This window comes from Periophthalmus magnuspinnatus, chromosome 13 (genome assembly GCF_009829125.3).
Source record: "Periophthalmus magnuspinnatus isolate fPerMag1 chromosome 13, fPerMag1.2.pri, whole genome shotgun sequence".
Lineage (NCBI taxonomy): Eukaryota > Metazoa > Chordata > Actinopteri > Gobiiformes > Gobiidae > Periophthalmus > Periophthalmus magnuspinnatus.
Window position 1 is genome coordinate 4525001 of NC_047138.1, and position 144179 is coordinate 4669179.

Here is a 144179-nt window from a genome sequence, read left to right on the forward strand (position 1 = left end):
ACAAAGAATAAACACTAAGAATATGAACTTTTATTTCCTTTTTAAACAAAGAGCCAGAAACTAGAACAAGTTGAGAAGATGCTGCTGCTAAACAGAATGTGGGAAAGTGTACAGGTCGTCTAGTCTAACTTGAACTTGCCTCTAATCTGTCTTCTGTGGACCAGCCTCTCAACCTAATCCTTGTGATCAACTCGGATCTGTTTGTTGGCTGATGTGGGAGAATGTGTGTCCGATTGTGATGGAGACGTCAGGGGCAGTTGATTAGCCTGTTACCATGGACACAAAGAGACAGATGTGAGCCCCTGTAATTATAAGAGAAAGAAGACACTGGATGCCATAATGAGCATATATACTGTAGCTGTCCAACATTTGCTTTATATAACGAAGAAACTTTAAAATAGATCCTTTCTGAGTTGGTTGTTGGTTGTTGGTTGTTGTAATGTGCATGTAGGCGACTGCTCTTGATTCAGTTGGTTATATTTCTCCAAAGAACATGCGACGTACTCCGCCTCAGCTATGGAATATTGCCGTTCTATTTATACCAAAATGTCTGGGGCTGCTTAGGTCTATTGAAGGTTGAGAAAACAAAATGAGAAAATGAGTTCCTTCTGTTCGTGCATACAGGGATATAGCGCAGAATCGGTGTGAACCCGTGACCTTCAGAGGGCCATAAAGCAAAGGTGGTTTATGTGCCAGAGAGTCTCAGAGGTGCTGTGCCGGAGGACGCTCGGCAATGCTCTGAGATTACAATCTGTTTTCTTGGCTTCGGGATAGATTCTGATATTGAGCTTGGAATTACTTTCATGTAATCCATTCATTCTCATAGCTGATTCCTGGTGGAACCACAGTCTGATGATTACTCCGGTAATCTCTTTTCTGAGGCTTTGGCTGGTAGATATGTCGGCACACAACTGTGCTTTGGATACGTTCATGGGGATAAGAAGTGTGAAATTTACCTATGATAGCAGACATAAAGAACAATATTGAGTTGCTTTAATATTAGGAATGGTGTAAATTGCGAGTCTGTGGAAGTTAATCGTTGTGTCTTTGTTAACTTTGCAATTAGGGCTGGGAGATATGGCAAAATTTGGGGCCTTGGGGTCCCACCGGAGGAGCTGGAGGAAGTCTGGGAGTCCCTGCTCAGACTGCTGCCCCCGCGACCCAGCCCCAGATAAGCGGAAGAAAATGGATGGATAGATCAATCGATATGGCAAAATTTGTATGTTTTTTTTTGTTCTCAGCTTTTGATTCTTTCTTTTCAAAAACAATATAGAGCTTTCAGTGTTTTTTACATCATCATGAACAGTACAGGCATTTAATCAGCGCCATTTGAGAGAAATATCGCCCAATTTCTTCCAAAAAAAACTCCAAACTCCATGCATTTACTGACAGAGGACAGGCTGTAGACCTCGCAAGTAAAAAGAGCAAATTAAGAATCACTGAATCTCAAACTACATTAAAATTTGATGATTTCCCAGCCCTATCTGCAACTATCCAGCTTTTGTCCAGAGTATATGACTTAAAAGGGAAGGTTACCCATTTGCCAAACCAGAAAAAAAGCAGAACAATAGGTAGTTATCATGTGCAGAGGCATACACGTGAGGTATATGTAACATTTTGGGTCTAACACCTCACAGGACACACGCAGCACAACACAACTCCCTGCACATGTGGGTCGAAAGGAAACACGAAATTCCCCCCTTGCATCTTTGACATGGATCGGTGCCATTACTCCTTTTGGCACCTGGTTCCATGTGGCTGGATGGCCCACGGGCTGGACACAGAGCTGGAGCAGCACATACAAATGACCCCCCTCCGGCTAATGCTTTCAGTCCAGGAAGAGGGAAAAAACATAACAGGCTCATACAAAAAGGTTCAATACTACCAGACTTCTGCACCTACCCACACGCACACACTGGGTTTCCACGTTTATTGCGGCTTTACATTCATTTTCTGGACATTAATCTTAGCCATAGTTACGACTCGCCTAATCTTAACCTGAATCCTAACTTTTTGAGCCATATCTTAACTTTAAAAACATTTTGTTGATCTAAAAATACAGGGAATACCGAGGGTTGTGAGTGTTGTGAGTGTGCGTACAGATTTTAGTCCGCACAGTGTGATAAATGCCCGTCCACACACACATTAAGGCATGACCCAGTTGGTCTGTTGTATCGGACCAAAGCAGCGCACAGAAGGACAAAGCAGTGTTAGCCAAAATTTGTGTTACGCATGCAATAAATTAACACATAGTAATTGTATTCATTGTGTTTAATTATATTCAGACACAATGGGAAGTAGTGGACAGGGCCGGCTCTAGTTTTCAGGGGGCCCTAAGCTGAAATTGTCTCCTGACTCAGCTCCTCCTGATTCACATTTGAAAACATTCTGACCTTGACCAGTTGTATTTGTGTTTATTTGACCAACATCAGACTGAAAACATCCAGAATGTCACAACCACCACAGTCACAAGAACAGAACACAAACATATAACGGGGGGTTTTAAGATTTTTGCAATTCTAGACACGTTTTTGGTGGATTTTAACGTGCTCCAGTTGGCGGCAGTGGGCTTACATTTACGTTATGTCGGGTCCTCGCACTGGCGTAAATACAGAGCTGCCCTCACCTCTGCCCGACTCAAAAACAAACGGATATTTTGCGACTGTAGATATAAAACAAACGTAATTGAAAGGGATATTTAGGCCCCGTTTCCAATAAAACTTGATATATTATATTATTTTCAAGCTAAATGTATGCGCTCTTGGGGGCCCCCTGCTGACCTCGGGGTTCTTAGCAGCTGCTCAGTCTGCTTATAAGCTGGACCGGCCCTGGTAGTGGACACAGTGTTGTTAAATGGACAAGTCATCGTTAGTTCGGGTTAGGGTTTGCATGTGTTGGCCCTTCTTAAAAGTCTATACCGAATATAAATGTAATTATAGGATTCGGGTGGACACAATAATAGTTTAACATGTCGAGTGCAAATAGCTTTCTTTACATAGCTTATTTTCAAAGTGTCGCGTTGGGAACATTGTCCCCTCCTGCACTCACTTAATAAGAACATGAAAATTGGCTATTACCGTGTGCCGTATTCCTGATCATAATTAACAGGTGCTCGTGTAGACAGTCGCCGCAAAAGTCTGAACAACATAACAACCTGTTCAAAACACAGGTGGCTGCACTAGAGCGATAGTGATGTCACCGCTATCATCATGTCACCTCTGTCTCTAAACCCGACTGAATGGCCATTTTGCTTCGTCTATCCACCCACTAAAGGCGTCACATGACAGAATGACAGTGTTTTAGACGCTTGTCGGCAGAAGTGCCTCGTGTAGAGCCGGATCAGACCGTTCATTTTCACACTTTACCCCATCCACATTTCATTAAAACGCATTAAACGTGAGCTACGTATGTAACTTTTCTGCCAGAGGGGCTGCCAGCTGCTTGTTGTTGCTTTGCCTGGAATATTCCACAGTAGGGCGTTAAACTCATGGTGAAGTTGTAGGTCAGATCTATGGAGAGGCGATCTTGTTTACTGTTAGATATTATGTTCTTCAAGGTGTTTTTACTAATAAAACAACATGTAATTGAAAAAAGTGCAAGAGAAATATGTTTAATGTTATACCAGGTAAAACAAAAATAAAATAAAAACAGGTCAAGTTATAGGTCAGATCTATGGAGAGGCGATCTTGCTTGATGCTAGATAGTATGTTGTTCAAGGCATTTTTTATTTTTTTTTACTAATAAGACAACCTGGCATTGAATAAGTGCAAGAGAAATATGTTTAATGATATTCCAGGTAAAAAAACAAACAAACAAAAAAAAAAAACAGGGTAAGTTATAGGTCAGATCTATGGAGAGGCGAGCTTCCTTACTGTTAGATATTATGTTCTTCAAGGCATTTTTTTTTACTAATAAAACAACCTGTAATTTTATAAGCGCAAGAAAAATATGTTCTGTGCTATTCCAGGTAAAACAAAAAATAAAAAAATAAAAACAGGCCAAGTTATAGGTCAGATCTATGGAGAGGCAATCTTGCTTACTGTTAGAGATAATGCTTTTCAAGGTATTTTTATTTATTTATGTGTTTATTTATTTTACAAATTCAATTACATTTTGTTTTATAAGTGCAAAAGAAATATGTTTAATGTTATTCCTGGTAAAAAAACAACAACAAACAAAAAAAAAACAAAACAGGCCAAGTTATAGGTCAGATCTATGGAGAGGCGATCTTCCTTACTGTGGCATTGTTTTTTACTAATAAAACAACCTGTAATTGTCTAAGTGCAAGAGAAATATGTTAAATTCTATTCCAAGTAAAACAAAAAATAAAAACACAGACCAAGTTATAGGTCGGATCTATGGAGAGGCGATCTTACTTACCATTAGAGATGATGTTCTTCAAAGGTTTTTTGTTTGTTTTTTTACCAGTAAAACAGCGTGTAATAGATGAATATGTTTATTGCTATTCCAAGTAAAAAACAAACAAACAAACTACAAAGCCAAAAAAAAAAATATATATAAAAATTCAGGCAAGGTTATAGGTCGTATCTATGCAGAGGCGATCTTGTTTACCGTTAGGGATGATGTTCTTCATCTTCATCTTTCTTAATCAATAAAACAACCCACATGAATAGATGCATAAATATTTAAAGCCAGTCCACGTAAAGCAGTAACACTGAAGAAAACCACGTGAAAGAACAGAAAGTTGCACAGCGCACCAGTCAAATGATAGTTTTATTACTATGAAGTGCACTAATATGCCCACTGGTATAACTGTCACAAAAATCTGCAGCAACATAATATCAATTTGTCCAACTTAATTAATCTTTTCATTTGGAAATTCAGGTGGAATCGTGTAATGATAAAAAGCCTGTTTCAATTAGCCTAGCTCTTGAGCAGAACAATACGAGTGTGCTGACGATGCAGGAATGCTGATCAAAGTTGATTACAATGAGACAAAGCCCCCGCTGTAGTCTCCACATTAGCTCATATGTCAATCAGGTAATCATTAGCTGACTCGGATACAATATGTGATTAGTAATGATTTGCAAGTTAGCAGCATTATTAGCGCTTCCTCTGGGATTTCACATGACCATGATGTTTTTGGACCATCCTTACCTTGTTCTTCCTGTGAACCACTTTTGTTTAATACTGACCTATGTTTTGGAGACGCCCTGACCCACTTGGCCCTCCACCTAGTTTCCTGCCTGCAAACTTTCACAATTACTTATCCTGCGTTGCCCCTGTTTCAACTTTGAGTCGACGGGCGCAATTGTTGGCCGGAAACACTCTATATTTGCTGTAAGACGTCTCAAAGATTACACAGTGCTTGTCAGTGGTTACCAGTTTGACTAAATGTTGATATAAAGATGAAGAATGAGGAGAAATGTGTTTCAACGGTGGGAGACGGAGGCGTCGTAAGCCTGTATACCGCCACTTAAATCCCAGTCACTTAATTTAACCTCTTTTGTTTAATTAACCTCACATCTCTGAGCTAATTAGGTGCAGGTATTACGAAGAGATTATTTCGGCTGTCTCTGGCTGCAGGCTGGATGTGAGCTATACGTTGCGTCAGTTAAGTACAGATCTAAGGCTCGATTAGGCTTCGTGGTGAGATTGAATCCAGTGACTAAGAAGCATACGCGACTGACTATACAGTAAATGGTGCGATCGAGAGAGATATTTTACAGAGTTTGAGTGTTGTCACGATCGCTTCGGAGTCGAACAATGGCACGGCTGCACCTTGAAATCTTCCGCACCAATACTATGAACCCGAACAATGCTTCAGCACATGGAACAAAAGCCTATTTAGAACGAAAGAGAATGGGAATAACAACTAATTAAAAAACTTGAAAGAATCAAGGTTGTCTATTATTGTCAGTGATTGCCAGTTCCAATAGGAGTTGACTGCTTTGCTTCCAATCCTCTTTTTATTTCCAACACATATTACTTGTGACATGCACATAAACACAACAGTATTTGTACACCTCCTTCAAAAGGCACTTTGTATTTCTCGTTATTGATGTTCACAAAAAAGCAACCCCTGCCGTGGGTGGAGGACATTGCTGCTTTTTTTTCCCTCGTGAACATAAACTTCAAAAAACTGCAGCAAATATGATTGCTTTCAATGGTGCTATAAGCGGACAAGAGGCAGAGAACAGAGGGAGAAGGGTGACGGAACATGCCACAAACACGTCCTTTTGCTCACCCAATCACCGCAGCTGCCACATCTCGGCTCATTAGTTTGAAGGGAGATCTATGGCGAGCCGCCCCAGCGCTAACCCCGTGTAGCCCATAAATCAATACGCACACAGCAGGCGTCTTCAGGAGGGCTCGTCGTCGCCCGAGCCACTAGTCCACGATACATAAGGGTTAATTACCGAGGGGGTGATTGCTGCGAACGTCAGAGCACTTCCACGAATGAAGCATAAACAAAAAAAGCACAAACGAAACAGGTCGTACATACAGGGACGCCTCACACATCGCCTCTGTCTGATTACAACAATCACTGTGGAGCCAAGATAAGAGGGCAGTGAAGTGGTTTTAAAGCACAGGTCCGCGGATCTCTCTCCCACAATCCATTGCACCGAGAGCCTGATCCCCGGCTGCCTTTTAGCCATATTTGGAGTTACGAAAGCCTCTCTCCTGGTAGGCTCGCCACCCATGTAATGACAAAGTTCAAATGTGAAACCATCTGCAGAGCTCCGAAAGCCATTGAAATCCTCTCTGAAAGGTACAAGTGGACACAAAAAGTACTTTTAACTCGCGGTGCTGTATGTCACATACAAAACCAAAAAGATATATTCTGTTTTTTTGCTGAGTTAGAGGGTAAAAAAAACCCTCAACACCATGTTCTGACCGATGTAAATAAACGTGTGACATGAAATTGCAGGCACACGTTACAATATTGTCCACTTTTTCGCCATTTGTCATGACTACTGCTCTATGTTTACTCGAAAAACACTTAGAAAACTGATTCGTAAAGCTAACCCAAACAGTGTGTTCAGTCCACTATCAAACATCTGTGAAGATTTTAGCAGCGGAGATAAACCCAAATCCTATAAAAGATCTAGTTTGATGTTACGTGTTTTTTTTATTTATTTTTTAACACGAAAGCAACCCCTTTGATTTCTTCCATCTTTGCCTTTTTGGCCCTGTATAGCACCTTTCCCATTTCCATATAAGGAGCCCCCAGACCCCGTCCTTTAAACCTGCATCAAGGAGAGACATCTGTGCATATTTTGGATGGAAGGTGTTTATATTTTCATGTCGTTTGCTTTCATTCCACCAGACAGCCCAATAGAAATCTCTGCACAAACATACTGCCCCACTGCTTGATTTTCCTCAAACGTCTGGACCCTTGAATAAATACATCATTGACTCTTTGGCAGTTATCATGATGAATATTGAACATTTGGTGGTTTGGGGCTGGAGCGTACCTCTCGGAAAGCTGATATAACCCAATCTAACTCACCTAGACAAACAAACATAGACGCTATCCAAGGTTATAGGCAACAACACAAGTACAAAGAAGGCGCTCTCAGCCGTAGCCTCGGGATAATTAACTAGAGAGGCAGAGTTTAGGGATTACTTCAGGAGGGGCGGCAAATTAAAGCACGGCTAATGAGTTGAAGTTCCTTAATTTGTTCTCCCCCGTAATTTCAGAATGGATTAGCACTAGCTTTAGTCGCCTCCTCCCGCCGATTAGCACAGCTCGCTCAGTTTAGCATTCAGCGAAGAGGAGAAGGCACCGCGGGGCACACACCCTCTGAGTCACCTTGTTGAGTGGTAAACACCCAAAGATGCAATCAAGGAGCCATATGAAATCAGAGTGAGATTACGCTCGTATTAATGATGAAAGTGTGGACATTAAGAGGGCTGGAGGAAGGGAAACAAGGTGTACGTTTTTAATAGATTTCATTTTATGGTAATACGAACGCAAGGTGGTGTCGTCTCGTTGTCTCGTCGTCTCGTAGGACGTGAGATAAGTTAAAGGCGTGAGGAACATCCCCGCGGAGACGGGCGATTGCGTGACCCTCGGCGAAGACGTTACACAATACACGTTTAAATCTACAGCGGCGTACGTGTGATGACTTCGAATAACAGCTCAAGTAAAGTGTTTTGATTTCCTTTGACACTTTTGTTGGTTTCGTCACCGTCTTTTCCTGTATCTAAACTTTTATCTGTATTGTTTCCGAGCATTTATAGACAAACTCACTTGCATGGATCAAACGGCTCATTGAGCACATGTTGCTACTGCTCCGCCGGGACTGAGAACATCTTTAGCCCGTCCACTCACTAACGTCTATTTCCCAGCCCTCCTTCCTTCCTTTGTGTGTCTGTGTGCGCTCACCTCGCTCCAGGACAGTGGACTTAAGGCTGTCAATTAGGGTTAAAAGGCTCAAAGGGTGACAGGGAGCGGCGGAGTGTGAAGCCTGGACCGGCAGCACACCTGATGCACCTCATAATGAAAATTGACAGAGCTTGTTGTTTTAATACTCGCGCTTCTGTGGGACTTATGGTACAATATGGCCACGGGGCACACAGCCACACCTTCAGACCGGTTACTCTATTACGCCATATGCTTCTCATTCACGCTGGGACCGGTCTGTCAATAATATAGACTCCTCTGGTGGAAGTTTCACCTTGTCAAGCTACAGTGTCTCATCCAAAAAAAAAAAAAAAGCAGTAGTTGCGCTTTGTTTCATTAGTGCGTTGTTGAAAAAACGCCATCTCAGGGGTTTGATTTTGGCCGTTATATGAAAATTTAGATGGGTTTTAGCAGCGCTTTGTATTGCATAATGTTATTTGGAGAAATCTGTGCTTTGTTAGCTTCATATTAACAGTTGCGTTCTTGAATTTAAACAAGGAAACAGTGTGCCACAAGTAGATGAAGAAGAAGAAGAAGAAGTAGTTGTAACAGCATGTTCTGATTAAATAAACTTCAGAAAATAAATGAGATGATAAAGCAGCTAAATGAGTCGACCGGTAGCAGGTTTACAGGTCTGTTTTTACTCACTGTGGACCTGGTTGGACGTCAGTAATGGAGGAATAATACTTGGAGCAGTCGAAGTAGTACGAGTAAATAGCTTTCGGAACAATACAAGCAGCAAATTGCATAACTAACTAATGTTAAAGGGGAAAAAATGACCTCTGATATTCCTCGTTTTAGCTGCATGCTTATATTTTTGCTCATTTCATCACCGACGAGTAACATGGAGTAAACAGAGCCTGGTTGCTTCTGTTGGCAGTATCTAGACTTCTATACTGTCAAAACAGCTAACAAATTAGGTGAGAAGGTCTTGTAGCCAATTAGGGAGCCGTAAAGGGCTGAGGTTTTATTGTTCAACAGCTTCACGGCTACATCCTCCGATTATTTTTAGTGCTTTATCCCAGGAGCAGGAGCTTGTGAAAGGTGTGTGAATATGCCCTTGCCGGGAAATGTCACCGCGACAGCCATAACATCAAGAGCCAAATTTGGACCTAGTTTAAAGTAAAAGTCAAAACCATTCCCATATTCTTGGAACATTTGTATGTGCAAATGGCAAATATAAAAATACACCGCGAGACCACTGGGATCTCAAAGTAGACTGATCAAAGTCGGTAATGTTTATGCACGAATCACTTCACGCATTGAGCTCACGAGGTGTAAAGTGTAGCTAAGAGTAGTATAAAGTTTATTTAGATCAGTTTTTCCATGTCCAACCCTGATTTAAGCCTGGAAAAGTCCTGATATAGACCCGGTTTAGATTTGGTGGTACTCCAAATTTGATAACTACTGCTCTGACTGTGCAATTTGCCAAAACAAAAATGATTTATATATTCAATCCAATGCAGAACAGTTATGTTTCATCCCATTTATACAAAGAACAGAGCTGGACGTGCAAAACAGAAATATCTCTCTTCCCGATCGCTTGTAAATATTAGTGGTTATGTACTACGTTGAGCAGTAAAAGTCTAGCATCCCCTGTATGACTGATTGGAGTGACATCCTTTCGGTGGGCTGTCTTTAACCGCGGGTTGCCATGGCGACCGGCGCGTGTGACTCAGATAGGGGAACAGTGGGTGGGCTCGCGGCACATGTGTTAAATCGGCAGCCACTTGTAGCTGCGGCTCTCAGACTGATAGCCTCTCTTTATGTCTGTTGATGTATACCCGAAGTTGGAGTTTGATTAATTGACGAGTGGTTCTCGACGATGGAGTGGCAACAATTGATTGGTTCCCGAGTTCAGCTTGTGATTTCGCTTTCAGTGGAGCTTGAAGTTTAGGCTCGACGTGCGGATGTCTGTCGCACCGTGGGGAGTCAAATCTGTACACGCAGTCGACAAAAATCAGGTCCTCGTGATATGGATTAAGGTTAACGCTGGGATTTCGGTTTAGATTTGGGAAGTAGTGATGGTTATTAAGGTTTGGATCAGGAAATAAATGTAAGTCGATGTAATGTTCTCAAAAAAAGTAATGGAAACCCAACATTTGTGTGTCGCCTTAGTCATCGTTACTGTCTAGAGTTAGATTTGCTTTTGAACCACTTTAGATCTGGATAAATTTGGAGTATTAGTCCCATTTTAGACCTTCGTTAGATCACTTAATCACTTTTCAGTTTGGTTTTGACCTTGTTTATCTGGATTAGACGTTCCATCACAGCATTTTTACGATTATTTGAGTCTTCTGTTTGAGTTAGATTTACGCTTCCGTTTTATTTTTTTTTATTTTTTTCAGTCGAGTCCAAACAACAAACTTGACAACAACTTCTCTTCATGCCCCTTTGCCTCCGTAGCTCCAACTTGTTCTTGTAAACTCTGGGCTTGTGTGTAAGTGTGAGTGAAAGCGACACCTTGGTTCATGCCCGGGCACAGAGGGGCCGGTTGTCCCCCCGCGGGCCTGGGGCGGCTGACCTCTAACGGACCCACAGTGGTGTTGACAGCAGCAGCACTTCACACAGCCTCCCCCGGGCCACATGTGTCCAGTGTCCTTAAGAGAGCAGGGAGGCCGATTATAGGCGGATCTATGGAGGCGTCGTCCCACACCTCCCTGTGTTGTCTCACTTATGAACACTGCTCTACTGGCGCCGATTTACTGAGGCTAGAGCTTTCACGCACTGTCATATGAGTGTGTGGCAATACGCTGGAGGGGGAACAAGGTATAATGTGAAGAAATAGGACTATATTATTAGGCGAAATATAGTCCTGCGTAGGAAAAAATCCTCATATAACATGTATTAATTGGATTTTTTTAATCAACCACAATACAATTACGTGCTGGAATATGAGTAAAGAGTCATGTTAAAGCTATTCTATATGTAAACATCATGAATTATAAGCAATATATAGCCTTAAAAAATCCTTGTGTACGACAAAAATAGCCAGACAAACACAGTTCTGCAGTGTCCCTTATGTCCCTTATGTGTTTGGAATTTGACTTTTTTGCCTGATTAATTCGCCCATGGTAATTAAGTCTACAGTAATCACATTTACCACAGTGGAGTTTTCAAAGCAACCGTATTTTCCTCTCATTTTATGTACATGAACTTTTTGTGTAATGAATCTGGCAGTTAATTTTATGCTGCTCCTAGGCACAAGGTTAACCACAAAGTCGCGCTGTTCTTTCTTGCATATTTCGGAGTAAAATGGAAGTTGTTATCGAGGATTTTCAACAATGTTAGAAGTATAGGACCGTGCCGAAACAGCTTGAATCGTACACTTTGTAATCCTAAATTTGTCTCAGAATGCAGAGTTTTGGGACGTTCTTATTGACGACTGGGTTCAGCTTGAGTTTGCGTGACAATGAGAAATGAACATGAAAGGCTGCATTAGGATACCTGTCACTTCCCCCCAAACCTTGAGCACGGCCCTCTTTATAATGAATTAATGTTGAGACGAGGTTTGAACATTTCTGAGAGAATGACAGGAGCATAATGAGGCTGCCTTTGATCATTTTATGTTAGATCGTGTCAGTAACTCACGGGAAAGTCATCAAAATTCAGATATTCAATTGCATCCAGAAAGACGCCATTTACATTAAACACTAAGTACAGTCATTGGCTTTTAATGAAATGACTTAAAACTAATTTATGAACTTATTTATTAGCTTTGCATTTAGGGCAAGGTTATTTATGAATCAAACTATTTTCTCAATCGTGTAAAAGAAAGAATCTCATTGGAGCTGGTAACGCTGTACGATTAGAGTCAGGTTCGCTCGCCAAAAAAAGCTACGAATTCACTGTCAAAATCTAAAAATGCTTCTCAAAACCTCCCATGCCGCACATCCATAACTCCCAGAAAGACTTGAGTTACGGCGCTCTTCTAGCAGCAGCTCTCTGAGGCAGACATCGGATCCTCGCTGTGGACAAACCATTATTATGTCCATGATTGGGCTCCATGTGAGGGAATCCCTGCACACTACTCACTGAGGTTGTGAGCTTAATGCTGTGTGGCAGGTCCGGCACTCCGCTGCCTAAACACATCTGTCATGTTTTGTCATAGTGACACAGTAACCAGCCAGCTCGCACCTCTGTGCCACTTCCAGTACAGTCTGTGCCCAAACAAACACTCACCACGGCCTTGTACTGCGGCAAGAGGGACATTTTATTTCATTACTCGAGCCAAATATGCCGTCGACTAACCCAGTGGTCTCATTTATTTTACCCAGCCAGACAACTTTATCTGTGAACATGGAGCTACTTTTGTTCTGACCACTGGGTTTGTGCTGTTTGTGTCCAAATCTCACACAAAACACTACTACCCGATCTTTAGCAACGCACTCACCCAACAGCCAAGCCTTTGATTCATCATTACTGAAGCAGGTGGAGAAATATTGATGCCAGCCAGAATTGATTAGATCTAACCTACAAAACAGGTATAGCATGGCGTCTGGCTAGTGCAAAAAAGAAGTGTAGAGCCTTCTGATATGACGGTACTCCTTATACGCAATAATCTATACGTTCAATGCATCTTTAGGTTTGATTATTGAACATTTCACCTCACATCACCACATAAACACATCATGTCATTTTGCTTCACAAACCAATTACGGGATGAGAATTTCTTCAGTGCTGAAAACATCCCTTGTACCCAGTGGCTAGGCTCCGTGATTGACAGGGATGGAGGACTGAAAGGTGGTGTCAGTGCAGCTCTTGTCGCCTGTCATTGGTCTGGAGACTACGGGGCACAGGTGGAGCTAAAACTGGGATATGCTGCAGAGAGCGCTAACCATGATTGACAGGAAGAACAGAGCAATTACAGCAGCTGCCAGGAGTTTGAAGTTCAGAACAGGTGAGGATAATTGAGAAAGCATGATCCGTATAGCAATACTTTTACTAGATTCTTTCGTTTGCTATAGGTAGAATACTGCGTGTTTACTATGCACAGTGTAAAATAAATAATGTGCAAAAGTCAGTGGTACTTAAGTAGTATTTTTAGGTATCTGTACTTTTTACAGTGGATACTTCTTATTTTTACTTCTCTACATTTGAGAGCAGTATCTGTACTTTCTACTCCACTGCATTTTTTAACAGGACTGATAAGTAAAAAGTACTTTTCCTGTGATTTGAGGGGTTATTTTGTCCATGTTCGTGGTAACATCCTGAGTAAAGTTTTTGAGTTCAAGGTTCGGCTTTGAGCAAACACAAATAAACACACAAAATTCATAAGAAAAATTAAGAAACTGATTCCTGTTGACCAAAAATCATCATTTTTTAAATCAGTATCACCACGTTTAACACTTTAATAACACTTTTAACAAATTAATAACACTTTATCAAAATCTGTGTGAAATACTTTTACTTTTTACTCTTAAAGTACATTTTTAAACTGGTACTTTAATGTTTTTACTTTGTTATACTTTTACTTTTAGTCGCGTCTGTATCTGTACTTTTACTTAAGTGATAAAATTGAGTACTTCTTCCATCACTGGCAAAAGTAAATGTATTTAGTGTGTAAAATTAGTCAGTGTGAAGTAGGAAAAATCCTCTTGCTAAGGAAATCTTGACCAAACGAAGCTCAAGATCCAGAGCTGGGATGACGTTAGAGAATGGGTCAAATGCAGAGGACAAAATATCCCTAGCAATAAAGTATATCTTAACCTTATACTATTTTGTTTCCAACCCCATTTTCTATAGTTTTAGAGTAAAAGCTTTTTGAGTTTTACCACAAAACAATCGCATCTCAAACGAATAACAAGTCTGATCAAATAAAACACAATTATTTCCAATCTCTCGAATATATTCAAGTACATAACTAATACAAAAACCACAATTCAACTATAAGTGCAGACACATCGTACGTTCATGAGAAATAAATGGTCTCATAGTTTCATTATGTACCCAAATGTACTTCCACAGTGTAAACAGAAAAAAAAACAACATGGCCGCTCTCCAACAACACAAGATGGCAGAGGCAGATGGCCAATTACAATCCATAATGCCTAATTGTAAATGATGAGGCAGGTGTCAAATTAGGACTATACCTACAAACGGAGGAGAAATCATGGAGCGCTGAGTCGGAACGATTACTTCAAATTGAGGGAATAACGTGAGCATTTTCAGATTATGGATAAATGGCTGCACAGTTCCTCACCACCAACAGTGTCACACGAGACTAACTATGGCCGCTTTTTTTGTACAAAACCACAAGTGCATTTCGTTGAGGCTTGTTCAGAAACCCAAGACAAATATGTGCGTGCGCCGTGACACAAGCGATATTAAGTCTGACACTTTAAAAAGCAACGATCTATTCAATTGCGCTTTGCTTTCTGAACAAACAGCGATATTGTGCCTCGGAGGGAATGTGTTTGGACACCAATGAGTCACTGAAGGTCGCGTGCTACAAGGCTTATACTTTGATTGTCTCACTCGGTTAACCAGTGCTTGATGCTTCAGCTCGTCCTCCATCCTTCTCCTCTCGCAGGTCACCTTGTCCCCGTTCTCCGTCCTGCCTTGTCCTCCCAAACTCGATTATTGCCTCCCTGTCCAGACACCCGCTTAATTAGAACAAACCCTCTTTTAGTCTGTGAGCATACATCTTGTGTCGACGACCAGGAGGGGACTTTATACGGACTTAATTCAGAAATACTGCTGTCTACTCAAGGCCAAAGGTGATTTACAATGGACTGAGGCGAAGAAGAAAATTGTTCTACGTTCAGGTTGATTAAAAATGTAAAATCCCTCTAAAAGGTTCTGAGGAAATTGTTAGCTATTCAGTGTTTAACTACAACCTGTGGCATATCGCTGAGAAATATCCATCATCAGGCTGGGTTACGACAAAAAAAAGTTGTTTTTTTTTGTAAAACTTGCTGCCATTATCTTACTTTGCATGACTGCCCACTCATTCTTTTAGCGTCTCTTCCTTTTGTGGAGGAAATGGCATTGCGCTCATAATTAGCGGTGACAAATTGTAATTCCGGGAGAGTAACTTTATCACTTGTCATGGCGGATTTTTGTCGCAATTTTTATTCCATATGTTGTTGACTGAGTTTGTTCCGAGCCAGTTGGCGAATTCACAAAGTGTCCTTGGTAGTTCAGAGTCACGGTGGATTTTTTTGTGTGTTTTTCGCTTGAAGAGTACCTAATTTTGACACGATAATGTGACTTCTGGAGGCTTATTCATGCTCCACGTTCCAGAGGTTGTGGATATGTAGCAATGGAGAAGTACAGGCCCGGGAAACTCTTTAAAAAACATAATAAACACTACTCCTTCTTCCATTTTCGTCGATAATCTAACTAACTTTGAGCGTCTACTGCTGGTTGTATAAAAAAAACTGACAGTAACTAGTGACAGTAACTATGCGTGGACCTAAAAAGTAAAACATAAATTAGCTTTCGTTCGCGCAAAGTCCTTTCTCATGGACTTTCAACTTGGATTACTTCCCATTAATTCCACCATCTATTCCCCTCCCATCACTACCTCATTCACTCCACTCTGTATTTGGCAGCGCAGTCCCCGTCCGAAAGCATCGACTTGCTAAATGGCCGAGACCAACCATCCTCAACGACCCGGCAGTGAATATTAAAACCCCATCAAGCAGCAAATCAACAAGACAAACACTATTATTTTCATATGTTGTAACCGTCACCCTTGGCCCCCATTAGCGCGGCGGTGTTATAAAGAAAGTGAATCAGCTCCTTTGTGTAAAGTACTGACACTTTTGACCTGATGGTTCGGTAATTTTCGCAACATACGTGATCCAAGAACATGTCCAAGAATGTCCAAGAGAGAAGAAGAAGTAAATGTCGAGTGATCAGAAGGACGCTAAGACGGAGGGACATAAAAACATGCATCCTAAGAGGTAGCGACAGGGAAAAATGTTGATTGCCTGCACTTATAGCCAAAGGTTGTCCCCATAAAAGCTTGGCCTTTCTGGTACAGGCCGACTTCCCTCTCCAATGAACACACTCATATGCTTTTAACAATGCTCTCTACCATCTCCAGTGGGGGAAAAGGGCCATTAGCTCCGCCCCCCTGAACCGTAAATGATGTCAAGGGGGAGCTCACAGTGAGATGAGGTCATTCAGGTGTATGCCACTGCACAAAGACATGGTCCAGCAGAGAAAGAATAAAGATTGGGTTGGTTGAGATGAGATTTTGGTTTTGTAGCGGCTATCTCCTTTAATTTCTTACGCTTCCGGACAGAAAAAACACAGCAAAACATCTACATCTGTGACTGTAGTGGCAGAATATTTAACTCAGATGCCCTTTCCAACTGAACTTCATTCTTGGAAGCAGAAACATTAACTGGTCTGTGGCTTGGATTGATTGGAACTGGCAACCCTAATAAGATCTTGTGTGGGGCTCATTTTGCTTCCTAATTGGATAATCGTCTTGAAAACCAAAACGCCAGATTAAAACAACACCTAGGCCATCATTTCCCATGTTTTTGTTACCAGGAATAACTCAGCATTACAATTTTTATCCTTAAATTCTACTTTTGCACAGATTGGGTCATGTTTATGAAATGGAAAACCAAAATCTTACCAATTGTCCTTTTATGTAATGATATAAAATGTGAATTGTGTGGTATGGATTTATTAAAATGGAAATAGATGTATAAATTCGGACTGCTCATGTATATAAGCTAATGTAATAAAATTGCATGGCCACTAATTTGCACGCCATGTGTTATATTCGCGATTTCTGGTGCTAAATCCATTCATTTTATTACAGCTGATACTTTAACGGCTCACAATGCAAAGCGGTGTGAAACATTTGCATACTCTGTGTTAAATCTCCCTGCTTCTGGTTAGGAAGAACCTCCATTAGCAGTGAGCATCAGTCATAACAAAGAAAAACAGGCCTGGATAGTTGCCTGAGGCGCAGGACTCTCTGACCCACAGCTGACTGTCCCACATTGCCAGACCATTCCACAGCATATGGAAGAGGAGGCTGCCAGCTTTAGAAATGGTGCACTAGACCTGTGTGAGCCAAACACTGACTGCGTGACACCTGCGCTAACCTCCGCAGGCTAACTCCGCCGCAATAATGCCACAGATTTGTTAAAAAGAACCCACAACAATATCAAATGTGTCCTCCCTAGAGCGGCTTTGATTTCATCTTTTCCAATCTCCAAAACCATTTTACGACGCATCTATCTGAGAGAGAACTGATAACCGAGCGCTGTGTAAATGCCACTGTTTTGTTGATATATTCTTGAATGATGCCAGAAGGGACTAAATTGGATTTTAAAATTATGGAAGTTTTTTAGGGACTTTTTATGCAAATAAATAAACCGGAGCAACCTCGCAAGTTTTCTGCTAAAGGGCACACATTAGCATCACTAACGTTGGTGGGTCATAAAAGACATCAACAACAATGTCCCAGTGTTCTTTCTTATTGTTATTATTCCTCAATGTTTGCAGTGACATGATTTAATGCCTGGCACATTTTCTCTAGCTTGCTTTTGCTTATCTGCACAGTTTGATTAGCATACAAAGCCCTGGTTTAGTAGCGGGGGCTTGCGGTAGACGGCAGCCAGCATTTTAGCTCGTCTTGCTAACTCCCTGTGTGTGCATTTTTTTAGCTGCCAGCGCTAAAGATGATGGTTTAGTGGCACATGTGCACAGCCCTGTCAGATTAATCTTCCGTCGCACCACGCTAAAGCCACCATTGCAAAAAGCGCTAATGCGGAGATGGTCCAAGATGCGAGTTTGGAAGACAAACAGCATCTGGCAAGCAAAGAAGGAGCAAAGGTAAAAACTCATTCGGGCGTCAGTGCTTACTCAGCAAACTAGCGCGTGAGACAGTATAAAGAGGGAGACGCAACCACAATGTAAGGCATGCTTAGATTAGCGATTTTATTTTAGGGGAATCATTCTACACCTTTCACCACAGCATTCACAAGGCGGTCTTTTCTGTCCCATCTGTACGTTCTGGCTTTTCCTGTAAGAATGTCACAGCTGTCATCCAATTGGGAGCCACATTGTAAACTTGCTGCCAGCGTTGGCCTGAAAAATGCATGTGTGTACTACGCTGGAAGCTCATGCCTTCATTCAGGAGCATGTTTGGTGTCTGCCCTCGTCTTTCTAAGCTGTAACCTCCATACAAGCTCCTCCACTTTTCTGTCACCTGAATTGGACGCAGCTGCGATGTCAAAGGGAGGTATAAATACAGGCACAGGCTGGTACATTTTGAGCTGTTAGCTAGCACAGCATAATGATCATTTTTGGACGTAATACGCAGCCATTTATCTGAACTTTGGAAAAAAACATGCAAATATGACTGTAATGGTGGGTCAAATCCTCTTTTCAACCTTGCTACACTACAAACTAACATTTTCTTTGAACCTGTTTGCATCTGGCGGCATCAACAAGACAGAATAGTTGCTCCGCTTTAACACATATAGGCTATTAGTCATATTATAATCTATTGTTGCACACTAAGCCGGATGTCACAGATGCTCACGTCACATGTGTAAATCTGCATACATTTGTATCATTGGTACATTCTCATGCAGAGCGCACAGCCCGCCTAGGACCGCTGCAGCTGTTTACTTTAATAACTTGCATTAGAGTAAGCACACCCCCAGAGGGCAGGGCTCTAAGATGAAGTTTCCTCCTCCGTCTCCTGGGGTCACTCCGTCTCATCCTTCACACTGCCGACAATCACGGGGAAAGCAAATCTAGGGCACTCGTTGGATCTAATCACACTTACATACGTTTTTCTTTAGGCGCAGTCAGACTCTAGACCCTTGGAGCACGCGGTGGGTTGGCTGAAGTGGTAGTTCAGTACGCGTGTGTTCTTGATTTTCATGAGGAATCTGACGGTCCAGTGTGCCTGTGGATTAGAGAGGCCACTGTTTGGGTGGCTGCATAATTAGGACAACAGTGCTGACGGTACACTGCAGAGTGGCCCGCTTTTATCCACTGCCATTTTTCTTCCTCTGTTCACTGTTCAGCCAACTGCTTTATAGGTGGCCTCATATAAAAATAACATTGTGTAACACAGACTCTGAGAATTTTGAATTAAAACACTTTATAACGCCAGAAAATACTCAAAAATGTGGCCTAATTGTGATGTGAGCGAATTCAAACACATGCAGTACTTTAGAGCGGACTGTTACTGTTCAATACTGGAGAGAAGTATGTCACAGCATTTTACCCACGAGAGTTTCGCACAAACTTCTAAAGCGCTCTGAAGTCGCTGCCATATTGAAAATGATAATTGACATCTTCAGCTGAAACATTTAACCAACCATATGTAAAGTTAGCCCGAACCAGTCAGAAGCCGTTAGTGGTTGTGAAGTTTCCGCGTGATGGGCTAGCTACATTTAATCCGTGTGTTTGGGAATGTCAGCCCGGAGTGCTGTAGGTAATCGCTGACATTCCTTCATTCCTGCACCTAATTGCTGATTTACACTGGCTCTAATGACATGTGAAGTGAGATCCAGAATCGGTAATGGGCGAGGGAATGTAGCCAAAGGTGTCCAAACGGGTTTCATCCCTCCTCTGTTTCTCCTCCCGACTCTTTGCTGCTCTGTCTCCTCCACTCTGCAGGGGCGGCTTGACATCTTCTCTGCATTCCTTATTTATGCAGTCTTTCATCCCAATGCCAAGGTAAAGGGAGAGTGCCAGCGTTAATTGTGATTTGTGACTGTATCTCTCATTCGTATTTTGGTATGCTACTCGCTCTCTGCTGTTTTTTCTTCCTTTTAGCATCCCTAACTCAAACGAACAAGTTGTTTTCCAATTGTATACTCGACTAGAATAGAAAAGCGAGTGTGATTTTGTTGCGTTAACTTGGAAGTCGCGTGACATTTGAGTGATAGTTACCGTTGACCTTTTTTTTTTGAGACTTTTACTCATTTAATATATGTGTCATTATGCTGCAGCTCGGGCTTCCTGAGCAGATTTGCCGTACATGTCCTCTCTTCACAGTGGGAGGGAGAAAGTGGTTCAGATTAATTATAGTCGGAGAGATTTGCCCTACTCTACATTGTCCTGGTCCGCTGGCTGAGGCGTTTCACAGCTGCACGCGTGTTTCTACAGTATATGTGTGCGTACGTGTGTGTGCGTGTGCCATGGCTCAAGTGTCCCCGTGTGGCATCGCAGTGTGCCACTAACTGGAGCTGACTGTAATGGCTTCTTTAATGAAATGCCCAGGCTTAATTAAGGCCTCTCCACATCGTCTGGGACACGCTCCACTCTCTCTCCCTTTGTTCCCCTTAGGCCTGTTCCATGTCTTTCTTCGGCGAGTGTGGCCCTGATGACAAAAAGCTCACTTCTAATGGTTATATTGGGACTGGCATGTATGTTTGTTGTCAGTGTAAACATATGCTTAAGCGGTGTTAGGAGAGAAAATAATGTGCGATTTCATACGACGGGAGATGCTTATACTGTATTTTATGTTGTCCGTCTTAAATATGTGAATGTGCATATTGTTATTTGGTTTATAATGTTGTATTTGTTGATGCCAGACCCAAGGATACTAAAAAAAAAACATGCAAAACGCTCATAAATTTGTAATCCTCTGCATACCGTTTCTATGGCGATAACCACGGACTCGAAATCCCATATTTACGAACAACAATCGCCAACGAAAATACGCATAAAATGGTCAAACGCTGAAGGCTAATCAAGCATGTCAAAACGAGTAGCCTTTTAAGAGTTTTGGATACTGTATATAGCCGTCGATGCTAACACGAATAAACCATCATCAGTCACATAAAAGACTCAACCTCTTCAAAAGTTGTTTTTTTTTTTTTTCTTAAGGAATAATTAAAGCCAAAGCTGAAGTAATAGGAGCTTGTGCGGCACCCGTGCAAATCTATAGCTAAGATAAAACAGCAGCGTAAACAACCTGGTGCTCTCTTTTCTATTAATTGGCAGCTTTGACCTTCAGCTGCGTTGAAGTGCAAAACAAACATTAGATAGGAATCTGCCGACTTACAGTATCTAGACAGCGCAGTTTCGTCTCAGCCCTACTCTCCTCCTTTCTTTTTCTTGGCGTACTTTAATCATGTTTCGCTGCTGGCTGTCACAAGTAAATAATGAGTAGACTTAAGATGTCTTTGATTTGCAAGACCCTCGCCAGGTCACAGCTCAATTGGCACGAACGAGAAAAAAACTGCCCATTCGCGGAGGGCTCATTACGGACCTCGCGGCACGGAGCTGGGGGTCAGCGGATGACTTTTTCTCCCCTCGTTTTTAATATTGAAAAGCCCTTGATGTTGAAGATCACGGAAATATGCTTCCAGATGATGGCACAAGAGAGGCGAACAATTTTGCAGATAAAAAATGATTTGCTTTGAGGAAAGTGAAGCCGGGAATGCGATCCAAAGAGACAGCTAAAAGAAAAGCGAAGGACCTAATCTCGATGTGCCTGAAGATGAAAAGTCACATCACGTCGGCCATGTTTTTGATGCATGCCATAGTCAAGGCAACTGGCAGATATTTACTGTAGGCGAGAGGGCCTTTCCATCAACGCATGGAGAGGAATATACTAGCAGTGTGTTTGATAGCCGCACATGTAGTAGACAGGGTATGCGAATAAATCACTTGGATTCTTACAAGCCGACTGTGACAATGAATACAAACAGCCATTAGAAAAGCAGCGGCGCGGTATTAGCCCATGTTGTGTAGGAAAGCATTAGTAAATCCCACATATTTGCCTTATGTTTCATGTAGACGGTAAACAGACAGGGAATAACCAAGAGAGATGGGTTAGAGCTAACTTTGCTACGCTAAAACGCAACATATATGGACTTTCCAGGTAGACGAAAGTGTTTATTGATTGATTACCATGTTACTTTGTCCAAATGTCTCGTAATCCACATGAACGCGTCACAAATATAAGGAACAAATGTTGAGGCACTGGTAATACGAAGCGCTAGGTGTGAAATATGCAGTTATTAGTAGCATCATTAAGCACATTATTCCAACAGCTGGTGGCAACACGCTGTGAGAAGTTTTTTTTTTTTTTTCAGACAATGATTTTCTGTGTTTTTGTTTTGTTTTCAAGAAACAGTCTGGATTTCCTTTTAAACTTTTACCGTTTTGTCTTTCTCTTTGCGTAAATTTGTGAGTTTCGGTCTCGACGTTGCAATGTCCGCAGTTTTGGGGCGGAGACAAATTGCACGGTCTTTACGCTTAACTACTAAACAGAACTACTCCATTGGCCTTCACCCCTATTATCTCCACCCCACCCCATTATTCAGCTCCGTCCGTAATTATTCGTAAAATGAGCACCTACAAATTAATGAGATGGCATTATGCATATTCCTCTACCTTTGTAATGTATCTGATGGTATTTTAACGCAGGGTAACAGAGACCCACGGGTTAAGACCTGCAACCTATTACCATATTCAGCACTATTTCAGTCAAGGTTAAATGTGGGTGTGAGAGAACAAAGTGGCAGTAATGGTGTCAGTACAAGGGATATGGTAATATGCACTGCAGATAGACACGGAGACATTTACTACGGAACTGCAAATTGTATGTCGAGATATGATCGTGTGAGGAAGTTGGGGACATGAGAGACACTTCAGGGCGGGTGCGTCGTACTTAACACGTTTCTTTATGATGGGCTGTGACGCTGTGATGTTTGCAAGAATGTGAGCGTTAAAGAGTCTGAAGCGTAAAGTCAGAAGGGTGAAGAAGTTTGTGTTCAAATCTATGAAATGTAATCAAAAGTATTAACAACGCAGCTCCGCCTACAGTGAAAAAATGTGTTAAACTTTCTCCCGAACAAACTCCTCGATCCACTCGGTCTCTGTGAACCCAAATTGCGTACTTCCATAAAGATCCACGGCCTTTGCTCAGTCGCCTTTTCACTTCAAACCACCAGACAGTGGAATCAGCTCCGCACAGGCTAAGACTGTCTGTAGATTTGAATAATTCTCACTAAAAAGTTGAAAAAACTACAGTTTATATCATCAAATGTGCCCACACCAGTCCAGTTAATTTGCATTGTATTGTTTCTATTGTCTCACTGTAAAAACCTGCACATAATTATTCTTTTTTTAATGTATTTTTTATGTATTTATTTATTTTGAGCACATGTATGGGGCTCACTTAAAGCACATTTCACTAATTAATCCTTTTATGAGCTCAAAAAGGAGTGGGAAGAAGAAAACTTACTAAATCCCGCCCCTATCTGCATTTAAGACATAAATCCAATGCTTTGTTTACGCTTCTTATACAGTTGAAAAAGAAAAACACATATATTCACACATACATACGTACCATATATACACATACGTATCATATATATTCCATAGACACATAGACGCATTCAAATTAACTTCAAATGCAGCAAATATTTGACTTTTTAAACTGGTTTGGACTGTAGTAAACATCTGTATTGGACATGGGGACATTTATTGTATTTTTTCTTGTTTTTCTTGTATTTTTTTAACTGTTAGTCTTAGAATGTAACTGTAACGAAACGTGTATTTTAATGTGCGTTCACTTACCCTGGGACTGCACATGTAAAGCAGCTGTAGCTAAATCTGGTACAAATCATCTTTTCTTTTGTAAGATTAATGAATTTGTGCATGGTCCCTGACAAATAAAGAATAAAGAAAGAAAGAACGAAAGCAGCAAACTCTCCAGAAAGGATAGAGAGAGTCCTGAGATGCGCCTGTTGACAGTTTTTATAGCGTCTCCGAATGTGTTTGTGTTTGTGTGCGTGTGTGTGTATAAGGAGGATCCTATTCTGGTCTGCACGGCGTCCTTGTAAGCCCCCATAACGTTTTTGGTGATATCCCACACCAAATCAAAATACTAGTTTAATGTCGTGCTGCACTGCTAGAAAATACTTTACATGTTTTGGAAAATCAGATCTATTTTAGCAATTTAACCGAAATCTACTCACATGTTTCTGCAAATACCTTTACTGAGAATTAAGTACTGCAAATTAAAATACGTAAAAAATAATTTGTTCTTAATATTTTGCATGGTAAAATAAAGGTTAAAAAAGTGCCAAAATATCAACTTAATTAACTCGTAGCTTTTTGACAGTTTGCTTATTAAAACAGATCATTTTGCATGTCTTCAAAACATCAATTTCAATCTTTTTTTTTGCTTTCATTTCAGTATACCACCCACTTCTGCTAAATTTGAGCAGAAGTTAGCATATTGACATTAGGGTTAGTCTCACTTTGTCGAGGAGCACACTGACCCGTCACGGTTAAATCGAGCTAAACGCGGTCGCTGTTGCTTTTTGCACCTATGTCCAAAGTGCGTGCGAGTCCTTATAGAAATAAAACCTCGCTTAGATACAGTATAGACGTGCAGACGGGAGAATCTCTACACTGCAGGTCTGTGTTGTGACATGTTAATTGCTCTTCTGCTTCTTTCAAAATGTCTCGAAAGCTATAACGATGCTCCTTCTCCATTCTGGATTTCTATATAGCTGACGAATACGCAACCCTATCCGTGCAGACAGAGACATCGCCCGCAGTGGCAAAACAAAAATCTGATGCATAACCTCCCAAAGGGCAGCCCGATCACAAAGACTCAAGTTCTCTATCTGAACCACTCAACTTTACAACCCACTGACCGGTCCTAGCTGGACTTTTAGTATTGATTAAGTCGCGTTTCAGCGTCTTCTGTAGGCTCTCTTTTGGACAAGTTCCCTTTTAAAAGCTATAAATATCAGGGTTGATTCCATCTCAATCTTTTACTACCTGGAAGATGCAGTGCGTAAAGAGCGAGCCTCCGGGCAGGGTAAGAAATGCTGTGAGACTGGAGAAGTGAAGCCAGAAAGGTCAACTGTCAGAACATGGTCGCGGTCTCATCTCCTCCGACCTAAACTTCAATAGGAAAACATTATCTCGACTGGTGTTAGCAAAATGGCAATCCACTTACAACAGACTTCATATCTATGTTTGAACCGGTGTCCATTTGTAAGTCGAGAATCTATAATCCACTGGTTTCTACATGTTTTTTTACCATTGTTTACGCAATTTACTCAATATAACATGGATGATTTGTTGAGTTTTCCTGTAGAATACTTGCCTGGAATCCAGAATACGCAACTTTTACGAAGATAAGAGCGAGTGGTGATGTCGTTTTCAAAGGGGTGTGATTGACAAGTGGATTAGCCAATCAGGGGTACGCATGGTCTCTTTGTAAAGCGAAAAAAAATAAGAAAAAATGTATCGCAGAAGGCTGAAAACATTGCGTATATCTGCGGAATCGATGGGAGAAGCGCTCAGCTGTTAATCTGTGGTGAGATAAATGACGTTTTATTTGGAAAGAGCTTCTTCGTTTAATGTGTGTCACTGAAACAAAACAAAACAATACAACAAAATCTGATTGCACGATCGCGTTTGACCAGGGTGATATCAATCCGTATTAAAAACATAAATAAATAGAGAAGAGAGATATCATTTTGGATTTGTCAGGCAAATAAAATGCAAGTTGTACCTGTTGGAGTGTCTATGAGTGTAAATGTTGACTTTTAATTGTGTCTGTGCACTTTTTTTTTAATTGTGTTTCTAAATTTCCTATGTTTTCCCAGTTTTAATTCATAAGCGGTTATTCCTGTTTTTCCTGGTATATTTTTGTTAGTTCAAGTTAGTTAGTAGTTAGCTGCTGCCCCCTGCTGGCGTCTCCATGCTGGGTCTGTAGCTTTAGTTATTTTAGTTTCTTTTGTTTGTCCTGGTGAGTCTGGACATCCTGTTTTCATTCTTTATTTTTGTGTAGGGGAAGTTTATGGATTGTTTTTTTTGTTATTTTAGGTACAGCGGTGTGCTAGCGGCTCTTACGGCTCTGTATCGCATTGTCCTGCAAAACGCACCATCCTTATTTTACGTCGTCCGGCTCACCATCGTCTTTTCCTTTGTTACTTTGGGTTTTTTTGGGAACAGGTTTGTTTTTTTGTATTTTTTTTTCCCCAGCAGCTTTCAAACTTAACAAGAACCAGAAGTTATGAAAAATAATGAACAGCTTTGAACCTTTACCTCCGTTCTCCTGGTTCCTTCTTAACCCTTGTCTTGTCCTGGGGTAATTTCTGACCCCAAAAGTAACTCTGTCACAGCAGAACACAGTCATTTCTTCATCAAATGGGATAAAAATTGAGCCAGTTGTTCATTTTGATGATTTCTATCAAAAAACAAAACAAAAACAAGTTGATTGTATAATAAGAAAAACAAGAAAAACAAGTTATGTTAAAGTTCAATTTGACCCCGATTTGTTTCTCTTATAACTCACGTCGACTTAATTTCCACCACTGTACTTGAGAAACACAGTACACTGATGGAAATTAAGAGTTGCAGGAGATTTTAAGATCCAAAAATGCACATTTTTTACTAAAATATGGCATATTAGCCAAAATGAAAAAAAAATAAAAAAAATAATAATAATAATAATTAATTTGGTATCAGTACATTAGTCTGAAATCACGCTGAAAATAAGTATATTATTTTATGGCTGAATTATAAAAGAAACAAATTGGGGTCAAATTAAGCCCAGAGGAACTTCAACATAAAGGGTTAAATATGTCTCGATCTTTGGGTCGTAACAAGCGCTGACGTGTGGTTTGTGCTGCACGTGGAGCTGTTTGAGTCAATTACGTCTTAAAGTAACATATTCTGATATTATATTCCCTAACTAACTAGAAAATAGGATTTTTTATGACTTTTTTTATGTTTGTAAGCAAGTACCCGTATACCTGGCACCGCGCCCGGGTTTGTGACACTCTGAACAACCAAGTGGAGGGCAGCCAAGGATAATGAAGGCACAGACGCATCCTGGTGAGCACACTTAGACCAAATCTTATGAGTACATGAGGTAGAGGGATACTGTCGAAAGCGTGTTGAGGTTTGGAGGTCTAACTGCATCAAGTCATTATGATCTAGTTTAAGACGTGGCTTCACGCCCCAGCAGCCTTGTGCGTTAAGTGGAATAGTGTAAAGTGGCCATCCTGGATCATGAACAGGTGCAAATGGGACCTCATTTGACATAATGAAGTATAGTCTCTGGAGAAGACTCTTCCGGAGATGGGACGGTTTTTATGACTGCATTTCACGCTTGGCATTCTGGGATATATCCTCAATAAGTGCTGCTCATTAAGGCTTTTTACTCCTTAAATCCTACAGTGGTCAGTTATCCTGGCGGTGCCTCCTGTCCCTTATCTGTACTTGCCAAAGCATTTTTCCTCGCACACCTAAATATACGAGGCTCCTGACTTTTGCGGCAGAGTTAATGGTGTACAAAGTGTGGAGGGAAATATTCTGTCACATACTTCATCATGATGCATGGGGGCGGCGGGAGTTAGTTAGTGAACTTTAGAGCTTTAAAAAGTTGACCTAATAATGTGTAACCTCCACCTCGGAAACGGCTCGGCTCGGCTTTACAAACACAGCGCGGTGGGAGGACTATGTACAGTCATTACTCAGATCAACACCAATCTAAAATATGAAAATGAGGCCTTTTAGTGATGATCCACAGCTTACATGGACAAATACGGTACAAAATGAGATTATTTGGCTGTTTATTTTAACGGCAGATGTTTCGTCGACTAGCAAAAAGTGTAAACTGTTACATTTTAAATTAAATATCGTGCTGTAAATTCAACAATAACTATGAAACGTCAAGCGTGGTTCGTTTCTTTAAGTCTGTGAAAATGCAGGATCAACGAGGAATTGCAACTGATTATAGCGTAATTATCTAAAGATTGAAACTAATGAAACAGCGTCGCATGATCGTTACTGTAAATACATCAATGTAATGACTTTGAATGAAGATAATGCAGAAGAAGAAGTTATGGATAGTACCAATAGTTTGCCCCATTTCGCTTATATTAATTAAGATCAACCCCATTGTCCTGTGCCCTCGTGAACAGGAAAGACGTTAAAGTAGAAGTATATCAAGTAAACTCACTATTTAAACTCGGTTGAAACATTTTATTTTATACAAAGCTGCACAGCTGGATTTACAGTATATAGACTGAAGCCAAAGCCCTAAAGGAGCTATAGCGATATGCCATGGAAGTTAAAACAATGTAGAATAGGGATTTGAAGGTTGTGATGGGAGGAGCGCAGGGGTTCAAAGCACCGTTGGGAGTTGAATTATGCCCAAGGCGATGCTGACAGCAAAAGAAAGTTCAAGAGGGCTGGAAAAAAGGCAGAGGAGCGGCATTGAAAAAGAGGGTTTTTCTTGGAAGCTTCGTGGTGTGGTTAGCGGGATGCTGAGTGGGGTACGGCGAAGGGCCCCAGGGGAGGCCAGCAGCTCCAGCAGACAGTAACCTGCGATGAGAGCTAACTGAGCCCTGACATCAAGCCCCTCTGTGATCCACTAAACAGCAAAGACCGTACACTCTTATGATCTGTACTTACGCCTGGCCCACACCACTACCTTGTTAGACCTGGTTCTTATAACAGACAGCTAAAAAAAAACCGTACTGCATAGATTTTGATGTACGCTTTAACCGCAGGGGCAACGGAATACGGAAATATTAATATCTAAAGGCGCTGTACCCACGTTTTCCACAGCAAAATGCACCATGTCCTGTGCAGATATGTTGTAAACGCCGCTCTTGAGGTTAAAGTATTTCCATTGCGTGCTGTCTGTAAGTAATTAGCAAATGAGAAAATGCAAATTAGCACGCTAGATGATTCATTTGTTCATATTTTTAAGCAAAAAGTCAGGTACAGCCCACTTAACTATGAAAGAAAGTGTCCAAATTACACGTTTATGTTCAGATTTCGCTGCAGATATAGACTTTGCAGCATCATTCACGCCTAGAAGCAACTTTTTTTTTTTCGTTTTTGGTTTACTTTGTAGTGTGTCGACAGTTTGATTTACTTCGCAGTAAAAGGTTATGAGTGGATCTGTCCATTATGTGTGTATTATTATAATTTTGTGCCTAGGCTGACTGCATTAAACGTAGAGTTGACCCACGTGCAGCACTGTATTCTGCCTCATATGTGATTAACCCTTTAACATCCACATAACGCCAGCTTGTTATGTTTTCAAGGTTTGTTTTGGGGGCATTTGACCTTTGACCATTCGAGCATAACTGCGGAGTAGCAATCACTTCAATGACTAGGATTACATAAGGCGTGTTTTTACTTGAAATGCTTCTTAGGTTTTAAGCGTGTGGTTATGTTAAGTGTTTTTTTTTTTTTCTTATCATGCCCTGCCCATCTGCATTTGCTCCTTAAGTCCCCTAAATCCTCTGACCACTGCCTCTCTCACAGCTGCACTTTTACAGCATTTGCTAATGTACTGTAAACGCCATAAAATACGACGGGCCCAGTTTTTCTGCCAGCTCTGCCTTTATATCATTTTTACACCATTTTGAGTTCCCATTTATTTATTTGAAGGCAGATGCGATTTTATGCCTGTGCCATGGCTGTAAAGTGCTACTTTGAAATGCAAATGAAGCTCTGATTGAGAGTTTTTTTTATTTTATTTAAAAAAGGAGGCACAGAGCATGAGATGGCAGTTTGAGAGCCCAAGTCTGAGGAGAGATGTTTTGTGGTCCCATTTGTGTATTGGAGATGAAGTGCTGGTAAAACTGTATACTCACAGAGGACATAGTAGGACACACTGTTAAACTTCTTACAGCAGTGACAGCTCACAAACTGTGCTGCTGCTCGATGGTTCTCAGGGGCCCTTTACACTGTTGCACTCTGGAATTACACTTGATCTAAAGTGAATTAACTGTTGACTGTTAATACTGGAGGTTTCATTTACAGTAATCAAAGATTATTCCTAAAGGTCATTTTTTTTTCTGAGGTGGTGCGTGGCAAAAAAAAAAAAAAAAAAAAAAGTTTGAGAATGACTGGATTAGATGCTTCCTTTACTGTATAACCTAGTTATAAGATCCTTTACCATTTCTTAGCACTTTTCACCATTGCTGTTAGATTATAGACAGCCCCAGAGGCTCTCAGGAAAGAATGCTTTTGTCCATTTAAGTGTAGATTTTCAGAGAAAAGCATTGGGGATCCAAATGAAATTACACATTATAGTGTCTGCTTATAGCCTTATATGCACTTAAATCTGAGAATGTACTTGAAAGATAATGGCTTTTCAGCGGCGTTATGGTGGCTTCTGCTGAAATGGATCTCTTTGCTCTTGTCTTGACAGGTTCTCTTAGCAAAGGTGTTAAAATGTACTTCTAACACTGTTGCCTTATCTTCTATCTTATATCAGCAGATCTCCACACCTCAATAAAGCTCCTAAACTCAGTGGTCTGAAACAACATCCCACTGTCTGACAGGAACAGGGCCGCGGCCTGACCTGGGCTAATTCTGCTTTATTTAAACATAAAAAGTATTTTTATGTAAGTATATCAATACTCCTTCCTGCTCAGCTTTAGCTGTTTTATGTTAAACTTTGAAGATCTAATGTGCTGAGTGGAGGTTATAAAAATACTTTTTTCTCACTGGGTTAGTGGAGTTCTAATATTCATCAAATATACTTTTGATTAATATCTATGGACTTTTTTGAGTATGGATTGAATTACATGCTTTACACCTCTTTTAAAATGCATAATTTTCATCAAAGAGCAGGGCAAATTACTAATTTAACACAGACCTTCACATTTTACACTGCATTATCTCATGCCTCAGTATAAAGGGTGTTCCTGTGTGTTCTCCATCTCCAAGCATTCACTCTAATGCCTGTCTCACACCTACATGTGTTCACTCTCTGCTTGTAGCTGTGAGCTAGGCATTAGTACTTCCTGTAATGCCTGCAGTAGTTGCGTGTACGTGGCATTAGTACTTCCTGTAATGCCTGCAGTAGTTGCGTGTACGTGGCATTAGTACTTCCTGTAATGCCTGCAGTAGTTGCATGTACGTGGCATTAGTACTTCCCGTAATGCCTGCAGTAGTTGCATGTACGTGGCATTAGTACTTCCCATAATGCTGCAGTAGTTGCATGTGTCAGGTGATGGCTGTGGTGGAGCAGTGCTGGATTCATCAGTATCCTGTGGAGATGAGAGTGAGCCGGCGGTGACACAGAGATGAGCCTGTGATTGGGACAAATACATCTCCCTCTGGTGTCAGCTCTCATTCAGCGGTCGGAGCGCCGCGCTCAAAGAAAGACAAATGTTTTGATTAGGGGTCTCTTTCAATGTCACAGCAGCGCCAAGACAGATGAGAGGAGTCTGTCTCTGAGGGAAGCAAAGAGTTGGCGACGACCAGGAGAAAATGGATGTCTCCGCTGTCTGCAAGATGTCGAATTGGAATTTTATGAGTCAGGCTGAGCGCCTTGTTTAATGAGAACATATTTTTATTGCTTTTTCATTTTTAACCTCTTTTTTTATAAAAGCATTAGGTGGCAATAAAATGTAGTTGAATGCTACAGTGAGACAATTGTAAAGTAAAATGAAAAGTGGCCATGTTGAATCCTGCGAGATTAGACTTTTAAAGTGTCAAAAAATATACATAGATGAGAAATAAAATGTATCTCTGAATGGTCAAAAATGCTCAAAATGCCTTGAAACAGGAAGCTGAAACCCATGAATATAAGTTTTTTTATTTCAGACAATGCATTTATGTAGTAATTTGAGTAAGCTTAGACTTCATGTTACAATATTCTAATCAAATGTAGTGTAAAGTTCTGTAGTTTTACTTGAGGAAAACTTAAAATTACTTCCCCACACTGGATGGATATAGGTGCCCCGTCCGTTTGATCTTACTTTTAATTCCACATCGCTCCAAGAAATCTGTAAATCTTAAATGTCAAGGCCACTTTTATCTCCTAGGCTAGCGCTGTGTTAGCGTTGGACAAAAGGCTGTTAAACTGAACGGCGACCTGACGTGTTAATACAAGAGTCCTACTTCAAACGCACTGTACAAGACTATGGCCCCCTTGACAGTGTATCAACCAAATAAGACACCTGAGTCTATTTCAGATGCTCATTAGTTTATAATGGACTTCAATATCAATATCAATCCTGCTAAAACCTCTTCTAGTGCCACTCAAGGTTCCTCATCCATTCTTTTTTGCCGATTGTAAGGTGCACAAATGGTAGCGCTGAGACAATAACCGTGATGGCCTTGAGGTCTGAGTGCAAATATTCAAACAACTATTCAAGTGTGGGAATAGACTGAAACAGCGAAGCATAGAATGAGTGTGGAAATGTGTACAAAGAGGGCTTTTAATGATGAAGCAGGAAAACAGAAGGGTCCCATCCTTTTCAATCAGATCTAAACTCCCAAGCTCCTCCTCTCCACAGTCGCACTCATTTGCATCTCTTTCATGTCCAGGCTTCCCCATTATGCCAAAGTGAAAGCCAAAAAACTAGTCCATTTTGCGAAGCTTCATTTTCCTCAGTTTTTTAATCAATACCAGCCAGGAGACAAGGGTTACGCGGCGTTCGGGCGCATTTATGATAACTGCGTGCGCTTTGAACTGCCGTTACCTTGGAAACCTGCCCACTAGAGCGGCGTATAGAGCGGTAATTACAATCAGCGGTCAAGCTCGGGCATTTGTTTACATAACAAAGCTCATAATATACATTCTGAAAGTACGGGCTGGTTTATTATAGGTTTCGTATGAGCTTGAACAAAATGACACAGATTTTTTTACAGTAACACCAACTCAAATCTGTACTTTATAACGAGTGTTTCTCATTTTTACACAAAGTACCACGCAAAAAAGTATTTCTACATCAAATCTAAACCAGGTATGACAGGAGTTTTCGAAGGCTGCACAACCGCGCTAGTTCTAAACAAGGACTAACCCAAATGAAGACAAAAATGTGCTTTAAATCAACACTAGATTCACCAAATCCATCCAGTGTTGCATTAATTTTCCACCAAGATGTTGCATTGATGATGGTGGAGTCTGACGCTGCACAAAGCTTCTCCAGCTCATCCCAAAGATTCTCAATGGGGTTAAGGTCTGGACTCTGTGGTGGACAATCCATGTGTGAAAATGACGTCTCATGCTCCTGAACCACTCTGTCACAATTTGAGCCTGATGAATCCTGGCATTGTCATCTTGGAATATGCCTGTGCCATCAGAGAAGAAAAAACTATGGAAATTGATGGAATAACCTGGTCATTCAGTATATTCAGGTTTGAGCACAGACTGTTGCTGAACCTAAACCGGACAAACTGCAGGAGGCTCGGACCTACAGTATTTGCTTAGTTAAATCCAGGTAGAGACTTTTTTTGGTGTATTTAAGCTGCAGAGGAGGTCTCATTGCACCAACGGTACCTTTACCCCAGTGTGAGAAGCACATTTTTAAACCCTGATTGTATTTTTGTATTGAAACACTGAACAGAATGACCCAGACTCTAGATTAACACTTTGTAACTGAGTTCCTGCTACACAATAGTCAATACTCACCATTCAAGTCGCTTCAATTTGTACAACTTCCGCAGTTTCTCCAATTTCTCCATGACCTTTGCACTCTGCCTTCACGGTGACAGAAAAAGACAGCAAAGACGCCGCCCCGAGAGATTTCATAAAGTGTTTGTCGCCTTTAATGCTCTATTTTGGTGTGTCGGTGAAGTCTCGTGTCTCGTGGCTATGTAGTGGATGATAAAGCGTACGCCCGCCAGGCCTTCCCGCTGTTGCCATTTGTAATTTTTTAGAAGTCATCATCTGAGGCCATCCATCTTGATTGTGCTTTGCCGACTGTCATGCTCCACTAATGCACAGTGTGAGGGAGGGCATAAATACGGCTTCCGGCGTTCGTCACGTTTATCTGCGCCGCTCTGCGAATTAGCATTAGCACGCTCACATTTGACTCATGACGACAAGCAGCGCAGCGACGCGAAGTATAGGTCCATTTAAGATGACAAACTGGTGCGGCAGGACAATTGGATGAGGAAGGTGAATGATTTTGAGGAGACTTATAAAAAAAAAAGAGGGAAAAATAGTTGCAGGTGACGACATAACTCTTTTTTAAGGTTTGTATTGGGGATATAATGGTCAGTTTTTTGTTTTTTGAGGGTTTTTTTTGCGTGCCAACGTAGTTACTAATGTGAAATATGTCTTTTTATGTTTATAACCCTAAAAAAAATGTACAAAGAAGCTCTGCACAAAGAAGCAACTGGAATGTAACGATATTCAAAAATGAAAATCGTTTTTGCGTCGGTCATCCATTGCTTACTGGGAAAGTCTCATCTTGTGAGTCCTTGTCGTCTCTAATGGAATTCTTTTCTTTGATGAGACATATTGAACTCTTTTCTTTGAAGCTGACCTTGGCCGAGAAGTTTGAGCAATGCCAAGTAAACTCGTGTCATCTGAAAGTTTCTTGTCAGTCGCCTGGCTCTCTTGAGTGAGATGGACATGAGATCTGTGCTTGTTAATGCTTGATGTTTTTGCCAACACAGTCACACTCTGTAGAAAGTGCTATATGTGGCTATTGTTTACAGCTTATGTAACTGAAAGAGTCACCGCAGAAGAAATATTCACAGGTTTAATTTATCAGGTTTCAAATAAGCCACAACAAGACACATCACTTGGTATTTTTATTTGTAGCATTTGTCCTAATAAAACAAAATACATTCTAGTAAATCAATTTAACAGTAAAACTATTTATTATTCAGTTGAACAGCCTTTGTTAACTGCATTTTCTGCCAAACTAAGTAGCACTAAACCTAATTCCACAGCAGAACACAAAACAATCCTTCACGCTGTATAACATTATATCTAATAGCAGTAAATGGGTGAAATTTCAGAAGCTGTTTGATTCATTCTACACATTTGGCTCGCATCCACAATGAGCCGTACGACGTTTGTGCTCCCAAACATCAGGTCTGAATCTGAGGACAGGGGGTAATAGTTTTCACATCCACTCTGTGCTAAGCTATGCGTGGTGTGGTCACATGGATGCATATTATTCCTGTTGGAGTGGGCTGGCTGCATGGGTGATGGTAATTTCCAGGCCTGATTGGAGAAGAGTGCTGAAATTGGGGGCAGTTAGCACTGAGGGGAAAATAGTGACAAGTGTGTGGAAATGCAGCTGTCCAATAGTAAACAAATTATGTGAAGTGAAATGACAACATTAGGTGTCGCCGAGTGCTGGCCCATATTAGGAGGACGGCTGTATGTGCACGCGCCCTGTTTCTCAGACATGTCACTGATATCTATAGCATTTGAGCTGCAATTGTACTACTGAACAAGCTAACATTTTAACCAATCAATTTAACTAACAAACTGAGGAAAACGTCTGAACGCACGTTAATGTGAAAGCTTTTAATTGCCAATAAAGCTCGTGATCGAACTTGAAAAACTTTGTTAGTGATTAGATGTGCCAAACGCTCATAGACCTTCATCGAAAACAATATTAAAAAGTCAACAAAAGAGCCATGGAACAGCCTAATAAACTGCCTGGTTTAACATTAGGTTAATTGAAAATTCTTTGAGCTGTGACAACACAATCCCGAGCTCTAAACACCATGTTCCGAATCTCAAATAGAAGCCGCTTTCATTTTGTATTTGTATTTTGCACAAATTGACAAGTTAGTTAAGCTAGTTAGTTTCAGCTACATGAAAAATACTTAATATTTTGTCGTATTTATTCATTTTTATTTTTGTTAATGCGCTGATAAACTGTAAATACGAGGGTTTTGTTTTTTTTTAGCAGATCGCCTTGGCTAATCCTTCTTAAGCCAAACAAACTTGTGCCAACTTCGTGATCTAAAAGTGTAGCACTTGGCGTACTCTGTTACTAAGGTGCTGCATTCACTGGCGCTAGTAATTCCCATTGAGGTTTGAACTTGGGCGATTTGACAGAGATTTATTCAGTGCAAAGGATGAATGAGTGTACCCACCTTAATGTAAGCCGCACTGGACTCAAACGCATCACTATTCCCTGGCACCTGCGCGGCTGTGACTACACACTCAGCCAGGCTTTAAATTGAATGAAGGAGGTCACTATTTAACAGCCCCGGTGACAAGTGACGTCTGGCGCCTGTGAAAGTTTGAATTTTATTTACCGATTTACAATGAATGTGCAGCAGCGACAGCCCAGGGTACTTTTTGTGCCAATCTCACACAAAGATTATCTTCTCCTGTCTTGATGTGATTAATTGAAACAGATGCACAAGGACATGACACCGAAGTCGAGTCAATATGGAAGTCCTTTTAACCTCCTGAGACCCGAGCTCTTGCAGGACTTTATTTGCAAAAACTATTAAGTGCTTGAACACATACATTTTGTGTAAAAACAAAATGAGAAACAATTGTGCCTCTAGGAACAATGTGTCTCGTTTGTGCTGCTGACAGATACAGGAAGACATGTGCCTTTAAATAAAAATAAAATAAATAAATAAAAATAAATACATTAAAACACAATAAAAAAAAACAAACATTAAATAAAAAATAAAGTTAAATAAAAAAATAAAATAAAACCATAAATGAAAATACAATAAAAATAAAATAAAATTAAAAAAATAATCAAAAAATAAATTAATTAAATAAATAAATAAATAAATATTCTAAACTCTCAAAACTGAACATGTTCTTGTTGCTGTTCTAACAATTTGCACTGTGGCCTAAACAACCCAAAATGTGTTGTCCACAGCTGAGGACACCAGGTCTCAGGAGGTTAAAGTGCAGACACAAATGGCCTTTTCTTCACTTACACTTTCTCTTTCGTCAGCCTCAGCGATGCTTTGAGTGAGTGACGGCTGAGTTCCAATCACTGCAATGTTGGATGAAAAGACTCAACAAAACGGGGAAATTCAAGCGCTGCAATGCACAGCCCAAGAACAGCAACAGAACAGAAATACGCACTTAAATAGACTTAAATTAAATCATAATCGGGATCTGGTTCACGTAAATTTTGATGTATTGATTTTTTGGCACATCCCCCGCCCTTATTTCCCCAAAAACATGACCTCGTATCATCGGTGGGAGCGTGCACACATGTTACCAGAAGACAAAGTGCACCAGAACTGCCCAATTACATTAAGTTTGATGGTATCAGTTTTGACTGAGCTACACGATTCCCAGTGTTTTACCAAAACGAGACATGTGTTCAGGAGCTGTCTGTTTGTCCGATAGCACTCTCCATCTGAATTATGGCCCCGTAGCCGAGCACGGGCCAGATAAGCCCTGCATGTTCAGAGTCAAGGCTGAACAAAGGTGTCTGCTGTGAAGGGCAACGTACAGTCTATACTCTATGGTGATTAATGTCTCAAGCGCGCCACATCACTCATACCAACCATGCACTCCTGAAAGCCTGATTAACCAGCGAAGAGGCATTGCATGATAAAGAAAAAAAGAAAAAACACTGCATTTCCACCATATAAATGTTTATTTATTCATGTATGTATATTCAAATCAACCACTCCCTGACATTGTACATTTCTGAATCTGTCACATGAATCAATATGAAACGTCTGCTCCCGTATTTAACAAGCGATCTATTACACAGTACGATCTAAGGCTGAAAAATGTACAAAGAGATTCTGGTGGCATTTCCAACTTAATTCAAATTAGTTGCTAAGATGACGATAATTTGTGAGTGGGGCTTGAATTTATATGGCAGATTAATAGGTCTCCATGTCTATATTAGCATACAGTAAGTCATTTTTATGTCCTCTTCTTTTCTTTGCAGTTTATATTCATGTAGTAAGAATCTCATATGAAAAATAACATGTAATCACAGGCGTAAATAAATGGACTTTGGCTTCAATTCACTTTCTATTGAAAAAAAACACACCCCTCTGTCTGTAAGTGCTGCTGTGATTTTGGTCATTTTGGTCTTAAAATGTTTGTGTTAACCTGCTCTACATGATCCTGCTGTTTGTTTTTTGTTATAAAATGTTCATATTAACCTGCTGTACGTGATCCTGGTGTTTGTATTTTGTTATTCTGTCTGTAAATCGAGATATGAACATTAATATCAGACAAATCAAAAGCCTTCTTTCCTCGAGGTCCGTCCCAATAGCGTTAGCAACAGGTTTTATTGCTAATCCCCTGCCCTCTGCTAAACTAAACCAACACTGCGGGTGGGAAGGGGCGTTACCTTCAACAGCCTCGCTCCTGATTGGCTCTTCGGTTGCTATGATACTCAAATATGGAACAAATTCGCCCCCATAACCGCATCAACAGGCTTCATTTGGCTGGAGCTGAATGCTTTGAGTGAGTCACACAGTGAATCATACTCTTAGTTCACTTCTTTGTACAATCTCTGCATCTGATGGACACTGAATTATAGGCCTGACATACATAACATATAGATGAATGTACAGAACTGTGAAGAATGGATAAATTTAGCGCAAACGTTGCCCCGCCAAAGTTCACAGTGAGGTTAGGTTATACAGGCTCTTACCCTCACACTGCATAATTAAAATGTGTATTTGAAATAAACAATTACAAGAAGCTAAAAGTCTTGCTCTTAAAATATAGCATGGACTCTCTCAAACGCTTTCCCGCTCTCCAAGGCCACATCACGGCAAAACAGTTTGTTCCGTAATAATTTGCCTGTGGTCAAAACAAAGGTTACGAATGGCATCACCAAAATTATGAGTATAATTTTATCTGAAAACAAGACCCAATTAGTGGCGTGTGCATATTCAACAGCGCATTTGAATGTGTAGTGCTGCAGCTGTGCGCTAGGTGTTAGCTGATAGGCAGCCTGCCAAAGCACTCAGCTATTAACTACACATCAGCCTAATGCAAAAGCCTACCTTCCCCTCCCTATCTCCACTGTACACCAAATAACACAACCACTAATGGAGTTTTTCTGCTTGAACACCCGCTATAGCACACCGCCACTAATAGCAGTCCCCAGTCAGAATACAAGGGTGCGAGGGGAGGTAATGTATGTCACTGGAGGGGTGTTGGCAGACGATCTCCTGCTCTGTGCCGCGGTGCATGAGTTTTGGCCCATCTGCACGGTTACTTCCATAAATGAAGCTAGCTGATGCCTGATGTCTGTCTGCGAGTGGCGCGGCTTCACTCGCACCTCACATCAATGTATTGTAGTGTCTCGGGTAAAAAAAAAAAAAAACCTCTACATGTCGCATTTGAATGGTGCCCTTTAGGCTGCCTTTGACAAGAGTTTGACTGAAATTGGGGAGAATGGGGTACCACGTTGTAAAGGTGCTAAAGGGAGTGTGCATGCATTCATAAACTATAGTAAGAGGGACTGTTTTTAGCTTTCTTCTTTTTTGGCTTTTCTAAATCTGGCTTCTGTGCAGTAATGTGCGTGACAACACTGGGCAGCTCAACACTAGCTCACTTCTTTTAGTAACTACCATCACTATTTCATGATGTATTCGACTGATTGAATTCCAGTCCACAGAGTTGCCGTATCATTTTCCATCTTTCGTTTTGAATGTAAGAGATGTGAGTAATGATTATGGTCATTCCAGGATTCCCTTTCTCTCTTTGATTCTCTGTCTCCATAAAAAGCTGACATATTGTTTATTGTGTGTTTCCAGGTATAAAGGCCATGTTCTCGCAGCAGCCCCAGGACCTGGTGGTGGTAGCTGGTCAGCCTGTCACGTTGCCCTGCACAACCCCGGCCTACCACGGGGTGGTGCTATGGATCAAAGATGGACTGGCTTTGGGAGTTGGCCGAGACCTCTCAGGTATGACATCACCTCTTTGAAAACATGCTCTCTGCTGTCATTTACACATGGCTCTTATTATTAAACCATTCAGCTCTAAAAAATATGTAGAAAAGATGTTCATTGACTCTATAGTGACTTTCAACATTTTAAGCACTTTTTTTTTTGTGATTTCTGTAATAATAGTGTTTTGTAACAGTAAATGGTGGCAAAAGGTGCAAAGGATTATAGTCAGTACTTTTATATCTCAATAAAACTATGGCCCTACCACCTCAATGCCTGATCCCATTTGTGTGGGAGACCGCTGGGAATACAGTGAATTAGCAGTGGCTCTAGTGGAAACTGTTGCTCTGTTCTTGAGGAAGACACTTCACTCAACTAAACTAGCCTGAATGTGGTGAGTGAGTGTTTTTTGTGACAGCTGTGGTTACAGTAGAAGCTTAACACCATCGAGTATGGAGTGAGTGAATAATACAATGTTAAGCCATTTAGAAAAGCCACTCTATACATCCAGTGCACGAATATGAACGCATTCAGACGCCTCGACATAAACATCAGTGTAATGTAGAAGTTGGCAATATTATGAAGACACGTTTGGTGTTGCCATATCACAATAATACCAATATTTCCAGTTCTATCCATCCTGTTTATCCATAACACCATTGTGTCTGCCAGTTAGCACTTTAACAGCCAGATGAAAGACGTGTCACGCTGCTAATCCAGGAACTGCTATAAAAACATGAATAATAATATCATAGCAGTCCACCTGAGTAAACAGAATGAGAAGCGTGTGTCCCAATATTTGTGTGTAAAACCCACTGAGTGGCATAATTCATGTTTGGCAAAGAAACGCTGAATAAAATGCAGAATCAATAGCAGTGCTGGCCTTTCCGTGGTGCTTCAGGCAGCTCGATTGCTTTGTGAAGAGCTGGAGTCCTCTAATTACACTGCACCTCATGTATAATTGCCTTAATTGTTTAATTTGGAGTAAAAGTGACTACTACACTGTTATTTAGCTGCCTGTTGTTGCACCAGTCAAGGCTTTATGTTTATTCATGATCTTGATGAGTTCCAATAACACAAAATTGCTTGTATAAATAAACCTTTTGGAGTGCTCTCTGTGGGAAATAATATACATTTAAAGCACTGTATACTAAAGGATAAATACGGAAATACCACATAAATATGCTTTTGCACAGACCTAACAAATATATTTCGTTTTTAAAAATGCAAAATCCAATCTTACTAATTGGCAAGAATAAAAATGCAAATCGTTGTAGAAGAGCTTGTTGTGCGGTGTTTGTGATGACCCCTGTACACACACCTCCAGGCTGATTCACCTCCCCATCCTCAACAGTCAACCCACTTCCTCAAAATAGATGAGTACAAAAATAACCACTCATTTTTCAGATTATTGATACACTTTTGAGGTTGTATGTGGCTTGGAGCAGGGTTAAGACCTTGAAGAGGGAAGGAACACTATTTTTGTGTTTTTCTAAATTAGTATTGATTAAAAGTGTGGATTGTTTATGTCGAGGAATATATATAGAAAGCTGAGAAAATAAAATTGCATCAAAAATCATCACCAAACTCATCTTTTGCCAGTCTTCCACTTCATCCATTTCATCATTTCTTTTGAGGTGTAATTGTGATGTTTATTTTGATTGCTTTTATTGTTGCATGTGTTTAAACAAGTCATATGCAGAAAGGTCTATTTTTAACCACAAAGCCAACATTAAAGTCCATTGTGTGCTGTCATCTTAAAGCAGCCACTTGTAAAACAGAGAGAATTTACTGATCTCAAGTGATTGCATTTGTATTCCAAGAGAAATGGAGGGTTTGCTGCCCCTTGACCTTTAGACAATTCTCCAGAAGGCCTTTGCTGTTGCTGATACGGTGTGTAATTAAAGCCGTGAGGCGGACAGAGCCAGTAAAGCCATCCCATTCCCCACGCAGGTCCTTATCAGAGCCAGGGGAGCGGGCAGGGCCTAGTAAACAATGGTCCACGAGTCCTCACCAAGTCTCTGTGCGCACTTATGATTGGGAGAGATAGAAGAGGCAGAGGTAAAGAGCAAAGAACTGTTTTATTTTGGGTCAGAGGAGCAAAGATGTGGAGTCGGATTTGAACTCTTGCTTTTACCAACTAAATCAGTATAGAGTCTATGGCACAGGCTGTAAAGAATACAGAGGGAACACTTTCAGGCACAGTTCATGCTCATCCACCAAAATCCCAACTATGCACATCGCACAAAATGTGCAAGAAGTGTCAACGTGAAACATCTCACTGAACAAATCACCTGCTCCCAAAAGTAAACTACAGGAGATATACCAGGAGTAAACTACAAAAGTTATGCAAGGAGATGGGAAGATGTGCTGCTGAAAATCCATAAATACGGACAGGAACTGTGCACTCTTGCAGTGAGACAGATGACACTTTCCAAATGAAGCGCTCCACAGCTGTCCTTTTTATCACAGCCTACATAATCAAGGCCTGCATATGGCAGTAAACGGAGTGATGGTACATCCAGCACAAGATGTACACAATGAAAAGGAAAGTGGCAGCTGTATACATAAAAAGTGTGACGAATCAAATGTTGCTCGGAGCCTTTCAATAATATAGGTCTGCTTCAGTATTCAGAGAAAGAAGCTGCGTGTGCAGCGGCACTGCGTAGGGACCTCTTCCCATTCAGCCCACAGTGATTAAACCCAGAGAACTCTTTCACCATTCAGAGCAAGAAATCACAACACAAAAGCTCATGATTTCGATCTGTCCCTGAATTCCTATTCATTTCCTTTTGTGCAGCATTTTGCCTCTAATTAAAGAAAAGCAAAGTATCCCCACAACGCCAGAACATACCAGTCAATGTTATGAATATACATAAAGTGTATATGTGCACTATGAACATAAAGACACAACAGCAACATCACAATTGATAACACACTGAGACAGACCTCAGAGCCACTTTATCTGAGTTTAATGCCAAATGACAAGTCAAGATAGTTCTGAACTATGTGGCAAACATGTTTTACATAGTGTTTGTTTCTTTCTTTATCCATCACATTATAGGTCTGTGCTTTAACACTGAGCCAATGTTCCTGCGGTGACTTAATGTAGATTCACTTTGCTAAAGTACAGTATATATCTAATTTCATTGGAGGATTGTGGATCCGCTCACCTTTGGTAACCCTTGGAGTCTGCAGAGTGTGAAACATATTCTGGGTGAAAGCTATAAATCACAGGGTGGGCAATAAGTGTCTGTGTGCCTCCACACACACATGCACACACATATGCACACACACGCACACACACACACGCACACATCCGCGTACAGCATTGATCCAGCCTCAAGACAAATCCATTCCCCTCTGATGGATTCATTACTCCTTAATGGGCCTATTTTACATTGTTTGCTTTGAGTAACACATTGTGTCTTTGGAATGTGCTGATGTCTAAGATCAATGGGCCTTTATGGGAACACATCACATGACAGAAGGTGATCAGTCTTCATGTCTGACAGTTCAAATTCGGTCATATTGACAAAACGCATGCTCGGGACTGTTATAAGATGGCATAAACACATTATGATGTTTATATACTTGGGAAATGAGTTTATAAATCCCTATCATTTACTATCAGCTCCAAATGCAAATGACTTTTCCTTTCGCATCCAACAATTGCTCAGAGATGAAACTGGAACAGCGCCATTTCCTCACACAGCAAAATTATTCTTAGTTTGCCGGAGGCAGATGAGGTAATTGGCCACATCATCTGTTTGTGTTACAGAATTTACATGGTTTATGTGCTGCTGCAATTAGGAGAAGCAAAACAAAAGCTTATTAAAAAGTAAATTGCGTTAGCAGTGCTATACAGAAACCACTTGGTAAAACTGTTGAAACTGGAGTCAAACCAAGGTCACCTGTTATCCAACCCAAAGTGCCGTCATCACTGCCCCATAATGGGCTGTGGCAATATTGCTTTGGATCTCATCAATGCACATCAAATTGAACCAAAATGGCTTCAGGAGTAACCTTGGATGACATCCTTTTTAAAGGCCTGATTTCAAATAGCAGGGACCCTTTTAGTCAATGGTTATCAGCGTTATTAATGACAGCTTTTAGTTGCATTATGGTTTCATTCCTGTATTGCTCCTCTAAAGCCTCTCTGGGTATTTTTTCCCACAATAACACACATATAGTATTTCACTGGCATTGTTGAAGCTCAATAATTTACTTTTGACATGATGTTGTGCAGTTCTTTACCGCTTACAGTAAACCCTTTATACTTAAACCTATTTGTGGATGAAATGCAAAGAGCGGCTCAGGCAAATATAATTCACTTCAGACACACATATAATGGGGGCAAGTGCATAAGAAGCCGTATGGAAAACATGAGTAATTGGACAGGAGGAAAACGTCTAAGCCGGAGATGAATCCAAGGACGCTGAGGCTTTGGTAACTCTATTCCTTTGTGTCTGTAAAGAATATTTCTATTGTATTGAACCTTCTCAGTGAAAAGTGTTTGTAAATGTGTGTCACTCCATGTGCATCAGTGGCATGTGTATATTTTATTCACCGGCCAGTGTTATCCTGGATAGACTTTGCAAACCTCGTCTTGATGGTGGCTGTTGCTTATTTGCTAAAAACATAAACCTATTGTACCCTTTGGCAAGACACTTAACTCATTATACATGCTTGAATGAGTTGTGTTGCTGATGGTTACAGTACCCACTTTAATTTTAATCGTTATAATTTGTAAAAAAACAAACAAACAAAAAAACCTGAATATTTCAAATAATTCAAATGCTGCAAAATCACGTCATCAAGTTTTTGTACATTTTTTAAATTAATTTTCTTGTGTTTAATATCCATGCATTAATAATTTTATCCCATTCATGAGTCTGTTGGTTAGTAATACAAAAAGCTGTTCTGTAAATCCAAGCAATCCTCCCGTCCGAGATGCTACCCATAAAACTGCCAGTCAACCCATTCCTCTTCATGGTTATGTGCCCCAGTGGAGGAGAGAAGTGCAAAACATATCCTCGTTGCATATTTCGATAATAGTTGTCAGGATATCTTTAAAACCATCTTGCCGGAGTTGTATAAAATACACAGGTCTGTTGGCTATTCCTCTGCTTTCTTGCGTTATTAAACCATAAATCATTTGACAGAGAAATGAGGAACCACTTTGAGACGTTCCTGTTTATATCCACGGCTGTGTAGAGCATCACTCCACACACTGGATCCGATTCATTAACAGATCCAGGAGAGATGTAAAGTCACACGTGGATTCAGGCTGGTTTGACTTGGCAACCAGATGTGCACAACAAATAAACACAAGCAGACAAACTTAATCGTGTTTTGGGGGAATTTTAAAACAATACCTCGCACCGTAACTACCTTTTTCTGCCTCATTTTAATCTTTAGGTAGATCTTATTGGTTACCTCAGCCAACTTATTAACATTGGCAGTTTATTTTTGTATATTCTGGAAAACCTTAAAAATATGTGAGGCAAATATGCAGAGTTTGAACAGTTTTCAACACCTTATAGTACATATGTCAAACTCAGGCCCGGGGGCAAAATCTGGTCCGCGGTGTAATTATATTTGGCCGGTGAGATCATATCAAATGTGCGTTAGAGCTGGTCCACCGGTGTATAACGCATGCACCACTAATACTACAAATCCCAGAATGCTTTGCTAGTATGCTGGCGTGTATTAGAGACCGGCAAGCGCCACTCGTTTTCTGTTGACGCTCATTAGCGACCAAGCTACGAGTCACCTCGGCTAAATCAATTGCTACAGAGAGAGACATAATTTATTTGATTCATTTAAATAAGAAATGAATACTACTGATGTGTATTTTATTTCAAATTTGATCCAGATTTTGTGTTTAAGCAAAACTAAAGTTTGTTTCTGTATGAAAAGGTTAAACGTTACATGTCAAGTGCAGTCAATTTTTCACTAAATATTGAGTTTGGCCCGTGAATTTGTCTTAGTTTTTAATTTGAACCCACTGTGAATTTGAGTTTGACACCGCTGCCTTATAGAATTACTTTTATTTGTGTGTTTTTTTTTCCATTTTACTTGACCTACCGACATCTACACACAGGAAATGGACTTTGATAAATAAATACATCGACGTGAACTGTGTCGTGTTGATGTTGATTACAGGCTACCCTCGCTACACGGTGATCGGGGACCACGGATCAGGAGAGCACCACCTCCGCATACAGCGCGTGGAGCTGTCGGACGATGGCGTGTTTGAATGTCAAGCGGTCCAAGCTGCGATGAGGTCCCGCCCCGCCCGCCTCACTGTCCTGGGTAAGACGCAAGTATTATTATTATTATTATTCATCACATTATTATAGCGTACAGACAAATAAAAATACTAGTCTTTTAGTGTTTAAGGGTTGTAGATGTTAGCGGTTTGCTTTAGCGCTACGGTTTAAGGACTTTTCTGGTGAGTCGTACCCTGCCCGGTTGTCTCCATGGAGAGGTATTTACTTTACCCTGTGTACTGTATCCTTCCATGCTACTTGGGCTGACAACAGTGCGATTTCCGGGGAACTTTTTCCAAATGTTGGCCTTGATTCTTTGGAGAACTTGCAAAAAGGGATATTGTAACTTCTAGAAACTGTCTCAGTGGTGAAAAGATTCTGTGAAAAGCTTTGCGAGTCGGTGACAATGCAAAAACGGACAAAGCGAAGTGAAAAAAACTACAGAGAAAAGTTGTCTGCCACGCAATTTCCTCACCACGGCCACTGACTGATCCACCGTATTGATTGGGTCTAATGAAAAGTGAAAGTAACGATTTGCGAAGGGAGAAGGCAGAGTAAGAAGAAAAAGAAGGGGAAGACAAACGGCAGCATAACATGTCTCAGGCTGCCAGACCCCTTTACAAATGGATATGAGCAAATTATACACGGAGCAAAGAGGTCTGGTGCCATTACAATCCCGAAAGCTATCAAACTAGCTCTTAATGTCTGTCTGTCACCATCGCGCTGCTCCGTCATTGCCAGATCTCTCCAAATCGACTTCAACTTTGACAAAAAACAACATCCCGTAAAAACAAGAGCACGGATTTGACGCAGGATATATCCAGGCAAACTAAACTAAAAGTATTGATTTGGAAAAAGAAATTAAATTAATACCTGTGGGCCAACGTGATCCAGCAAGATACGAAATGGGGTAAGTTTTAGTGGTTGTCAAACTGTGGCGCAGGTTCTATTGGTGGTACTTCTGATGGTAGGTGAGGTCCTCTGCTGGACAAATTGTTATATATTTTTGCACCTTTGGAATAGTTTTATTTCAGATCTACAGTGCTCCCCTGTTTATCGCAGGTGTTATGTTCTAAAAATTACCCACAATAGTCGTCAGCTTTATTTTGGGTAGATCGAGTCCCGTCATCCATCCAGTCACATGACTAATATACAGGACAACAGTCAGATTACACCTGACTCTAGGTCACATCATGGGTGCTGCACACGCAGAAACAAGCGCGAGTTAAATCAACCCTATAGTGTCAGATCCTATCGTCGCCGATAGAGCGCGGTTGCGGACTTTCCAGCAGCGTAACTCAGCGCCCAGTCGTGCTCTCATGTAAATTCAAACGGCGTCTCAAAGCGGAGACATGGGGCTATCTAAATATTTTACCGCCATTACGGTAATCTGCCTCTGTTGTCCCTCAAAGGTGACGAATAAGAGCGCGGTGCTGCGGGGATTTTCCCAGTCACGTATTATGCGTGAAAGAAAAAATACAGATGGATGTGTAAAATAGAAGTAGTTGTGTGAAAAAATGCAGTAAATTCTGATACTTCTTTTGACATGATTTTTATGGCTATAAAAAAAAGACAAAACCGTAATCAACATGATTAGCTCTGTTATCGTTTCATCAACATTGTGGATTTTGTCAGGGAGAAAACTTGGGAAAAAAAGCACACAAAATTGCACTAAAAAAATCCGTGAAACAGCGAGACCGTGATAAAGTGAGGGACCACTGTACTTGATGGCTTAGTAGTTAAATTATACGCGTAATTTAGAACTGATGGTACTCAGAAATCCAAATACTGTACCACCAGAGCCAAGTACTCACATGGTACAAAAGTTTGAGAACATCTGATAGGTGAGATTCTCTTCTTCTCTAATTTAAGCTGCAGACAAATCATTTTATATTTTTACACCTTTGGGATAGTTTAGAACTACTGGTACTCAGAAACCCAAATACTGCACCACAAGAACCAAGTACTCACTCGCTACAAACGTTTGGGAACTTATCCTCCTGCACAGAAAGAGCTACGGCAAGTCCAAGCCCGTACTGCTACAAATAACACCGATAAAACCAAAAATAATCAATAAAGTAATCCATCAACTCCATATTAAGTAAACCCAAACCTTTACTGCATCGTGGTAACCGTAATGAATGAACGCGTATTCGGTGTGTCTCGCAAAACAACAAAACCCCAAAAAACTTGCAAATACCCGCCGCAATTCCGAGTAGTATACAGCGATCGTTAGACCTAATCACTGCTAAGAAATTGGACTCCCTTATTACCCAGTATTTGCCTGTCGCAGGGCCTACAGTTTATCATTCCTCTCCATGAGCCTGAATTGGAAGTGTTTGTTTAATCCCCTGTTGTGTGAGCTGACTTCTGAATGCACCAAGAGGGAGAACTCCACGCTGACGCACACATACACACAAATATACAGCAATGCAGGGAAGATATGCAAGGCCTGTGTCACTGCAAACTCCAAGCTGTCAATTACGTGCCAGTGGTGACAGAGTGTGTCTATTGACTTGGAAGGCAGCTCCGGCCCCTGCACACCTATGCGTAGCTCACACTTTTATAGGCACATCGTATCCTTTTTTCTAAAGCAGACAGCAGAATAAATCTACAAAAAAAGTCCTGCAGCAATCTTTCTCCATCAGCACAAGCTCCTCTGTACCACACAAACTTTTTCAGTCTGCTCTTTGATCAGAATTAAAATGCAAAGCAGAGCCCGATGAATTTACATGAAGTCTAAGGGTTGTGAAATTGCATAAAACATCAGATTATATCAAATCTACTCATGGTACAGTTGGAGTACTTTTTGTGCTGGGCTCAAATCTCCATAAATGTGCTGGGAAAGGCATCTGATGTAATAATACAAATTTTAAAAAAAGACTTTATTTTATTTGTAGTAGTTGGTTGATGTTTTTATTTGGCAGTGATGGAAGGTAATGAAGTACAAGTAGTAAAGTACTGTACTTAAGTAGAATTTATAGGTATCTGTACTTTACTTTACTTAAGTACTCAGTATTTTACAGGGATACTTTTTAATTTTACCTCACTACACTAAAAAGTACTTTTTATATGATTTGCAAGGTTATTTTTACGATGTCCGTGGTAACATTTTGACTAAAGTTTTCGAGTTCAAGCTTCGACTTTAAACAAAACAAGATAAATACACAAAATTCATACAAAAAATGAAAAGAAAATTGATTTGTATTGTTACTGTTGCCCAACATATAATTTTTTAATCAATATCACTACATGTAACCGTTGCGTGCAAAATAAAACACATTTTTAAACAGATACACAATTACTTTTACTTAAGTAGATTTGTCCAAGTGATATTTTTACCCTTACTTGAGTAACTTTTTACCTCTGTATTTGCACAAAAAAATAAATAAATAAAATAAATGTAAAAATAAATTATTATTATTATTAATAATAATAATAATAATTCAGACAAATAGCCAATGTGTCTTAATTAAAAGCTAAAAAATAAATACAATCAAAATCGATATTTAGAACAAACTGAAAGATAAATAAATAAGTATGATGAGCTAAGCTGGTCTTCATTTTCAAATTCTGCCCGAGCAAATTATAATTGATTTTATGAAAACAAAGTAAATGCAAAATATGAATAATTTATGTATTTTCAACATCAAAATACCCTGCAAACAAACTGATGGTGCACTTAACCCATTTGAACGCCAGCGCAGCTCCTCCCAGCTCTCTCCGGGCCAAAGCAGATCAGGCCTGTGTGAATTAGTCATGAAGCAGGAGAATGGAGGATTCAGGTCCAAAAACACCCCTGAGGCTAATTATATCCCTTACAGCAGGTTGGCTCTGCTCCAGACCTTTGCTCCATGTCTCAGGTCAGCCACTATCAGAACAAAGCATCAACTGCTACTGTTTGATTAATATCTTCAACTCAAACCGTATAAGGATACTTCTTTATAAAGGACACATTGTGCAGAATTGACTTTGAGCTTTTATCCCTGTTATAAGATTGTTCCTTGTCAAAAACAGACCTGGAGTTTGTACTTACTGTAGCTCCTTTCACGATTGTTTTATAAACGCTTTTACAAGGTCCTCGCCCCCTGAGCCTCGGAAATCATTCATTGTCCTGGGATTGTGACGTGAAAGGTGGAAATCCGGGGGCTAATTCACTGATTTTAAGTCTATAAATCATCACCAGACATTCCTGCTGTCAAATTGCATTCATTTAACTGCATGATTACATTAAAATATTGATAAAATAGCTTGTTTTTCCATAGTATTTCTATCGACAGAGATCTAGAGACACGTTTATGCCAGTAACTACACAACAATTCATATTATCTGTCCTTTAATGAAGAATAAATACCTCAAAATACATACATGTCCGTATACTTTTGTGAAAGACGTGCTGATTTTAGATTTATGACAGATGTCCTTCCTGATTTAACCCACTTTACTCACGTAGTTTGTGACAGTCTCGAGCAAAACATTTAAACTTCAGCGCAAACTTCAATACAAAGCCTCCATAAAGCAGCGAGAACGTTAGAGGTAGAGCGATATATCGATTAGCCGATGTTTGGACTGTTTAGCGTATTGGTTAAATCAGCTTTAAATCTCCAGCGCAGGCCGATATTTTGTTTTGAAAATACACACAAAGCTTTATATTAACACTTTAATATGAAGAGACCGCTGCACAAAACGTGACCACACAGCTTTCTTATAGGTTTCTGTTTAAAAAAAAAGAGCTTGGTGGAGTTTGAAGTAAAATTAAATGATATAATTTGGTGAAAATAATCAAAATTGGTCCAAAGAAATGGCCCATTGGTTGCTCTACATTCTAAACTATCAGTATTGACATCGGCCATGAAAAACCCCATCTCTAAAGAACATATGTGAACCGTATATTTTATTTAAAAGTGTTTTTGAAAAGTACTTAAATAACAGCACCTATAGCTAAGCCTGCACGCTGACTACATTAAGACTTTTTTCTCCCTCTTTGAAGAGAGATGTCTTTCATCATTGTTAGATTTACCAAGAACCTCCAGCGCCCCTCTATATCGGATATAATGTGCAGTGGTTACAAGGAGGAAAACTTCAAAGCGAAGATCGACAGAATGCTGGTCTTTTGACAAACATTATAGTGAAAATGTCATTGTGCACCACTTTTTATTTATTATTATCATTGTTGTGTTTTAAAGCCAAAAGCGCTCGCATACACAAAAAGCTCAAAAAGCTCAAGGATGTTCTTTGTTTGTGCGACTGCGACTGTGGAGCTGAATCAGCCATTTCTGTGGATAAGTCACTGGTTCATTATTCTTCAAGGATGTTGTCGGCCTCTTTTCAGAAATGGAGGTGAACTTCGATGACACAAAGAAAAAAAAAAAACATTACCAATGAATTTAAAGTTTTCACACGGGTAGAAACAAAGTAGAGGGTTTCCACATTTGGTGTAGTGGTGTTTTTTGGCGTGGCTGAGGCTGCTAGCATGACGTACAAGTACTTTTTTTGTAGGACTGAGTGTGAAATGGAGGTGAAGAGTAGGGAGAGACATTTTTTTGGAGCTCAGATGTATGTCACAGTGCAGATGCAGGCAGAAAACTCAAGAAATACTGTTTTTTGTTGTTGTTTTTTTCATTTGTGGTCATGGAAGTAGCATGTTCGGTGACTAAAGATCTAAGATGAGGTTGGTAATTTCCTGCAAAACTCTCATTTCGTCACTTCCAGGGATGGTACAAGATCTCACGCCATTAGAGATAAAATTGCCACAAGATTGTGAACACACGTGGGAAATTATGTCGCGCAAAAACGTTTAAGTTCTGCTTGGTAGCGCCTCTTAAGAAGCCATCGTTCTGACAAAGAGTGCCACAATAACAGCGAAATACTAAATAAAATCAACCTCAAGTAGCTGTGAGACTAAAAATTCTGAACTGAACCGCACGTTTTTTACAAGTTAAGTCAAAATCCTATCCATCTCTACTTTAAACAAATACATTCTCGCTCCAAAAAGTTGCTATGAACGACGATAACTTAAAAAAAAATACCGACTTCAATAGAACGGGAGCTGTTTGTCTTCCACTTTCCCTAATTTGGAGACAGGAGAAGAATGCTAACTACATCCATCATATCACACAAACTGGGAACAGGTGTGTGATTATGGCAGACAGACTGTATGGAGGACTTTATCTTTTTCTGGCGAACAACAGAAGGAGCCCAACTGACACAAATACATCTGTGCTCCGCAAACACGACCAACTGTGTGCAGGTGCGGAGCTGATTTTAATTTGCACTACAGGTTCTCTACAGCGATCTGGAATTGTTAGTTTGTCAATTATCGTCCTTTGACACCATGATATCTCTATACCGGTTAGTGAAGTTCTAAATATAGCCCATATTCCCAAAGCAATGCCGGATAGTTTTCTATACGAGGACAGACTTCTGCTTGTGCGCACCTTCCCAATCTGTTGAGAGCAAACTGTGGGGCTGTACATGGCTGCACAGCTCTGACAGCGCTGGCATCTCCTCTTCATGCATCCCTTCCTCCAATTTATTTGCCAATTGCACTGAGAATAAAGACGTGTAAGCAAAAATCTGTAAATACGACGCCATTTTGTCTCGAAAACTCAAATCTCTACACGCTAGTTTTTGTAGTAATAATCGTAGCAGCAGTAGGAGTATAGTTATGAAAGTAAGATGAAGGAAACGCACTACTACTACTGCTGCTATTAGTAGTACAGTTATTAAAAGTAGAAAATATAGATGACAAAGTGAGCAAGGTAAGGCAAGTTTATTTGTATAGCATGATTCATACACAAGGTAATTCAAAGTGCTTTACAGAATAAGAAAGACGTTAATATCACACAAATCAAAACATAAATAATCACACATATTCATTATAAAATTAACGTTAAAACAGAACAGTGCAGGATTTTTATCTCACTTTTCAGTCATATGCACAGATAAAGAGAACTATGTTGAGCCTGGATTTAAACATTGTCAAAGTAGAGGCCTGTCTCATATCTTCAGGGAGACTGTTCCAGGTTTTAGCTGCAGAAAACTGAAACACTGATCCCCCATGTTTAGTCCTGGTCCCTGAAGTCCTCCTCATGTGAGATGGTTCTTGTGGCTCATGTGGGAGATGTTCTTTGGTGCTGGTCCATGAGAGACTTGTTCACACTGAGCTGCTTTAAAGTCTCTGAGCCACAGGAGCCACAGACCTGAGCCACAGGACACATGTGTGAAGTACTTCCTGTTTCTAGTCAGGACCCGAGCAGCAGTGTTCTGGATGTTCTGTTCTGTCTTAAGGCTCGTTTGGAGAGGCCAGTGAGCAGGACGTTACAGTCGTCTAACCTACTGGAGACAAATGCAGGATAAGTCTCTCTAAGTCTGGTTTTGACAGTTTACATTTGATTTTTGCAATGTTTTTAGATGGTAAAAATCTGCAGATGTGGCTGTTAAAGTTCAAGTCTGAGTCCATTATTACCTCTAGATTTCTTGCCTGATTTTAAAGTTTTAGAGAGAGAGACTGGAGGTGACTGCTGACACTTTCTCTATGTTTCTGTGGCCAGAGATGACGACTTCTTATCTAAGTTTAGTTGGAGAAAGTTTTTTTTTTTGCCTCTACACTCTGATCTGTTGGATGCAGTGGCAGAGTGAATCCACTGGTCCAGATTCACCTGCTGCAGCGAGACATAGATCTGAGCGCCAAGTATAATATTGACACAAAGTTACGACACTGACACAATAACTTTAAAGCAGAATTATCTTCGGTTAGTTTGTATCTGTAATAAGTTATACAAGTCATTTATTCAACACTCTGGAGCTCAAATTGTATCCAGGATAATAGAAATACTCAATTTTGTAAGTATTGTGACAGGCTTAATAAATACATACAATATACAATTTACTTTCCTCCACTCCCTCGATGTATACGAGCACACGGGATCGTCTCTCAGCTTGTGGACAGGTGTTTAAAGACAGTTTTTAAAGACAGATGTTGATTTGAGCCTGCGAGCCACACATGTATACCATATGGACCTGCGCAAGCTATTCCTTTCCCTATACTTTCTATTGTCATGCTTCTTTTTTTTTCCCTTAGCCTGATCTATCCCTCACAAACTCTGCAAGCTGTCGCGATTGGGTGACAGGCAGCCCATGCAGGCATTCTTCTGAAATAGACAGGCAAGTCAGGGAGCTCATTGTTGTTCAGGACACGTTTGCTACAGCACAGGGCTACAGCAGCTTCATTGGCAGGGCTCCCCTCCCCTACATCATCTAGGCTCCATGTGAGAAGACCACTCTCATTCATCCGACTTCAAATTGCTTTTTTTCACCCAGATCATGCTCCTAGAAAGTCATAGAAGGATGCATTTGGTCACGTTGTAGAGTTTGCCCACATTGTTCTGGCCTTGAAAACAGAATGCCCGAAACATCAATACTTCTCTGCTGAAGGGAACTTGGAAAATAACTCAACTCGCAGGCTGGTACTTTCATTAAAAATAAAAAGTTTGATTTTTGGACTGACAGGTGGACAAAGTAACGTAATTAAACCGTGAATGAAGGACAGCCGCAATTAAATATTTCCAGGTTCCTAGCTCTTGCAAAGTCTTCGACACATAGTTGTTATTCACTTGGATGAAATTTCAGGCAGTTTTCGCCGCAGCTTGGACCAGAAAGTGCTGCGTTTACAATTATTTTCTATGGTCTTTCCTCTTCGGTTCATTAGGTCTTCTGATTTGATTATTCAGTGCAAGTACATCTACGACTCATTTACAAGAATAAAGTCGTGTACCCGCCTTTAAGTATGAATAATGGACTATAAAAGCGTTTCAAAAGGTAATATTCGCTCTTGAATTTGAGTTGCCAAAGCCTTTGGAAGTGAAATTTAACTACTTAAGAGAAGCTGGACAACTGCTTGGAAGAGAATGGCGTTTGAACAACCACAAAAATAATTGACCGCTGCACTAAATTACCCAAATGGAGCAGCAAAGAACACATGACACTCAAATCCAATATGTTTTGATGGTATATGCCCGATAAGCGCACGTTTTGTGTTTGAATTGTCTCAGGATAAGCTTTTGTTTGGAGGAAATATCTTGAGACAAAAGGCAGTTTTATGAGCTACTGAGTTAAGTCAGCCACTCCTGGAGCTGACAGACTTATGGCGTCTCTTGCACAGCCGACTTAATTACCCATCAATATGCCTTGGTTTTGTTTATAGAAATCTTTGATTATGTTGTAAAAGTGAATGATCTCATTGAAGTCTAGGCTTTCTGGCATCACATTGTTTTGCAAGGTGGAATTGGTTTAGCACTGGCCATTTAGGAGTAAAGCAAATTCATGATGGAAGACAGTAAACATGAAATGTGACTGGATAATTACAAAAAGCAAGAACCACTAAACATAAAAGAAATAGATGAATGTGATTTACATGCCAAAAATACCTAGCCTCAGACATTAATATGAGGCTAAAAATATTGAACAAGATTACATTATTAAATCTTTGACAAAAATGGCCTGTAGATCAGTTCTTGCAATGAGTCAGCCCTGTAATTAAAGAGGAGCGATCAATCTGGACTACTGACCACACTGCCTATGCCAAGTCCATTGGATAGCTGCAGTAAAGAGCTAATTTAGAACCATTAGGGACTGCCGAGTTTGCAAACAGCCCAGTAATGATGATGGCTAATTCAAGTTCAGGGCCTCGGTAAAAGAGTTATACCTGGTGGTGCTCAAAGAGAAGAAAAAGTAGAAAGCGTCAAATGCAGTCAAGTGCAATGAAAGTGCATAATATCGTTTTATTTTGTTTAAATAAAGAACATTTATTTCTAAAAATTACATCAGGTTCATGCCCAGACTCTTTTATATTGGAACAAAGGTAATAACTGCTTTTAACAACAATAAAGTCGATGAATTGCTACGTTTCTCCTGAATGTCAATACGATGGAATTGCGTTTGACAAATGCTCTAATAGTTAATGGTTTCGATCTATAAACCACGTTTCAACCTCAACTGGGAACTTAAAGCACTTTATATCCACGAACTACTCACCCGTTGTATCGTTTTCACCCACCCACATTGTGTACACCGACGGCAATGCGGGTTAAATGTCTTGCCCGATGACACGATTACACTTTGCGCTTGTGGGAGTCTGGATTTGAACCGCTGATCTTTGAAACCCTGGGAAAACGCAACCAAGTGCCGCGCTACAGAATTGATCACAGAGTTGATCAATGTGGCAAAATTTAACTTCTTAAACATAAATTATTGTATTATTTAGAACGACGGTGTACTATTTTTAGAAGTAAATGGATTTCTAAGTGCTAAACATTTTGCTCTCGCAGTCAAAACCCACAAAAACCACATCACACATAGATTAAGATCTCATATTCAGTGACCCCATTGAGCCGGCATGTCTTCTCCCTTGTCAGCCATCGCTCCATCTGATACCGGGTAGTCAGATAGTCCTCCGCTGGGACACGGTCAGAGATTGTAGAGCTGCCCTCAGAGGTCTGCTACCGACCCCTGCCCATGCGTACTCTCACTCTCACTGTAAATCAGAAATTCCTCTTGCGATGCGTGTTCTGGAAGGAAACCCAAGGCTGAAAGGCTAAAAGCAGACATTCGAAACTGGTAGAGGTCAAGGGTGCGACTTAGTGATGTATGAAGCCCTCCAAATGGGTATACCCACAGTTGTTACCCTTGCCCTGTCCCGCTAAAATGTTTTATTCAATGTATTTCAAATAAGGTTAGTTTCAACACCAGCGATACAGCGACTTAACCTTATTACTATGGACAAAAAGAACCTCAAGTGTCAGTTTATGAACTCCAATTGACAAACTGCCTTGAGTGATAGTGACAACCCAACTTGTTAGCTTCACACCTCCTATGGCATTTAATTACTGCACCAGCCATGTACATTATGCAGACAGTAAATCAATGATGGTGGCCCTTGGCAATCTCTGTCACAGCGACCCATCATAACAACGCCAGACTGAAGGGATGTACAAAACACTGTCGCGTATTTATAATTATCATGTTACTACTACAATATTATAGATGAATGAAAGGGCAATGCATGATAAAAAGTGAAAAAAGGGTGTTAGGTTAAGGGAAAAGAGAAATTCCATTGTGTCAACTGGACAAAAAGTTGTAGGAGTGAAGACGTTTTGCGGGTCGTCCAAGCCGCTTCTTCAGTTTTTTTGTCAGATTACAGGTGGACACTGCCTTATATCTGTCGAAGGGAGGAGCTAAACACTGAAACTAAAACAAATATTCTTCACAGTTTGTGTTTGTAGACAGAAGCTTCTTGGGTGAGCAGCAAAAGTCTTCACTCCTACAACCTTTTGTCCAGTTGATAGATTTGAATTTTAATCCCATTTCAGCCAAGCTAAGTTAATTATTTGTGAAGTAATGCATTTTTTTCCACTCTTAATTGATCATTTGGAAATATTTATACATCATTCTCTTTGTTCTGTAGTCATGAGTTGAAAAGTGCTTCAAAACCGTGGCTATTCTCGTAAGAAAGCGTTGACATAATCTTGCCAACATCACTGGACTAACCCGGTCTTCTGCTACAGATTTTTTGCTACACCCACAGTGCCCTGATTCATAGTTGTTCATTGTGAATGTGTTACCGGGATTGTACAGTATGTCCTTCAAAAACTGGACAAATAACAACAAACAAACAAGGCATTAGTCATTTGCCGCCATCCGTGATTCACTTGAAATGACAGGACGCAAATACCAGGCAAAAACCGATATGACCACTTACGGTGAATTACAGCAGGACACGTACTGGTACTCGATATCAATAAATGTAAAATATGCTGTACAAAATTGCGTACCCTCAACCCGTAACAACCTCGCAACTCCCCATCTTACTTATGCGGAGCAATATGGCAGCTGCATGAAGCCTTTGATTTTCATCTGCCCCAGATCTGCATTGTAATGAGCGCGCAGGTCAATCAATAATTCACCGCAGTTACAGATATAAAAGGGAAAGGAGAAAAAAAACCACATACATCGGCCCTCATGTAAGACAGAAGGAGACTTTGATCAGTTGCTTTACGAGCGTGTCGTGCTGCTTACTTCTGCTGGCAACTCTGGAGAGGAGAACAAAAGTCAACGTGTTCCAAGCAAAGGTTATGCAAAGAAAGGATGCTCTGTCTGTAAATGTAGGAATATTGGAATAGTTTATGTGAAGTTAAGTGGGTCTCTTGTCTTCATAAATCACCCCGCTGTGTCACGATAAATATGCATGTACAATAGGGTTACATATAATACATTTTCAAAGATATTGGTCTGGAATACTGAGCTTAGTCGTTAGTAATTCCAGTTTGAAATGTACTATTGTGATGAGAATAATGCAAGTTTTCAGCTGTTTTATCTTTGTGAACAATATACAATACATCGGCTACAAAATGTTCTGTTTCCCATATAACAGTTGTCATTTCTCATAATCACAGAAAACTCAGACATAACCGAAACTTTTTGGTCAAGGCCACATTTCTCATTTCTTCACAATAGAATCCTTAATACAGGAAGTGTACAACACAAACACTCCAGGCGGGTGTAATCTCAATTTTTTAGACTCTGCGTTAGACTTTCTGCGTTGAATTTTCACCCGACTGTACAGAAAAGATCTACAGAACGATTCCTGAGCCTCTGCGCCTGTTCTTCATACAACAGAAGAGAAACCGACATCTTCATTGTAAAAAAAGAAAGAAAAAAGTACCTGTGTCACTAATCACGCCCTGTTTTGTTCCCCTGCCTTTAGTTCCACCAGAAGACCCTGTGATCAGCGGTGGTCCTGTGGTCAGTCTGAGAGCCGGTGACCCTCTGAATCTGACCTGTCACGCCGACAACGCCAAACCAGCTGCCTCCATCATCTGGATCCGTAATGGAGAGGTCCTTAACGGGGCCATGTACTCCAAGGTAAGCATAGAGGTGTGTGTCGCTCCAGGTTTGTAGATCGAGGGGCCACCCGCAGGGAGGGGACCGCATGTCTGCCTGTCCGCATGGATCCTTCATATGGAAACAGGTTCACGGCATGTTGTTACAGTACTCTGCTGGAATGTGAGTACACGATCTAGAGTTTTTCATCGTATGATTTATTGTGGTGAAGCTCATGTCATGAACTTTTGAACTTAAGTTTTAATTTTGATTTTCTTTGCCCACACAACACTGGTTTCCCAATGTGATAACTATGCAAACATTGTCTCGAAGTGCTATGGTGAAAATTTAATCATCAATCTATATTTCTCCTTCCATCTTTTGGCAGGAAACGATTCCGGATACGAGTAGAATTAAGTTTGTAAGGTGCCTTGGTGGTCCCTGAACCACAACCTAGCTGGTTAGAAGGTCAGGTCATCAACAATATCATCTCAATCAGGGAAAATCCTACTGATATGAGTGGAAATTGGATTAGGAATTGGAATAACGTGATGTAGCTGCTCCTCCACATTGAGCGTAATCAGCTAAATTCGCGTGAGAATCAAAGTTAAGTCAATTTTGTTAAGTTCTTAGATGTAATACCTTCAAGAATCCTCCTCACACATGGGATCTATATGCAATCTTCAATATCTCGTTTCCATTTCCCTAAACTAATACATATAATTACAAATGACATTACGTTTTCCTGTGTCACAGAACCTATTCATTAGCACCTGTGATCACCTGACCCTGTGACTGACACTCACCCCGCGGGCTAATCGTGCAATCAAACACTGTCATGCTCCATTTCCATTAAAACCAATGACATCAGGAGACCCGGTACTTTGGCGATCCAACTAACGCCTCCCGTGTCTCCCTGCGTTCCCCAAGCTGCCTCATCCCATTATCGGCTTTTCTCGCACACCAGATAAATGCCATTGATTGGGTTGGGGGTTTCGGCACCAGCTAGGCTCCGATTTGAATAAAAATTATGGCTGGAGGTGCTACGTGCTAATGGCGTGTGGAGAGTGCGTTTTTGACTTGCACTTCCTCCCGATATGAGGACATTTACGTGCTGATGGATCTGGCATGTCCGCGTCGAGCCCAAGTATGTCCCTCTACCCTCTTATCTCTATTGCCTGCCATTAAAAAGCAATGGGCTTGATTAAAAGAAGATGACTTTTTGGGGTGCAAGGAGCAGCAGGGGTACATTTTTTCTGCGTAATCATCCGCTCTGATGGGCCTCTCATATCCCACAGAGGAAGAAGGGACTAATGTGAGCAGATGTGCCTGTGAGGATTTAGATGGTGTCAAACGCATCGACTGATACTGGTGGCCCAAGCATCGCTCTTTACTGTGCTCTTCAAAAACTCCTCTGCGTGACCTCTCAAAAAGCTATTTACAGGACGAGTGGCTAAAGAGGAAGTCTCGCACTTAACAACCCGCGGTTATTTTACCATCGAAAATGATAGCAAGCCTGATGCATTGCTTATCATTAGTGAGGGTAGCGCTAAAGAAAATGTGTCATGAACGGAGTGACCCACAAAATGAAGAGCAGCAGGCCTGTCAGTGTAAATGGTAATGGGGGAATATCAACACAGAATGCAAAGTAAGGCTAAGGATACATCAACGCCTAATGTTATATTTCCATCCAAATGGGACAAATAGCAAATTATTCTTGTGTCTGCGACGTACGAAGATCATAATGAGTGAAGAAACAGCTTAAAAATGATGCTTTCTCACTTTATTTCACAAATACATGGGTTTATAGCTTAAAAAATGACGTGATGTGGAAGTAAAAAGAGTAAAAATGGATATGTATATGTATCTGTCCACCAAATGCTTATTGCTTTGCCCAAAATGTTCCACAGTATGGCATTAAAAGGACCATATTACGCTATTTTCTGATCTGTTATAATGTTGTTTCCTCATCAAAAACATATCTGTAGTTGCATTTAGGTTCATTCACAGATGTTTAGGCTCTGTTCGACCTTGTGATGTCATCGTGTGGTTAGACAGGAAGTGCTCCACTGTGTTTTTAAGCTTCTTCGCGAAAATCATTTGGATAATTTCAGTCCTGGAATTGTCAAACTCTACTGAACTAAAGATAAAAGGAGCTGTTAACATGTGCTACCGCTTCATGACATCACAAGGTGGAACAGAGTGTCTCCATGCAGATAAACAGGTGATGCCAAGCCCAAGTTACTGGTCAGATCTGTTAAATTACCTCACTTACAATAAGAATACATAAGCATACATGTTTTTCAAAGTACTGGAACGTTTCAGGCAAAGCAATAATGTGCCCAGGGTAATAGATACGTAATTTCTCCTTGTATAAATAAATCGTCAAATCTATCAAGTTTTCATTTGTAGAAAACTTTCATGTTATCGCTACACTCCTCATTTTGCAGTACCAGTGCTATTTAATTTCAGGTAATGGTGCCATTGCAGACAGAAATCTTTTCCGCAGAAAAATTTGACATCAATATTCAGTCTGAAAAAGATATTATTGTCCGCTGCTCAGTGCCTCTTGAAAGAAAGATTTCCTGAATTGGTTCTATTTTTATTGCTCCTTCCTCTAATGGATCATGAGTGCAATTATTAAGTACATAGCGTGTTAATCAAACAAACTCAAGACAAACAACGCAATTTTGTTTCCTAAGTGGACATGACAAGTGCTCTACATAAAAAAGGATCATTAGTCTCAATTATTTATATAAAACACTGTAAACTCCTTGATCTTTAAATGGAACGCTCCATGTAATTGCTTGTAAACATCGTTAAAGGTAAAGTGGTTAGAATGTGGGTGGTATAAAATATGATCTACTGTCCATCTTAGTTTGTTATAAAAATGCTTATTATTCGACATAGAAAAGCCTTATATTTAATTTAATTTTTACAATTTTCCTTAGACTTAGCAGAGTCCTACAGACTGAAGGCCAAACCTGCACAATTAGACTTCTTTCTCTTTTCACAGCAGCTAGAATCAGACAAATGCGTTTTTAAATGCTGTAAAAAGGTGATCATTTCCATCTCAGCCTCGTTACCGTTAACATTCATCTGAGAGCGTGGTTAAATCTCCTCACAGGCTCCGGGCGAGGATAGGAAAATGTATCAATTTGTAATGTAGCATGGTGTTGAATGTAATGTGCCAGGCAGCTAACCTCTTTTCTAAGATTAATGACTCGAGACAGGTCCAGAGCGACGAGGGAAACAATCCTGATTGTGTCAGAAGAGATATTACATTGACATATCCTGCCTCTGACAGCTAATGCCTTCTGCTTTAGAAGTGACTCATGCACAACTATGAATTTCATCACATGGAAATGAAGTTCACAGATACATGGGCAGCATCTGTAATATCCTCTCAGTGCAGGAGTGAGGATGTATTTGTTTAGGTTTTATTATATGTGCTTTTTTATTCAATCGTGTTCAGGAGATGTGAGGGAATGAACATGCAATAAAATAAAACTTCAATATTCAACAGATAGAATTGAAATATGAAAGAAATATTCAGTTTAGTTATATTTTTTTATTGAAGGAATATAGCAAAAAAAAAAAGTAGAGGTAGAGGGAGATATTAAGTACATGAATTTAACAGCAGATTTGAACCGTCAGAATGATACAGTCGTCTTATATCGCACTTCTCCAGATGATCAACGTCACTTTACAGGTTTGTGTGTTTCATTCACTCCACACTTGGTGCTGGTGAGCTGCTGTTATAGCCACAGCTGCTTTGGTGTAGACTGGCAGAAGCGAGGCTACTAATATAAGCAATCAGCCCCCTCTGACCTCCAGCCCCTTTTGACAATCAGCCCCCTCTGACCACCACCACCAGCCCCCTCTGACCTCCAGCCCCTTTTGACAATCAGCCCCCTCTGACCACCACCACCAGCCCCCTCTGACTACCACTACCAGCACTCTCAGACCACCTGCCTCCTCTGACCATCAGCCCCCTCTGACCACCAGCCCCCTGTAACCACCACTACCAGCCCCCTCTGACCACCACACGGGCCTCCTCTGACCACCAGCCCCTTCTGACCACCAGCCCCCTGTAATCACCACTACCAGCCCCCTCTGACCATCAGCCACTTCTGACCGCCACTACAAGCTTCCCCTGACCACCAACCCCCTCTGACCACTACCACCAGCCCTTTCTGACCACCGCCACCAGCCCCCTTTCTGACCACCTGTCCCATTCTGACCACCACTACCAGCCCCCTCTGACCACCAGCCCCCTCTAATCACCACTACCAGCTTCCCCTGACCACCAGCCCCCTCTGACCACCACCACCAGCCACTACCTACTCTCTGGCCACCACCCCTCTCTGACCACCAGCTCCCTCTAACCACCACCACCTGCCCCCTCTGACCACTTGTCCCCTTCTGACTACTACTACCAACCCCCTGTTACCACCACCACCAGCTCCCTCTAACCACCACCACCAGCCCCCTCAGACCACCAGCACTGTCTGACCACCACCAATGACCAGTCCAGGCTTTGACAGAGCGGTTTGTCCACAAAAGGAGGTTTGTGCAAAAAGTCGATAAACAGCACTCACCAACCAAATCAGAACTTGATCTGAAGAGGAGCCACTGCAAGTACCACTTCAGTACGAGGTAACCCTGGGGAGAAGCTTTTAAAAATGGAAATGAAAAATCGAGAACTAAGAATTAGTTGTGTGCAAAAAGGTAAAAGGGCATTGAAACAGCAATTATTTTAGTATATCTGAATAGAGGATATAATGATCCAAAAACCACAGTGTAAAATGCTCATAAAGTAAGTTAACCTTAACCTGGTATGTGTTAGAAGTTTTGTTTAAGTGCCAATAGGGGATGTATTTTAAGCTTCCTGAATTGTTAATTGCATACTGAAGAAATGGCTCTTGTGGGAAGACACAAAACATATAAGAAGAGCGTGCATTAATGTAACAAAATGAGGAGATAATTAGCCCTGGTTACAATACCGACAATGAATCCACGTCTGAGATATCCAGTAATTCATGCTTATTATGGAGCTTTTTATACACAATGTTCATATTCTTAAGATATATTTTAACCATCATTGTTTCCATATTTGAGTTACCGAACCTTTGTACTGAAGTGAATAGTTAAACATTTTAATACCTCTACACTTGATGCGAAAGAGCAATACTGTATTTTCTGAGCTATACGTCGCTCTGGAGTATAAGTCGCACCGGTGAAAAAATGCGTAATAATGAAGAAAAAAATGTATATAAGTCACGCTGGACTATAAGTCGCATTTTTGGGGAGATGTATTTGACAAAATCTGAGGCTAAGAACATACAATTTATATTTAAAGGCAAGTTATAATAAAAAATAACAATAAAATAAACAATAACAGGCTGAATAGCAGTACAGCACGCTAACGCAACACATAAACAACAAACTGTCTGGTTTGTTAACGTAAGATATAAACAGTTAATCAGATAACTAAAGCATAGAAAACAAGCTTAACAACAAGTTTACTCTCGATTTCACGCCAAATCACAAAATCCATCGATTTTTCCATCCTCTGTGTCACTTCTAAACAATTCCCCCTGCTCCGGAAGTAGATGAAGCGTCGCTCCGGAAGTAGATGAAGCGTCGCTCCGGAAGTAGATGAAGCGTCGTTCTGGGAGTAGATGAAGCATCGCTCTGGGAGTAGATGGCTGCCATACTTGTACATAAGCCTAGAGTGCCCTTGCGTGGTCGTCACTGTGACAGTAACGAAGATGTGAAACTATATATTTTAATAATTTCACGTATAAGTCGCATCAGAGTATAAGTCGCACCATGGACAAACTATGAAAACAACTTTTTTGAAACAACACAACTTCAACTTATGATTTCTCCACTTGACAGATTTAAACTTCGTCTTTTGCTATACAACTTCAACAGTTTTTAGTTTTTAGTTTTTTTTTTTTTCTACCTATGAACCACTATTCTACAAGTTACACGTCACATCTGTTGAGAGGCGAATGCTGATTTTTCATGTTACGTTTTAGTTCTGAAAGCATCTGTAAAGCACCTGGAATTAATGCAAGATAGATAAGTTAAACGACATACTGTGTAACATTTTAAGCTGATCAATAAGCCCATTCCTTCCATAAAAAGTTATAAAATGAACGTTTAAACTGTTAAAACACAAACAAAAAAAGAAAAAACTGATCTGAAACATGGCCCCACAAGCACTTTCTAGTCAGATATCCCCTGCAATTATTATAGTTCTTTTTATAATTACACAAAAGTACTAGTCCAAAGTGTTATTGTTCTGTCTCATACCAAAGCACAGAGCCCCAGTGAGCCTTGTTTAAAGATGTTCCCTGGAAATGCGTTTCGACTCTCTTGCTGGCCGCTGCGTGCCCTGTTGCCCACACTATTTGTTCTAGTGGCTGCCTTAAGTTGTGTCCCGCTCCGCTTCACATGGAGCGGCCGGCCCTCCCGGAGCACCCCGCCGCCGCTCCGCACTGTACCAGCGGATTCCAGATGGCTTCCACAATGTAGGGCTCAGAGGATGAACGCTGAAAAGAAGATTGATTTCCTTTGTGCGGTATGACAAGCCATGCACTGGAGCGAGCCTCGGCAGACACACAAAAGGGAGCTCAAAAACATATTTCTTCTCTTTTTTTTAATCAATCTGCCGTGCTTTGCCACTGGCACTGGCCGCAGGGGACAACATGTTTATATTCATGAATTTCCTGTCTTTTTACTATTTTACACCACCTTCAAAGCTTATCCAATAGACTTTGTTCCATCTCTTCTCTTTCTTCGGACTAGTTTGGAGTTGTTTTGGTCCAAAACAATCGTGTTACTTTAGATTCTCACTTGTCAATAGTGGTTATTCGATACTTTTGTCAGGATCTTATTCAACAATTCATTTCAGCATTTCTTCTCAATATAATCTGTGATGTTTTTCCTTCCTATTTATATCATTTTGTGTTCTTTTACTGATATAGATCTACTGTATATATGGATTTTTATGTAATTCAGTTGGCAAAGTGTTTGTCCAATGATATAGGTTGCCGGTTCGAATTCCACTCCCACAGATGAATAGTGTTGTCGTGTTTTTGGACAAGATAAAGTGAGTGGTTTCAGTCTCTACATGCTGCCGTTAGTCCAGTTAATACGCAGCGATAATGTGTCCTGCCACAACAGTCCTGCAGATGACGCTCAGATCTATGTCTCACTGCAGAAGGTGAATCTGGACCAGTGGATTCGCTCACTGCATCCAACAGATCAGAGTGTGGAGGCAAAACAACTTTCTCCAACTAAACTTAGATAAGAAGTCATCATCTCTGGCCACAGAAACATAGAGAAAGTGTCAGCGATCACCTCCAGTCTCTCTCTCTAAAACCTTCAAATCAGTCGAGAAATCTAGAGGTAATAATGGACTCAGACTTGAACTTTAACAGCCACATCTGCAGCTTTTTACCATCTAAAAACATTGCAAAAATCAAATGTAAACTGTCAAAACCAGACTTAGAGAGACTAGGTCAGACGACTGTAACGTCCTTCTCACTGGCCTCTCCAAACGAGCCTTAAGACAGAACAGAACATCCAGAACACTGCTGCTCGGGTCCTGACTAGAACCAGGAAGTACTTCACACATGTGTCCTGTGGCTCAGGTCTGTGGCTCCTGTGGCTCAGAGACTTTAAAGCAGCTCAAGTCTCTCCATGGACCAGCACCAAAGAACATCTCCCACATGAGCCACATGAACCATCTCACATGAGGATTACTAAACCAGGACTGAACCAGGAATAAATCAGGACTAAACCAGGACTAAACCAGGAATAAATCAGGACTAAACCAGGACTAAACCAGGACTGAACCAGGACTAAACCAGGACTAAACCAGGACTAAACCAGGACTAAACCAGGAATAAATCAGGACTAAACCAGGACTAAACCAGGACTAAACCAGTCTTCCTGAAGATGTGAGACAGTCCTCTACTTTGACAATGTTTAAATCCAGGCTCAAAATAGTTCTTTTTATCTGAGCATGTGACTGAAAGGGTTTTATCCTGCACTCTTCTGTTTTAATGTTAATTTTATGATTTTTATTTGTGTTTTGATTTGTTGTATTGTGATTTGAATGTCTTTCTTATTCTGTAAAGCACTTTGAATTACTTTATATACGAATTATGCTATACAAATAAACTTGCCGTGCCTTCGTTGATGTAAAGCGCTTTGACTCCCTTGAAGGTGCAAAAAATGTGGCCATTCAATATTTCATACACTTTGTCTGCATGCTCTTCATTCATGTGCTCGACCACTCTTAATGAACGCACGCCTATCCAACATGAACAACCACACAAAAAAGACTTACGCAATTCATTTGTTTTGCAGACATTACTGAGGGACGGCAGGAGAGAGAGCACAGTGAGCACTCTGTACTTATCCCCAACAAACATCGAGACCGGGCAGCAGATCATCTGTAAAGCCTCCAACAAGGCAGTACCCAATGGCAAAGAGACCAGCGTCACCATCGATATCCAACGTAAGACACTTTACACCAACATATTTACCTTAGAAGTTGCAGTGGGCACCGCCATCCTCTTTGGGGTTGTATTATTTTGCACGGGGCAGCTGATCTTGACAGAAAATAAGTTCTATACGGACTACGAAGACATTTTAAAGCCTCCTAAAGAATCAGAAAAGAGCCGGATCCCCCCTTAACTGGAAGTACCACCATAAAAAAGCATAGTTTAGTTGCATTTACAGGAAAAATGGGCGGGACGGAATGTTTTTAGTGTATAAGAATGATTAATAAGTGACTAAAGTGTGTTTTTGAGTCCATACACTGATTTTGTACTTACTTGCTGCTGATCTATGCATAAATATATTGAAACTGGCATGCAAACCCACAAAAAGTAGCTATGAATTGTATAGGTCTTGTAAGAAGTTATTATTTGCAGCATAATTGACAGTTTTTTCATCTCTCTCTTCATCTTTGAAAATTCAAATTGGTTCACACAGTCAGGGAAATTGTCAGCCTGACTACACTGAGAGTAAACATTTAAGGTCTGATGGGAATTCACAATTGGAGCTTTTGTGCCTCCTCGTGTCCCAGATGCAGATACTGTGCTGACATTTTTCTGTAGGGTTTTGCACTGGAGCGGAGAATCTGCACTAAGTGAGACTTGCCTTTCTGGTCCAGCTGTCTGTCTAAAGTGGCATCCAGTCGTTGTGTTTTATTCCCAGACTTGTGCCATCCATCTCTTCTGTAGGGCATGTACATTTCCCCTTCTAAAATAGGCAAAGTTAGCCCAGCGTGTAAAACATATTCAAGCTCAATTGTGGGGGAATCTTTTTTTGATCACAGAGCGTTCACTGTGAGAGAAAGGCTTTGCACAAAAGGGTTTTGCATCACTCGCAGCCCCTTCAACATCATTAACTATGACTAATAAAGCAGAAAATGCTATTTAGAGAGCCATTATGAGTGACGACTACATTCTTTTCATTATGTTCGCCACAAGAGGCAGCTCTCTGCTTTGGAGAGTGGGCACGGCGCAGTTGGGATGATACAGACGCAGGAGTTGCAATGTGATTAACAGTTGTTAGTGTGTGCAACCTTTGCATTTTGTCCTCATCATCTGTCTTCACCCGCTGTCAGAGAGCCGCTCGGCCCACGTGTAAACTCATTAGTCGCTCTGTATATTGATGAGTGTGTTATTCGCAAACACTTTGGGTCAAACATGATAGACATTCATTCATTTTTACCAACTTTTTTTTCAATTTACTTCTTTTATCACGTTTCAAATTGTGATTTTAAAACATTTTGGATCAGATATCAATATTTTGTGTTCGTATTGCAGCAAAAAGTTCAGTAAAAACAAATCCAGCAACTTTCACTTAGATTAATTCCTAAAACTATTGTTCCCATAATGATAATACAACCAAACTGAGAGCGCACTTCCTCGTTTGGCAGCAGTAAAATGCTTTATGATTAGACACAGACAGGACACAGATGTCTTATTTTGACCCTAAGAGCTTTTTTTACTATGTATCTGTAGTGCGGCGAAACATAATTTACTTTATTACATGAAAAAAGCGGGTACGGCCCATTGCAGTATATTTTTTTTACGCAGCATTTGAAACGTCTGATCATCATAGCAGCAGTCTGGCTCCTGGACACATGATTTAACCCTGAAAAATGAGAGCAGCATATTTCTAATTACCATCCCCAAAAATGTGCCTTTTACACAATTAAAGCTGCCGGAGTCATTTGTCACAGTGTGAGATCTCACCGGGCGACAGCACTGACTAATTGTCAAGATTTAAACTGTCTCCCACAAGGCTGATCCGCTCATGGCCCCTCCCCTCACATGAAAGCCTCTATCCCCTCAGTGGGACAGGGAGGTAAGTCTGGCACAGCCTCCAGAGCTGAGGCTGACAACCACGGCCAAATTAGACATCACACAAATGTAACAGCCAGAAATACAACTTTGACTCATCCATGTCATCTTTTCATTTTCAAATGTTCCGAGAGGTTCACTTGTTTCGTGTTAGAACTTTGTTTTTTTTGCTGGAGAAAGACTGTTCTGTATCTGCAGCAATCTAAGATAACATTATGAATACTGACAGGGAAAGTTATTAACACAGATTATAGTTCCATTGCAGATTTTAGATTAGATTTAGATTGTGCATGCCAACTTTTAACTTGTAATTGAGTCGGAACGAATCCAGAAATGTTGAGGGGTTTTCCAGTCTGCTATAGCCACGGTCTAAAATAAAGAAAGCTCCACGCCGTAAATCACTGAGACTATAACAGTTAGGTCAACAAAAGGATACTGCACTGAGTAAATGCATGTGTGAAATATACAGTTTAATATTCGCAATAACAAACTCTGGTGAATTATTTAAACCAACTTTTCTGCAGAGACTTAAATAGAACCGTCTTACTCTTTTTGACATATTTAGTCCAGATATTTGCACATAGTAAGAGGACGACTCACGGGGACACTGCATTAAAATACACTGAGCCAAGTCATAAGTGCAGTTTATTGATTGCTGGATATATTTTTACCTTCATCAATCATTCGTTAATACCGCTGAAAGTCTATAGGCCAAGGGTCGGTAGACTTTAACCCCCAAAGAGTCATTTGGACCCGGGAAAAAAAACAAAAACAAACAAACACTAGGAGCCGCAAATACTTTTAACACTGTATATATTGGTTTTTTTTAACCTTCACATTTTGTATAAACAACTACAGTGTGTTGCTTATGAAATCCATGAAGTGCTACAGAGACTTCAGCTCCTGACTCTCTGCACAGCGTCTGAAAACCGAGGCAAATCGTGTCTTTACGCAGGTGTGAAGACGTCTGTGAGGCGTGAGCGATGTGACATAATTCCGCGAGTGTGACACTTACTTTGAGCAACAGAAAATCATAAAAGATCATTTTATTTTAATATTTCAAGATCACTATAATCTTCCAAATTAGAAATACAAAAAAAAAAAAAATAACTCAAATAAAATACACTTCAATTAAATACTTTACCTTTTTTTTTTTTTTTATACCTTTTCTTATAAAGTTGCAAATTATCATTATGGATTAAAAGGGCTACCAAGGGACATATATTTAACTGTATCATGTGTACGAATAGATTTTTAATCTTTTTTGTTAATTTTTTATTTATTTATTTATTTATTTTTTATCACAATGGAAGATAGCTGCCCAGTCCCTTTCATCTGTATTAAAAATGCATTTAAAGTAATGTATTTTCTCTTCTCTGACTAGAACGACCCTATTAACAAGATAATATTAATGGGAACAAAACTAATTAAAATCTTCTGCGTGTTTCTCCTCTCATTATTTAGTATTCGATTCACCTAACAACCCACATGAGAGTAATCCCTATGCAAACAGCCGATGTCCGCAGCACAGTCAAATTAGACCTCAAATCCAATGCATTTTATGACACTATTTTTCTTTTTATCATTCCTTCAGTGCTCACAATTTACATCAAACTCAGCGCTTTTCATTCCATATAGTGTTATCTGACCCAGGGTTAGACAAATTAGCATCTAAATACAATATGTACAGGCAATGTAGGCAGAATAAGAGGGTTTTAACAGCTACGGGGGTGATTGTGAGAGTGGACAGACTGCTGACTTCAGTTGTCCAAACCAGTCCATTAGCCCACTTTAATTATTTGATAGCAGAAGGGAAGCAGCGTCCTCGTGTCCTCCTCTCCCTCTTCTATGGCCCCATAACTTACAGTGTTATGCTCTTGACTTCTAATCAGACTGAGTTTGTTAGCAGACAACTATCGGCATTAAAATACGCATAAACCGGTCACATAAATGTTTTCTATGGCTGCTCATTATGCAAGCTCAAAAGCCCCACGTTACGCTATTTTCTGATCTATGTTAATGTTGCTTTCTCATCAAAAACACACAAACCCTGCGTATTTAGGCTGAGTTATTCTCTCAAAACAGAAAACGCTCAGTAATACAGTTGTCTCTCAGTATATCGTGGTTCACCTTTCGCATTCTCGCTGTTTCGTGGATTTTTTAAGCGCAATTTTACATGTTTTTTTTACAATATATGAGCGTGCATTGTGTTCTGCATCCTGATTGGCTGTTGGACTGTAGACCATTGTCCATCAGTCTCCTCCGTGCCGTGTCTCCTGTACAGTACAGAATGTGTTCAGACAAATTTACATAAACGTTGGATCGCAGTGTGACTCTGAAGTGCTGTACGTTTGCAATTTGTCTTCTCCCCGACAAAACCCACAATGTCGATGAAACGTTCTGCACCGACAAAGACGCCTACGAAGGTTTGAACTTTGAGAGAGTTTAAACGAGAGAGAAATGTGAGAAAATGTTAACGCCTGTGTGAGAAAAGTGTATAACGTGTGTGGTGAGGGGTTTTACATAAAAAAACAGATAGAATAATTGTAAAAAATAAAGCTGATACTTCACGAATTGTCTTTTTTAAGCTCCGTACACCTTCAGTAGAATCATTTGGATGATTTCAGCCCTGGAATTGCACAATCTCTATTGAACAAAAGGTAAAAGTTAGATCACACGGTGGAACTGAGCATTTTGAGCTTTGCAGATGTAACAAAACACTAATCTGAGCATGTTTTTGAGGAGGCAACAGCATTATTCCATGGCTTACAGCTCACAAGTATCCATTTTTTGTACTATAGCACCTTTAACTTCTAGATCTGATTGAGAGAAACATCGACACATTGTTATGTATCGTCTCCTTTCAGTTCCTACAGGCCAGAGTCAACACAAAGCGATTTACATGTTAATATATATGAATATTCCAGCACTTGGTTCTGCTGCGCATTGCTCCACAAACATGGTTTTCAGCAGCGAAATCGGGAAGTGAATGCACCAGGGACAAGGTTCTCGTGTGTTAGCATAGCAAACAAGCCGAGCATGTGGGGAGAAAATGAATGCCATTTGTTGAGACTAATTAATAAAGATGCAGATGTGCAATTGGGGTGGATTTGTTTTGGGGAGATGCTTCAACAACAGGCTCTTCTCACTTAATCAAGCACATAATAGCAAATTCATTTAAGAGACACAATTTTCCATTTTGTAGAATTGTTTTGCACTTTTGGAAGAATCTGTCTTTGTGTAATTGTGATGCGTTTGACACCTAAAGTTTGACTTGTGTACACATTTAACACAAATCGCGCTATTTATTTAGTCGGAGTAAATAGCTAAACATCTGCCTTCATTTAACTAGAGACTTTTTTCTCGCATGGCTGAATACCGCACGATCAACACGTCAGTCCGTCTTCACTCCCCTCCAGCGACGCACTCAGCCGACCGTAGACAGTAAGCCCGAGCTGCGGGGGCCGTGTCCCGCTCAGCACTGGCCCATCCCTTTCTGCGTCTGCGTAGCCTCCAGTCTGGGCCTACTGGAGAACAGCTGCCCACCTTGACCTGAAGAAATGGTAAAATGAGCTTCAAGAAACGGAGAAAACAATTTATCCTGGCTCTAAGGAAAGCTCCAAAACGACCATCTGGGCTTCACTTTGAACTCACCAATCAAAAGCTGTCAAATCACTGTCTCCAATTCATCTTGTTGGTTTATACCAGAGATTTGCTTTGTCTTTATCTGCACCTTTTTGCTCGTAAGAAGAAGGGATATCTTGTTAAATCTGCGCAATATTTAACAATCACAAATGAGCAGATACCGAAAAACTGCAATCGTTTAGGTTATGCACACTGAAAACAACGCAATAATCCGTTAAAGTGAAATAAAACGCTAACTTTAGACGTCTACAAACGCTCTGTGAAACGCATCGGACTCTTGTTTAGCAGTTCATACCTCGCTAATTCCTCCTGGATGTATCTGAAACTCCGGCCAGAATCCTACGTAATTCTTGTCAGCACATAAGGGTCATAGTTTATAAGATTGACACAGCCCTAATTCCCACTGCGGGCATTAGCGGCGAAACTTTTGACAAGCTCCACTCCCATGACTGTCTTCCGCTAGTGATTTTTACAGGGAGGTGGAACTATCCGGCAAATTGCTTCCTCTAATATAAAACAGGTTGTAAAGTCATCATAACTCTCGGAAGCTCGCTGAGTAGGGCAGAGTCGCGTTTTAGTGGGAGGGTCAGTTAGCGTGCCTCAATCAATTTTAAGAGTGCATTAATTAGAAGGAGGTTGACAGTAATGAGCATTTTTGTCTTTAAAAGTCTCGGCGAGGTGGGACTTGGAAATTGCTCGGCGTGATTGAAAGTACAGTATAGGGCTTTTTTGAGTCTAAAAGCATTGTGAATTAGTCCCTACATTATGGCGTCTATTAGCAGCCACGCCACCTCCGCACCTCTCTCTCACTTTTTATGTCTGTTGCTCGGCTCCCCGGCTTCTCGCGCTATTTTATTACCACCTCCACCGCTGCCACATCTGTCATTTTGCCCCAAAGGTTTTCTCAGCCCACCATTTTGTCTGTGCAATTAACTACCAGTGATACTAAAAACACCTCGTGGAAAGGTAGCCCTGCTGCTTGAGGCACGGAGAGGTTTCCTTTTTTTTTATTATGACACACGCCCACCCGGCCTTTCATATCCACACTGAAGAATCTATGTGGTAAACAGAAAGAGGAGGAAGGCTTCACGATACCTGCGAACAGTTTATTTAGCGATTTAGCTTTTGTGATGCTAAGGCGCAGTCGGATTCAAATCGTGGTCAAAGCTTGAAGGCTGCCACGTGTTTTTTTAGCACCAAAAAGAGAGTAAAAATAACAAAATCTAGAAAAAATAATGTGCATATTGTGTTGCATTGGTGTTTGATCAAATTAAAGACGACCTGTTGTGCTTTTGTCTCCTAATTATACACTATGACACACGTGGATCATTATGTTGTACAGTTTTCCCTCGTTATATCGCTGTTTCGCTGATTTTTTGGTCCAATTTTGCATTTGTTTTTACACCGTATGAGCGTGTATTGTGTTCTGCGTTCTGATTGGCCGTTGGACTGTAGACCATTGTCCATCAGTCTCCTCCGTGCCGTGTCTCCTGTACAGTACAGAATGTGTTCAGACAAATTTACATAAACGTCGGATTGCAGTGTGACTCTGAAGTGCTGTACGTTTGCGATTTGTTTTCTCCCCGACAAAACCCACAATGTCGATGAAACGTTCTGCACCGACAAAGACGCCGACGAAGGTTTGAACTTTGAGAGAGTTTAAACGAGAGAGAAATGTGAGAAAATGTTAACGCCTGTGTGAGAAAAGTGTATAAAGTGTGTGGTGAGGGGTTTTACAGCCAAAAACATATAGAATAATTGTAAAAAATAAAGCTGATACTTCGCGGATTTCGCCTGTTGCGGGTTATTTTTACAACGTAACGCCCACGATAAACGAGGGACCACTGTAACTCGAATTTGAAATCACAATATTCATCTAAAACGATTTGAAAATGGCAGCGCTAACGTCGCCGTAAGCATCATCACAACAAAAAGTCAGCAGCTCAGATGGATCACTGCAAATCACACTAGTAAACAGTGGATTTTTTATTTAATTTGTACCAAAATGACTACGCAACACGGCCTAACCCTGTGTGTATGACAGATTAAAAGTAGAAAATCAAATTTGCAAGTAAGTAGAGACCAGTGAGCCTATGTCGTTGGTGGTGAAAACAGGAAATGATTGGCAATATGGCATCTTGAAAAGCGATTAAAGATTGCACAAACATGCATGAATAACTGCAAATACAACTTTGGGTGCGTAAATGCTGAGGGGAAATAACTACAGCGCGGTTAAAAGTTCTAAAAAAGTTGAATTTGCATGACAGGTCTTCTTTAAAACCCCAATTTGTAACAGCAATAATCCATCACCGCACTGTTCTAATGTAAAGCATCAGTTTAAACGTGAGATATCTCGCCATATTGCACCGTTTCTTACTTTAAACCCACTAAAAGTTTTACAATAAGGCGCGTTTTTTGTTTCTTGATTAATTATATAAGTGTGTCTGGGTTGTTAGCAGCTCAGAGACACTACATCATCCCTTGTTGTTGTTTTCTTGCTAGCCCAGTCAGGGATAACAGGTACAGGTTGAACAGAGCAGCCCTGAGTGGATGGATTGTGTGCGGAGGGTGGTGGGGGGTCCTGGGGGAGATTGTGTACTGATGAGGGCCTGTGTGTGTGTGCTCATGTGTGTGTGTGTGTGTGAGGAGGGATATGCCACCTGGACCACCCTCCCTCTCTGGGGCTCTGTGGCAGCTGAGCCAGCCCTGAGCATCTGCACTGCAACACGATAAAAAGCACTTTCCCCACTCCTCATGCCCACACACACCACAGTCAGGCTATTTACAACTATAAACAAGCTCAGGGTGCTCTAGAACCGAATAAGACTCACAATTAACACCGAAAACACCACGAAATTCCATAAAACAGCGAACATCCATATTTAATCAAATGCTGTTCGATGTTATTTTATTATTTCTGCGTTCTCGTCTGTTTATCTTAGCGTCTTGATGTTAGCGTTGAATGTAACTGGCCCGGCTCCAGAATGTACCATGCTCGAGGCTCACCATCGCACTGACAAGACTTTAGCTGCCCAAACTGCTCCCGGTGTGAGTCGAAGTGCTATTTAAAGTTGCACAGTGTAACTTTTCTGATGAGGAGTCCGTCACTCGCTTGTCTGTGTGGAGATGGCGTTTTGAAGGGCAGGAGCGAGTTATCCACGGGTTTTTAGACCAAGCAAACGTGATTTAGCGTTGTTAGAGAGAGTTTTTGGTGTGTGGCTGCTGAGGACAAGAATATTTTTAAAAATGAGAGACAGAGTAAAAAAGAAACATGTGAGGGTGGTCTGGGGTCACTCTCCCGGGAGCTTTTGATAACAATAAATGCAATTCCCTGTAATCTGGGTAAAAAATTCTTGTTTTTTTTTAGCATTCTCATACAGAACAATGGAATATAGACCCATTATTGCATTTTTTTCCAATATTCTAAACATTAAATTACTTAAAAACTGTAACAACTGACCTACTTTTATGCTTTACTTGTCATTAACTTCCATTTTTAGATAAACGCTCCAGAGAATAACCACGGTCCAGTCTTAAACTTTTGTCCACACCCCTCAACTTACGTGTTATGTTGTTTTTATGAGAATTCAACTGATCTTTTTGGAGAAATGCGCCGAGAATCAACGCAATATACACCGCGTATCGACGATTGAATCTACAGACGTATTCTTGCATGAACTGGTTTGCTCCTAACATCGTGAATAAGACGCGGATCGTCTAAAAATAAGAATTGGCTAAAAGCTCAGATTGTGAAGCTGTTAAGGTTAAGACACATGTGGCGTCTAAAGCTGCAGCAGCGAGCGAGCAACAGGAGAGAGGAGCGAAGTAACGGCGACAATCTTTTATCGTTGAGTGTTTAAAACAACTTTTACACAGCTGCTGTCTTCATGGGGCAAATATTAAACCTCAAAAAATATGTTAAACACGAGGGGACTTAAGTCAAAATGGCAGGTACCATCTTTGCTGGAATGTACCACAGTATGACATTAAACTTTAAAGTGTTTATCAAATACATGCATTTTACTGTGAGCGGGGTCCCCTCTCCACCAATCTGACCCGTAACTCGGCCTTATGTTGCCGCTAGTTGTCTCCATGGTGATAGATAAGTTGAATTTAATACTGTGCAACGTGCCAAGCGTCTCCGTGGAGACAAACAGATGGCAACACCTCCACCACAAAATGTACACAGGGCAGCTTTAAGTGAATTTGGTATAAAACACACAGACACTTGCACTTAAATGTTGAACAGTGTACGGAGATGGGTTTTTTTTTTGTGCCAACTACAATTCCTGGGTAGAATGCATTTGTAAATTTGAACATGACTCTGAAAGTTAGCACACCTTTCAGACAGATGGCATCAAATGTGTGGGTGAGAAGAGAAATCAAACATGAACAACAACTAAAGTGACGAGGATGTCTTGACCAATATTTTGCAGCGCGTCTCATAGGAAATGCTAAACCCCGTGTAAACATTTTGACTACACCTGTTCGAATTTGTCATGTTTTTCCTCTTTGAAGTCCTCGCTGCTACATCCTGAGCGTATTTAGAAACGTGGGAAAGTGCTTAACCTACTAGAAATTCAGAGCCTGCCATGTAAATAGCTTTTGTCTCACATGGGACGGGATTAATATGGAAATGAACATGTATCTTCAAAAAGAATCCCACCTTTGTCAATTAGGATGAATTAAGTTGTTTATTCAATTTGCATAATGCACATTGTTATTTGGAGAACTGGTTTAATTGCTCTGTACCACGAAGCTACTGCTTTGTTTTAATGATACCACATTCCACAATGCACTTTCTACAAATTGCTATTTACAGAGACTAATTATTAAGTCAAGTTTAGCTCTGATTCTCATCTATTAACGTGAATAAATTGACTAAGATCAAAATAGAACGTGTTGTGCTCCACCTGTGAGAACGGGACACAAAGCTACAGTTGTGATACAGTGTCAGACCCCCAGGTGCTTGACGAAAAGGCTAAAAAAGCATTTGCAAATTGTTGGAGTAATTACAGATTATTTAGTACGAAACTGTGCGGCAACTGTGAGGAGATGTCACAGCAGCACCTGGGCTTTTAATATTTGCTTACACAACAGGTTAGACTAACATAAACTGTCAAAATAAAATAGTTAAAGAAAAATTCAAATCTGACAACTGGACAACAAGGTCAGTTTCAATTCAGTTTAATTTAAAATGACAACAGCAGTCGCCTTTTAGGGCTGAACATGAGAAATGATTGAACCAAAGGAAAGTTAGAAAATCAAGAATGAAACAGAAACTGACAAGCAAATGGAGAACTGTCCCAGAGCGCCCCCTGTCCTTAGACCCTCCTTCTCGGCGAGGAAAAACACAAAAAACCCAGTGGGAAAAAGAGAAACCATCAAATTATCGAGCCCGGTTTTTCAGTTCTGGTCAGATTACTGGTGAATACTGCTTTATATCTTGGTGTGTAGTATTCAGGGCTAATATGGAAAAAAAAATAAATAAATAAATAAAAACAACAGATGACTGAAAAACCCAAAAAACAAAAAAACAAAAAACAAGAATAACTGATAAAAGACTATGTGCTACTAAAACAAAAGCACAGTTAGATCAACAACTATAAATCCAAGAGTATATGAAATAAAAGACAGTTCATGGGGTTATCTCCAGTGTCAAAGACTAAAAAAGAGTCCGAATCTAAAAAAATGTAACCAGATTTCAGTACATTTAGAATCAGAGTGCCTTATTTTCTCCAGTTTCATGAAACAGAGGGGATCTTTTGTCCATTGAGAGTGAGTGGGTGGGACACTGCCTTATATCCGTCTGAGGGGAGGAGCTACACTGAAACTAACGCACCAGTTTGTTTGCAGTTTCTGTTTGTGAGTGAGGTCTAATAAGCTACGTTAAGTGTGCACTGTGAGTCATACTTATCATAATCATTCAGGTCTCTCACATCTACTGTCTCACCCTGTTGTTTTCTTTGTCTTTATTTGGGCCTGAGGACGGAAATAGCGTAAACCCCAAACTCTCTCCAATATCACACTGTTGTTTTTTTCCACTGAGGTGACACGTTGTGTATTTTCTTTGGCGTTCAGGTGCACAAACACAAAGTCGGCAGTGTGCTATCGGGGAAAAGCAGGAGGCCGCCACAACCGTAACTCTATCCTCTCTTTTCAGATCTCCCTCTTGTCAACCTCTCAGTGGAGCCACAGCCGGTGTTGGAGGGCAACTTGGTGCGATTTCACTGCTCAGCCAAGGCCAACCCTCCCGTCACGCAGTACAGGTGAGAACGAAATGCACGGAAAACAAAATCAAGAATAAACAAAACATGACTAACATTACGGCAAAGGCGATCATTGGTGCGTTTTTTTACCGTGCAATACATTATTTTACTTTGTCGTTCAGGTGTGATCCATAGCAAAAGAAGAATCTATCTGAAGGGAGGAGCTAACTACACCCTTTGTTTACAGTTTCTATTTGTTGGTTAGCTCCATTGTACGAGACAAAGTGAGAACTGTGCCTAACTCATAACTTGCATAATGGTTCGGGCCCCTAATGGCTGCTCTCACGCCTATTAGCATAACGGCTAGCTCTATTGTTTTGATTTAGGTCTGAGGATGGAGTTATGAATAGGAGATAAATGATGTCTAAGCCTCCATTCCTGCTCAAAGATGGATTGTCTTTCCTAACAATGACAAAAAAAGTCTCTTGACATCATTGAATTATTGCCTTTACATTCTTTACTTTGAGGAAATGTTCACGCCGCCACGTTCTGTGCGGTTTTCTTGGTGTGGAATAATCAGCGCTTACTACGATTTCATTATTTCAGTGCGTTATTTAAGTGTTTACTATATGAAGTATATCGGTAGAAGGTTTAATAAAAGTACTGTCTTTAACAATGTCATTTGGCGTGATGCAAAATGAAATACAAGATACAAATATACAGAACGAGATCAAACTAGAGTCACGTCAAGTGTTGGTTGAAGTGTTTTTTTTATTTCAGACTTTCATGAAAACGACAAGTGAAAAATTAAATGGTGTGAAATCAATAAGAAATGGGATTGGGTGGCTCCGATTCCTTCAGCACTGGGAAATGAAATGGATGTAGTACAGACTCGCTGGTGGCCAAACAGAGATGTAGCCTTTTCTGATGGATTCTGCCCTTTTGAAAGAGGAGAAAGAGGAGGAGGGCGCGCAGTGATATTGTGGAAAACAAGGTTTGTATTTGATTGTGTGGGCGCGCGGCGCAGACAGGACGTCTATGGCGGAGGGGATTTCACCTCTATTGTTATGAGACTGGATCAATGCTACAATCAGACTCCCTCCCTGGGGTTTCAAGGAGCTAAGACGCAATGGCACTTCGAGATGACTTTTTCGGTTACTTTGACAGAGTGCAGAATGAAATAAGGTTGTCCAAATGGGAGCTAAGAGAGGGTAGAACTGCCACTTTACCTGCGGCGTAATATATTTGTTCCATTTCGTTTGCCTTTATTGCAGGGATTCAGACGACCTCAAAGCTTTCTATAGGCCAATAATATTTAATACGGATGGGAGACGCTAAAATGTTAAACGCAGACTCGTGTTGTAATACTGTGGTTCAAATGATCCGCTTCAAATCTATGAATGGGACTTCATAGGAAAATACAATGGGGAAAAATGTGGAAATAGGGAAAACAGTTCTTGTCCCTTCCCTGTTGGTAAACGGTCACATTTTTATATCGCGCCACTTTTCCTCCTTCAAAGTGAGATGGGTTAAGTCACGAGCGGGATTCGAACCTCCAACCTTCTGCTCACTGGACAAACACAAACAGAATATCACAATATCACAGCATCGCAATCTAGGTTCCCTTCTTTTGTCGTCGACTATAGGTTTAAATATTCTGCGACACAATAACGTCCAATATCCCAAGGTTACCCTCGCTACCCATTATTAAGCTTTATAAGGCATGTTAAGATTTATCTGCAATTTATACAAGAGCCCCAGTGCTCCCATGGACCATTGGAGTTCAGGGCTTTGGAGGGAGCTTTTCCACTAGGAATGAAGCCCTCGCACTCCCCCCTGCTCCTCCTCCAGAGAGCCATATCACAGCAGAGAGCAGGAAGCTGGTCAGGCGGTGTGTGGCCATTATTCAGTGCTAATACTCAGTGTCTACCCCAGATCAGATATGGCACAAGGACAGGGTAAGTCTCAGACAGATGGACTCTTTTTCTATCCCCAAGAGAGTCATCTATTCCCAGCATGCTCTACTCCACTCTGTGCCACCCAATTCAATGGATACTCCAGATACAGACGCCAGGGCACTAGTAAAAAAAAAAGGCCTGTGTGCTAGGTTTTGGATTGGTCTCGCGGCTTCAATGAAATCTTAAAAATGTGCCAGTTGGAATGAAAGACATATATTTTTGGAGATACAGAGATAGCTAGTTCAAAGTATGGATTAGAAAGTTGTGCTGAGACTTTTGAAGAGCACATAAAAGAGGTGCTAAAAGTGAATGAAGAGTAGTAATGGCCATTTGTTTGCACTGTGAATCAAAACCCGCCATAAGAACAAGACAAGTGCGGCGCTTTGTGATGGCGGAGAAACTGGAAAACAGGCAAACATCACTCAGCCGACTCTGATGGGGAGACGGAGGGATTTCGCTGATCCAAACTAGACGCTACCAGAGAGAAATAGGATAGAGGAGGGGGCGGGGGCAGACTGAGAGTGAACGAGAGAGTAAAACAGAGAGGGAGGAAGAAATAAAAGAGAGAGACAAACAGAGAGAAGAGAGAGTTTGGGGGAAAAGATAAACAAAGCCAATCAGGTCCCTCGTCTACGCACGGAGCCACCAGGCGACAACAGAACCAGCTCCTTATGGTATTGCCACAAATAACCCAATCCTCCTGCATGATTCTCTCCATTGTTTGTTCCAGTTGTTTGTTTTTGATTCAAGCTCAAACTGTCGGAGAGATTTCCTTTGAAATGCAGCTGTAGGTAAAGATGCTGTGTGGGTCTGGTCTTGTTTTGGTCATTTACTTAGGTCTGGAAATGCATTTATTTTCCTACACCATTCTACAATTGTAATATATTTCTTTGTACATGTTTACCTTATAGTGGCATTGTTATCTACTGCATTTATGTCTTTTTTTTTTCTTTTTAACTGCTAACAACTTTGGTTTTATTGCAGAAAAAACCTCATTAATCTGACACAAACCTCTCATCCAGACAAATACTACTTTGTTTTACAGTAGATAAAATACACAGCGCAAACTAACTAAACACTAACAAAGAGAAAACAGAAAAGTAATACTCAAATATAAATAATAATAGTACAAAAATGACGCAATGGCATAAGGAATACTTTGCCATTTGACAGTCTGTGCTTAGACACTTTCAAAAATCATATGCGTGCTTAGAAATATGCAATACGTTTATTTATTTTTTTATTTATAACACAAATTGGCCAATGCCTGCCAAAAATCAAATGCAAATTCTTGTCAAAACGTCCTTGGATTGATCCCACAGTGGAAAATATTGCAAAACATTGCTTAACACTTCAGTCAGTCAGTCTAAATCGTCTTGATTCGTGATTTTCAATATGTCATCCTTGAACCTGCTCATTATGGCAGTGTATATATTCCGCTAATGACTTCTCTCATCACATTCAATAAGCTTGTAAGTGTGAATGGAACACACTATGCTGTGCTTAACCAGGCTGATAATAACTGTGGGGCCTGATTTACTGTGGGCCTGGATGCTGATGGCACCGATACCTGCCTAATTTAATTGTCACTCTTTTTATTGGCTTAATCACATTCGGCGCATACAAAGCTCCCCCCTACAAACCCCCAGCACACCCCAATCTTCTCACTCTCCTTCAACTCCTGCTTCCATTAACGTCCTGTTTATCCGTTTAACTCCTCACACACACACACACACACACGTAGACTCACGCATATACTTCACACTCGTCGGTCGAATCGAGTCTGTGAATCGCAGACAATGGCAGCAAAGTGAGTCAGCTATTGACTAAGCTCACCGCCGCTTTCCTGACCTCCCATCGGGTATGCAGGTGTTTTTGTTACCTCCGGTTGGTTATGTTTAGACATGAGTGTTGGACAAGACCCAAGCCCAAAGCAGCGAAGAGCCAGATTCTCCCCACGGACCAGCATATTCTATCTACGCTCGTCTTCGTAATGTTGTCAGGTTCCTCCAAACCCGCTAGCTTTAACCTCCACCCGCCTGCTAGCATCTGCGCTTATCATATTACACCTTTTACAGCAGGAGATAGACCCCGATGTGGGCGGGAAGTGTTTCATACCGTGCACAGCCTTCATTATAGAGACATCGAAGGCAGCAATTTAAATGTCTTGTTTGGTTGCAGTCATATGTGGCAGAGCGAGTCTTTGGGCCTTAGTAACTCAAGATGGGCAGTTGTGTAGGTTGTGAATAACATTATAATCTGTAATAATCTGTAATATATTTGATCTTCGAGTCAAGTATCATTACGGATTTGCGCAAAGAACAAGAAAAAGGACTCGGGGGTGCAGGGTTTCAGCTGCGTTGTTTATTCTAGCTCGATGCTACGCCACTACAATAGTATAAATGTACTTTTTTCAGTATCTGGCAAGATTAAACGACTTAGAGAACAACAGATATTTGAGTCCAGACAAGTTGTAGCCAGGCCAATCTTGATAATCCATCTGGATTAACCATCACGAGGAAACATTACGCAATTTAAATCAATGAAGTTTTGTCACAGAATGTTTGTCTCTAAATACTGTGCAGGGGTAATGTTCCTAAACTGTGCGCAGACGGAAAGTGCAGACATCTTTCCTCAGGCTATACCAGCAAAGTGAGTCTTGTTCCATCGCAGTAGCACCCAGACATTTTACAACTCCTACTCCTACTCCCGAGTCACTTCTGTAAAGGTCAGACGGGCCATAAACAGCAGTCTGCCCCAATTTGAATATTTCAGGAAACACAGGTGTTTCTCTGCGCCGCTACATTTCCCTCCCTGTCGCACACAAATTGGGAATGCAAGTTTTAGCTAAGACATAAGCCAAAATAACTCCTGTGAATCCCAATTAGAACAGTGCTTAATGATGAAGTTAAGGGGTCATGGTTAGTTATGAAAAACAATTACGCTGTCTGAACCTGTAGAAAACATCCAGCAAAAGTCAAAATTGAGACAGTCTCGTCTTTTGCTGTCATTTTTCAATTGCTTCTTGCTGCAACATCTTTTTTCAATGCCAGGAAGAGAGTGTTTAGATGTATGATGCATTGGATGTCCCATAGCTGTCAGGATCCTCCAAATAGACACGCAGGGAAGTCGATGTCTTTAGTTTTATAAATGGGCCTTGTCTGTTACAGCTGTGGAGATCCATCCACACATGCAAAGTGCTGTGACATCATCAAAATAGGACAAAAAAAAAAAGAAAAACACGTTGGGAATGGTGGCGTCGTGTCGTTATGCTAGAGCCATCAGTCACAAAACACAAACAGGTGTTCTTACAGCGTCCCATGTCAATTTATGAACGTCAGACGTTGGGTGTATTACAGAGCATCTCAGGCTGCAGCTTCAAAAGGTGAAAGAGCCACTCATTTGTCATGGCGTGATTTGTTTAGTTTGTTCTCGGCTGGCGCTCAAGAACTGCACTCACCACTCGCTCGCCATAATGAGCAAGGCGCTGTCTGCCTCTGGAGTTGCCAGGAAGCTTGTCACAGCATGGAGGGCTGCCACCAAAATATGCTGAAGCTAGCACCTCCATACCTGCCCCAGAATGATGATTTATTCACATAAAAGAAGACTATTGACACAAAGGTGGTGAGAACCTGTCGTAATGCCTTCTCCTCCCTTTCCCCCTTTTTCTCCCTGTGTCTAATGTGCTCTCCAGGTGGGCCAAAGGCGGCAGTATAATTAAAGAGGTTTCTGGAGACACATATGAAGTTATTGTGGATCATTCCTTCTTCACGGAACCGGTCTCCTGCGAAGTAACCAACGCACTGGGCCACACCAACATCAGTCGTAACGTGGACGTCTACTGTGAGTGGGCGAGCTCATGTCTCTTTTGCGTACTTTGAGTTATGCCAGCAGCATGACTGCAAATGATTATGGATTAGCTGTCTTTTATATTTTGTGTCTCGGCCGCAACTGGTGCTGCCAGCTCAGTGGGAGCTTAATTATCAATGAATCATGGAGTGTTAATTATGTTTATTTCAACAGTTGGTCCACGCATGGCTGCAGAGCCTCAGTCGTTACAGGTGGACCTGGGCTCCGACGCCGTGTTCAACTGTGCGTGGACAGGAAACCCTTCTCTCACCATCGTGTGGATGAAGAGAGGCTCCGGCGTGGTGAGTTTCTTTTACTGGAACTTTAGCAAACATTTTGTATTTGAGTTGTTTCCATGGACACCACACACTATACCAAATCTATTAAATCTTTCACTTTAAACTGAACTTGTGAAATAAATTAAATGTTCTAAAATATCAAAAGTCCTTGACTTGGCATAAAATACAGTTTTATATATGCCTCACTGCGACCTACGTCTGTTATTTTGATCTTCAAATTCAGACCATTCCCACCTTGCTTTTGTCAGAACCAAAGGCCAAAGCCAACCCTCTTTTCACTTCTGAGCTCAACCCCAAATTGGATTTTAATAATTGAGAAGAGGTGCCCTTTAAGTTATTAAATGGTGCTACCTCTGCTCGTGCCTGGGAGCTGCCGTGTTGTTATCGCAAATGCAGAGGTGACTTTGCTCTCATTCCCTTTGATGAGCTCCGACTCTTTTTTTTTTCCTTTTTTTGCTGTAGGTTTTGAGTAACGAGAACCTCCTGACATTGAAGTCTGTGAGACAAGAGGATGCTGGGAAATATGTATGTCGCGCTGTGGTCCCAAGAGTCGGAGCGGGCGAGAAGGAGGTTTCACTGACTGTCAATGGTAAGCTGTGGTTGTAGCAGATGTATTTTATTAATAAATTCAGTGACAAACAAGTTCTGGATGCAGTGCACTCTGACAGTGTGGTCAAATAGATGCACATACAAAAGTGGATCTAGAGGTCTTGGGTCAGTGGTAGCAAGAAGCAAGCCATTTGTCACAGCAGTCAGCCCGGTGCTATAGTGTACTCGGTAAAAGCTGACACAGTCTATAGGAAATGTGTGAAGTTTGTGACTTTTTCATCCAAACTCCCATCAACTAGACATCCGTGGAAAGACAGTATTTCAAAAAATGTGTATCCGGCAGCAGGGCCTTGGCGTAAAGTTGATTACATAGGAATTTAGTGCTCTTTTCTGGTTTAAAAGGAGAACAGCGTGGGCTAACAGTCCCAAATCTGGAAATGTTAGCGTCCTAGCTGTTTGCAAAGCTTCACTCTGGTGGAAAGTTGTAAAAAGTGCTTACAAACTCAACTTTATAATACTTTAAAAACAGTAAAAATGGACTTCTTTAAGTTCTGATCAGTCCTTAAAACCCCGTGGTACTTATTCCTGTATAAAATCTACCTTACATTAAAACTTTGTGACAGCATCTTTATCGAGTTGTGCTCTCAGAAACTTTGATATCTTTGGTCCTGAAATTGCAAATGGTTTATAACTCAACTAAGAGGCCACAACAAAGCTCTTTTTCGTTTGCCAATGCATCAAACAGATATCAACATCCATCCTTTGAAAGATCTGCATGTTCCATTAAGAGAGGAAATGTACTTTTATTGCATTTGTACTTGTCATAACCCGCTTGCTATTCGGAGACTGACTAATGAATAGCCGCCACGGTGAGGGACCAAGTTAATTGAGGTAACAGAAGTAGAAGTACAAAGAAGAACAAAGAAGTACAAGTAGGTCTGTCGTGATAATTACTCTAACGACTTAATGGTTCGATGTATTTTAGATGGAATCATATTTTTAGGGCTCAGTACTTATCGCGCATACTTTTTTTTCTATACTACGAAAAGATTTGAGCTGTAGAGACAAGAAAACACAACTTCTATGACTCATTATTGATACAAACTAAGTACTTAAGTGTATAATTCTTCCATTTATTCATTGTAGTTTGTGTTTTTAAACTATATTCTACATTTACAACTGTATTATGACATTTACACATACTATATTCTCCCCAATGTCCATTTTTAAGCTGTGAAACCTTAAAAATATGTTTAAAGATGCCAAGAAGACAGTACCAATTTCTTTCTCCTTGTAGTATTATTATTATTTTTATTATTATTATGCATTTGGAAAACCAACAAAAGCCTGTACGCATCATCCCCACTGATCCAGGGATAGATCCAGGATAGCAAACATTTTTTTTTCCTCCAAATTCACACATTAGCTTTGCATATCAGAGAGAATGGCAAAGCATGTTCCCTGCAGCACAAGATCACAACCATGACTTTCTATGAACTGCGAAAAACCCTGCCTCCTCAGCCAAGACTGGAGTCGGAATTATGGCAGAAGAGGCTGAAGGCAAATAATTCTTTTTGTCTTGAATTCTGTTCAAAGCAATCCACGCTGGGATCCTAAATGTGTAAACAGAATACATAATAAACCCCTCCACAGTTTATTTCCATCTGCCTTTCACACACTTTGAAGGAGCATGTTTGAACAAGAGAACAAATGGATATAAATATATAAAGTGGACCCATGCCGCAGTCCAGCTACATTCAAATCACATGTTTCACGTTCTTTAATTTCCACACAGTCCGTTTGGCACTTGAACACTTTACATTCTAAAGCCGTCCTCCGTTTCATGCTTTTTTCCCTGAATTATTGACGATCAGCTCTTCTCCTCTGAGTCACTTGAGGATTGTGAAGTAATTTCTTACCCAGAGGTGAATCTGATTGTCAGAGTTGAAACTGGAAGTGCAAACGCAGCAGTTGAAGGGTAGCTTGTTTCTCCAGAGGTCAAATTGCGCATTTCATCTGACTCGGAAACTGTCTGCTTTTGTTTACGTTTTGTCTTGTAGCTAGGCAGTGCTCAAACAGCGGAGAAGGAACGAGCTTTACTGGCATGTGGTGGGAGTTTGCTTTCCGATTTTGGCTCCGGGGGTAGAGATCTATGCTTAGAAGATTAGCGGTTCAAATGTAGTAGTCAATTCGTATAGATGTTGCATCCTTGGGCAAGACACTTAGCCCGCCTTTGTGAAAGTGTTTGGTGGTCGAAGAGAGAGAGAAAGAGAGATACTCGTTGCTATCAGCCTTCCAGGGATGATGGGCTACACTTTGATTTAGAACAGCTACTTTTGTCTTTTATTTATTTATTTATTTTTATTTTATTTATTTATGTATGTATTTATATTTATTTTATTTTATTTTATTTATGTATGTATGTATTTATTTATTTATTTTTATTTTATTTATTTTTTTACTTTGATACATAGGAAAAAATCTATACCAATTAATTATACAAATTATGTAAAAAAAAAAGAAAAAAATTTCACCACAAAATAATAGTTACAATTCTCGACGTGATCTTAATCGTAAATTAGAATAAGAAAATTACCAATTACATTATTTTGTTTTTCAGTATCGATACTTCTTCAAATGAGCATCTAGTTTTGAGCATCATTTTGTATCATTTCACACCAATCTGTATCAATACGTGTCAAGTTGTGTCTTATTATAGATTCCTGACAGCTCTGTAGTCTGGATTTAGCAGGGCCGGTTCAGCCTTTAAGCAGATTGAGCAGCTGCTTAGGGCCCTGAGGCCGGCAGGGGCCCCCCAAGAGCCCATACATTTATACTGAAAATAAAATAATATATTAAGTTTTACTGAACACAGGGCTGGTGTGTTTACAGCAGCTTAAATATCCCTCTAAAACAATTACATTTGTTTTACATCTATCGTAGCAAAATATCTGCTGCTGCTATTTTTATTTTTTATTTTTTTGAGTCGGGCAGAGGTGAGAGCTGCTCTGTGTTTAGACCAGCACAAGGACCCAACATAATGTTAATTTAAGCCACTGTCGCCAACTGGAACACATTAAAATCCAATAGAACCAAAGAAAAAATGTCTAGAGTTTCAAAAATCTTATATATTCGTGTACATTCTGGATGTTTTCAGTCTGATGTTGGTCAGATAAACGCAAATATAATCAGTCTAGGTGATGAGAGCAGAGTCAGAATGTTGTCAAACGTGAATCACCAATCGATGAACCAGGAAACATCCGCTGTCGGGGGCCACAGATACAAATTCAGCTTAGGGCCCCCTGAAAGCTAGAACCGGCCCTGGGATTAAGTATTATTAAAAGTCGTGATTTGGTCTTATCTTTTTTCTTAACCTGATGCAGATCCTCAGTCCTTGTTTCTATAAAAACTACTTATTTCTGCAAGTGTTTTGAAAACGTAGAGAATCCTGTGGATAGTCCTTTATCAAAATGATTAGTATACAGTAGCAGCTGAATTGGCCTTGAGTATTTGTAATATTCTGTCTGCGTGCATGAAGGATTGTTTTTATTTGTCTTCCCCGCAGTTATCCCTGCACTCCTAAACGGCCTCATTTAAATTACATGTGTTTATAATTTGTCATCGCCTCTGCCGCTCTTCGTGTGTCACTGGTTTGCATGCCGCTGCACCACAGACATTAGAATTTATTTTTTTTCCCCAGGGATCCTTCTATTTTAATTATAATCAAACAGCTAGCAGGGAAGACAGTTTGTATTTAAGTTACTAATGGATACATATTGCTTTCTCTAGTTACATTATTTCAAAATGGGACTTTAATATGCATCTATAGACTTTGAGCAGTGAAATACAGACAATATGACCCATACTGCTCTCTGTGGTGTGGTTAAAGTGTCCTGCTTGTCTTTAAATTGTCCTGAAATTGGAGAATACAGGTTTTCTGAGATGTGTTGTTCTCACTGATACACTTTTAAAGACGTACTTCACATTTTGTATGTTCCTAAAGACAATATTTACCATCAGTTTTTACAATCTAAACATTTTTAAAAAGGACTTTCCAACATCTTCTCCTGATTCTAACCTGATTTTTCACATCAATAAGTTAAGAAGCACATTTAAAAACTAAGAACTAAGTCACATTTTTTTATTTATTTAATGTCTTTCGAAATCCAGAGCAGAGCAGGTGACGTGAATGAGAGTTTTATGCACGAAAAACCTGTTTGGCGTCATATTACCAGTTATTTTTTTAATTAATATCATTGTTTTATTTTGATTATGCATAATTTGAAAGGTTAAACACATCCCACTCTCAGTTTAAACAGAGAATAAACTGAGATCTTCTCCTGATTCTAAACGAATTTTTCACATCAGTAAGTTTAGAAGTAAATTTGAGAACTAAGTCTAACTAACTAAGTCACATTTTTATTTATTTAATGTCTTTTAACGTCCCTGTGGTGGTTATAAAGGTGATTTTAGGGTGTTTGAAGGGTCCGCTGGTTCCCGAAACTGTTTCTTAGTGGAAAAAAAAACAGCATGCAACTTGTTTTGGAGTCTGATCCAGAGTAAAAGCTGAAGTTAAATCTGTTTTAAGAGTGAAGACGTTTCACTGCTCATCTCGGGAGTCTGTTTTCGTTCTCGGGATAGACAAACTGCTTCAAAAGGCACTTCAATATACAGTGCACACAGGTAACCGAGCTAGTGACACACCTCTTATTTGCGTTGGCCGCAGTTCACTACAAGAATAAACGTCCTGTGTTCATTTGTGAGGTGTCAGCCGTGGCACAACTAACGAAAAGACAGAGGAAGCCTTTGTCTGAGGACGCAACCTGTAGGAGAAGCGCTAATGCTAAAGTGACTTCGTTCTGCTTTAAGCCACTTTAAACCTGCACCATCTTCACTTTTAGGGGTTGCAATTTATAAAAAAGCACTTTATAATACATGCAAGTTGCCTGATTTGACCCTAACAACTTTTTCTACATTTTAACCTACAGTACAGGAAGCAAAGCAAGTTTTAAAAAGTGAACACCGCTTCTTGAAAGTCACCTGCCCGTCTTGTTATAATTGAAACTGTTGCAGAATTTGCCTGCAGATACAGAGACACTATTTATGCCATGAATTTCCACAATTATATCCACAGGTTGAGTTGGCTGTACTTTGGTTGGACATGCACATTGGTTTTAATGGCAGAAGTACTCGTGCATCCCGTGGAGAAGAAGCCCATTACCACAGCTGGATAAAGGGAAGGGACAGAGAGGGCCCCGTGTCCCACTGTGCATCGGCTTGTTATAGATCTTTTCTCAGCCCGTTCTCTTTGTGGACAGCCTTTATGTTGCTGCTTAATTAGCATTCTGCTGCTCTTTAAACTCGCAATGACACGGTATATGAGAGGAAATGGGAGTTAATGAAGTGGAATAGAAGATGTGGTATTTTTCATATCAAGATGGAATTTGTTTAAACTAAGCTGATCTTTCTGTCACTTTGAAATCAGTACATCCAATCAATACAACACAAACAACAAACCTGGCGAGACATTTATTTTTCTATTTTAAAGGTGAACTTTTTAACTTTTCTCGTCGAGCGTCCCCCACTTGGTTGTTTCCATGGAGATGTGAGGCTTTTTTTTGTTTTTGTTTAGTTTTTTTGGCTGAAATTTTCGACTTTATAGCGTCGTGAGTAATGCATTTCCATGGGAACAAGCAGGTAACGTGACCTTGCCTAGAAAAAGGTCAGATATGTTCACGTTTAATGTCGTACTGTGGGACATTTCAGACAAAACCGTATTATCTTTCACTATTCGCCTGAAAAGTTCCAGCCTACATCAGTTATCTCTTGAATTTGATGGCTGTATAGGTGTTTTTGGGGCAAAGTTCAAGAAAATATAGCATGAAACAGTGTAAATGGTTCACTTTAGACACTTTTCTTCGCACAATTTTATATATAGAGTCTGATTACATTACGACTACCCTTTAAAGCAGCAAACCGGGCGCTTAAACGAGTCTGCCAAAAAGCCAAAAATAGAGGTTGTAGTCATTGCGATATAAATGTGTCCTTGTGCGTTGGCATCGTGGATCACAAAATACAGAAAGAACGGCGGAAAACGAGCTCAGGGCCTCTCAAACACATTAAGGCTGTCAGTGTTTTAAGTGCATGAGTTTTTCTATAGTAACCTATTGTGATTATGGAGGATTTAGGTCGAAAGGCGGGATTATCTGTGAATTTAAGTGCATCTAAAGTGCTTCGACGACCGGTCTGGGCAAAAGGGCAAACACATGCACATGCCACTGTCGTCCAAGGAAGAGCAATGTATGAAATAGTGATGTGACGTTAGCGAACGAGTCTGCGCTTTTGAAATTAACGTGAACGATTGGATCCGGATCTCATTTTTTACAAGAACTGAACCTTTTTCTTTCTGATTTGTATGCATTTTATATTGATTAACACTGAACCGGCGCAAGAATCAGCACATAAGCAGAGCAGGCGATGTAAATGTGAGCTGGCATCATATCATGTTGGCATCATATTACCAGTTATTTTTAAAATGATTATTATTGTTTTATTTCGATTATGCATAATTTGAAAGGTTAAACACATCCCACTCTCAGTTTGAACCAGCACATTTAAAGCCTTGGGTCATTTCTCTCTGCGATTAGTTTGTTGTTAAAATGAGTTCTCACGTTGTGTTTTGAACGGCTCTTTGAAATGAACGGATCCAAAAGATTCGGATCCCATAAAAGAGCCGAAAGTCCCGTCAATAGTACAGAATCACGTTATGAGCACATGTTAAAAATCGGGGGTCATACTTTCGTGTTATGTCTTCATTTAGCGTTTGGAAAATTGTGAAAATTGTGCATAATTCACTGTACAAACATCTTTTGTGAGTTAAAATGCATGGATGATAGCTAGAAAATTGTAAAGACTATTATCATTCGGAAAAAGTAGCAGTTATATACCACAAATTTGACATTAAAAAACAAAAACAAAAGTAAATGACGCAAATGGCACCTCCAACAATTTCACATGCATCTCCCTCATAGCTCAGAGTGAGGCCAAACAACATCATAACATTACATTAAACTGTAGTTCATCATTTAAACCTTTTGGACTAAGAGTTTGTAAGGTAAAAATCCAATAGGCCATTAGGACGAGGGGTAATGAGAGTTTGAGCGTTTGGTGTGTTTCCGAATGTACTAAGGCGTCTCTCAGATTTCTGCCTCTTCTCTACGTGAACAGCGGTGGATCTTTGAATATTTGAGCACATTCTGGATCAGTCTTTAAAATGTGCCAGTGTTTCAAAATTACCGATTTGATTGTGTGGCTCTTTAGATACTGACAACAGCAAACAAGGGGCAGTCGCAATTTCAAATACGCTCTGACCCAATAGTTTTCCTCTAGCAAAAGCAACATGGTTCATCTGTTGCCTCATCTACGAGCAGATGCCACAGGTGAAGAGAAAATCTGTGTTGAAATCATGTCTATGATCTTTGTCTATTCCCAAAATAAGACCTTGCATAGAAACAGTCCCAGCAGACTCTCTATTAGTGGCTCCACATTGTTACCATGCTAGTCATTCCACCGCTGACATAGTTGCCCTGCAGCTACCAGCATCCCCTTTCATCAACAAAGAAATCAAAAAAGTCTTTCTAAAAAACTAAATGTCAGCCTTTTGTTCCGAGTCGATTGGAGCTGTTGGGAGTGGATACACGAGGCAGGCCGTGGCCTTTTCCACGTCTGCTCACACGTCGTCTAATCAGATTGCAATGTCCAGTTCTCACTTAACACCTCCTCAAAACGCACAACCCCAAACATTGCACTGCGCATTTTGATTACATCCCCCGCTGCTAGCATTGATGTTTAGAGCCACCCACCTCCTCTCCTTCTCCCCTCCTCTTCCTCCCCTCCTTGTTTATACCTTGATCACACAATGAGAGTTGCGCACCTACTTTGCAACCTTGGCTGAACCGGCGAGATAAAGCTGTATAATTATATTCCTCATTTGCTGCTCGGAGCCACACGGTAGACAAGATCCTCCCCACCCATTCCAGCGGCCTCATGCAGCCTTGATCTAAAGCGTGTTTACAGAGGGACAAACAATAACAGCTTGTCTTACTTAATGCAGAGGTGGAAGTTAGGGATTATGCATACACATTTTTGTATTTACTTAAGACAATCTTTGGTTGAGAGCGCTTATAATTAACACAGGAAATGCACCATCACAGTAGCCCCGTATTTGAATGTGTTTCAAGTTTTAAAAAGGTCAGATTGGACTTTTTTTCTTTTTTTAATTAATCTTTTTTTTCATACAGGGAGAGCTCAATGCAAGTACCAGACTCTTTTTCATGGGCGGCCTGTTTAAAATACAGAAAAATAGAACTACAGAATACAATAGAATACATAAGTCCATTTAAAACACATGTGTCAAACTGAAGGCCCATGGTCCAAATGTGGCCCGCCATGTCATTTTATGTGGCCGCGACAAGATAAATTAAAAGATATGACTTGTCTTAAAATGTCAGTTTATCATTAAATACACATTTACACAGCCATTTTTTCATATCTATGCAAATCCATATACACTATTTGTAATTTGAATAAGTAATAAATATAGGAACGATTAATTAGCAAGATTAAATAGTAGTTGCATTTATTTTACATTACATTTGGTTACATTTAGTGACATTTATCTTACAGTTTCATCAGAGAGCAGCCATTTCGTTGATGTGGCCCTGATTTAAAACAGTAAAACATTAAAAACAAGTTTGCTTGTCCTTGAAATATATTCTATTTTTGGGAAGGAAAATAACGACAAGCTTATTTTTTCCATTTGATTTCTGGTGTGGCCAGTTTTTAGACGTAGACAATCACGAGATCTTGTATAAAAAGTTCTCGTATCAAAGTTAAACAAGCAAATGAGATATTCAGGCAGTCTATCAAGTAGTCTCTTATAAATTCATGTTATACAGTGTTGTTCTCTTCAGACAGATAGCGAGTTGTAAACACCTGGTTCATTTTTCATCTATCATTGTCACTTACAGTTTAATAATTAGCATTTAACCGTAAAAAAAAGCATGTCATTTTGCTCCGGCTTTTACCTGAAGACTCGCTGACTTGAATCGACCATCCGTGTTTGCACAAATGTCCCAGGATGACCCTCAGTCTTGTACGTGCATGTGATCGTCATACTGTCACCACATGTTGACCAAATCCTATAAGGAGAGGAACAGCTCTGATTACAGCCTTCATTCTGTAGGAGGCACAGGCTTCCAGCGCTCTCCTTCAGCATACCAAGCCACCATCTGGCAAAGTCTCATTAAAATGCTAATTCATTTTAATAAGAGACAGGTAATAAACTGCAATTATGTATCGTCGGAGAGATGAGGGGAGTTGAGGGAAGCTGGCTCCCTAATCAAGAAGCTGCCTGCTTTGCCACCCCCTTAAACCTACAGTCTTAACCCAAAACGTGTGCGTGACGTTAGATTAAAACGATGAAAGACGGACTGAAAGATAGAGCGTTATAATATTTAAAATGATCAATGGGGTGGTGGCGTAGACTGTGTGAAGAAGTGGACTACGGGAGTGTGACGTAACCAGTCGAGTTCAGCTCCGGCCGCATGAAGCTCATCGAGGCTAACGGTTATAGCGCCAAATTTGGAGTATCATAGCGAGCAAAAAGCTAATCTGGAGCGAGGACGATGAAGGTAACGCCCCTTCCCGCCCACATTGTTTCGCTGGTTTAGCATGGAGCGGGCCCTTAGCAACGCTGTCAATCAAACCTGTTGCTAACACTACTGGAGCAACCTCGGGGAAAGAAAGCGCCTGATTTGTCTGTTACTAATGTTCATATCTTGATTTACGGGCACAACAGCGAAATAAAAATGCCAGGATCATGCGGAATGAACATTTTAAAGCCAAAATGACACAGAGAGGGATGATAATTTCAATGTAAAGTGAATTGGAGCCAGAGTTGATGGAGCCCATGATCACTTCCTGTCACTTTCTGTCCGCAGCGGCTAGCAGGTTAGCAGTTTAGCTATATATAGAGGATCGTAGGTAAAATATCGTTCTGTATTGCTGTGTGGTTTCGCTGGTTTAGCACGGAGCGGGCCCTAAGCAACGCTGTCAATCAAACCTGTTGCTAAGACTACTAGAGCAACCTCGGAGAAAGAAGGCGCCTGATTTGTCTGTTATTAATGTTCATATCTTGATTTACGGGCACAATAGCGAAATAAAAACACCAGGATCATGTCGAGCGGGTTAATACGAACATTTTAAAACCAAAATGACACAGAAAGGGATGAAAATTTTAATGTAAAGTGAATTGGAGCCAGGGTTGATGGAGCCCATGATCACTTCCTGTCACTTGCTAGCAGGTTAGCAGTTTAGCTATGTATAGATAATCTTTGGTGTGAATAGTGGTAGCTGTTTCACTTAAAATATCGTTGTGCATTACTGTGTGGTTTGTGTTACCGACAAAGTTCCCTGTTCATTTATCTAAAGGCAGCATCAGTTTAAAATTACACATTTACCAGTTCAATCTCAACTAAACGGTTCTGTTATTGAAGTCTCCTGAAAGCCAGCGGTTAACTGTTTTTTTTTTTTTTTTTCATCCAGGTTATTCAGTTTAATGCATGTATACAATTTCAAAGTTTTCAAGTTTTTCATCTTCTACATAATACGCCTGTCTAGACATGTGGTTTGAAAAGACTGAGATTGAAATAAGCTTCAGTTCGTTTGATATCTTACTTATTTCCTCACAGCTTTGAAAAAAAAAATATATATGAAAAAAAATTATGAATAAATAAAAATACATACGGGTTTGCCATACGCTTTGGGTCGTGCAGAATGTGAGAAGCTGCAGCATCGGCGAAGTGAAGTCGTCATTTCTTTGCAGGTTGGATGCACTTGAACTCTATGGAATATCTTTATTTACTTAGAAGGACCAATAGGAAAGCATTTGAAAGACAGATTCAGGTCAAGCGCGGCACCTTGTTGTCACATTAGCCTGTCACCTGGTGGGAGCTGCGTCTGAAGCAGATGGCAACACGACCACTATTTTACACCGAGCTGCCCCTGTCAATTGAAAACACGTAATCCGACCGAAGAAATATCACAAATCAAAATGTCCGGCCCCTGTTCATAAGGCATAACGCAATTGTAATGTTTGTAGTTGGATTTTTTTTTAAATCTAAGGTATGATTGCACTCTCCTCATGTATTTATCTCAGTGGAAGGAATCAAGTGGGCTATAAATCAGCACTTTGTTGATCCTCAGTGATGCTTTGACCCCTATTTTCTGTACAGCACTGCCCTTGTTTGTCCTTGGATGTGGCGCACCTGTACCTCGCTGTATCGACAAAATAATAATGTCTTGTTATAGAGTTAGCTGTAAAATTGCTGATAGGAGAGTGATTGGGACGTAATAAATGTCTACTCAGAATGCAATTGTTCAATGACCTTTTATGTTTGTTGTTTTGTCTCATTCATGTTTTATTCAAAGAAATCCTCTTTAACGATTTGATTACTGTTGTTCTTCTTGTTTCAGGGCCCCCGACTATCTCCAGTACACAGACTCAGCAGGCGCTGCATGGGGAAAAAGGACAAATCAAATGTTTTATTAGGAGCACCCCTCCACCAGACCGCATTGTGAGTGCAACAACACTTTTATTATCTTCTGCTTTTTATCTTGATTTCATTTAAAGGAAGTGAGATTACTCTACAAGTGTGGGTTGTATTTTTATAAGCCGCGGTAATATAAAGAAACCACTGAACTATTTAATCTTTGAATTAAACATCAAATTCTACTGAGGAAGATGTGGACCTCTCCTCATATAATAATGTGCCTCTGTTCTGTTTGTACTGATCCCATTAAGATTTATGAAGCCTTTATAAACAGCTTAGTCTCTGAGCTCATTTTGTTCCTATTATTAATTTGTGAGTCTGTGTATGCATATGCATATGCCTAATTACCATACTTTGTCATCTAATATGTGTTTTTATTATAGTGGTATACATGCAGCCTCTACAGGCAGCCTAATTAATACAAAGTTTATTTGAGAGGAGAGCCTTTGAGACTGGACTGCACACACACAATGGGCCGTGTTGTTTTAGCTCATGCACACAAGAAAAAGGGAAGAGTAACGCTGTATGTTCACAGCTAGCTTTAGCCACCTGTCTATTATCAGGAGCCTCGGGCACGGCGTGTTGTTTATCTGTGTACTGTCTTCTTTTCCTCACACATTAATACTTCATGTAGTTAGCACCATATTATCTCCAAACAACTGCGCTTGACACAGTAACTGAAGTGGGCCAATAAAATTGCTAAGTAAACTTCGCACTGCATAAATAAAACATGCAAATATGCTCTGCTTTCTGTAATCCGCCCTCTACATCATTGTTAGAGCAAAGCAAGGGTTGATCCAGAGCACATCACATCATCATCATTCGGGGGAGGACTTTCAAAACTGTCAGGAATTTAGTTCTTCTGGAGTAACTGAAACAAATCACAACAAAAAAACATGTGCAGAGTGATGTGTTATAACTCTGATATATTCTGCTCAACTGTGTCTGCGTGTTGTTAAATACTGTGTTTTATTTGATCAGTCCCGTGCTATTGTCTGATTTAATGTTATTCTTTTATATCTGCAGGCCTGGTCGTGGAAGGAGACCGTTCTGGAGTCGGGCACGTCTGGCCGTTACACCGTGGAGACAGTGAGCACAGAGGAGGGCGTCATTTCCACTTTGACCATGAGTAACATCGTACCGGCCGACTTCCAGACCATCTACAACTGCACGGCCTGGAACAGCTTTGGCTCCGACACCGAGATCATACGGCTGAAGGAACAAGGTGGGAGCCAAGGTTTGAGCCGTTCCACCTTTCTCTTCTCTGTGTTCTGTAGATAGTCGTAGAAGTGAAGTGGAGATGTGCCGCTTTGTGTCTTTTATATCCAAACTTTTAACCAGATGCAGTATTAAGAGTGATTTCACGATGGGACAGTTAAGTCTTATACTGCATTAAGTTCGTACCTTTCAAAATTCAGGAGTCAAAAGAATAATGCATAAGGACCGTAGCCTGTATAAAGAAGTGGACTAAGTGTCAAATGAAGCTAATCGAGGCTAACGGTTATAGCGGCGAATTTGGAGCTAAGTTTCATATTTGGAAGTCCGACTGCGAGTATAAAGGAATCCAACGAGCCAATCTGGAGCGAAACTGTTGAAGGTAGCGGAATAAAAGCATAAAAAAAGCATAAAAATGAACATTTTACGACCAAAACATGGCGGCTAGCACGTTAGCTTTGTCCGTTTATATATACAGACTATGATAAAGACACATTAAAGAAAATATATTATGAAATTTATCAGGTATTTTGTATTAAACCATAACATACATTTTTTTTTTTTTACACTTTTTTCAATGTAAACCATGATATTGATGTGTTTTATCAATAATACATGTCTGAACACACCCAGAAGAGAATCGCAAGTACGTAAAGAGCAGTGGGCGGGGCTAGGGGGTCGGTGAAAACATACATTTCTAAGCATTCAAGAGGATGCGAGAAAAAGAGAATTACTTAAACATGCACAAATTCATCGAAATAGTATTCTGGGTGCATTCGTGCGTCTTTAAAACATGGGTAAACTTCGTGAAAGTCTATTTTATATAATATGTCCTCTTTTTAAAAATCTGCAAGTTGTTTTTTTGAATTTCCCCAATTGCCTGTTTTCAGAAGATATTGAATTTTAGGTTCACACTAAGCAAGTGAAGACCCCATCTCTGGTGCATTCACTTTTAAAATTCCGTCTAATGTCGCTGTGAAATCACTTGCGAGGTTTTGTCAGGAGCCTTTTAAAAGCCCCATCAGATTTCATTTGAAGTTTGTGAGGAGTGACAGTTGACAGCCGCCGGAGTGCACGGCCCAAATTGTGAAACGATTGATGTGTCTTTATTGAGAACACGGTAGCAATAAATTCAATCCAAATTAGCTCCCTGGTTTAACCTAAAGTATATATTCATCTCAAATTGAAAGAGCGGCCCTTTAACACGACTATGAGAGGAATTTTAAGCGTGAAGTCTCACCCGGCGCATTTTAATAGCCAACTTTATTTATATATTTCACAGAACAATGAAATGCACCCTTTTTATCGACTGACCCTCTGTCCTCTAATGTTGGGGAAGCTCTGTTTGGTGTTCCCTTGTAACAAACTATAAATTATAAGCTGCTTATGTGAAAGTGACATTGATCAATAGGGACATTAAACTGCCTTTAATGGCCATAGAAGAGAGATAGGTTGTTTTGGCAAATGTTTAAAATGCGAGAAGGTCATAAATGTCGTAATTTGAGTCTTTCCTTATTAAAGGTAGCTTTTAATGAGGTTGCTGATGCTGCAGAGACAAATGACTTCTGGTTTAATCCCAGGAGTCGCAAAACGCACCTATCTGGCCTCACCGTTTGGTTTCGCACATACTTGCACTCTACCCAATGACAGCGCTTAGTAAAACACTTTTATAGGCCCGCACAGAAGTAAATTAAAGTTATAAGGCGGCGGGATAATGAGCTGATTGTAAGCAGTAAAAATGTTTGCACAGAGCATAACAAAAGGCTAAGTAATTACTTCACACATAATTTCAAAAACATATTTTTAGTAGCACTGATGTCACGTCTATTAAAATGTTATGCGTGGCTTTAATTTGCAGTAGCAGGGACACGAATAGACTTGGGTTCCTCGCGTGTTTTACTGAGTATTTGAGATGCCGGTTGTACATTATGATACAAGTACATATATTTTTTATTTGTTTGTTTTGCACAGAATCTCTCCCCGTGGCAGTGATCATCGGAATAGCAGTGGGAGCCTTCGTAGCCTTCATCGTTCTCCTGGGAACCATCGGAGCGTTTTGTTGCACACGCTCCCAGAGAAGTACGCCCATTTCCTGTCACATCCATAAGAGCATGTGCAGTTTAGTATCGTAGTGTCTCAAAGCGCACAAAAATGTCTATTTGTATGTGGAGTATGGGATAAGAAATTGGGTTGATTATCTTATATTACATCGTTATTGTACAATACAACGACATAATACAGAAAAATGCAAATTATGATTACGCTGCTTGAAATAGTACGCACAAAACTATATTTCTACGCACTTTTACTCATATTTTATAACGCAGACAGCACGCAACAGACTTATTTTGACCTCAATATAGCTTCAAATTACAATATATCTGTAATGGAAGGTCTTTAAAGCTATCGTCTGTCAGTTTATTTGTTTTTTTTCACCTGTAGATGGCGTGAAACCTGTTCCCCCGTCTTCTTATTTTCTCTTGTTGCCCTTTTTTTTCAGACTCACCTGTGCTTTCTGGTTTTCTTCTGTCTGGCCAAAGCTGGTACACAATCAGACAGAAGTAAAATCGATCGCATCAAGTGGTGAAGTGCGAGAAAACGACAGGGGCGGGTCAGCCAATCTAATCACAGGCGGTAGCTTTAAGTCCAATGTTTTTCCGATATATTATTGAACAAAGACAGTATTTTTTCCATTAATATTACTTGACTTGACCGTATAAATCTAAAAGTACAAAATACAGAGCTGTACCACAATTGAATTTCTAAAATGATAAGAAACTGTAGGGAGAATATTCTTGTAAATAAATCTTTTGGAAATCCCATAACATTTTTTTCCAAGATTTATTCAGCTCTAAAACAATAGCCTTTTTCCATTCCAGAAAATATGATCACGCTATTCGTCGAGATAGACATTTTTGGTGGTGCCGAGATAAAGGGATTGTGTCAGGGCTCATTTCATGCAATCTCAGTGTGACAGCATTCGCTTTGGAAATTTACATCCTGCATTCCCTAGTCCCCCAACCACTCGGGATGTCATGATATAAGTTAGTGTTATGATTATTGTTAGAAGAAATATCCAGAGTTTATGTTTATTCATGATTAGTGGCGCCAAACAACTGTGAAATCCTTAATTCACAGTGTCTGAAAGATTGCATTCATCTAAGGCTGGCTTTGTGAAGTCGAACTTTCAAAATGACAAAGTTTATGTGACGTAGCCTGATGAAAAACCTTTTTATATTTACTGTGTTTTTTCGAGTATACGTTTAAGTTAAACTACACGATTTTGGGGGAAAAATGTATTGCAATTCCGATGCAATATGTGTTTGAAAAGTAGGATTCTGTTCTGACTGTACATTGTAAAAAAAAATAAACTCAAAGCACTTTAAAGATTGAACTAAAACCAATTAATTTCAGAACTTCAGCTACAGATACAGGTGCAAAATATAATATAAAAAAACACTTTGCGATTTGACATTTCTGCACATTGCCTTAATTCTAAAGCTATATGTTGTGCAGTAAATGAAATACTAAATACTTATGTTTTTTTCTCACAAGTATTTTTTTTAAATTTTATTTCTTACTGTTATTATGACTCAAACAATCACAATGATCCATCCACTTTAACAGATTATTTTTCCAGACCAAGGTTTAGTTTGTTTTCATCCACACTAGCGCTTTTCCTCTTCCACGCAGGGCCGGTCCAACCTTTAAGCAGGCTAAGCAGCAGCTCGGGGCCCCAAAGCCACTAGAGGGCCCCCAAAAGCCCTCACATTTGTATTGAAAATAATACAATATGTAAAGTTATATTAGAAACAGTGCTCGGGTGTTTACAGCAGCTTAAATATCCCTCTATAAAGATCACATTTGTTATTTTTTTGTATGTATAGTAGCAAAATATCAGCGCTGAGGTACTTTTGAGTGGCTGTTTTGCAAGTTAGATTAAAATATTTCAGTCTTTAAAAGCTAGGGCCGACTCTGTGGTCACGTGACGTTACTGTGATGTGTCCGGTCAGCTGATTTAAGCAGGAAGACCGCTCCAAAAACATGTTTCAATCAGCTGACCAGACACACCACTCTTAGGAAAAACGTTAGTGAGACGTACAAACTGTCAGGGATGAAGACCAACTAAACCTCGGTCTGGAAAAAGAATCAGAAATCACAATAAATTGACAGAAGACCGGATGAACCTCAGTGGACAATCACAATTATCACTAAACCGGTGCTTATCTTGACATCCCGACCCATCACTACCACCTCCACCACCACCTCCACCCCCTCTTCCTCCCATACCCCACTCAGTAACTCAGGTGAGAGGCAGGCAGCGTGTTTCCACCACTGCCCCTCTCCAAACGTCCAAAGTGTGCTCTGGTCCCTCAGCATGTCTGTTGTCTGTGCACTACAGAGGAAGCGCACCTGGTTATGCCCTCACTGCCCGCCTCCATCTGTGCTCACCAGAGAGAACTTGCAAGCAAAATTAAGACAGAAAGTAAGACTCTAATACATCAGCATTGTCCCACTGAGAACGAGCTGTCACCGTAGGCAACTGTACAGCACAAAGATAGTCCTGGGTTGATAAATGATTAATAACGCTGGGTATTGCATGGGAAAGATACATTCAGATTTTGGCATCTTGATAAGTAACTGTTTGTATTTGAGGGAATTAAACTGGGGATTCAAATATTAAGAAATACAAACTCAAACTCAGGCAATTTATTGAAATATTTTTTGTGATTTTTTTGGTTCGACAGATCTGAAAGGGGTGGTGTCGGCCAAAAATGACATCCGCGTGGAGATAGTACACAAAGATCATAACGCAGCGCGAGAGAACGAAGAACACGCATCCATGAAACAGCTGATGGTGAGTGTGAGTGTCGATGCTTTTTCACTTCGATTCTATTGTTTAAGACAGTTTAAACCTGTTCTTTTGTGTTTAAAGTTGCGATATATGGCTGAAGTAAACATAGACAAGCAACGATGATACTGAAACCAATTTATGCCACTGACACAAAAACCCAAAAGCAAATTTAGACCATGAAAATTACTCTAAATCTATGATATTGTAAAAAAAAAAAAACATGAGCTGCAATACATAAACAGAATGAAACACTTTAGTCATTAGTTTGCATCTGTAATGATTCATGCAAGTTACTTATTCAAGCTTTTACGGCTCAGATCTTTTCAAAAAGAACCAATCTTTTCCCACTTGTGCAAAGAAAAAGTTCTCATGGTTAATACTGAATCCAGAAATATTGTTCCAACATTCCAGAGTCGATATAGTGATTATTGTGACTGCCTGGCCACAAAAAAAGTCGCCACCAAAAAAAAAAAAAAGGTGTGCATTCGTTGTGGCATTATTTCGATTTCGCTTCTGCAACGTCACAAGATTTATTTCCATTCAGTGTTGCATTAATTTTTCTTGATGCTGGTCGAGTCTGACGCTGCACAAAGCTTCTCCAGCTCATCCCAAAGATTCTCAATGGGGTTAAGGTCTGGACTCTGTGGTGGACAATCCATGTGTGAAAATGACGTCTCATGCTCCTGAACCAACTCTGTCACAATTTGAGCCTGATGAATCCTGGCATTGTCGTCTTGGAACATAAAAAATCCATTGATAGAACAACATGGTCATTCAGTATATTCAGGTTTGAGCACAGACTGTTGCTGAACCTAGACCGGACCAACTGCAGCAACACCAACATTTTTGCTTGGTTAAATCCAGATGGTGACTTTTATTTTTTTTTGGCCTGGCAGTGTATGTCACAGTAGCATTAGTGGTACAGTTATATATACAGTCTTTGCTTTACTGTGACACATTACCAGCTAGAGATACTTCAATGATAATGTCCATACAGTACAATTTACATACTGTATTATGGCAAAATATAAGTATTGTAGTTTTAAAAATCACTAATATTCTTTAATAAAATCAGCATAATAACTTCTGTCTCCATGGAGATATTATTGCTTTGCCTGGAAAGTAATAATATGGTAGTAAATTGACCTATTTATGAATGAAGACAAACAAGTGAAGCAAGTTACAGGTCAGATCTGTTAAGCGATAAGACAGTTTAGTCCAAGAATGTGTTTTTAAGGCGTCAAGTTATATAGTTCACCTTACAGTCATTAGTTGGATGTATTAAAACGGCTAATTAGTCTCAAGCCGACTCCTTTCTACTGGACAGCGTTGTTTTGTAGCGGTGCTGGACTTCAAACTGATTGCACTTAGCTGCTGGCTATGGCTGCGAACACTCTGTACACACACTGTAGCACGCAGACATAATGAGAGCACATTTGGTGAAGTCAAGCGGACTATATTTACCCATATGATGTGCGTCTTCCTGCTAAATGTGCCCTATCACAGTGTAACTATGGAGATGCTGATGCACGCTGCGTAATCCGACTGTGGGTGTATGTCTGCCTGTAGGACACACAAATAACTGCTTCCTTTTTGGATCTAAATAAAGTGTTCCATTTGGTCTGCTGGAAGGAAAGGCTATTTGCGCTAAAAGCTTTGGAGTTTTCTTTCAGATTCGGTAACGCCGTAAAATGATCCAAACTGCTTCATAACTGAGAAATTTGTTAAGATAAATAAAACATACTCCCTGATCTATTATTAATGTTCTGTGTCAGCGTGAAGGGAAGGTGAAGTGTCTTTGAAAATCTCTGCATCTTAAAATGTTTCTACGGTATGGACGGGTGATGCTCGGTGCGGATCAGATGTCGAGATGTTTGTAAAGCTTATATTTTTGCGCGTTAACAAATTCACTGCACTGAAGTTAGCGTTAAAACCTGTTAAAATGCGTCACGTTTTAACATATTTGAAAAGGGGCGACAGTTGCGTTCACTGATCTGAAGGTTAGTGGTTCGAATCCCGCTCTTGACCTGAAAACATCATGGGTAAAAACGGTCAAATCCACTTCTAATCCAGCTCGTGCCGTTGCGTCCTTGGGCAAGACGCTTAACCTACGTCGCCCCCTAGTGTCTGCGTACGCTTGTGTATCAATTTGTGTTTGAACGTGTGAGTGATTCCTTGATGCAAAGCGCGTCGAGAGCCGTGAAGATGCAAAAGAGTTAAAGAAAAATGCGACTGTTTACAATTGAAAAGTAATAAGAAGATTAAATCATAAGCTCACATAAGAACGCACTTTAATCACGGTATGTTTTAGCCGTAAAAAGCATCTAAGGTAAGATAAGGTAATTACATAATGCTGATCATTCAAAGCAATTCAGTAACATCTCCATGGAGACAAGCAGGCAGCCTACCACCCACCACAAAAAGTTATATAGTGGACTTTTAAGCTGGCATTGCGCGTATAGGGAAGTCAGTCATAGGTCAGTTGTTTCTGTTTTTTCCGCAGATACCGGGTTTGCAGTTTTAACGCGACGTCTGCTTTTGTGTCTGTTGTTCTTTTTTGCAGGTTGAACGGGGTGAGTTTCAGCAGGAGTCAGTTCTGAAGCAGCTGGAGGTGTTGCAAGAGGAAGAGAAGGAGTATCAGCACATTAAGGTACGAGTTTAAATTAAAAACAGAGAGAGATAGACGGAGAGAGATGGACTGAGACGGGGGAGGGGCGAGAGGGTGGTCTTCAACGCTGGGACCAAAGGAGCGCAGAAACACTAATCCCTCTTCTGCTACATGTGATTCTCAAAGTCCACCGGCAAAATGACTTCGTTTAATGGTCTGCTTTTATTAATTAGTCCCTGATCAAAGGTGGTGTGAGTAATCCAGGGCTGGCGATCCTCTAAGCCTTTATTTAAGTTACATATAATCTCACAGGGAGCATCGTGTGCCCAGTGCATAAGGCCGTTAAGACAAATGACAATACGGAAACAATTGTATAGCGTCATGAATCAAACCCTGCGCTGCACACACGCACCTCAGCAGACGCCCCACTGTTTCTTTGTTCTTATGATAAGTTGTTTAATATGTTAGACCGCTGTTTGCACCATTGAATATTCCATTATTTTGGCACATTTGCAGAGATTTGCCTATTCGCAAGTCCCTTTTGAACACTTTTGATTGAATTTCGGTAAAGAACAGCCAAATATCCTCCATCTAAATTATTTCATGATTAGAAAACCATTTCACAAAGATTTTAATTTCAACTTTAAACAAATCCTATGCCCTTTTCTAAATTAGTCTTCTGAAAATATGTAATTCAGGACTTGGAATTTATTCAACACTCTCCAGCGCAGGTGTGGAAGATGCTTAATCACTGGGCTGCGGATTGTTTTAATTTAATAATCAGCGATATCTACATGACAGAAGAAATCAGAAGGGAGGAAATCATAAACTGAAAGGTCCATCTGTTTTTTTTTGTCCATCGTTTTGTCCTTGAGCAAGCCTCGGATTTATTTTATTTTATTTTTTTTCGAAATATGGGTAACACTTTCTAATAACAACACTTTTAATAGCCTGAGTACATTCGTAATGACTTCACAAACACATATTTATATTAAGAACAACTTCATTGATACCCTCGTAACCAGGAAACCTTTATTATATTAACCCTTTCCCTAAACCTGGAGCATTCTTAGTCATTAATTAAGTAATAATCAGTTTGTTCTTTATGTTTGAAGTCTTTGTTCATGCTTTTGTACGGTGCAGTTATTATAAAGTGGCACCAAACTGTGTCTATTGTGCTGTTGTGCAATGAAATGAACAGGAATATCTTAGCTTTGTCGTTCCAAGAGAAAAACAATCGTGGCGAAGACTCCATCGGCACAGTACCTTTACATAGCCAAGCGATTATTTACATCTGCACTTGCGTCAGATCTTATCAGAGCCTCTCAGATCTGGCCTCTTCATTTACATGTTTGTCCAACGAGATGTCACTGGAGGCTCACTCGAGTATACTTGCGCTAAGTTACCTGCTACCACTCTCCTCTCGGGGCCCGTGCTTTTGATCCTATTTAATGACGAGCGAGTGTGGAGCCGCGGTGGAGGCAGGGATAAAGGCCAGATGCAAAAGATGTCTCTGTCTGCTGTCTGATAATGATGAACATAACAAGCGCGCTCTCAGGTTGTCGTTCTCATTTGCCCATTACCAGCATTCTTCTTTGGGGATTTGCCACCACCGTGCTTGACATTCACATCTATTCACACAAGACCGTCAAACATACAGCCACACACACGCCCCCCACCGGACCCTTAGCAACAGCCTGCAGCCCGGAGCCAAGCAGCAAACAAGCGGCACAGTTCAAGACGTCTCGCTGAATACGTGAAATTACAGACACTCGCATCCATTTAGGTCCAATTAGAGCCTGCTTGTGAGTGAACTTTGCAGTGACATCTTGAATGCCAAACTATGATTCATCAAGGCTCCTTAATTAACAGAAAAATACATGATTTGGAGGTTAGCGTTGGGGCTGCTTAAGTCCCAGCACAAGGTTTTGCCACCATTTTAATTCAGTTTTTGTTTTTTTTCTCTCTCTCTCTCTTGGCAAATAGAAGCTACTTTTCTATTCAGTACATTTTCATTAATATGTATTATGCCTTAGCTCTGACAACCGGAGACCATATAAATGCCCTTAAATACATATTGGTTTATGTTGTTAGTAATAATACTGTCAATGTCTTTTTTCAGGATCCTACAAATGGGTACTACAGCGTGAACACCTTTAAAGAGCACCACACGCCCACGATGACAGGCAGCCAGCCGGCCGAGGTGAGGAACCCCAGCAGCACTGGCACTCTGGGGAAGCAGAGGGTCCCCACAGGCATGTCCTTCAACAACATCTACTCCACTCTGGGAGCTGGCTCCAACCGCCTGTACGACTACAGCCAGCGCTTCGTGCTAGGTATGGGCAGCAGCTCCATCGAGCTGTGCGAGCGCGAGTTCCAGCGTGCCTCCCTGAGTGACTCCAGCTCCTTCATTGACACGCAGTGCGACAGCAGCGTGAGCAGCTACAGTAAACCAGACGGATATGTGCAGTTTGACAAGGACAGTAAAGTGTCAGCCTCCTCTTCCTCACACTACTCCCAGTCCTCCTCTCAGAACTCAGATCTGACCAGGCCTCTGCAGAAGCGCATGCAGACTCATGTCTGACCTCTAGAACAGGAGGGGGAGCAGGAGGAGCAAACACAGGATTGTCAAATACCCCGGGACTCTTATGTAAACTATAGGACAGAAAGAGTCTGGTGGATGCCTGGAGACCTGGGCATGGTCGGCTTTAAAGGTGACTAAATGCCCCAAAATATGGACCAAGAAGCCTTATACCCCCTCACGCTTAACACAACACTCACCTCTTTTCTACAACATCGTAAGAACTGTGCCACATGAAGGTTGTTTGCCAAGTTTGGAACTTGAAATGAAAAAAGTGCTCGCCACAGTGGGACTGTTTGTGGATCAGAGTGCAACAATACCACAAGGATTTGTGTGACAATCAACTCCCCAGGCAGAGACTGTTTCGCCTTTTGAAGATTGTCATTCAGAAAGAAACTCTGTGAATTGGCGAAGCACTCAGCATGAAAATCATGATAATGAGCTGGAGCCAGTGTCCTGCTGCTCTGTTGGAGTTTGAAGCACAAGAAACAAGCGTGCACCTAGCTTGTTTAGCTGCCCCTCCACGCGTCCCTTTACAGACTGGAGCGAAGTTGGGCGAGTTGAAATTGCTTTTGCCTGGAGGTGACAGAAAACTTTCTCCTTTTGCCCACAGATGTTGAGCCTAAAACAATGTGCAGAACAGAGTGGGCCACAGAGCAGATAAGGCTCTCAAAGCCGCTCTGTCACACAGACTGTGATAAAAGACTATCAGTGTACATATGTGAGTATCATTTTATAATGGTATCATTTCTCTAATTGCCTCTGACTTCACTTTGGTGGACTCAAAATGAGACATCAGCGCCTCTTGTTGTGATGAATTCTTTGCCTTGAGGGTCTGAAACTTTCAAATTGAATGACAGTGTCAGCTCTTTTGTTTACGAGAACTCCCTCCTCCAATGGTTTTGTGCCCAACTCTAAAAAGCACTTGGACAGAAAGCCCTACAACACATCATAATGTAACTGTGAGTTTGCCTGCCATTTTACAGGTATATTGTTTCCAAACCAGAGTAGACATTGCATTTTAACCAGGCAGCTGAGATATTTCACCCCTTTTGTCAACATCACTGGCGGCCCTGATTGTGCCATCTCTTCTGGTCATCAAGGGACAGCACATATTTTACTGTTGTTTTCCTGTTAAATACTCTTCATTTCTGCTGCTGTGACATATTGTTTAAATGCATTTTGTTTTATTTTATGCACTAATTATTTAACTACTGACAGTATATGTAGTAATGTAGTTCATAGGGGCATTCTCACACTAAACTTTTTAACTGAACTAGTTCTGAAAATGATTAGTTTCACACTTTTTGTTTATCATTGCAGCCGTATGTTTGGTAGAAGCTGTTTACATTTGATGGTCACACATTGTCAGAAAAAGCTTCGCTAAATGAAAATGGAACGAGGGAGTCTGCAACAGGAGAGAGAAAAGTAGACATTGTTAAGCACTTTATGTATTTTTTTCATTTCTGCAGAAGTGATTTCTGATGTAATCCTATTTTACAAATGAATGGAGGTCCGTTGTAGATCTTAAGACGCCACGCTGTGTTTGGGAGCTGATAATCCATCTTGGCACCTGTAGACTGTATATACATGTCTTATGCATCTCTCTGTGTACATATTTTGTTCTGTTCCAGACTTCTCTGTGAGTCAGATTTCAATATATTAGAGCTTAACAAATCCATGTGGCATCAGCATTGTGTGAACAGACAATCGCTTTCTCTTTGTTTTGCGTCCAGAAATCTTATCAACATATTCTATTCATGCTTGTTTCACACAAATTACATTAGAGGCTTATGTGTGCAGTTTTATTCCCCCATTTCTCACTGGGAAATCAGATTCTCACACTAGATTGGTAAAGTGCAGAGCTTAGCTGGTTTGGCTTTAGACAGGAATTCTTCATTCTTCTACAGTGGCGCATGTGAAAAACGTGCACAGTGTCGCCCGAGTAGAACGACACGAGTCTGACGGCAGGTGAATCTGGACTGTTTTACTTCTTTTGCCTTTCTCATACCTCTTTTTTTTCTGATTGGCAGTGGTCACAAAATCAGATCTATTTTGCATGTCGTGTGTTTTTGGTATTTAAACAAAACTCTCATTATTTAGATTCCATGAAATAAACATAACTGCTTCATTGTCTCACTGTTTTTCTATCAGATCATGTGCTGGAACTCTCCCATAATGCAGTTCCCAGGGCTCAGAATATGTACAGGTCAAATGAAACATCAATATTTACACCTGGCCTGTTCCCCATCAAGGACATGGCAACACGCTGACCAGTCCAGGGTGTCTCTGGGACGTATCCTCACAGGGGACAGGACTTCTCACCTGTGGAGCCTGGTCTGGCTGTGAGGGCCGCACACAGGCCAGAGCAGAACAGATGAATAAACATACAAGCCCACACAATTACAAGAGGTTGCTGGCCTTTGCTGATAAAACAGCAGCCGTCTCAGAGAGGAACACACACAGACTATTATTCAGACATAAAGACTTGCCGGTGGCAGACTGGATAAGGACATTTCTTAAGTGAGAGAAAGAGCCTACGAGTGTGGCAAAAGAGCTCATTTGTAAATGTTTGTAGTGGCAACTCTTTCCGGCGGCTCTATTGAATTTTTTTTTTGCTGCAATAAGCATTAAAGTGGCCATTTAACTGTCTCTCCAGAAAACACCCGCTCTGCGCTCATCTATTTTTCTCATTTGATTTCTACATGCCTATTAACCAGTGTTGCAATTAACCCCTTCCATAATGCTTCACCTCAAGGCAACGTGTGCGTCACACATAGAATATGAGAGTCATTGTTACAGGGAGTCAAATGTGGAGCTTCCTGTGAGGAGGCTGTATTTCTCTGTAAACCAAATCTGTCTGTTTTACAAACACTAATCCAGATCACAAACTAAAGGTGGACTGTGGTTTCTTTGATTTCTATGACAACATAAGCCTAACTGTAATAAAGATGACTTGTAAATTCTGCTGGATAATCCACTCTCTTCAGTCAGTGGCCCTCTGTATCTTAAATGAAATGGTTGTATTTTAAGTGTGGTCTGTGGAACTATGATGCTTTTACTCTGTATATTTGGAGAATAAACCTCATGTTTGAGATGGCGTGAGTGTACATGATTGCTGCTGCTTAGTGCGTATCTAAATGGGAATGAGACGCCGAGGCTCCATTCACACTTTTACTGCGTGTGTGGGGATTCCATCCTCACTCAGTTCACACTTATATCTTTGTATATCTTACACTGTATATGTGCTTATCATCACCTGTATAATGTAAACTATATGTATATCCTGTATTACATTTAGACAATACAGAACATACTGCACAGCTAGAGAAGAAAAGACATTGCATTAACCTTATTATTTTTGCTCTGACCTCTATAGAAATTCAAAGTAGTTGTTGTGGCAGACGCAGTTTGCTTATGCTGCTTGTGTACCTCACCAGGTTTGCATATAAATTGCTTAGATTAAGATAAAAATTAATGAATGTTTTATAGACCATGCTTATTATCTCTGAATATTTGTGATTATGCTAACGGTCTCCCAAATGAAAACATCAACAGTGCTGCTATGAAAACCAGGTAAAAACATGTCTATTTATGACTCCACGGCTGACTGCACAGTGCACACACACGTTCACTGAGACCTAGAATACATCCAAATGGTTCAAAGCTATTTGTCCACAACCAGCCGATATAGTTCTCCAGCAGTCAGCAGATTCACACCATTACATTTACCAGCCTTTAATCCATTAATAGGACCTTTGCAGTCTTACTCTAAATTAAATGAAGTTAATAAAAGAGCCAGGCTGCCTGGAGCAGCAGCCACACTCCTGCACCACTGAAACCTAAAAGTGATTTGAATTCTGTCATGCATACAGTCCATGCTCTGCAAGAGCAATTACTCTGGAGCTGGATTAATCCACTTGCAGGCTGCATGGGAATGTGGCATTACTGTGGTCTATAGTCCCCAACGGCTGCTTTGTGCGAGAGAAGAGAAAAACTCAAGGCTACACTCCAAAGTCATGACAAAGTATGTATGATGCCTCCAACAGCACTGAGCGCTCATTCTGCTGGAATTCACTTTTCTACACCTCACCAGCTCTGGTTTCAAATCAGTGTGCGGTGTGTTTAAATAGAACAAAATAAACATGGGTTTGGGACAACGGGTGACCACAACTATCCATCATCTATGGGCCAGTCACACCCATCCACAGAGTCACGATGTTTGAACCAGTGTAGAGTCTCTACTGATACAACACAAGAATGTTTTCAACTATGGGAGGAATACAAGCGCATGGGTGGCATTAGAAATATGGTTTTAGTGCAAGTAAACAAAAAGATTAACTATAAATGTTTTAAATCCCCTCAATTCTGATTAGAAGAATACTTCTAAACCCCCTGCACTTATGCAATGGATCCATTTATACACAGTTTGACTGACAGCACACCTGACAGGCCAAACCACGGCCACTTTCAGTAGTTTTAATACTATATCACTTCACCAGTAGAAATCACATTCAGAAGAAGACAGTAATGGCTGCTCTGTATCTGCTGTGACAGTAATAGTAGCAGTACAATTCTCCACATATTTCTGACCCCATCCAAGAGACTTTTGTTCAAAAATATCTGACAAATGTATTCCTCACCACTCGTAATTTTCTCCAGGTGCAAATTAATCACAGCAGAATATTCGAGCAAAAGTCCCTGTAGTCTTTGTGTTGTGAAATTACCCATGACCAGGTATTTACCAGGAGTAAAGACCCTTAATGTCCCAGGTACACACTGAACAACCCATTGTGTTACTCTTCCACAGACAGTTCATGATGTTTGTTGGCTCGGGGTAAATTATCCATGTTATTTTACTGTCACTCAAACTTATTTTTAATTCCCAAACTGTGAAGCATATGGTGGCATGCTGAAAAGTTGTTGAGTGACATGATGTTTCAGCTTTCTGGAATTAATTGCCTATGAAATGGCTTTTTATTGTATTTTGATTATTTGGTAGCATATGTCTTTGGTTTCAGCAGAATATTAAGTGCATCCCTAAACTATGTAGGTGGCATAAACAGTCCGCTCTTATTAGTATGTGCACCGGGGGAGTATATTTGAGAGAATCGTAGTGATACCTGGCCTTGAGTAGACTCTCGTACTCTCTTAGTTTTGTAGCTGGCTCTGAGCAGACATAGCCTCACTCAGCGCATCTGCATTATTGAAATCAGAGAGGTTGAGTTGTGGGTGAAAGAGACACATCAGTCATTCTGCCAGACTTTGAACTGACTGATACCGGCTTCTCTGAGTGTTTTCAAACTCACAGGGCACGAGTGAGAAAAGCCAATATTTTATTTGGGCTGAAGATGAGATTCCAAACATCCAAGGGCATTTCCACAGAGGAGCTTCCACCACACGATGTCTGCTCTTCACTTGTGTGTGTGTGTGTGTGTGTGTGTGCAACCATGGAAATGTTATCCTTTTGCATGGAACGTTCCGTAGTATGTCATTATTTATTTTTAGTTATCTTTTTTCATACAGGGAGCGTCCAGTGAGAGCGCTCTCCCTGTTCAAATGCAGAAAAATTGAACCAAAAAACAAACAAAACAGAAATAATTTCATATATAAGTCCATTTAAAACAAAAGATGAAGTTTAAATCTGTCAGCGGGACAAATTGTTGTAGGAGTGAAGACGTTTCGCTGCTCGTCCAAGCCGCTTCTTCTTCAGTTCTGGTCAGATTACTGCTGGACACTGCCTTATATCTATCTGAAGAGAGGGGCTAACTACACTGAAACTGTAAACAGCTATTGTCTAAAGTTTTAACTGAAACAACCTTTAACGGTCCTACTATTGTTCTCTTTGTTTGCGTCTGAGGATGGAGTTATATACAATTTGTCCAGCTGACACATTTAAACTTGGTCTTTTGCTCTGGATCAGACCTGGACGACTGACGGATTACGCAGAAATCCATTTAAAACATAAAAAAAAGGTGCAGATGTGAGTTTAAATGTTCATCACCGGATTTTTGAATTGCATTTGTGGCACCAGATTATCCAATTTTGCTTCTACTTTTGGGGAACAAAACAGCCAAAAGTCAGGCTTGTCTATACCAGGCTCATATCTCCACATCGGGTTGTGTCACCTGCTTGTCTCCATGGAGATAGATACATTTAATACCATATGTCATGCTCACACCGTTGTATAGTGTGTATGTTTCAAGGAGTTTGTGCGTTTGGGTTTGTTCAACATAATGGATTTGAAGGACTGGAATAGACTTTCAATTTTTATTAAAATGATCAAACCTTGACTTGAGTTCATTTTTTTTTGTTCAGTGGCGATGCTCATACATTTAACACTCAATGTTTTAGCAAATACATACTGTACTTTAAACTGCGGAACATTCCAGATACAGTAATAACATTTACGTGCAGACACAAACATGCTGCCGGACCCTCAAACCAACACAATTCCTTCGTGCACCTTTAAAGTGAATATATGGAAACGACTCTCAGGTGAAATAAATGTGCAGTAAAATATGGTACAACTTTAGAGAACATTCTATTTCTGACTTCAATAGACCTGTAATTGCAGAGCAGACTAAAACGCTCCCCTGGTAATTATGCTTTTTATGATTTAAACATTTATGCTCAGAAAAGGTGCTCCCTCTTCAAATATATAGGCTAAATGTGCAAACCAAGATGTCCAGAGAGCTGAACCAGGATGAACCCAGAACAAACCAATGACTGAGTAAAGATCCTGATGGAAAAACGTCCGCCGAGTTAAAGGTGTTTGTCCGTTTCTCACCTTGGCCACTGCTTCATGGTTCTTCTTTCAATTACAATTTCATCCCTGCAGCTGACACCGTGCACACAAATACATTCAAATGTGGCCTTGTTTAGTGAATACAAACATACTTGAGAACATTTCATGGTCAGAAGCTCTAATATTTGAAGAAAGTACTATTTAAACCACACAAACTGCATGATAACAACCTCTGGAGCTGTCAAAACCAACAACATAATTAGGTTTTTATGCAGGTTTTAAAGTGGCAGGTTTTTTCTGCAAATCTATTTCTTGTGTATATTTATCCTCTACTTAAAAAACAGAAGCTACTAATTAGAACATGATGACTTTCACTTTGGAGCACAGAGACAAAGTAAAATAATGACTATTGTAAATGTAAACTATCACTTAAGATAAGATCTGCCTTTATCAGTCCCACAGTGGGGAAATTCCAGTATTGCACCGCACAGTTAAAGAACAGAAGGAAAATGGTACATGCAATAAAACAAGATAATAGATAAATAAGCAACTATATGTAAGATTATGATTATAAAACTCATGAACATATAATTTGGTGCTTGTTGTTTTGGTGTTTTGGTTCTCAAGATGATTATCCGATAAAAAAAGCTGATTGAGTCACACATGAGGCTGTGTACTGCTCCTTTAAGACGGTAAGAGCAACCACTTCAACTAAAGCAAAAGAAAAAGTCTCTTCTGTCCAGTTGACAGAATAGACTTTTTCTTTGCTGTGGATCACACCGGGACGCCTGAGGGATTACACGGTCCAACTATCAACTTTATTGAGATAATCCGCAGTTGTTAGAAGTTTTAAAATGATATTTTGTCCTTGCTTTTACCTTACCTACACTCACAGAAATTACAGCATTGTGTGCTTAGTCATCAGGTGAAATGATGTCTTCTTGCCAGCTCCTGGGGGATAAATAAAGCAAGAAAATTTTGTGCTCCAGCGAGGGCATTGGAAATCGAATGTAGTGGCAAAAGTGTTTTTCTTGAGTGCGGGAAGGTGGATTTAAAGCAGGTTAAGATAAATACATCTCCCCTCCTGATTACGAGGCGGTCGTCGAGTCAATCCCACGGAGCATCTTAAATAAAGTATTGATCGGCTGACCTTTTCCTGTGTTAAGGTTTGCTCGTGTTGGTCCCGGCGCTGTTGACTGGACAAACTGTGGACAATTAGCTTTCAGTCTTCACTATTAGACTCTTAATTACAGAGGCAGCAGTCTGCAGATTAGGCACCTATTATTAAGCATGTCTCCGCACGCATGTCTTTGTCTATCACTCTTCACTATAGACAGTACGTACAAAGTGATGGCAAAGCTATTTTCACTCACGTAATTGTCTGGCGTCCTTGACATTTCGGTGTAAAGTCGATCAAGTAAGCAAGGACTATTCAAAAACAACACAAAACCAAAGTGCCGCACGCTTGGCTGAATTACACTGACACGTGCGCGACGAGTTTGTAAGAGGCGGTTGACGGATAATTGTTAATATCTATGGCGACTTATTGAACGGAAAAACAGAACTAGTCCATTTTTAATGATTTGTAGTGGTCCAAAGTTATTCCAGAGCATCCTAGTCCATCCTAGAGTTTTGCCTTCCTGGTAAAGCTAACAAAAACTAGCATATTAATGTGTACTTCCTGAATATTGGACAGTAAAATGCTTTATAATCAGATGGAGACAGTGCGCAGTGGACATATTTTGGAAAGAAATCAACTGTAGGGCCTTGTTCTTTAGGAATTAAGTCTTTGTTCATGATTTGTTAGTTATTATTAAGTAGAATATAAAATAATATTCATTTCAGAAAGTGTTGAAATGGCCTGGGAGCGCCTTGGGGTCCCAACGGAGGAGCTGGAGGACGTGTCTGGGGTGAGGGAAGTTTAGAAGTCCCTGCTTAGACTGCTGGATAAGTGGAAGAAAATAGATGGATGGATGGAAAACAGCTGAGTAAACTTAAAAGTGTACATTTGCTTCCAGTTTCATTCATCCAAAGAACAGTTCTATCACAACAAACTTGTCCAAACGGAAAAGTGTACGTTAGGACTTGTAAAGACGCCATGTAACAAGTGTTTACCAAGTGTGTTTTAGTGTGAGTTTTACCGTGTGTGAGTTATGTGACTTAATTACACTCTACATCATGGTTGATGAGTTTGGCTGGGCTTGTTGACAGAAACTTGCCAGTATTAGGGCTGCATTGTGTTGATGTAGAGAGGAGAAATGTCAGCCAGTTTATCTTGTGCCAGTATCGATGTGATAGATGTGTCTTCTTTACAAAGACCTGCTTTCATTTAAACTCAGCCACGTTGACATTCTGCAACTATAAACAAGATGAAGTAAATGATCTGTGCATAAGAACAGAGGCAGAACACAACCACGTGCTTGCAAAAATGTGCGGGCGACAATAATCATTTTTTTTTAATTAAGATTCATTTTGCACTTGAGCGTTAAGGACTCTTTCTAATAGTTGGAGCTCTGAAAATGGGTTTTCATTTGGAGTGGATTCAAAACAAATAGAACAGCCGCAGCGCCGACGTGGCATTTGGAGTGCACGGCTCTTCACCGCCAAGTCCATTTGTTGGGCTCGTCATTTGGAGTTGGAAGGAAATGTTCGCGTGTGTGAATATTAATAGCACATAGATAACAGGCATCCATCCAGGGGACTTTGCAGAAAAATATTGCAGACAGTTGTTGATGCCGGTGCTTATCTATAGTAATATGTTTGAATTATTCCGATGACTTTAGAAAGATGGACTGATGAAAGGCAAAAACACAAGACCTCAATGTGCAATGTTATCAAGAGAAAAAGAGTTGCTTCGGTGATAAAGAACAAAGGGGAAGGCTGAGTTTTCCTGCTGATCGTCTTGGGAGAGAGCAGCACAAATATTGATTCATCTCCCCGGCTTTATATAGATAAGGTTTTTTTCTTTTGTTTAATCTGACTGGGAGGCTCTCTCAGTGTTTAGGGGTAAACAGACTTATCATTATTTTGAATGAAAGGCAGATCAAGACCAATGATTTGCGTGCTGGCTCAAGTAAGTATGCCTCTGTTTTCCAAATACATGCTGATGTCAGACACAAAGCAGGCTCACTGATCATTACTGCATGTAATATTAAAAGAACTAAAGGATCAGACCTATCCAAGATAAGTAACATATAACAAAAGTGCTTCACATTATTCACAAGGCAGAAAATACCACTACTTTTCTACTTCTCCACTGAAAACAGCTCCGTTTTCTGCAGCTCTGTCATTGCAAAGGTCACATAACTTCTACATACTGGACTATTCATTTTCTGCTTTATAGATGGCCACTGGTACACTGGAATGTGCACTTTCCTTCACTTGTACTGTATAAAAGAAATTGAGTAGTGCTTTAACATAAAGTTCAGGAGTAACCTATCCACAGCGTTATATGTGTTTATAAGCGTTTAAACACATGAGCATATGTTTAATACCTTACATAAGTCATTAACAGAAGCTCACGTGTTTGTTAATAAGCCTCATAGAAAGTTTGTAAGACTTTATAAAACATGCTCATGAAACTACAGAAAATGTCTATTTAAAGAGTATTGGAGGGACAGTGAAAACACCCATTATTCCAATCCAAGTACTAACCAGGCCCAGACTCGATTACCTTTGGAGATCAGACGAGATCGGACATTCTCCAGCTGGTATGGACGTAAGCTTTTCTTCTTCACTTCTTTATACCTTCCTTTCTCACTTACGAATGACTAGTACTAGCACTCTCTCCTCTCCCATCTTCACCCTACCCCCATCCAAAATCACGGAAATGTCACACACACACACACACACACACAGACACAGGTACACACACAACACACACACACAACACAGACTTGTCACATACGAGTGTAAATAGCTGTTATGTTCACAACCCATGTTATGTCTTGTACGTCTTATCACCTTTTGTCACCATTGTTTATGTATGGTCACTATGTATGTATGTATTGCATTAAATAAATAAATAAATGAATAAATACATAAATGAATGAATGAATACATAAATAAAAAAACAAAAAACAAAACATTATTATGGAATCTACTTAGACATAATATAAGAGTTATACATTGGATTGTAAACATCTACCAAATTATAAACTCATCAGGTATTTAAACAAAACAGCATAATCCAGGATCATTTACAGGACTGTGGATATATTTAGGATAAAAGGTTTAGACCAATCAATGAATCTACTTAAGCCTGATATCCACTGTTGGTTATTAGCATTAACAGCGTGACTGTAACGATCTCATCCTTCATTTACATTTGAAAGTTTTGAGAGTGTTGAAAAAAGCACAGAGTGAATTTTTTCTTCATTATTTTATTATTACAAAAACTCCCAGGCCCAGTAATTGGTTGAATGTCCGGTAGCTGTGCCTGGTCTTAAGACAAATATCTCAAGTTTGAGTTAAATCACGAAAATCCACTCAAGACTCGCAGTCAGATTCAAATGAAACACTTCAGAACATCCAATATGAAGTGCTCCGTTTGACATATGAGCCTAAAACAGACCAGTTGAAGACCAAGTGACTAAAGCAGTGACGACAATGACCTGTAGTAGATGCCATTTAAGCGCGAGGGCAAAGGTGGGAGGTGGCACCGCGCCTCAGATGAATCGTGTCACGTACAGTCAGCGCTGAGTGAGTGGCAGTGGGCAGATGGCCGACTTTATGCGGAGCTGAGTGTGCGTGGACGGACGGACGGATGGACAGAGCAAGATGCCCACACGATACAGTACGTGCCCCCTCGTGCAGACCAGAGCTACGCCCACAGCTCGACCCCACATGGCTTCCCCGTGCACAGCTGCTGACATGCGTGTACACAGACATTTCTGCGCTCTCCGTGGGCACAACACAGACGTGACTGCACTGTAAAATCCAACAGTGCATCTAAACATAGAAGAAGTAGTAGTCGCTTGCTCAAAATGGGTTGAATCAAGTCACGTCTGTCATGAAAGTCAAATTAAACCAGTTGTGTGCAATGAGATGCTGAGATTAAAGCAGCGTTTGGTGATTTTGGGGGCCGCTGAGCTTTACAGCGTGTGTGTTTGTGTACAAGCGGGCCACATGAGCTCTTTAAATGGGTCAACGATAAGAGTGGCCAAGGCTTCACAATGAACTAAAACGGGGGCAGTCCATTCCCCCTCCACTACTAATACTCCCCCTCCTCACCCCTCTCACCACATGACAACCCGGAGCGTAGGAGCCATCGGAGGGTGTAATAATTCCTTAATTGTGAAATGCACGGGAGCTAGCGAGTTATTCACACAAGCGTGGAGAGGATGGGGGGGGGTGAAGCGGGGGGGGGGGGGGGAGGGGGGAGGGGTCATTAGGCCCGGGGGGTGGGGGTGGGGGGGTGTTGTGACCACGTCCGCTGTAGCCAAGGAAGCAGCCGAGAAAAAAAGATCCAAAACAATGAGTCATGGCCCTAATGAGCGCACATTCCCTCAAAGTGCGTCTCGGCCAGTCAAATGAAAAGTATTCACATTACCAAACAACATCTCAATGACGTGCGTGAGCTGGAAGTTCTAATTAGCCACACAAAAGCCAGAGATTTGCACAAACAAGATGACAGAGGCGACAGCGACATCAATTTCCTATCATTTTTAAAACATCTATATTTATTTACCGATTGTTTTATTGCGCTTGCTGTCTATCGTTTGAAGATGGAGCCAAAGTTTTGGAGAAATTGTTTAAGCAGCTTGAAATGACATGTCACTTTGGGGGAGAAATGGCAAATAGTGTTTTTTGGCAGATCTGGCTGGCAGATTGTCTGTTTAGAGAAGCCATCCCTCTGTGCTTGTCATTCAGAGATGGTGGGTCCACACTGCCCCCCTGTGGTCACTCTCAGAAGTGTTTGTTGGATTATTTGGACTGTTGAGTGTTATTTTGGGCATGGATGTTTCTTGATTCAGATAGTGGAACCGCGTACTCTGCGTTTATACAGTTTTATGCATAGGCTGCTTCTGAAAAACATGTTCACCCCTCGCTTAATCTGTCCCAGGCTATTTGCATAATGAAGAAATTTACTGAACTGATTTATACATATGGAAAAAAAAAACACAAAAAAAACAGTTTGACAATCAGGAATGAAATGTCAAGCGCAATCAGAGCGCCAAGTCGTGTGATTGAAGCACGGCTCCATCTGTGATAATAATTAGAATTCTGTGGAACGAGCAAAACTCATCTGCAACTCAGTCATTTAGCTTTCAGGGGCCTTAAACCAAATCATATTTGAGGGGCAATTTCCACCCAAGAAGCCACTTATTTAATTATCTCCCATTTAATTAACGTGTGATGCCTAAAGTGCCAAAGCTCCCAGTGATATCAGAGCAAAGACACGTGTTTTACACCATTTTACCGTATTACAAGAGATTTATTTTGATTCATGTTTGGATTAAAGCAGCTGATCTCAGGAACCAAAACAATGTGAAGGACTTAGAAGGTCCAAGGACTTGAAGCAGAAAAAAATGCAGTGAATTTGAATACTTTAAATGCTAGCTCGGTTAATTAAGGAGCTGCGTGAGTAACATTGATACGGGCCATTAATCATGTAAATTAGTAAATCAGTTGTCTGAAAAGGTCTGTTGATGATAAAATAAATAAAAGTATATGAGGGATTGAAGTAGGCCCGTAAAGTTACTCCAGCCCGTTGTAACAAGATGGCAGCATATGTTTAATCTTGTTATCATATTATAGGAAACTGGAACTAAAAATAGACGAATAAACCAGGACCAAACTGAGAAAACAGAACATTTATATCCCCAAAACTGTGGCGCCTATAACTGACTTCTGTAACACACACTGTACATTCCGCTCTGTTGCGATGCTAATTCAAAACATCGTAACTTCTTAATAATAAACCAAATCCCTCATCCCTTTTTTCCCGAGAATCCGAGTGAAGCTGCCCAAATATTCAGACCCTATACACTCTGTAAAGCCTTTCATTTGCATTCACTTCATTTTCCCATTATCGCCCATTATTTGTATTTAAGAAATGAATGAATAGCCTGTGCGCATTGTTCCAGTTCATAAAGTTGTACTCAGTGGAGCGCAGAGAAGCCGCTGTGAAGTCCACTTTTCTGTGCCATATGCATCCATTTATTTATTTATTTTGTGGATTTATAAAGGAACATAAGGCATGAGATGAATAAATGCTAATGCAAGTGTTGCTCATGAACAAAATGCTATTTTTGACAATATGGTATCACACGTACCGCCAGACATCTGACCTGTAAATAGGTCAATTATAGATTATGGATATACAGTATGTAGGATATATTGATGTGTGTATGGGAGTTTTTTTCCCCATTATATCATCATTATGACCTTGTTGCATTTCGCCCTCATTTTTGACAATTACTGAACTACAAACCTGTGTCTTGCATCCCGTATTTCCCTCCATTTTGTATATCTACTTAATGTTCCTTTCTTACTTGTAAATATGCACTGGAATAATACCACATGCACAGTGGTATTATTCCAGGCAAACTCCAAACATCTCTAGAGACGAGCTGGTGGCAAACCCTACGGCAAAAAAAAAAGTACCATAGTTTAATTTTAATATACACTTCCTGGCCAAAAAAAAAAAAAAAAGCGCATTAACTGTGGCATTGTTTCGATTTTGCTTCTGCAGCGTCACAAGATTTATTTCCATCCAGTGTTCCATCAACTTTCCACCAAGATGTTGCATTGATGATGGTCGAGTCTGACGCTGCACAAAGCTTCTCCAGCACATCCCAAAGATTCTCAATGGGGTTAAGGTCTGGACTCTGTGGTGGACAATCCATGTGTGAAAATGACGTCTCATGCTCCTGATCCACTCTGTCACAATTTGAGCCCGATGAATCCTGGAATTGTCGTGTTGGAATACGCCCGTGCCATCAGGGAAGAAAAAATTGATAGAAATTGATGGAATAACCTGGTCATTCAGTATATTCAGGTGTCAGCTGACCTCATTCTTTTGCTGAACCTAGACCGGACCAACTGCAGCAACATCAACGTATTTGCTTAGTTAAATTAAGCTGGCGACTTGTATTTTTTTTGTTTTGTTTTTTTTGTTTTTGGCCAGACAGTGTATATATATCCACTTTACCCTTTATCGACTGAGCACATTATAGACCAGTACAGCTCGCCTAGACTTTTATTCTTTTTTTAGCTATAAAAATCATGTTAAAGAGTATCAGAATGTACTGCATTTTTCACACAACTACCTCTATTTTAAATATTCATCCATATTTTTCCTTTGACGCGTTGAATAAGTGGCTGGAAAAATCCCCGCGGCACCTGCGCTCTGACTCATCATCTTCAAGGGACAATGAAAGCAGATTACCGTAATGACAGTAACATATTTAAAGAGCTCCACACCTCTGCTTTGAGACGCCATTTGAATTTTGCACAATTGGTTGCGGAGTTACGGTAACAAAAAGTCCACAACCGCGCTTTATCGGCGACGACAGCATCCGACACTATAGGATTAATGTTCCTTTCTTACTTGTTAAAAAAATGATGTTTGGGTAAAATCGTACTATCCCAGCCAAGCCCGAAACATCTCTAGAGACGAGCAGATGGCAAACCCTACGCCAAAAAAGTTCCATAGCGTACTTTTAATATAGTAAATGTCCTGGAGGCTGGATGACAGCAGCAGCAACGGGACAAAGGTGACGGTGTTTTACTCATTCCCAGTTTCTACTACCGTTTATGCGCCAGAATCTTTGTCCCTGGTATTACGTTGTATTTTTATATCGTTTTTCCGAGACTTGAAACCCACCAATCCCGAAACAGAGAAGTTTATTCAGATACCTTGACAAAGTTTGAAGCAGCCTTTGATACTCTACCCACCAAACATTCCCTACCTTTGTGACCTTAGCGATGAGTTTGTTTTGTAGCGTTGTTGACAAGCGCTTTCGACGGGCCTGCAGGAAAGAATAGTGCAGTTATGTCACAAATAGCAAGGCTGCGTTTCCGTTTGAACCCACACAACTACATAAATAAGCAAAAAAAAAAAAAAAAAAAAAGACACACAGTTGGAGTCGAGAGCTGTTACTGTTTGGTGCTGCGCTGCAAATTGAATCATGATCAAATCCTGGCCATATTGATTGGATTTGTGCGTGGGACTTTATTTGCACATTGATATTACGGGCAGAATCACGGCGAGCTTTTTTATTATGCAAACAAACACATGTAGGATCCAACACGCTCCCCTCCGGGCACTTACACTTTTCATTCCAGATGCAATGTGCGGAATTTGGTGCAGGGGAAAAAAAAAAAAAAAAAAAATCCAATATCTCCAGTAACACAGGGCACTATCAGATCTGGAGAACTAATTCAAGCAGAAGTGCGGTGGAAAAGGTGTCGAGTCGGTCCAGGAGTGATATCTGTCTTTCCCACAAGCCAAAAACCTCAGCCTTATTCCGCAGAAGTGTTTGTGACCGTGCAAAGAAGAAATGAGAAAGTGTAAGAGAGTCTGAAGAGAGGGGGGAAGAAGAAGAAGTCAGCCCTACAGTACAAGTGTGAGTGGAGAGGGCACTTCTGACAGAGGGCTTTGGGAAAATACTCTGTACTCATGTAATGGTACTATTACTTCCCGCAACTACCATATAAATACTTCTGCTACTGTTATATTGTATTATTGCTGTAACTAAAGCCACAACTGCACTATATCCATGTGGTATGCTTTAAGAATACGAATACTACAACTATTTATGGATACTTTTTTAGCGTTCTTTGCCCTAAATCCTCACGTGTATTGATATGTATCTGTTTGACCTAATTCCTAAATCTTACGTGTATAGATATGTAATATTATCTACCTCTTTGGCCTAATTTTCGTGATACTATCTGTTATCACGCACGGGTATATCTCGTTTGTTAGCATAAAAGATGATGTGTCCAGCCGCCTGAAGTAACTTTGACAAGATTAAGATGTACGTAAATACACTGTACGTATGTTTATTTGGAGGCTGAGGGTGAGACGACGCTATTAGGGACAACAACTCTTTGAGAATTGCGCGCAAATGTCAAAAACGCATCATAGTTCAAGTTACAAATATTGCCTATGAATTTGTATAGAAATGAAAAAAATGGTTGTGTAACTGTGTATCTCCTATAAACTGATATTTTAAGAAAGTCAGACCTTTTAATTTACCTTGTCGCGGGCCACATAAAATTACATGGCGGGCCACATTTGGAACGCGGGCCTTGAGTTTGACACATGTGGTATAGAGTTTAGTGTCACGGAAATGAGGTCAAAGAGATAGATAATATTACATAAGAGTTTAGGAATTAGGTCAAATAGATAGATGACAATACACATCAATACAAGTAAAGATTTATGCCATAACAGTACTTTTCCCACAAATATACCATTACTACTTCTACTACCACTACTACTGCTAATGTTTACATATGTATCAGCAGGATGTACTACCAATGTCACTGTGTTTTAACGTTAATACTAATAAAATTGGTAACTTTTCACCCGGAGCGTCTGTCACCTGTGTTTTCATGTCGATGTTATGGTTTTGTCGGGAATGTTCCACAGTATAGCATTAAAAACTTCTCTCTATCTCTATGGAGACAAGAAGATAACACCACCAACAAGCCAAGTAACAGGTTAGATCTGTGGAGAGGCAACCCCGCTCAGAGTAAAAAGGCTTTTTATCAAGGTCATTTTGTTAGGAATGGATGAGAAAAAAAAGTTTAATACCGTACTGTGGAGCTTTTCAGGCAGAGCAATAACATCAAGTTTGCGGAATTTCTGAAAAGTTACATAGATGTTCTTGCTTTTTCTTAAATGTTACATAGTTTGGCATTAAACCCATCTCCAAGTGGCCACCCCCTTCTTAGGCCAGTCTCTTGTTTTACTGGAGATGGGTGTCATGTTTTACTGTGGAACTTTCCAGGTAGAACAATTATCGTATTTTCCAGACTGTAATTCGCTCTGGAATATAAGTCGCACCAGCCAAAAATGCATAATAATGAAGAAAAAAATATATATTAGTTGCATTTTTTGGGGGGAAATTCATTTTACAAAGACCAAGAACAGACATTTTATCTTTAAAGATAAGTTATAATAATAATAAAATGTGGAACAACAGGCTGAATATCAGTACAGCACGCTAACGCTAACGTAACACATTTATATTTATTCAGCGACATGAAGCACAGACAGAACTGAACACGTGTCTGGTTTGTTAACGTAAGATATTAACAGTTAATCAGATAAATAAAGCAGAAAAATCAAGAAACAAGTTTACTCTGAATCTCACTACAGATCAATAAATCCACTGAAATCTTCATTCTGGGTGTTGCTTCTGAATAAACTCCACCAACTCTGGAGAATACGAGAATACCATTTTCTTTTAGGGGCATTTCTATTCAGTGTTTCGCAGATGTTTTTAAAATTACCGTAATGTTAAAATTGTACATGTTTAATGGTACAGGAGGAGTAGATACTGGTACACGAGACTAGAGTTTCCTCTGGTGTATTTTTAGTGTGACAATAACAAAGATGTGACATTATATATTTGAATAATTTCACATATAAGTCGCATCTGAGTATAAGTCGCACCTCCGGACAAACTATGAAAAAAAGCACCACTTATAGCCCGGAAAATATGGTAATAGAATGTTTCCCTCAAAAATAATACAGTGATAAAATATGTAATATGTAAGTGCATGCAGTACTGTATACCATAACATAAAACCAGTAAAATATATACACAGACAAAAGGTTAGCGACAAATATATATGTACTTTTTAACTCCCTTTTGCTCGTTGATTTATCTCTCCCACAAATACATGAACAGGTAGCCCCACAGCAGCATCCTGACAAATGATTCGACCTTGGTATTTAGCTGTACGCGGGCTTAATTTGCTCGCCTCGTACATCTTAAAACGTGTCCCATGTTGCCTGGACGGCTGAGGCGTCATTTGCATTGGCCTTTCCTGCTTTCTTTTGGCACTGTCTACTTATTATCTACACACGATCTCCCCTGACGCTGCTGCATCTTAGGAGGGCATTTCTGTGCTCATAATGAGTTCAGTTTGAGTGCTGGGCTTTTTTTGACAGCTATAAGTGCAGCGAGCTTTCTTTCACTTAGACTGGAGAAAATACGCTTTAAAGGGCCCATGTTACGCTATTTTCTGGTCTATGTTATAATCGTTTCCTCATCATAAACAGACCTGGAGTTAACACATGTTTAACACACAAACCTGCATGTTTAAGTTAAGCTGAAAACACTCTGTTCCACCTTGTGATGTCATCATGTGTAAAACAGGAAGTGCTACGATGTGTTTTTAAACTCCATACGCCTTCACTAAAATCATTTGGATAATTTCAGTCCTGGAATTTTCTATCACTACTAACCAAAAGATAAAAGGTCGATGCTGAAAACTTGACAACTACCACTTCATGACATCACAAGGTGGAATGGAGCGTTTTGAGCTTTGGATAATATAGACAAACTAATAATAAAGGTTTACAAAACACAACTCTGGGTATGTTTTTCATGAGCTAACAGCATTCTAACATGGCTCAAAGCTCACAAGAGGCAGTTTTGAATTATATAGGACCTTTAAGTTACAGGTGATATTAAAAACACATTAAGTAACTTTTCCAGTGCAGGGTCTGTCGTCTGTTTGTCTACACACTTTTTAAGCCGCGTTAGAATGTTGTTACTTCATCAAAAAACATACCTGGAGTTGTGTTTTGTTTCATTCACACTTTTGCCTTAAAGTGAAGCAGATAATAAATAATAGTAAAGTAAAAAGTTGAGTAGTTTGGCAAAGCAAGTTTATTTGTACAGTACTATTTGTACATAAAGTAATTCAAAGTGCTTTACAGGATAAGAAAGACATTAAAATCACATGAATCAAAACATAAATAATCATAAATAATCATCATAAAATTAACATTAAAAGAAGAAAGTGCAGAATAAGAATCGTTCAGTCATATGCACAGATAAACAGAACTGTTTTGAGCTTGGATTGAAATAATGTCAAAGTCGAGGCCTGTCTCACATCTTCAGACAGAATGTTCCAGGTTTTAGCTGCAGAAAACTGAAACACTGAATCCCCATGTTTAGTCCTGGTTTAGTCCTGGTTTAGTCCTGGTTTAGTCCTGGTTTAGTCATGGTTTAGTCCTAGTTTAGTCCTGGTTTAGTCCTGGTTTAGTCCTGGTTCAGTCCAGGTTCAGTCCTGGTTTAGTCCTGGTTCAGTCCAGGTTTAGTCCTGCTTTAGTCCTGGTTCAGTTCTGGTTTAGCCCTGGTTTAGTCCAGGTTCAGTCCTGGTTTAGTCCTAGTTTAGTCCTGGTTTAGTCCTGGTTCAGTCCAGGTTCAGTCCTGGTTTAGTCCTGGTTCAGTCCAGGTTTAGTCCTGCTTTAGTCCTGGTTCAGTTCTGGTTTAGCCCTGGTTTAGTCCAGTTTCAGTCCTGGTTTAGTCCTAGTTTAGTCCTGGTTTAGTCCTTTTTTAGTCCTGGTTTAGCCTTGGTTTAGTCCTGGTTTAGTCCTGCTTTAGTCCTGGTTTAGTCCTGGTTCAGTCCTGGTTTAGTCCTGGTTTAGTCCTGGTTCAGTCCTGGTTTAGTCCTGCTTTAGTCCTGGTTTAGTCCTGGTTCAGTCCTGGTTTAGCCCTGGTTTAGTCCTGGTTTAGTCCTGGTTTAGCCCTGGTTCAGTCCTGGTTTAGTCCAGGTTTAGTCCAGGTTTAGTCCTGGTTCAGTCCTGGTTCAGTCCTGGTTTAGTCCTGGTTTAGTCCTGGTTTAGCCCTGGTTTAGCCCTGGTTCAGTCCTGGTTTAGTCCTGGTTCAGTCCTGGTTCAGTCCTGGTTCAGTCCTGATTTAGCTCTGGTTTAGTCCTGGTTTAGTCCTGGTTTAGCCCTGGTTCAGTCCTGGTTTAGTCCATGTTCAGTCCTGGTTTAGTCCTGCTTTAGTCCTGGTTTAGCCCTGGTTCAGTCCTGGTTCAGTCCTGCTTTAGCCCTGGTTCAGTCCTGGTTCAGTCCTGGTTTAGTCCTGGTTCAGTCCTGCTTTAGTCCTAGTTTAGTCCTGGTTTAGTCCTGGTTCAGTCCAGGTTCAGTCCTGGTTTAGTCCTGGTTCAGTCCAGGTTTAGTCCTGCTTTAGTCCTGGTTCAGTTCTGGTTTAGCCCTGGTTTAGTCCAGTTTCAGTCCTGGTTTAGTCCTAGTTTAGTCCTGGTTTAGTCCTTTTTTAGTCCTGGTTTAGCCCTGGTTTAGTCCTGGTTTAGTCCTGCTTTAGTCCTGGTTTAGTCCTGGTTCAGTCCTGGTTTAGTCCTGGTTTAGTCCTGGTTCAGTCCTGGTTTAGTCCTGCTTTAGTCCTGGTTTAGTCCTGGTTCAGTCCTGGTTTAGCCCTGGTTTAGTCCTGGTTTAGTCCTGGTTTAGCCCTGGTTCAGTCCTGGTTTAGTCCTGGTTTAGTCCAGGTTTAGTCCAGGTTTAGTCCTGGTTCAGTCCTGGTTCAGTCCTGGTTTAGTCCTGGTTTAGTCCTGGTTTAGCCCTGGTTTAGCCCTGGTTCAGTCCTGGTTTAGTCCTGGTTCAGTCCTGGTTCAGTCCTGGTTCAGTCCTGGTTTAGCCCTGGTTTAGTCCTGGTTTAGTCCTGGTTTAGCCCTGGTTCAGTCCTGGTTTAGTCCATGTTCAGTCCTGGTTTAGTCCTGCTTTAGTCCTGGTTTAGCCCTGGTTCAGTCCTGGTTCAGTCCTGCTTTAGTCCTGGTTCAGTCCTGGTTCAGTCCTGGTTTAGTCCTGGTTCAGTCCTGCTTTAGTCCTGGTTCAGTCCTGGTTTAGCCCTGGTTTAGTCCTGGTTTAGCCCTGGTTCAGTCCTGGTTTAGTCCTGCTTTAGTCCAGGTTCAGTCCTGGTTTAGTCCTGCTTTAGTCCTGGTTTAGTCCTCAGAGTGTGAGATGGTTCTTGTGCGTTCTCTTGTTCAGATGTTTGTTCCAGGGCGTCTGGTGCAGAGTGATGAGTTTGACAAGAATTTTAATTTTCGTTTTAAGAAACTCTCTCATTAATTTATGTTTTTTTTTCTTGTTTAATTAATAATTATCCATTGAAAACATCATCAGTTTTAGCTGAAGGAAATATACTTTTAGTCAAAGTTTTAGTCATTCACTTTTCGTCAGCAGAATGTGGCATTGACAAAAACTATGACAGAAATTTTCACAGACGAAATGCTGGAATACATAAACAAAATAACATTGCAAATCTTTCCAAACTTGATTTCCAAATGATTTGCAGCCTGCTGACCTTATACTGTATATTCAAATGTGTTAGATAAATGTACCAAAATGTGTTTACTGGAGCAGATGTACCCACAGTCAGCAATAGAGGCAGAAAATCCAACATGTGCGGGTGAAGCCAAGTGCACACTCCCCCCGGTGCTCGCAATTAAAATCTGTGGACTCACGCCGACTGTTAACTGTTGTCCATCTCTAACTGCAGGTGGCCACTGTGCTATGACACCCGTTGTCACCCACCGTCACCCGCCGTCACCCAGTCTCTCAGCTCAGAGCCCGGGTTAATTAAAAGAGCCGGAGTTTGCGGGATGTGTGCCCTGCTCTAAACAGTGTGCGCATAATTAAGGCAGCACCTGTTAAGACCCCAGTACACGGGGGTTAGTGAGCTCAACACATACAGCTGCGGAGAAAAAACTCAGCCGTGTGGAATGATGAGAGAACGCACTAATGAATCACCTGTATCCAACGACGCCTTCGGAAGATTTACACATTTAGAAACGTAAAGTACTGCGATATATGTATAGAAACGCATGGAAGTACTGAAAGACGTTAATATTTACTCCTAGTTTAATCCTGATTAATAATTTAGTCCTGGTTTAGTCCTGGTGTAGTCTTAGTTTAGTCCTGGTTTAGTCCTGGTTTAGCTCTGGTTTAGTCCTGGTTTAGTCCTGGTTTAGTCCTAGTTTAGTCCTGGTTTAGTCCTAGTTTAGCCCTGGTTTAGCTCTGGTTTAGTCCTGGTTTAGTCCTGGTTTAGTCCTAGTTTATTCCTGGTTTAGTCCTGGTTTAGCTCTGGTTTAGTCCTGGTTTAGCTCCGGATTAGCCCTGGTTTAGTCCTGGTTTAGTCCTGGTTTAGCCCTAGTTTAGCCTTGGTTTAGTGCTGGTTTAGCCCTGGTTTAGTCCTGGTGTAGTCCTAGTTTAGTCCTAGTTTAGCCCTGGTTTAGTCCTGTTTAGTCCTGCTTTAGCCCTGGTTTAGTCCTGGATTAGCCCTGGTTTAGTCCATGTTTAGTCCTGGTTTAGTCCTGGTTTAGCTCTGGTTTAGTCCTGGTTTAGTCCTGGTTTAGTCCTGGTTTAGTCCTGGTTTAGCTCTGGTTTAGTCCTGGTTTAGTCCTGGTTTAGCTCCGGATTAGCCCTGGTTTAGTCCTGGTTTAGCCCTAGTTTAGCCCTGGTTTAGTGCTGGTTTAGCCCTGGTTTAGTCCTGGTTTAGTCCTAGTTTAGTCCTAGTTTAGCCCTGGTTTAGCCCTGGTTTAGTCCTGGTTTAGTGCTGGTTTAGCCCTGGTTTAGTCCTGGTTTAGTCCTAGTTTAGTCCTAGTTTAGCCCTGGTTTAGCCCTGGTTTAGTCCTGGCCTAGTCCTGGTTTAGTCCTGCTTTAGTCCTGAAGTACATGAAGTACTGAAACACGCGCTCTAATGGAAAGTTTTTCTGATTTAAATGTATGCAAAGAAAATAAACTGTTGACTTTAAGGAAGACCTACTGTGCCGGTGTCTGCTGTATAGTTATAATGTGCTAGAATTCACACATTTAAATCACAGTTTTCATCTAAAATGACTTAAAACAAGAGCTGACAAAGGCATTGACACTGATCGGCATTATGGAGTCTGTAAAATGAGAGACTAAAGATTGATCAAACATGCACGAATCGCTCCAAAAATAACCAAAACATGGAAAAAAACGATGAAATTTGCATAATACGTCTACTTTATTAATGTTTATATTCAGATCATCTTAAAAATGAAATATTTACATGCCATTATACATTTATTTATTTATTATTATTTTAATTTTCTTTACTCAGAGTCTCTATTGTGATTTAATAATATGTTTCAAATGGATTTAACATCAAATATATTAGCATAGCAGTAATTATAGCCCTAGTGTAAAGGCACCAAATCCTCAAAATAACTATTATTTACCATGTATGAATAGCTTTTTCACTTTTATGATGTAAAAAATGTCTTATATCCAAATTGTTAATGTATTGGGAATAGCCCATTAAGTCACGGGACTGATTGTAACTGCATTATCCGTCTCAAATAAATAAATAAAACATGCATGGAGCGTATAATTCTTCCTCATAATCTGTACAGTACAGTTCAGTATTGTCTCACCTCCAGAGCCAGTTGGTTCAGATTATTCCAGGTTTTAGCTGCAAAAAACTGAAATGCTGATTCCCCGTGTTTACTTCTGGTTTAATCCTGGTTTAGTCCTGGTTTAGTCCTGGTTTAGTCCTGGTTTAACCCTGGTTTAGTCCTGGTTTAGTCCTGGATTAGCCCTGGTTTAGTCTTAGTTTAACCCTCGTTTAGTCCTGGTTTAGTCCTGGATTAGCCCTGGTTTACTTCTGGTTTAACCCTGGTTTAGTCCTGGTTTAGCCCTGGCCTAGTCCTGGTTTAGTCCCGGTTTAACCCTGGTTTAGCCCTGATTTAGTCCCAGGTTAGTCCTGATTTAATCCTGGTTTAGTCCTGGTTTAATCCTGGTTTAGTCCTGGTTTAGTCCTGATTTAGTCCTGATTTAATCCTGGTTTAGTTCTGCTTTAGTCCACGTTTAGTCCTGCTTTAGTCCAGGTTTAGTCCTGCTTTAGTCCTGATTTAATCCTGGTTTAGTCCTGGTTTAGTAGTGTTTTAGTCCTGCTTTAGTCCAGATTTAATCCTGGTTTAGTCCTGCTTTAGTCCTGGTTTAGTCCTGCTTTAGTCCTGGTTTAGTCCTGGTTTAGTCCTGGTTTAGTCCTGCTTTAGTCCTGCTTTAGTCCACGTTTACATTCCACTGTCTTTTAAGACATTCCAGTTGTTTCATCTCAGTGTTAAATCTAAACCCTGATGTCTTATTGCTCACATCATGTCCCTCATGTCCTTACACTCCTCCATCATGTAGAGTCAGTCCTCCTGCCGTTCGGTCACGTCTCACTGCTCCTTCAGACACAGGGGGTACATGGGACACATGGGGCACGGGGGGCACGGGGGACAAAGGGGACACAGAGGGGACACGGGGGACAGAGGCACTGACCCACTCTGACAGAGACCAGCCCAGCGGGAGCCGGGCCCTACTCTGCAGAGACAACAGGTAAATATCAGTCCGGTCGCTGCACAATGAGCAAAATTCACATGGAGATGACTTGTTGCTCCGTCAAACATGTTGCTCGAGACGTCTCCACGTGAATAAACAAGAATCAACGTGGTGAATAACTGTAAGAGCTGTTTCGTTGATAATTGTGTAATACTATTTGTAATTTATAAACAAATATGAGTAATTTAACAATGTAGACTGTATAAAGAAATAGACTAAGAGAGTTTCATATTTGGAGTTCTGACCACACGTATCATAGCAACCGAGGAGCCAATCCGGAGTGAGGCTGGTGAAGGTAACGCCTCGATTGAAACACACCCTGGTTTTTAGCAGGTGCTCTGTCAATCAAACCTGTTGCTAACGCTAGTGAGAGCAAGCTCCGGTAAAGAAGGTGCATCATTTGTCTGTTATTAATGTTCATATCTTGATTTAAGAACAAAACAGTTTAATAAAAACACAAGGATCATGTAGAGAGAATTAATACAGACATTTTAAGACCAAAATGACGAGCCTGACAGCAGCATTTGTGGAGAGAGCAGCGACAGTTTTTCAGTAGAAAGTGAATTGGAGCCAGAGTCGATGGAGCTGGAAGTGCGCACATGCTCACTTCCTGTTTGGAACGCAGTAGCTAGCAGGTTAGCTACAGTATGTCCATTTATATATACAGTCTATGCTTGTGATATTTCAGAATGATGAACAATAAATTAACTATTTAAAACTAGATTAGTTTTAGTCCTGCTTTAGTCCTGCTTTAGTCCTGGTTTAGTCCTGGTTTAATTCTGGTTTAGTCCTGGTTTAGTCTTGGTTTAGTCCTGGTTTAGTCCTAGTTTAGTCTTGGTTTAGCCCTGATTTAGTCCTAGTTTGGTACTAGTTTAGTCCTGCTTTAGTCCTGGTTTAGTCCTGGTTTATCCCTGGTTTAGTCCTTGTTTAGTCTTAGTTTAGCCCTGGTTTAGTCCTGGTTTAGTCCTGGTTTAGCCCTGGTTTAGTCCTGCTTTAGTCCTAGTTTAGTCTTGGTTTAGCTCTGATTTAGTCCTAGTTTAGTCCTACTTTAGTCCTGGTTTAGTAGTGTTTTAGTCCTGTTTAGTCCTGGTTTAATCCTAACAATAAATTAATTATTTAAAACTAGATATTATTTTGAATGGAAAAAGTCCTCCAAATGTTGCATGTAACAGGAAGCTATCACCTCAAAGTAATATTCATTAGGTAAAAAAATACAACTCCACAAGTACTTTTACAGTATAATTCCTTTGACTGTATCTACTGCTATAGGTCAAAATCTCTGAGTGTTTTATGCTGTGAGGAAGTGTACGACACTGGTGCACACAGTATCCATTCTGACAGCAGCAGATTAGGAGGCAGAGGCGTCCCGTGGAGCTCTTTATTAACATATGCCATCCCTCCAGGAGGCCCGCGTTGCTTACCAGAGCATCCCCAGAACTAAGGGGGAAAAAATCATTTATCAAATCGTCTCCTCCATTACTCGTTCCTTCCGTGCTTTCCGTCTTGCTGCGTCGCACAACACAAATAATACAATTTAACAGAGGATGTCTTAACTCAGAGCAGAAATGTGACAGACGAGAAAGGGCAACGTGATTTGTTTTACGAAGTTTCAGGTGTATTTTTGAACAATATAAAAGTCTATCCTCACTACTCCACAGCGGTTATGAAGTGTGTGGGGTTTGTAACTATAAAATACATTCATTCTTTGTACTTTTTCTCAGCTGGAAATGGCAAAGCGAGTCAAGTGGCGCACAGAGTCAGCTTTTAATAAATGCGAGCGACAACGAGCATCAGATTTACGGGGATGCACACGAAGTTTATTACAGTTACAGTTGCAATACTTCATGTACTGCACTCTACTTGAAAATACTCACTAAACCGGGACTAAACCTGGACTAGATCAGGACTAAACCAAGACTAGAACATTCTCAAACCAGGAAAAAAGTACAGCTACGTGCATCAAACACAGGAAGGGAAATTCTGTAGCATAAAAAAACGACAAAATAATCTTTAAATATTGCATAACAACATGTTTTGTCTTTCTAAATCTTACTGTTTAGGGACTGTCCTGCAAAAGAGTGGATAACGCAGTACTAAATACCTATTGCAGCATCAAAAAATAGACTTATATTTATTGTTTAATGCATAAAGACTTCAGAAATGTCATAAACTCCAAACATTCTAACTTCCCCGTGTATAAGAATGTCACTTATTGTTCCAGTAAACCAAAAAAAACGTGGGCATTTCAAAATCATCTGCAGATATTATTCCTTTTTTGCGGTTGAGAAGTTTCCATCTCATTACAGATTTTAAGGCTAATTTGTTGCGGTGTGCTCTTGTACGCTGACCTCCAGTTTACTTTCAAGGATGTATTGACTTTGATTAATGAGGCAAAATATTTTCTGCTGCCCGGGGACATACAGCATAATGAAGCATAAACGGATCTCCTTGTTCTAACAACGCTCATGAGTGTTTTTTTCAACTTTTACCTGCAAACTTAATCCTTTTCTTTGGTAGTGTCACGTTTTATTTATCGCATTTGAGTGTTACCGCATATTCTTCTACAAAACATCGAATTTTATAACTACAGGAGAAATCGTTTACATAAAGTGAAACAAAAAAGAGAAGTGATGTAGCTACAACATTACCACATTGTGTTATTTACTTATCAGAGAAAAGCGTGGATCCACATTGCCTGTTATAAATGTGGTGTTTGTGTTTGTGTCGGTGGCTCGTTTTCGTCAGTCTACCCCAGGGCAGCTGTGGCTACATCACAAAGAGAATTACAGTGGTCCGTCGTTTATCCGTTCTAAAAATAACCCGCAATAGGTGAAATTCCACGAAGTATCAGTTTTATTTTTTGCAATTCTTCTATGTTTTGCAGCTGTAAAACCCCTCACCACACACTTTATACTTTATACTTTCTCACGTTTCTCTCTTGTTTAATTAGTTTATAGTGACTCAGTGTATTTCAGTTCCTCTGACCGCGCCTTCGTCCTCGTCCTGGCGTCGCTCCACCGTGTAAATTTGTCTGAACACATTCTGTACTGGACAGGAGACACGGCACGGAGGAGAATTATGGACAATGGTCTACAGTCCAACAGCCAATCAGGACACAGAACACAATGGTGTACAGTCCAACAGCCAATCAGGACGCACAACACAATGGTCTACAGTCCCTTAGCCAAAAAACACTTGCAAAATTGCACAAAAAAAGTCTGAAAAACAGCGAGACCGTGAAAGTTGAACCATGATATAGTGAGGGACAACTGTAAATGAATAACGCACAGAATTGTAAACTTAAACTAAACTATCATCTAGAATTTTTAGTTCAAATGTTATAATTCTCATGTTGTTCTCGTACTTTGTGTTGCAACAGTGGAACTTCCCCACACTTGACTTTTTTGGTGGGGGCGTGACACCTGCATGTCTCCATTTTCCACAGTATGACTTTGTTCTTATCTAATAATGAGTTAAAATAGACACTTGTTTTTGTCAGAAATAGATGATGCATGTAACTCATAATCAGCAAGCAGTGGTGACTCTCCACAGATCTGACCAGTATCTTGTTCTGGTGTCAGGCAAAGCAATATCGGACACCAGCTGGTAGCAGACTCTCCACCAGAAAAGTTCCTTAGTGCATCTTTAAGGAGTTCTGTACCAGAGTAGGTTGAATTCAGCTCTACATCATGTTTATTGATATATTTATTCACAAATGGGTAAAAAAAAAACACATTTCATCCACATTTCCTGTTATGAATGTGCCGTTTGCGTTCGTGTTGTTGGCTGATGGCAGAGATTGGCAGCCTTGCTTTTGTCAGTCTACCCCAGGGCAGCTGTGGCTACAATAACAATAAAATGTACCTTAACTTTAATAATATGCATTCACCTTGTATAGCGCTGTTCACTTACAGTTGTTCCTCATTATATCACGGTTCGGTTTTGTGGTCTCGCTGTTTGAGTTTACCACCATGAAGAGAATTAAATGAATAATACACAGAAATGTAAAGTGAAAAGCACAATACAAGATGGATGCATATTGTTTTTTTGATTAAATTGTTTTTGTTGAATAAATATATCAATAAACATGATGTAGAGCTGAATTCAACCTACTCTGGTACAGAACTCCTTAAAGATGCACTAAGGAACTTTTCTGGTGGAGAGTCTGCTATCAGCTGGTGTCCGATATTGCTTTACCCGACACCAGAACAAGATACTGGTCAGCTCTGTGGAAAGGCGACTCCGCTGATTATGAGTTACATGCATCATCTATTTCTGACCAAAAAAAGTGTCTATTTTAACTCATTATTAGATAAGAACAAAGTCATTCTGTGGAAAAATGGAGACATGCAGGTGTCACGGCACTACCAAAAAAGTCCAGTGTGGGGAAATTCCATTGTTGCAACGTAAAGTACAAGAACAACATGAGAATTACAACATTTGAACTAAAAAAATGAGACGATAGTTTGAGTATAAACCTTAACAGGCCCATATTATGCTAATGTTTTCTCCGTTATAGTGTTGTTTTTTCATCACGCACATGCCTTGAGTTGTGTTTTGTTTCGTTCACACACGTTTAACACACTGATCAGATCTGCGGAGAGGCGACTCTGCTGATTACGTATGCACACATGATATATTTCTGTCAAAAAAGTGTCTATTTTAACTCATTACTAAAGCAAAAACAAAGTCATACTGTGAAAAATGGAGATATGCAGGTGTCAGACTCCCCCAAAAAAAGGTAAAAGCGCAAACAAAACAATGACCGTCCAGTTTAACAAATAGACCCCAACAAAACTCTACTTATAAATGTTTACATGCACATTATTTGCCCTGACATACAGTATTGGAGGAAAATGTTTTGTGAAATACTACTGGGGTCTTAAAACCATGTGTCATCCACCGCTGTGCAGACTCAGGGCAGTCAGCAGCAAACAGTGTGCAGCTAATACGAGCCTAATAAGGGCTACAGAGACTTGTTAGAGCCACACTGTCTCAGCTGGGATTGAGCCTAAGCTGGACTGGTACCAATGCAGGACGGTCATTTCCACACAATACAAGTTCTGTTGACCCACTGTAGAGTAACAACTGATACTAAAATACATGTATAAATCAATTTGTGCGTGATATTTTCAGATTTGCTGCCATCTACGTGCTCTTTTTTGCTTACTCAAACTGACAAATCCATCTGTGATTCTCGTCTTTGCTCTTCCCTCGAGTTTCTCGCGCAGACATTTTCACTACTCCGCACTTTGCCGAACCATCTCGATCTGAAGTCTCTTAATTTAACCTCAAAGCTGATAACCGGAGCTGTCCTTCTTTCGGACATTTCTAATCTCCCGTCGTTGTCAGAGCGAAGAAAACCTAAACATCTCCAGCCCTGTCGCTCACACACAGACACACACTTTGCACAAATCCCTCCACGTTACTGCCCCCACCGTAAAGTAAAGTACAACCCTTGCTCGTTCTGCGTAATCCGAAAACTTCCTAACTGCCAAAGTTTCTCAAAGTCCGTGGACACACACACACACACACACACACACACACACACACACCTCGTTGTATTCACGGCATCTCCATGGAGACTCAGATGTCCACGTTCCCTCCGCTCTCCTTGTTACTGGCAGCCACAAAATTAATTAAAGCAGGGCCTTCTCTCCAGAGCATATTCTCTAATAAGTAGCTCATTGGCCCTTTGACATTTCACTGTTTGTGCTCAGTCTGTGCGTGTGGATCAGCTCTGCGTCTTTTTTTTTTTTAATTTATAGCAACAAAGCGATGAAAGAGCCAGGTAAGATGTTAGGGTTGTGCAATAATCCTGGCATGTATCTTTGATTTTATAAATGCTTTCAACACAAAATGAAACAAAAAACAAGATCATAGTGTCAATTGTTTTGTAATTAGTGTTGGAAACTGAAAGTACAGCTCCTTTTGTGGTGTTAATTAGGTGCAAAAGCTTAATATATTCACATGTTTTGTTTTGTTTGTCTTTTTTATCTCATAAAAGGGCAAGTACAGAAAAACACATGTGTACTTATGAACTCACAGGTCTCTGTTTGTCCATATCTTAACATTTTTGACTTTTCATGCCACGCTATGGTATTAAAGTTGCTTATCTCCATGGAGACAAGAAGATGTCGCCAACAGGCCAAGTAACACTTCAGATATGTGGAGTTAAGAATGCACGTTCTTCAGTAAAAATACCTCTAACTACATGTGAGAAGTATTATGCCAGGGGTGTCCAAACTTTTTTCTCATTTTTTCACCGTATACTGAAACTTATTTGAAGCGGAGGGCCACAAACGAGTGTCGATACAGGGAGTCAGTTGTACCGTTGTACCGTTAATAAGACTTGGAAGATTATTTTTAAGTCTGTGTCACGATGTAAAGTGATGTTGTTCAGGTTATAGACGTAGAATCTCTTCAGTTTGGTGTAAAAAATACTTCCTGGTCAATTGGGCCAGGTTAGGAGGAGGAGTGACGGCCGACAAAAATTGGTCGGAGGGCCGCGTTTTGCCCCTGGGCCGTAGTTTGGATGGACCTGTATTGTGCCATGCCAAAATCCTAGGAAAAGCATTGAGACAAGCACTGGAAAAGTTACATAGTGCACCTTTTTTCTGCACTTTTACTTCAGTCCATCACATATTCCTCCATATTAAAACAGTTCACTTTAATGCTCACAACCAAAACATTACTAAACCACAACATAAATATTCAAATTGAAATCTCCATTATTGGCAACAACGTGAAGCAAACATTTAAATTTCCTCTTCTTTTTGTACGTTGGCAGGAGATGCTCATTTGCCTAAGCTGAGACTTCCTCTGGTAACACATGGGCAGCTCTTTAGCCCATGTTTCAGACGCAGCGTGTTTCTGTATCTCCTACACAGAGGAGCACAGCACACATGAATAACGATGCTCTGGGTTTATACAGTTGTCAAGGCGGCATCATTAGCGCTGAGCCGGAGACTGTGGGTGGAACATGACAGTGGAGTGGAGCTTGTTGTCTTCACTTATCTCCATCAGCTCAAATGGGAAATATAGAAATCCTGCAGCAGAGAGTTCACACGCACACGACCAAAAAAAAAGAATGTTTCCAAGAATGCACGAACCCTGATTCTGGCAAATACGTGGACAAAACACTTATGTCACTGTCTTCAAGCTTCCAAACTCAACAAAAAGTCAGGTTTGAACTTTTAAAATAACTTTACCATCTCGTGTTTACAGGCTGCACTTATCTGAGCACTTTCCACCTTTTAAATAATGTTGTATAATATTTTCAGCAGCATCTCGTTTTCAAGGGGTCCTTATAGTTAATTGCCATGGCAACAGCGGCTTCACCACTTTGAAACCGATGAATAACAAAAATATAAATAAATACATGTGCGTATCTCGGAAATCATATGGTATTCAGCATCAACTCAATAAAAGCTATGGTATGACAGCTTTTATTGTATGAGATGATGCTAACAAAAAAACTTTATTTATTTATTAATTCATTCATTCTTTTTTTTTGTCAGGGACCATGTACATATTTTGGGTCGTCTAGGCAACAATGCATTTTTAAAAGAAGAAGAACAGCAACAATGCAAAAATGTTCAATTTAGAATATTTTTAAGAGTTTAGAATGTTCCGAATATTTTTATTTATTTATTTTTGTAAAGCACATGTCTCTGCTCCTGTCTGCAGCTCTTCACATGAGACACATTGTTCCAAGAGACACAATTGTTGTTTCTTATTTTGTTTTTACATTCAGGAAAAATGTAGCTGTGTTCAGGGTCTTAATAAATCGTTTTTGCAAATCATTATTCAAATGTTTTATCAAAATGATTAAAACGTCCACATATGAGGACATTTGTTTTACGTCACTTTTTTCAGAAACTACATAATGTAAAAGGATAATTCTTTGTTTTTACACTCATCAGGTCCAATCAGCCCAAAGAACAAAGAGAAACGAATAAAGCCACGCAACAGCTCGGGTTTTAGGAGGTTAATCTAACAAAAGAAGGTGATTTGTACCAGATTTAGCTACTGCTGCTTTCCATCTGCAGGTGAACACACATTAAAATACACGTTTCATTACGATTACATTATAAGACTAACAGTTCATCATTGACATTAGCAGGAAAATACAATAAATGTCCCCATGTCCAATACAGATGTTTACTACGGTCCAAAGCAATTTAACAAATAACTCTGTGCAGGTTTTTACAATGAGACAATAGAGACAATACAAATGAACTAGACTGATGTGAACACATTTGATGATCTAAAATGTACTTTTTTTTTCAAATTTCCAGTAAAATTATTCAAATCTACAGACAGTTTTTCATAGTGTACACCATTATACACTGCACAACTCTGGACTCATTGCAAAAAAGCCAGTCTCCAAAGGCAGCAGGTGGATTATAAAGACGTGTGCTCTTTACGGGTGCTCTTTACGGGTGCTCTTTATGGGTGCTCTTGAGGAGGCCGCGATGGACTAGTGTGACCGAGATGTTTGTCAATGCACGACTGAACACTGCTGTACCAAGAACTTTAACGTACAGTTTTATCTGCAGATCGAATAAGTCAGAAAATGAAATAATCATGTCACTAAAAAGCATAAGATTCAGTGCAATTTGTTATCAGTCCAGGATGTGGAGACACTGGTGCGACTCTTTTTAAAATGTAGATGTTTATTGTTTGTATTGTCACTGTCCCTGTCTGTTTTTAAAAATGGACCATGAGTTTGAAATAAAGATGAACTGAACTGAATTTCAGAATCTGGAGCTGATTCTCTGATGGTTTGAAATGAAAAGGCGACTGATTAAAAGCCAAAAATCTTTATGGAACTGTGCGATTTGGGTTCACAGAGACCGAGTGGATAGAGAAGTTTGTCTAGAGGAAAGTTTAATACATTTTTTTAAAGAAGGTGGAGCTGCATTATTTATAATTTAGATTTGAATACAAAATTAAATTGTCGTAAGTGAACATTTTATATTTACTTAGGATATTACAGTGATGATAATGAAGTTTTTTTGTTTTGTCTTTTTATCTTGTGCCTTTAACACCCGATTGTCGCTTTATCTATTTCCAAACCAAACATTTATTCTACAAATATAATCTGCAATAATTTTGACAGCAGTACATGTCGCATTACCGTCGTAGATACAAAAACAAAAAAAACAAACTGAATATTAACAGTTCTCGTGATCCCTTGAATGTCAAAACGCCTCTAAATGTGCAACAAAAACGCACAATCGTCGACCTGTCTCTTATTTCCAGCGCATTGAGTCACACAGCCGCCGTCGGACGAGACCCCATCACCTGCAGTTGTTGATACCCCGGCGGACATGTGACGCCCCGCTATCGGCGCGGTGTCCCTGCTCTGCCATCCCCCGCTCCCCCGAGGTCCCACCATCCACCACGTTTACAGTTCAGTGGTCAGCATGTATTCATCCACCCTGTCCCCTCCGTGCGCTCACACAAAATACAGACCCACAGCATGTCAGGGGATGTCACGCTGCGCCGCCTTCTCTGACACATTGAGTCATAGGGGCAGAAACTGTTGCGTTGAGATGTGTCATGGAGATAGATAAAAGATAAAAACTAAACAGAACCTGGCAACGCAAAGTATAGGTTCAGATGAATGGGGTTTGGACAATTCTGCATATTGTTTCTTTTTTGGGAGGGAAAGGAGGCGACCCCGATATGGATTTGGCCTTTTCCTAATGGTTTATGGATCTCGGGGGGTGTGATGTATTTGTGTGTCATCTGGACGCTGGTGTCCACTGGTACAAGACCGGTCCTCCTCAGGTTGTTACTCTTGAAAACGTACGTACCGATTTACCGATTTAGACTTCAAATGAACGTCTGCTCAGGGAAACAATATAATTTTATAAGATGACATAAAAGAACAAGATAAGCACTTTTAGACAGATGCGTTTTAACGTCGGACTGTTACTTTTTTCGTTTTTGTCGCTGTGTTCTGAAGGTGTAAACATGATCGCACGGTTGGTTTGATGTGGTAAAAAGGACGAATATTATTATGTCATTTGATATTCGCTTTAAAAACAAAAACTACTCTTGGGCGCCTTTATTTTTTCATGTGGCTTTTTAAAGAGACATTATTTTCCAGCTTTCCGTGTTGAGATCTGCTGTAGTTCGCCATCTACAGGAAGCAGACAGAATTACCATGGGGGAAAAAAAAAAAAAAAAAAAAATCAAATTAAATGTGTCAGAGT

At 40.4% G+C, this 144179-nt stretch overlaps 1 protein-coding gene across 1 annotated transcript; it reads left to right on the forward strand.

Annotated features, from left to right (window-relative positions):
• The first annotated feature begins 39807 nt into the window (after positions 1-39807).
• Positions 39808-110020, forward strand: kirrel3b (kirre like nephrin family adhesion molecule 3b). Its single transcript, XM_033977531.2, has 14 exons — positions 39808-39946; positions 46097-46246; positions 58967-59124; positions 67471-67621; positions 79288-79393; positions 84986-85134; positions 85315-85442; positions 85902-86028; positions 97524-97624; positions 98627-98825; positions 100787-100894; positions 103564-103679; positions 106234-106320; positions 108401-110020. The coding sequence occupies exons 1-14, from the start codon at positions 39808-39810 to the stop codon at positions 108860-108862; spliced, it is 2181 nt and encodes a 726-aa protein (XP_033833422.2). The 3' UTR covers positions 108863-110020.
• Positions 110021-144179: the final 34159 nt, after the last annotated feature.

Bases quoted from the DNA above. Each gene is read 5' to 3' on its own strand.
- kirrel3b (XM_033977531.2), top strand. From the start codon at position 39,808: ATGTTCTCGCAGCAGCCCCAGGACCTGGTGGTGGTAGCTGGTCAGCCT. The intron at 59,125-67,470 runs GTAAGCATAGAG...TTTGTTTTGCAG, and splicing joins ACGGGGCCATGTACTCCAAG to ACATTACTGAGGGACGGCAG. The intron at 79,394-84,985 runs GTGAGAACGAAA...TGTGCTCTCCAG, and splicing joins CCTCCCGTCACGCAGTACAG to GTGGGCCAAAGGCGGCAGTA.